This window comes from Dama dama, chromosome 30, assembly GCF_033118175.1.
Source record: "Dama dama isolate Ldn47 chromosome 30, ASM3311817v1, whole genome shotgun sequence".
NCBI classification, from domain to species: Eukaryota; Metazoa; Chordata; class Mammalia; order Artiodactyla; family Cervidae; genus Dama; species Dama dama.
The window spans coordinates 23091349-23235527 of NC_083710.1; the positions used below are offsets into that span (position 1 = coordinate 23091349).

General features: G+C 40.8%; 2 protein-coding genes across 3 annotated transcripts; one reads left to right on the top strand and one right to left on the bottom strand.

Moving 5' to 3' along the window:
• Positions 1–5996: 5996 nt before the first annotated feature.
• KPNA3 (karyopherin subunit alpha 3) lies at positions 5997–96041 on the bottom strand. 2 transcript variants are annotated; one of them, XM_061133654.1, is made up of 18 exons: positions 95890–96018; positions 58748–58902; positions 55399–55443; positions 32248–32337; positions 32029–32058; positions 31885–31937; positions 31669–31764; positions 28370–28455; positions 27419–27505; positions 26890–27059; positions 25755–25799; positions 16211–16342; positions 15154–15282; positions 11739–11843; positions 11569–11640; positions 11246–11408; positions 9266–9360; positions 5997–8576 (listed from the first exon to the last, which is right to left on the bottom strand). In XM_061133654.1, exons 2-18 carry the CDS (start codon positions 58781–58783, stop codon positions 8478–8480), a joined length of 1533 nt encoding a protein of 510 aa, XP_060989637.1. In that variant the 5' UTR covers positions 58784–58902; positions 95890–96018; the 3' UTR covers positions 5997–8477. The 2 variants fall into 2 exon arrangements, with proteins under 2 accessions (XP_060989637.1, XP_060989636.1); XM_061133653.1 differs by lacking the exon at positions 58748–58902 and having other exon boundaries at positions 95890–96041.
• LOC133049407 (solute carrier family 25 member 43-like) lies at positions 66282–67562 on the top strand. Its single transcript, XM_061133391.1, is given in 1 exon segment — positions 66282–67562. A coding segment is annotated over 1 exon segment (1026 nt). The 3' UTR covers positions 67308–67562.
• Positions 96042–144179: the final 48138 nt, after the last annotated feature.

Consider the following 144179-nt stretch of genomic DNA (forward strand, 5'->3'; position numbering starts at 1 on the left):
TTTTTGTTCCTCGACCAGAGATTGATCCTCAACCACGGCAGTGAAAGTGCCAAGTCCTAACCAATGAACCAGGGAACTCCCTCTGTGTTGCTTATCTTTTATGCTACTTAATATTCATCAGTTATAGCAACCCAGAAGCACAGAAATCATCCTTGATACTTTCCTCTCCTCCAATTCTTGATCTAAGCTTCGCTTGCTCCTGTTTTAGTTGCCAGTATCTCTGGATTCCATCTGGTGGCTCAGATGGTAAAGAATCTGCCCACAATGCCAGAGACCCTGGTTCAATCCCTGGGTTGGAAAGATCCCCAGCAGAAGGGCATAGCAACCCGCTCCAATATTCTTGTCTGGGAAATCCCACGAACAGAGGAGCCTGGCTACAGTCCACAGGGTCGGGAAGAGTTGGATACTTTCTTTCATCTACTTCATGGACCAAGCTGTTCACCATCTCTTGCTTCAGGGCTTCACACTATTTCAGCCTGTACACATTACTAAACTCAAAGTACATTTCCTGTGCTTGCCTTACCAGCCAATGATTGTTATCAAACACAATACTTCTATCATCACTCTTGTTTAATGAAGATGATTTACCGTTGCTTGTAGAATATCAAAACTTCTTTGTATGCCTTACAGGCGGGGGTCTGGCGCCTGCCTATCTCTTCAGCCCTCCCCTGCCCCTGGCAGCCCTCCCCTTCACTATCATTTTGGCTCCAGCTGTACTTCCTTTCACTACCTGGACTCCCATGCTTCTTCCTACTTTGTATTGTTTCTTCTGCCAGAAAAGCTTTTCCAGTGAATCTGCCCAATTAACTCTTTTCCTTCACCACTATCAGCTGTGTACTTTTTGGAGACCTTAACTTCTGTCTGCCTGATAATAAGAATCTTCATCACAGAGATGTTGAGGGCCGAGTTGGCACTTCTTAAGCGCTCATGCCAGTGGCTGGGATTTACTGAGAACTCACTGCCAGCCTGATTATCACCTTTCTAACCAAGCCAACTCCCTCTATTACATATCACTGTATGTCTCTAACATTTGTCCTAACTTTTATTTTATTCGTGTGTGTGTGTGTGAACCTTGAACCCTAGCACAGTACCTGGCAGGGGATAGGATGCTCAAGAAGTATTTGAATGTTCTTAAAGGCTTAGTTTCAAAATTCTTATTTATAAAAAAATGAAGTCATGGGAAGGATACATACAGATAATGGAATCTGTTCTTATGAAGAAAACTGAGCTGAAATCAAATAAGCTGAAATTTATAAATTCTATTAAGGTTTGAAAAACCTTAATAAAAAGGTTAAAAAAAAACTGTAAATGCCAAACTACTGGACTGAAAAGAGCTGAAAACAAAGGGAACTAAGGCTGTTACCTGATCACAAATCTAATGATGATGAAGCTGGTAAAGTAACTGAAACAGTCTCCTCCACGTTAACAATTAAATGGCCAGATAATGGAATGTTCCCATTCCATTGTACCCAGAAACTAGCCACCAGGTCCAAGACGGACTTTAAAGCAGGATGGCTGAAATGCATGGAGTGTTCAGATTGAGAAAGGAAGTTAATAAAAACAGATCTGTCTCTTCTGCTCTATGGGAATAATTAAAAGTCTATACGCGAAATCAAGAACAGTTCATTTGTAATGATGGTTCTTTATGAGTGGTGACTTCTATTCAATATTAAGACTCAGTCACAATGAAAACTAGTCCGTAAGTAGATCTACTTGGGAGTGCATTTGCTTCTCCAACTCTTCTGACTTACAGCCTGCAGAAATGTGTCCACAAAATGGTCTGCCTCAAAAACAAAACCTGATTTTGTCTTTAAAACATTATGCAAAATGTGTCCTTTACTTTCTAACACCTAGGTTTGTAGTACCAGAAAACTGTCTTTCTTACATCAAGTAAAACCGCTGCCCTGTGAAGATGCCTGGTTGCCCTTGAGGCTTCACACGTCACTTGGCACAAGGCCCCATTTATCTCTGGGAACCACAGTTTTAAAGAATTACTCAAGAAGGCAGATGGCAGGCAGTTCTTCAGGGCTGGGAAAACGGATGTTGCAGAAAAAAGACCCTGCAGGGAACATATATTTTATAGAACAGCCATAGATCCCCTGCTTTTAATCATGTTTTAATAAACCTGTGATGTATCCTGGTGAGGCCAATCTCTCATAATGCTTCAAAGAGGTGTTTTACAAACTATGCTAGGGATTTCTCTGCTCCAACCCCAGCTTTCCCAGAAAACTTCAAGCTCTGTAACTAAAAATGTTTCAAACACATTGCTACATGGAAGTGTGGAGAAAACAAAGGGCAATCAACACATTTGTTGTTTCACACAATTTCTTTTAGGGCTCCCCTGGTAGCTCAGTCAAGAATCCCCCTGGCAATGCAGGAGACACAGGGCATGCTGTTTTGATCCCTGGCTTGGGAAGATCCCCTGGAGGAAAAAATGGCAACCCACTCCAGTATTCTTGCCTGGGAAATTCCATGGACAAAGGAGCCTGGTGGCCTGCAGTCCATAGTATGGCAAAGAATTGAATGCAACTGGGTGAACTGGGCTTCCCTAGTGGTGCGCACACACACAAACTCTTAGCCACGGGATGCATGTAAGAGAGTAACTAGCTACTCCACATTCCCATTCCTCCTAAGCCCTTTGCAGTAGACAGGCTCAGGACTGCCAGGAGTCCTCATATGGGATCTGGGAAATGTGCTAAGCTGACTTCTCCTAAAACTGAGAATGAAGAAAATGCACATTTGTTGTTTTTTTCTATTTTTTTGGCAGGGGCGGGGAGGGGGTCTCCTTTTTTTATCTTCTGTTTCTGGGTGGGGAAAAAAAGACCCAGCACTGTTCATAGAACAAAAGGCATGATTTAGACTGTCTCATTTGAGTGGAGAAGTTTCCTAGCTGAATTGACTTAGGCCAATCGTTCACACACGGGGCGGTTCTGGCCCCCAGGAAACACGTGGCTGTGTCTTGAGACAGTTTTGGCTGTCCTGACGGGAAGTGCAGAGGTGCTATGTCTAGTGGGCACAACCCAACGATGCAACTAAACACCCTACAATACACAGGACAATCAAAAACTATCCAGCCTAAAATGTCCATTTTTCTCTCTTTTTGGGCCACACCTCAAGGCCTGCAGGATCTTAGTTCCCTGACCGGGGATCGCACCTGGCCCCTCGGCAGTGTAAGTGTAGAGTCCTAACCACTGGACCACCAGGGAATTCCCTAACATGTCAGTACTGAAGGGTTTGAGTATACATTAAAGTATACTGATATAAAGTTAGCTGAGGGATTTCACGGGTAAATAGAGTACTCAAAAGCTGGAATCACAGTTGCTGGGAGAAATATCAACCACCTCAGATATGCAGATGATACCACTCTATGGCATTAAGTGAAGAGGAGCTAAAGAGCCCCTTGATAAGAGTCAGAGAGGACAGTGAAAAAGCTGGCTTGAAACTCAACATTCAGAAAACTAAGATCATGGCATCCATTCCTATCACTTCATGGCAAATAGAAGGGGGAAATGTGGAAGCAGTGACAGACTTTATTTTCCTGGGCTCCAAAATCACTGCAGATGGTGACTGCAGCCATGAAATTAAAAGATGCTAGTTCCTTAGAAGAAAAGCCATGACAAATCTAGGCAGTGTATTAAAAAGGAGAGACACTACTTTGCCTACAAAGGCCCATGTAGTCAAAGCTATGGTTTTTCTAGTAGTCATGTATGGATGTGAGAGTTAAGACCATAAAGAAGGCTGAGTCTGAGCACTGAAGAACTGATGCTTTTGAACTGTGGTTCTGGAGAAGACTCTTGAGAGTCCCTTGGCCTGCAAGGAGATCAAACCAGTCAATCAATAAAGGAAATCAATCCTGAATATTCATCAGAAGGAAGATGTTGAAGCTGAAACTCCAATACTCTGGCCACTCTGATAAGAGCTGACTCATTGGAAAAGACTGATGCTGGGAAAGACTGAAAAAGATCCCGAGTCAACCCATTAATGAACAGAGTTAAAGGTTATGCCAGCAGCCAGCAAAATTGAGTTTACTGGGGAGTAACAGAGGGATTCTTTACCACCTGGGCCACCAGGGAAGCTTCCCTGATGGCTCAGATGGTAAAGAATTCGCCTGCAATGCAGGAGACCTGGCTGGATTCCTGGGTGGGGAAGATCCCCTGGAGAAGGGATAGGCGACCCACTCCAGTATTCTTGGGCTTCCCTGGTGGCTCAGAGGGTAAAGAATCTGACTGCAATGCGGGAGACATGGGCTGGGAAGATCTCCTGGAGGAGGGCATGGCAACCCATTCCAGTATTCTTGCCTGGAGAAACCCAATGGACAGAGCAGCCTGGCGGGCTATAGTCCATGGGGTCGCAAAGAGTTGGACACGACACAAGCGGCTAAGCACAGCACAGTGCTGACGCTGGAAAGACTGAGGGCAGGAAGAGAAAGGGACAACGGAGGATGAGATGGTTAGCTAGTATCACCAGCTCAGTAAACAGGAATTTGAGCAAACTCTGGGAGATAGTCGAGGACAGAAGAGCCTAGCACACTACAGTCCATGGGGTTGCAAAGAGTTGGACACAACTTAGGGACTGAACACGATGAAGGATCTGAATATGCTGCGTCGCCACATCACTAGTCCTAAACACTTTGTCTTGATTGAGTACTGAGTCCATCTATGTAACTGACCCGTGAGCAACACAGGGGTTAGTGGTGCTGACCCTCTGAATATTAGAAAATCTGCCTATAATTTATAGTCAGCCCTCCATATAGAGTTTCTCCATATAGCAGTTCCTTTGTGTAAGTAGTTTCACATCCCCAACAGCAGATCATGCAGTACTATATTTACTACGGAAAAAACCCACATATATGTGGACCCACACAGTTCAAATCCATGTTGTTCCAGGGTCAGCCGTATACAAGTATGTATAGATAGAGCCTCATCTCTATGCTGTGCTTTTGAGAATCATTCTACCAGTGTTTTTCATTTATTTAACAAAGTACATCATTTATGTGAAGAGCTCCTTTTACACTTTGGACAAATGAGTGGTATGTTAAAGACAGCACTCCTTGGCCTATATATGCCATAAAACTTACAGCTTAATGTACAGAAATTATACTCCCTTTCTCCAAATAGATTTAAACCCCCAGTTCAACTAGGGTTAAGAAAATTCATAACCATCACTGTTAGACAATTGACATCCATAAATTTTTACCAGCAATAGTTTATCTTCTCAAAAGGACAACCCTTGTGAAGTACATGATGGCAAGATTAAATAGGAGTAGTGTAATTTATTTTCTCATACACTGAGTTTGTTCAAAAATAATCAGAAGTGTCATTATACAAAAGTAAAGTTTGGCTGATCCTTTGTTCTTTTAAATAATCCAAGATTTCATTTAGAGCCACAACCTCTAACTAACAGGTTAAAACTGTTAGGTTTACTTCAATTACTATCTTGCAAAGTTCTGGTTTTCAAGGATTAGACAAGCCTTAAGTAAAGTTTCAGCTTTTGTTTCATCAAAGTCACAATTACACTATCATCTGAAATGGCTTTCTATGAGTTACGGTATTGAAACCAGACACACACAGAGAACAGCCTGTGCTGATGAAGGCAGAGACTAGAGATGCAGCTACCAGCTGAGGACCACCAGAAGCAGGAAGAGATGAAGATCCTTCCCTCGAGAGAGCAAGCCCCAGCCATCACCCTGACTTCTAACTTCTAGCCTCAAGCCTGTGCAACAAGAAGTTCCTATTGTTTCTGTCACTGTCTGCAGCAGCTTAGGAAATCAGTGTAGATTTTGGTACTTTTATGTTACACGATATTCTTAAATCTAACATTGTTATTGGTCATCCTAGTTTGCGCTAGTGGAAAGGAGAGATTAAAATACAGTGAAAGAGTAATTCATGATTCATCTCCACTGGGGCTAATATTTGGAAAATAATTCCAAATTTAAATTTAACCACATAAAAAACAAAACTAGGAAATTCAGATACTTTCAAAAATAAGTTCTTCGATGTTTTATCATATTTGATAGCAGCTTTTTTATTGGTTACAAAACCTAAGCCCATATACAAAATTAGGAACACATTTAGATGCCTCTTTTGAAAGAACGTTTTAGTCTTTTTTAACTGAGTTTAAAAAAAATAAAAACAATGCAAATTTTCAACACTGTTTTGAAAACGTAAAAGTGCAGCAATATACTTAGTTTCCTTTGTCTACGAAATGATGCAATTCCAATTCCAAACCGATAGGTCACAACAAACTGGATCAAGCCAATGCACACGGACGTCTGCACTACTTGATGCTAATGTTCACTTATGTTAGTTTGCACTTAAAACACAAGAGGAAACAGGAGTCGGCACAGTAGAGGCCCAGCTCAGTCTGTGATGTGTGCAAAATTTAAAAGGGAACTGTCAGTAACTATGGGGAGTCCAGAAGGAGGTAAACTGGAAGGGGTATAGTTCACAATATCAAGAAGATTTGGACTTTAAGGGTTTCACCGAAGTTTGTGACCTTAATTAGCTTTGACTTTATTACTCCTACTTTTAGTGAACACCACACAGTTTCAAAAATTTAGACCATGGTGTCTGAACAGGATGCAGTTACCATATGAAGCTTTAACTCAAAATTTGGATAAAGAAAAAAAGGCACAATGAACTTCAACTCAATTTTATGTGCACAAGAGTTGAAAAGTCTGAGCCACCTTAAAGAGAAATTGATTCTAAAATTTATAAAACCTATAAATAATCAGAGGCCAAACCACTATATTAAAACAGATTCTCTAGCAAGTAAAAATCTTGCATTTTAAACATACGCTTGTATCCACTTTAGATACAAGACAAAACTCACTCTTTAAAGTGGCTCCACCTTGGCAGATACATATATTTGTAATGAATGCACACCTGCTATGTGTTGTTTATCAGTGAAAACACCCCCGCTGATTCACAAAGCTCTGATGGCATGTGTCTCATCTTCATCACAGTAAATACACCCCCCTCCCATCGGATAACTAAATTAGTTTCGATTTCCTATCCCTTCACATCAACGCGTTGGGAAATTATACCCAGTAAACAATAGCAACAAAACCATTCCTGTGACAGCACAAACTGTTCAGTTCAAAAAACTTCAAATCCATCTTCTTTCATTAGTAACTGGGTCGGACAATTTACCAAAAGCAATGACTTTACACAGTAATACCAGATTTTTCAGAATTACTTGAAGATCACTGCAAATCAGATTTATGTTAAATAACTGCAGATTATTCCTCTAGGCAGATCCTTGTCTGAATCTTTTTACATGTGAATATGCTTTTAGAGTAGGATCTGAATGAACTTCCCAATACTCAAAGAATGAAGTTTTATGACACTTCTAGATAGTTGCTGGTTTGTTGCCAACCACATTATCAAAAGCACTGGTTACTAAGTAAAAAATATTTTAAGACTAAATTACAGTAAACATGAAAGCGCCACAGTTTAAACCCAGTATAAATCAACCATATCCAATCATCAATTCAAAATGAAAAACATTAACTCCTGAAAGCTGAAAGCAAGGTTTTCTTTTTTAACATCACCAATGGGTACTTTAGACCTTTGTGGTTTTTTTGGTTTTATTTATTTGTTTATTTTTCTTTATTGTCAGGGATTCTTGCTTTCAACTTAAACAGAAGTTCAAGTCCGTAACAGGTTGCAGCTCAGGTAAAATACCATGCACAGCATTTGATTACTTCAAAACAGCAGGAACACACAGGCTGAAGTGAGTGGTCAAAGAGGGCTTGCTGTTCTCAAAAATTAGGTATAATGGCGAAAGCGTTACCATCCATAGCTAAAGTCCTTCCTCCAACCCTGGCTTCTGAGGCAGATAATAAACACATCAATTACTGGTAGATGAAGCACAGTTTTTTAAAACTTATCTGTTTAATCAATAACCAAGTTTCTTTTTTTTTAAGTTACTTTTTGTTTGTGTCAGTTCCACCAATGAAAATCATTTGGCTTGTACTTTTAAAATCTATTCTTCCACATAAAGAGTATGAAAATATGTTTGTGGAGGACAATGATGGAGGCTCAGATCAGACTGCACCTCTTTAAAGTCTTCCAACGCGTGTATGTGTCATACCAAAGTGTCTTGATCCACAGCGCACCATTTTCCAAAGGAGTATCAAGTGGGCAGCTGACATGCCACCACTACAGAATATTCTAAACTGGAGACTGCAGATGTCAGCGTGTGGCACCAGGGAACGGGGGAAAGTAGGGTAGTCGAGATTGTTAAGGAGAATTCTAAAACAGTTTAGGAAATCATGCATATGCATTTACAGTCCATGTGGATAGTGACTTTTGGCAACTGCAAAGTGACTGAGACATGGCTTGCTTCAGAAGCATCAAAACAAAGAGGCATGTATGTCTTGGAGCCTTCGGTAGTTGCTGTTGCTCTTGTCATTTTGGTAGCCATCTGGTGGTGCTTCGTATTCAATGTGGGATAGATGCTGCACTCAACTGACTTTAAAAATTGAATTCTTTTGTTTGAAGGTTGGCCGTTGGGTCAAAGTTGTAAGTACCTCCTTGTGTTGCTTCGGGAATGAGGCTAGGATCTTCATCAATCTACAAAAAGCAAGAAAAAGAATTTTCATTATGTTAAGATACTATACATTACAGTGTAAGCAGAGTTGATTTACTTCTTAGGAAAGAATTCTGTGTATGTTTTTATTACCTAAAAATATTTTAAGTAAATCAACAATGCTATTAAGAAATTTAACAACTTAGGGCCTCCCTGTTGGCTCAAAGGTAAAGACACCAACTGCCCGCCGATGCAGGGGACATGGGTTCTATCCCTGATGTGGGAAGATCCCCTCTGTGCAGCAACCAAGTCGTGTGCCTCAACTACCAAGCCTGTGCTGTGGAGACCAGGAGCCACAACCGCCGCAGCCCGTGTGCCCTCCAGCCCTGCGCTCTGCAACGAGAGGCCACCGCGATGAAAGCCCGTGCACGCCGCTGGGGCGTAGCTGGCACTGCAACCAAGACCCAGCACAGACAGAAATAAAGAGAGTCAGCAATTTAAAGCTGAACATTTACAAACTGCCCCATTCTTAAGTTCCTGTATCTGTAGATTTATTTTACCTATTTGAACACACATCATTTCTATAATTACTATTTCTTCCCATTTAACAAATTACAAAAGCAAAGGTGACAGAAATACAGTATAAATTTAGTCATGAAAAATTAATTCTTAGTAAACTTACTTTATGTATAGATTTTAATGTACATGCAGACACACTATAATATATACTTACATCATCACCAGAGAAATACTGATCTATGATTTCAAATGCTAATTTATATATGTCTTCATTTTCATGTTGCTGTAAAACTTCAATTTTCTCCAAACCTGATAATAATTAAAATAATTAAGTACATACTAATGAAGAAACTGTGCTCATTTAATCATGAAACATCCTAAAGAACTAAAAACACCCTCCCTACCACCCTCCAAAGATGAGTTCATCTAAAAAACAGATAAAACCCTCAGCTGTTCTGGCTAGAGAACCAGCATCTCACTAATTTCTTCCTCTTTAGAAGCCCTTGAGGTACCCTGTTCCCTGAGGCAGGCAGTTTAAAAATCACCTAAACACTCCATTTGACAGATGAGGGAGTGTGGCACAGATATAAAGGGGTTTGTTTCAGGTTATATGGCAAGTGAATGACAGGACTAGAACCAAGATCTCCCCAGCCTAAGATTCCTTTAGTATAATCATACTGTTGCATACAATAATTTTTTAATCTTTTTTTTTTTCCAAATGTTACTCAAAGATTGACATAAATAGAAGATAAAACTTTAAATTCAGAAGTGATTTCTAAAAAAAAAAAAAAGGACAAAAGAAATATGGTGCTTATCTCCTTTATAGCCACATCAATCTGGGAAATACTTTTTCAGAATAGTTAACTGTAGAATGGCTTTATTTATATTCCCAAAATATTTACTCCATATATCAGATGCACCTCCATTAAATCCTTGATACTAAATATTCTTCCTTGAATGTCTTTTTAGCTAAGTTATTTTGAAGTATAAAATAACTGCGTTTTAAAATTTTTTGTATAGTAACAAATTTAAGTTACTATATAAAAAAATTTAAGTTTTTTCTATAGTAACATCCAAACCAGAAAAATGGGAAAATGGGTATCAAAGATAATGGATGTAGAGTGCTTTATAAAATCATAAAATGCTAAGTAAATATGTATCTTAATTATAAGTATTTATCTCACAGACAGAAGCAACTATACTGATAAAAAGCTGGAGTAACAATTCTATAGCTCAAACTTTCTGGGTTAAATTGTTTTGAATCAGACTACAATGCTCGTTTCAAATTATTTAAAAAGTAAAACATCTTTTTAAACAAAAAATTAGTTCCACTGATTTTATTTATTCCTATTTAATTTTTTAAAAATTATTTAACTGGAGGATAATTACTTTACAATACGGTGGTGGTTTTTGCCATACATTGACATGAATCAGCCATGGGTACATGTGTCCCCCCCATGCTGAACCCCCACCTCCCACCTCTCTCCCCACTCCATCCCTCTGGGTTCTCCCAGGGCACTGGCTTTGAGTGCCTTGTTTCATGCATCGAACTTGCACTGGTCATCTCTTTCACATATGGTAATATACATGTTTCAATGCTATTCTCTCAAATCACCCCACCCTCGCCTTCTCTCACATAGTGCAGGTCTGTTCTTTACATCTGTGTCTCTTTGGCTGCCTTGCATATAGCATCGTGGTTACCAGCTTTCTAAATTCCACATATATGCATTAATAAAACATCTTAAAAACAAAATGAATAGTGAATTAATAGTAGTACAGTATGAAGATCTGACTTTTAATTATGCTTCTACCACAAACTACTTCTCTGACCATGGACAAGACTCCTTAACATCTCTAGGATATTTTCTTCTTGTTATTAAGAAAACACTTTCTGTCTGAATGCTATCACATTTGTTTTCACTTAATCTTATGCAACATGACTTCAAGAGGAGTAACTGTGTTTCCTAAAAAGCATTGTAAAACTCTAAGAAGGTTATGGAGTGATTTTCACAATCAGCTGTTTTCTGGAAAATCTTCCTGGATTACTAACATAGCAAATAAAAAATAGCAATATCCTCAGATGACATTAATAGCAATGTATCCTAGCACTTTTCTTTCAAATTAACTGTCTTTAAAGGAACTAATGTTTCAGAGTTCCATAGCTCAACTATTTTTCTTTTACCAACCCGCTTACCTCCACATTCTTCTATTATTTCAGCTATTGTGCTCGCTTCATCACCAGCCATTATCAGAATGTTTTTCAGACCATCTAGAACCACCTGAACAACTTGAGAGTCTTTTACTGACAATAAATTACAGAATGGTGGTATTACATTCTGCTGTACAAGGTATTCAACCTAGACAATAAAAGAGAAGAGATACTCTTATTTATATAATTACCTCTTCCTCCAAAGGAATACAGTACAGGGCTTGTAAACAATCAAAAACTCCCCAACACGAGAGAGCAGTATACTTCCCAGTATTAACAATCATAACATTTTTTTTTTCCAGACTCACTTGATCTTTTCTGCCACTTATCGTCAAGTTGCTAATAGCCCAAGCAGCTTCTTTTTGTGTTCCAAAGTCCCCCTGAAGATTAAAAAAGAAATGCTGAAATGAATTTTTTGCTCAAAAAGTCTTGGTTATAACATATTAACAGACATGATGAACTCATAACAATGACTGACCTTGGCAAGCTGATGGATAATCATAGGAATTAATCCAGCATCTATTACAGCTTGAACTTGTTGCTGGTTGCCTGCTGTAATGTTGGAAAGAAACCACACTGCTTCCTATAATTAAATAAAATACAGGGCACCTTTATTTGAAAAATTGTATCTTTAATGTGCTTATGCTCTTATTTAATGTGGTTTACATATACAATAACAAAATCATCTCAGTTGCAATAAGGCAAATGCATCTAAAAGTGATTAGGCAATACAGTATCTTCCATTTTAAATGTATTAGGAAACTTTGAAGCATAATATCTTGGCCCATTAACCTAGCATAACCTTCAATAATACAGATGCTTAGGACTACACCCTAAGCACTATTTTAGACACTGGTGACATGGCAGTGAACAAAACAGACAAAAAATCCTCTATGCAAGGACCTTACATTTTTGTTGCACGAGTCCCTCTCAACAGTGGTCCCAACTTTTTTGGCACCAGGGACCAGTTTTGTAGAAGACAACTTTCCCACAGACAGGGGTGGCAACTGGGATGATGCAAGGGCATTATATTTATTGAGCACCACCACCTCAGATCAACAGGCAATAACTTCTCATAAGGAGCTCATATCTAGATCTCTCGCATGCACAGTTCACAGTTGGGTACATGCTCCAAGAATCTAATGCTGCTACTGTTCTGATAGGAGGTGGAGCTCAGATGGTAAGGAAAGCAATGGGGAGCAGCTGTAAATACAGCTTTGATGAAGCTTTGCTCGCTTGCCCACTGCTCACCTCCTGCTGCGCACGCCCAATTCCAAACAGGCCAGGGACTGGTACTAGTCCTTGGCCCAAAGGTTGGGGACCCCTGCTCTAAAAGACAAATGACAGAAATAAATAGAAGATAGAATTTCCTAATACTTTGTTAAAACTACTACTAAGAAAGATGAATTGCTTTATTGTAAAAATACTTACTTGCAAAATATATTAGAACTTAAGTCTCTAACTAGTCTAAGAATGATCTATATGAGAAAATTTTATTGTAACCTTAGAGGATTTATGTCATGAACAAACAGGTTTCTAAGTTTACTATTATAAAGTACTATCTTCTTCCTCCTCTACAACTGAAAGATTATAGGAGAGCCCCCATCCGCCGAGTGATTACAATTCAGCACTTTCCTCACCACAGCCTGGTTCAATCCCTGGTCAGGGAACTCAGATCCCACAAGCCCTGTCACAGGGCCTAAATAAATAAATTTAAAAAATAAAAGATTGTACAACTTTTTGCCATCAAATTTTGGTGGGATATTAATAACTGGTTAACTGGTGTTTTAGAGTACAAGGATGTTTCACTACACTATTTTTGCAAATTTCTTGTACATTTGAAAATTTTCAAACTAAAAGGTTGAGGGGGAAAAAAACCGAGTTGGTAACTTACACCTCCAAAGAACTATGATATAACCAATATGCAAATAACACAAACACTCAAGGTGAAAACTTCTGCAACAACTACCTCCTTGCTGAAGCTGAGGAGATACCTATCTATAGAAACCCTTTTCCTTTCCCCTATGATACCTTCACTCAGAGTATACCAGATCGCAGGCCAGAACTTCTCTACCTACTCCTGTCCAGTTTCCTCACTTCTCAGCCTTGCTTCCAATTACAGAATACTAATACATTCGGCTGTAAAAATCACGTATATTTGCCTAGAGTCTAAAAGACTCTGGCTTCTTTCCCTTCATTGGAACAAATTGAAAGTGAAAGTGTTAGTTGCTCAGTTGTGTCCCACTCTGCAATCCCGTGGACTGTAGCCCACCAGGCTCCTCTGTCCATGGGATTCTCCAGGCAAGAATCCTGGAGTGGGTAGCCATTTTCTTCAGGGGATCTTCCCGACCCAGGGATCAAACCCGGGTCTTCTGTATCGCAGGCAGACTCTTTATCACCTTAGCCACCAGGGAAGCTCATTGGAACAAAGGCACCTACAAAATGTGATTTCTGATAACATACTTTTCTGTAAAAATCCAACTATAAAATTTTAGTCAAGGAACTATATAAATATAGTTATGACAGAGAAGAAATAAGCAGTTCTGTTAGTCTGAGGGATGGTGGCATTTCAGGCAGATAAAACTGTATTACACTACATGCAAATCAAAACAAGCAGACACTACCTTCACAGTACTAGGATGGCTACAATAAAAATTAAAAAAAGGAATTGGAGGGACTTTCCTCGTGGTCCAGGGGCTAAGACTCCTTGCCCTCCCAATGCAGGGGGCCTGGATTTGACCCCTGGTCAGGGAACTAGATTTCACATGCCACAATGAACAATCCTGCATGCTCTAATGAAGACTGAAGATCCCACCTGCTGCAACTAAGATCTGTCATAGTCAAATAAATAAATAAATTATATATACATAAAAGAAGACTAGAACCTTCATAACACTGCTTACAAGAATGTAAAATGGTGCAACTGCTATGGAAAGAAGCTTGACGATTCTTCAACAAGCTAAACATGCAATTACCATATGACTGGACAATTCTACTCATAAAGATATACACCCAAAGGAACTGAAAGCAAGGACTCAAAAACCAAGGTTCACAGCAGTATTATTATTCACAAGAGCCAAAAGGTAGAAACAATCCAAAAGTGTACATCCACAAATGAATGTATAAACAAAATACAGTATATAGGTACAATGCAGTATCTATTCAGCAATAAAAAGGAATGAAATTTTGATATAAGCTCCAACATGGATGAATGTTGAAAACATGCAATGTGAAATAAACTAGACAAGACTAAAGTACTTCAGCACATGTTTAACAGTAAGTTTATACCATAAGCTTAAAATCTTAAAACAGAAACCAAACAGAAAACAATTTTAATGATCCTTTAATTTAGGCACTATAGTTTTTTACATTCAATCTAATTTTGTAGGGAGATTAAATTATGATCTATTTGTTTATAAAAAACACCAGCCAAAAAAAAAAGAGATAATAGCCACCCAACGGAAAATTTCATATGTTCTTTCCACCTGAAAGTGAAAGTGAAGTCGCTCAGTCGTGTCCGACTCTTTGCAACCCCATGGACTGTAGCCCACCAGGATCCTCCATCCATGAAAGTTTCTAGGCAAGAGTACTGGAGTGGGTTGCCATTTCCTTCTCCAACCTAGTGGCTACTAATTTGTTGATCACTGCTACTGCTCAATATATTTAAATAAAAACACTGGTTAAAATGAAAATAATTTTATTCCGTGATGATCATGGCAGCACTTACAGCAGGCAATTATGAACTGAAAGAGAATAACTGCAGAGGTGATCTGAAGCTAACCAGAGTGGTCTGAAGAGAATCACAAATGAAAAGCAATAGAAACAAGAAGGGAGTTAAAAATGAGATATCCAAAGAGAAAGAAATGCATTGATGGGGCTGTTATAAGCCTTACCTTATTTATCTTCTCTTTTGGGTGTGACAGGAGGTTTGGGAAGTGTGACAGGACATCGCAGTTGAGAACAACCTGGGTCTGTTCGTCTGTGCCTGTCACTATGTTGCCAACTGCTCTGAGTGCTGCTGTCTGGGTGGGGATAAAACACGTTCTATAAATTTGTTTATGATGAAACTGATTTTATGTTTTTTATAACCCTGAGAAAATATAAAAATGCAAGTGGTGAATGATTAAAACCTACTGCATTCTTATACAAAGCATTTTATAGAACTGAGAAGCAATTCTGAATTTTAAACAACAGTCTTGTGAAAACTGGAATTATACAGGAAAAATTATATGAAAAACTGTTGGAGAAAAGATTAAAATAAAAAAATGTAAAGGTCTGTTTTTTTCATAGATATTTTTATCTATTAGTAAACTGGCACCACAGAAAGATTTTAATAAAGGCCTAGAATGGGTACAGATTTCTATCTAAAGTCATTTTGGCAGAAGTGGGATGAACAGATCTATCAGTGATGTGATGAGAAATGAGAGAGAGAGAGAAAGAGAAAGAAATGCAGTTATCCAGAGAAAAGAAAAGAAACCTTGAACTAAATGAGTGGCTCTTGATACAAGGAGAAAGACAGATGTGAAAGCTATACAGTAAGGACTGACAGGATTTCGAAATGGTGAGGAGATAAGAGGAGGAATACCAAGGTGCCTAGCTTGGACTATGCTGTCCATTAATAGGGGATATATGAAGAGGAGTTGGTTTGTGGGAGAAGACAGTATGTGTTCATTTTTGCCTACTTGAAATAATAATAGAATATTATTGAAGGAGGTTCTTGGCAGTTATGTCTGAGGACTCAAAGACAATTGGCTATATATGAGTCTGAAACTCAGCAAAGAATCTGGATTAGATAAAAGATTTAGAAATTAACAAAATCAGATTCAGTAAAATAGCAGAAGAAATATTGAAGAAATGTGCATACAGACAGAACTGAAGCCTGGTTGTGTAAGTTAACTGGTTATAGCAAGTACAAATTTAATACAAGTAAGAAAAATGCTCAATACTTACTTGAACTTTTACTTCCTGGTGGCTCAGAAGGGGCACAAGAAACGGCACAACCCCTGAATCAATAACCATCTGTATCTGCTCATTACCTCCATCTGTCAGGTATGACAGTGCCCAAACAGTGTCCACGAGAATCTGCAGGAAATAAAAAAGAATGGCCACTTAATATATTTGTTTGAATGCTTAAGATACATAACACACTTAGGAGATGGTGACATAAAAAGTAATTAAATTTTGTTTTAGCTAGGTAGCAAAAATATCTGCTAAGCTGATACAAGGTAAAACTCTCTCAATGGCTACCTCAGGTCACTCTTCACAAAAATGAGACACAGAAGTCTGGGTCAACTTCTATCCCAACTTCCACATCTATATATTAAGTAGATAAATTTAAAAATAGGCAGAAAAGGAATTCTTCCTGCTCCTACAAACTGAATACCTGATAATCATAAGGAAATACTTTATATACAGAATGAAGCCAGTATGCCATGCTGCTTCAAGTCTAGAAGAGCCCCCAAAGATCATTTATCCATGTTAGTAGTTTTCAAACATGTTTAACAATGTAATTTTTCAGACTATGAAACAGATAAATGACTTGGCATTTTAACTTTAGGAAAATAAAGTTAATTATTCGCAAATGTCTTGAGAAATGCTCCAGCAGAAGAGCACACACTACACCCATCTAACTTTGCAAATGATACGAAACAAAAACCAGGTTCAGGTGTGTTGACTCATTCAAAGTCAGAGAGCTTATAAGTAGTTTTCCTCGGTGTCTTCACAGAGGAATGTAAGCACAGGTCTGATCTCATGTGAAATCCAGAGATGTTTCTTATTATAAGACATTTGTTGCTCTAAAATAAATGCTGCCATCTCAATTCAAATCTCTCCATGTATCCTTCAAAAAAAGTTATTAATAACTATTAATAAGGGCATGTAAAATCACACACAGCCCACACCTTCAACATTACTAGGAGTCTGAGAAAGCTACAAATTTCAAATTACCTATAAGAAGAGAAAAAACTGAATTCTATCCTTTGTCTGGACCTCCTGCCTTAAGCTTATGTGAGACTTCAGAGAAGAGGAAAGGTGAGTGAAGAGCTTACAGTCACATATCCTGGTAAAGCTACTCCACATTAGTGGGACAGAGACCATGTCGCTCAAAAAAGCCTACATTATTTACTATCAGTTCTTTACAGAAAAATCTGCTGACACCCTTACCAGAGGATGTACCTTCTTTCAACTAAGAGAAAAGTGAAGAAATATTTCAATGTAGATGAAAGATTAACACAAATGGGAGGGTAAGAGTGGAAGAATACTTTTTAAATGATATGTGTTCCAGAAAAATAGAAATATTGCAACTTCCAAAAATGAGAGGACAGAAGGTATGCCTGGGAGTTGCATCCATCTACCATCCTACCCCCACAAGGAAGGCCTCCTTACGGGAGGGTGTGAAAAGATGCTGGGTGGGGCAGAGCTTGTCTGCTCCTCAGTCTGGCATTAATAGGTAGCAAGATTTAAATAGAAATCAGAGTCTCATAACACCACCCAAAATGTGGGCTACAGAAAATAACTCATCATATCAAGAACCAGGATCATCTAAACTGAAAGGGGAAAGGGTGGTCAACAGATGCCAATACTGAGATGACACACATGTTGTAGCTATCTGACAAGAGTTTCAAAGTAACTGTCATAAAAATTCTTCACCAAGCAATTGTGAACACACCTGAAACAAAATATAGAAAATCTCAGCAAATAAAAAGGAGATGTAAGGAAGAACCAAATGGATTTTAAATTAACAGACTCAATAATCAAAATTTAACTCATTGGAAGTAGGAGAGAAAGAGGAAAAAAAACCAACTAACTCAAAAACAGATCAATATAAATCATCCATGGGGGGAGGGCAAGATGACAAAGAATGAAGAGAGCTTTAGGAACTTGTAGAATGATTAACAAAAGACATAACATTTATGCCAGTAGAGTTTCAGAAAGAGGTGAAGCTGAAAAAGTAACTGAAGAAATAATGACAGAAAACTTCCCAAATTGGGCAAAAGACACAAACCTAGATTCAAAGATCGGAGAATAAGTGAGAGAAAAGTGGAAATAGAATAAGACAGTCACTTATTCTATGGGTAAAGACAGGAGTCAAAAAATACCACTGAAACCTGTCAAACCAGATAGTTTGAAAAAAAAAAAGGCATTATAAAAGGTTTAAGTATAAAGGTAATATTACAAGAAAAACAAACATTCCTAAATACCAAAAGAAATTTTTAAAAGAGAGAACACTAAGTAGAAAATAAAACACAGAAATTATAACTGAAAGTAACAGGACAGAGTTGAAACCAATCATGAACAGGCTTAATTCACCTGTAACAAGAAAAAGATTTTCAAACTGGATCTTAAAACAAAACCCAATTCTATACTGTATACAAGAGACACGCCTAAGTCACTCAGAAAGGCTAAAAATAAAGTGACAAGTAGAGGCACATCAGGTAAGTCAGAAGGAAGCTGAGACTACAAGCCTATGAGCTGACCAGTGTGACTCATTCTACAAATCATTACAAAGAATAAAGGCTACTTTACAAAGCTAAAAACCCCACAATTTACAATGAAGATATAACTGTTAAGGACATCTATTTACCAAATAACCCTATAAATACCAGTATAAAGGAGAAACTAAAAAGATGTAAGAAAATAATAAAAATATACTGATGAAAGACTTTTCACACACTATTGTCAGTATGAGGTCAAGTAGACAAAAATATAAGGATACAGATTTTATAAATATATACTGAAATTCAAACCTTGCTAATAGATAATATAACATGCAGACAGGGCACAAAAAAATTAGGTCCAAAGTAAACATCAATTACATAAAGCAGAAATACTGTAATATTATTACAAGGCAATAAAATTAGATATTAATAAATACAAAATACTGTTTGGAAATTTAAGAGTCTTACTCTTGGATTAAAAAATACAAAAAAATTTCTAGACTATTGTAATGAAAATACCAAATATCAGAAGCTATGGGATTTATGTAAAGCAGTGTTCAAAGGCAAGTTCACAGCCTTAAAAATGTATACAATAGAACTTAAAAAGAATGAAAATCGATTCCTAATAAAAAGCTACAAAAAGAACAGAGTAAACCAAAATAAAGCAAAAAGAAACAACAAATACAAAAGTAGAAAGAAATGAAGTAAAGAACAGGAAAAACCACAGATCTAATTAAAAAACTAGAATCCTGATTCTTTGAAAAAACTTTTAAAAGTCCTTGTTAACTTAATTAGAGAAAGTGGTGGAGGAGCACAAACGTACAAAATAAGAAATGATGAAGAAAATAACCCTTGAAACAGTAAATTAAACCCCTCAAAAAAATCTTACAATTATTCTGCATACTTACATGCAAGCAGAGTTGAAAACTGAGAAGAAATGAGTAACTTCCTAAGACAACAGCTTACAAAAAACTGACCACAGCAGAGACAGAGAACTTAAGCCAATTTCAATAGCCAGAGAAAATTATCAAGGAACTAATCCCACAAACTATCCAGACCCAAAAGGCTTCAACGGGAAAAGCTACCAAATCTGCAAAGATCAGACAGACCGACCCCAGGCAGAGCACAGAAAATAAATGAAGAATGCTATATTTAAAATGAAGTAAAAATATAATATTAATACCTAATGAAGACACCATTAAAGCAGCTGTGGACCAATATCATTTAGGTAAATAGTGATATAAAAATTCTGAATAAAATATTAGTGAACAGGAGCCCATACTACCTTAAGAAAATAATATATGATAATCAAGTGGAATTACTCAAGGGAATGCAAAGGTGATTCATCAATTTTTAGGAACATCTACCTATGTCATATTAATAGATTTAAAGAGAAAAATCATATAGTCATCTTCATAGACACTGAAAAATTCCAACACTCATTCTGAGGTCAACACTCAAAATGGGATTTTATGGACATTTCCTTAACATGAGAAAACATCTGTAACCGAGGAATAAAAATCTAAATCAACAAAAGGAATGGCTGATAAATTTGATTACATAAAAAGAAAAAACCTGCATGGCAAAATATATCAAAGACAAAGGACAAATTAGGAAAATATTTGAAATATATATCAAAAGTAAAGAGCTAATGTCCTTAAAACATAAAGAGCTCTTATAAGCTAAGAGAAAGAGACCAGAAATTTGATAAAAAATGAGCAATAAAAGATGAACAGGCTATTTGAAAAGATGCAAAAATGGCTCTTCAACAAAATCAAGTTCAACTTCACTTACAGAGTGAAACACATACTAAAAATGAAATACAGTTTCTCATAGATCGACAAAAACTTTAAATGTGACAGTACATTCTATGGGCAAGGCTAAGGAGAAAGTCACTTTTATGTATTTCTGCTGAGAATGCAGACGGCACTGCCCTTATGCAGGGTGTTTGGTAGTGCATAACAAAAATTACAGTGCATTCACTCTGATCTAGCTATCCTGCTTCTAGGAATTTACCCTGAAATACACCTCCGGCAATATGAAAATACACAAGATTAATCCCTGCTACATTATTCATATTTGCAAAATTCAAAAAACGGACTAACTGCCCACCCCAAGTAGGATGTTTGAATAAACCTTAGCCACAAAATGGAATACTGTGCATAACAATACTGGTTGCCTTGGCCTGTGATGTTTTAGGAGGTTGCTAAATTAAATTTAACTTTGCCCCCTCCATTATAGCCCCCTTCTATTAGCAGAAAATCATTTTTTCCCCTAATACACAGTAGCCTAGAAAAATGAAATATTTAAGGTTTCTAAGCTGAAATCAATTCATGGTTTTTGGTGGGATCTCATGACAACATTCAAAGGCTAGTGGGAGAAAGTAAGCTACAGCTAGATCTCAGGTCCCCTGAAACCGCAGACTCTTCTAGTCCCCCTTTAATTTTTCTTTTTGATAATAATTGGACCTTCAATGAAAAATCTCATTTTTAAAATGCTTAAAAATTTGAATTCACAGTACAAGATTATCAGACTATTCAAGTTTCTTCTGTTTTCAGCAGTTTGCTTTCCTCACCTACAATCAGGCTAACAGTTGCTTTAATATTTATAATTGTACCTTTCATTGCCTTTTCCCATCTGAACTGCTTCTGCTATTCTACAACTCCTCCATCTAATATTCTACAGCGATCCCCCCCCTCCCCCCCCGCCATTTTCTAGATTTCTATGGTTAAATGCCTGGCTTTTACAGTCACTAACAGTCAATGACTATACTCTTTTCCTTCCAGCTAATAATCAGATTAATCATGTGCCAATGAAGTCCTCAGCAATCCTGAGGTATTTTAATTATTTTTAAAGACCTTTTTTGTACGGTTCTGTGTGTTCTTGCCACCTCTTTTTAATCTCTTCTGTTTCTATTAGGTCCTTGCTGTTTTTCTGTCCTTTATCATTCCCATCTTCGCACAAAAGGTTCCCTTGGTATCTCCAATTTTCTTGAAGAGATCTCTAATCTTTCCCATTCTATTGTTTTCCTCTATTTCTTTGCTTTGTTCACTTAAGAAAGCTTTCTTATCTCTCCTTGATAGTCTTTGGAACTCTGCATCCAGCTAGGTATATCTTGCCCCTTCTCCTTTGCCTTTTGCTTCTCTTCTTTCTCAGCTATTTTTAAGGCCTCCTCAGATGATCATTTTGCTTTGTTGCATTTCTTTTTCTTCAGAATGGTTTTGATCACCATCTCCTGTACAATGTTATGAACCTCTGTCCACAGTTCTTCAGGCACTCTTATCAGATCTAATCCCTTAAATCTATTTGTCACTTCCACTGTATAATCATAAGGGGTCTGATTTAGGCCATACCTGAATGGTATAGTGGTTTTGCCTACTTTCTTCAAATTAAGTCTGAAATTTGCAATAAGGAGCTAATGATCTAAGCCACAGTCTTTGATGACTGTATAGAGCTTCATCCTTTAATAAACTAGTAAATATTAACTATTTGCCTAAGTTCTTTGAACTGCTCTAGCAAATTAATAGAACCCAAGGAGGGAGTCTTGGTTCTCTGCATTAAACCTCCAGTTTAAAGCTGGTTGGTCAGAAGTGCCGGTCTGACTTTGTGACTGGCAACTGAAGTGTTCCTGTGGGTTAGGGGAAGAGGTGGCCAACACGTGGGACTGAGTCCTTGACCTGTGAGATCTGACACTATCTCTGGTTAGTGTTGGAACTGAATTAAATGGTAGGATATCCAGTGGATTGCAGATACTCACTTGGTGTTGTGGGGAACCTCCCCCCATATCCCTACTGCAACATATCTGGAGACCAGAAGTATGAGAAGTGAAGTGTTCTGTGTGTGCAGTAAAGGAGACACATAGGAGAGAGACCCACAGGAAGAGCTGGGTTTTTTCCCTACACAGAAGGGAAAAGACATTTTCCCTAAACAAATCTGTGTTCTTTTGCTATAAATTATAAGCATGAGTGTAAAAGCTTTTCAATGATTCCTTCTAGAAAATCACCGAACCTGAAGTTGGTCTCAGGGACCCCTGACATATCATCAGGTGTCACTACCCATTAAGTCTCAGCATATAACCAATCTGCCACAACTGACTGATTTCATTTGTACCAGCAGCAAAGCAAGGTAGATTTGTATCAAATGTTAGGTAATAGTCAAAATTGTCTGGGCATATCAAACCATGGATGAGTAACTTCAAAAAGGACAGGAAAACCAAATGCTACAGAATCACTACAACTGCACGTTGACTTTAAGAACAATAACTAGAAATAAAATGAACACAGACTGACCTGAATCAGTCCCGATTTCTTTAGTTCTCAGAGTCAGTATGTAGTTGTTCTAATGTCATATAAGCATATTAATGTCCATAAGCCACCTACTTCTCTCTACACCCCAACACAGCTTCTCCAGCAGTCTCACAAATGACTGTCTCATAAATGAAGTCTTTATTTTAATATTATTCTTTTACTTTTTCACTTCTCCTCTTTGATTCTTTCCTCTTGAAGTTCTACTCACTTTATCTTTCCTACCCATTACCACTTTGGGTTCATACCTTCATCAGCTTCCTCAAACCTACTATGATAGCAAAATAGGACAGGTTATGTTCAAATTTGCCCTATTCCAGATCCTCCTTACCTCTTTCAAATTGTCTGACTATAACGGACATGAACATAGCACTCCTCTATTTGAAAATCTTAGTGACTGCACTGATTATAAGAGAAGCCCAAACTCCTTGACACAGGATAAAAAACTGTGTAATTTAACTCCCCAGCAAATGTTTCAGCTTATTAATCATCTGGATTCTCCACATCCTCGTGTATTCTCTTGAATCCTTAATTTAGTTCCTCTGGTACCTGAAACAACTTTTTCAACTTGACAAAATCCTTCTCATCCTAGTTGTATGACTACACACAAATTAGTTAGCTGTCTTTTTTTTTTTTTTTTTTTTTTACCATATTTGTAACATGAAGACAATTTTAATAACCAATCGCATATGATTTTTCTAAAGAGTAAATGAGTTAACAATTGAAAAAGTGCTAAAAAACAGTGCCTGGCACACTTAAAACCCGTAATAAATGCTGTTAACATAATCATCTTTTTTCACCTCTAACAACACTTCCACCACCATCCTTCTCCTTATAATGCTTATTTCAAATGTTACTTTCTCAGTGAAGCTTTCTGGTTGTCAGAGAGAACACATGCTTTGATAATTCTAGCATTTTGGTGATTTCTGTTTTCTTTTCTTGTTAGTTTGCACACATACTGTATCCTTATGTGATCATGGTACAAAACAGCATAGGCCTTGACTTGGCTTTAATTCTCAGCCACAGCTTTTATTCATCGTATGACCCTTAGTTAGGTTATTGAGTTTTTTACTTAGTTATTTACTGAGTTTCACTTTCCTTACTTGTAAAATAAGAGAACAAAATTTATCTCATAAGGGTGCTGGTAAGATCAAAGGAGATTACAGAAACATTTAGTACAGCAAGCAACTGACAAAAGCTCATTTCGTTCACTCTTTTTACCTGCTACTAATGCTGACATCTTAGAGGGCAGAGTCTCCATGTCTTCTTCATTTTTGTGCCTACAATTCTTTGTACAATTCTAAGTGGGACAATCTGTTTTTTTAAACTTGATAAATATACTTAAAACTACAGTACTTCATTACTTTAATACCTCTAGCTTTCAAATAAACAAGACCAATAGGTGGTGGAAGCTTTTATTCCCCTACAATTAATTCCCTAATGTCCTAGGGGAGAAGTCTTGGTGGAAATATCAGATATCTTGCTTATTTCCCTTTTAATTTTGGCTTTCAGAAAGCTTAGGACTAAGTTTAGCATTCAGTAACAACAAATACAGTTTTAAAAACAATTTTACCTCCTCCTCCTTTCTTCTAAGGTATTTATTATCTTATGTCTATTGCTAAGTCACTTTTATATCCATTTTGAAAATAGGACAGTATATAACTAAACAGGATTCACTTAACTGTTATGACAGTTCACGCTAACACTTCACAAATAAAAAGTTACTTCAGTTACCCTTAAAGATTCCTTCCTAAGAAAGTCCTAAAATTAACTAGGGAAATGTGTGGTTCAATACTTACATAGGAACTATATATTGCTTCTTGAGAAATGTTAACAAAGATGTATTTTCTTCATCTCAATGATAAATCACACATAATTTTGACACCCACATATATAAATATTATGTGTAAACAAAGATACACAAAAACACAAACATACAAATCAGAAGAGATCTTAATTGGAATATCAGAAGCCAAATTCATGCTGGATGAACATTAGAGTCAGTTCTGAATTCTCTGAAATTTATCGACTGTTTTACTTTGTGGAAGAACTGATATTCAGTCTTGCTATAATCAGGAGAATTCTCAGACTGCCTGAAACAAAAATGTGCCAGAATATATACAGTAAGTGCTTAACCAAACCTCATATAATGAACAAATCATCTAAAGATACCTTTGCATTTAAAGCTATACTTGATATTCTTCAATACTGTACCTCAAAAGGTTATAGCCTGGGAGTTAGTAGGGTTTCAGAGAAAGTAAATAAGATCTGTCATCAGAAGATCTCAGTTTTAAATATGGACACTGACCCTTAAAAGCTCCGCAACTTTGAATAAGTCACTTAACCTTTCCCTGAGGCTTTCTTTTTTTAAAATGGGGATAATAATATCTAGACTACCAATTACAAAAATCAAATTTAAAAAATTTTTAAAGTATGAAGGAGCTTTATAAAGCTTTTACCACTTTATAAATATGATACTTAAAAATACTATTATGATATAAATAACTGAGTTAACTACATATGTGATAATTTCTCCAATGTTAGCATTTTTGTTCTCTGAATGATTTAAGATATAAACTCAGTTTAACCTTAATTCTATTTCTGAAAACAGAACATACATTTCTTCCACATACACTGTGGAAGCTTGACAAATTATTAAGATATATTGTGACACTTACGAAAAGCATAAGAATAAATAACCCTTTCAGTCTCATTAAGAGCCAAATTCCAAATCTACGGTTCTGTTTTACTTACGTTTATATCTGTATGGTATATGAGGACACATAATGCTGGCAAAATCTGAGGGAAGAAAACAAATGATAAATAACTCTAGAGTTGATGAAAATGTCTTTGCAAAAATGAGTAACTGTGATTTTTTTAAAAAAGTAGTAAATACTATTTGAGTGCAAGAAAAACAACATTAAGTTTTTTGAATCTCTATTAGGAAAATCAAAATACAATAAATTCAATCTGAAACACCAAAAAATATTTCAGATGTTTAACTAAAATACTCAAGTAAGTCTGACACAGATTAATGCACCTTAAAGGAAAAACATTTGTTTCCAATAACCTTCTTTATGACATGTCTACCGGAAACAGTGGAGATGCGAGTATATAGTTATTTTTAAAAAGCCATTCTTAAAACCAATCTCATTGTCCCACTTACCTGTTTAAAGTAAAACTAAGATTTTATTTAAGAACTATTTGAGTCAAAGTTTTTGACCTCAGATTTAGTCAAGAGAAGTATGACTAGTATAAAGTCTGTTGCATGCAGACATTTCAAATCTTTTCTTTAAATCCGTGAGGGAGTGGGGGGAATCACTAGGTACCCTTTCCATACGGGCAATAGGTGGCAGAAGATGGTGAATGATGCCAATTATAAAGATTAAAGATTCACAGTCAACATTTCTCTATTTAGTCAAGTGATTAAAGGTTACATAGGATTTTATAAAACTTAAAACACTCAGATCCATTTACGAGTCAGATGTAAACAGCAAAGATTTTACTTTCTTTAATTAGCAGATTTAACACAGCAATTTAACTCTAGAACATGTGCATATAAGTACACTAGATTTATCTGCAGCAATCCCTTAATTTTTAGTGTTAAATCAACAACTCAATGTAGTAATAAAACTGAGATTTTATTTTCTTCTTTTGTATTTTTCTGCTTGAATTTATGGTTTCTTGGATTAAGGTGGACTGTATTTGGTCAGGTGCCACAGGTCTCAACTTTTATTTCACAGAAGTAAAAAATTAAGTTATGATACATTATTTAAATATCTCATACCTGCAATGAAATCATATGCGCTATTTCATTCCCTGTGCATGAAAACCTAAAGCATAAACATAGGGAAAATATACCATCTGGCCTTTGCAATTCTTCATTTACCTCCTGAACTGTCTCCATAGGCGGTGGGGGGTCCTTATTCCTGCAGAGATTGACAATGACCCATGTGACGTTCCGAAGGAAGGTGATGGGAATGGAGGGATTGATGAAGGACAGAAGAGGTTTGACAACTCCCAGTGATATGACATAATCTCTACATTGAGGACCATCACCTACAGAAATGAAAATTGTATTTAAAAAAAAATTACATTCAGGATGAGAAAGTCTGAAATGTATGCAATGGCTCATGTTGGGACACTGATGTTCTATGTTTCCTCACCATCAGTCAAGGGCATCAAGTGTTGCTATTTCTCCAGATTTTGATTTGGGGAACACAAATTTAACCTACCAGTCCTGGGTAACAAATTGCATATCCATCTAAAGAGGTACAATCTTAAGTTAATATTTATGAAGCAAGAAGATAGTCAACCCACATTAAAATTAGAGGAAACATAGTGTGTAATGGCCAATGTAGGAAAAAAGTTAATTAAGATACTTAACTGGAGTGTTTTCAAACCTAATTTCAACTTACCTATAATGTTTCCCAAAGCCCATACTGCTTGTTCACAAACATTCTGATGTGGTGAATGGAGAAGTCTTAGAAAAAGAGGTACGGCATCTATAATAAAGAAAAACTAATATTTATACTGCAAAATGTTGAAGAGTTCACAGGTTTCAGCCTAAATAAGTTGATGAAATATATATAGAGTTTGGTACACTAGAGTTGCTCAATTATAGTTCAGTGAATGAATAAATGTAGCAAATACCTTTACCCTAAATATGCTACGTTTTAGTGTTTCCCCTAGTCTCAAGCAACAGACTTATTGACAAAATCTAGAACTGCAGTAATATTAATTAAATGAAAACAACAGCATGAAGTTTTTCCTGTAATTCATGAAAAAAAGGTTTCTACCTTAGAATACTTTAGCCAATATGATTCCAATTGTTGATATGGGATTAAAGAACTGATTATACCCATATCAAGCCTACCTTATATTTCAAGATAATTTGTCATTATACTCCTTACTCTACACATAACTTATGAACTAACTCAAATTCCAAAAGACTGGTATCATATTCATTTCAGGTGAGAACTAAATAAGGCAGATCACTTTCTTAAAATTTCAGTCAGTTGTATACTACCTCTAGGATTTTTAGCTGTATCTCTGCACTACCTGTATTATTGAATGTTTAAATTAAAATTGACTCAAACTTTTAACAGCTTTACTGAGATATATCTGTTTAAGTGTACAATTCAAAGGTTCTTAGAGTTTATACAGAGTTGTGTAGTCATCACCACAATCTAATTTGACAACATTTCTACTGCCCCCAAAAGAAATCCCATACCCAGAAAGTCCTACCATCTTCTCCCCCAGCCCTAGGCAACCATTTACTCTGTTCTCTGTCTCTACCGATTTTCCTGTTCAGCACATTTCATACAAATGACAGAAGGTCCAGCAAGTAAATAAGTTAATTTACTTACTAGACTGTACAACAGCTTGAGTCTGTGCAGAGGTTCCTGATGCTATATTAGTTAATGCCCATGCAGCTTCAAACTGTAATGAAGGACTGTAAAAAACAAAAAAAATCTTTAGACACATAACTACCATTTAAGACCCACAGATTACATGGTTATCCTTTACCTTGTCCTTGAATTTCGCCTCATTACGTCCAAGTGCCTGTTGAATATCTCCACTTGAATGTCTCATTTGCTCTCAAAGTCAGTCAATATAAACTCACTTCTTTAGGTTCATTGGCAGTTGCAACATTTAGCCAGTCATTACTTTCCTTGACCTCTTTCTCTCCCACAGATATCTAACCAATAGGTCATATCAATTTTACCTCTTAAATATTTCTTATATTTATCATACCATCCAAAATATCACTGTGGTAGCTGAAGCCCTCATCATCTCATCTGAATCACTGCCACAACCTCTAGACAGGTCTTAAAGTGCTGACTCCACTACATCACCTGTTTCACATACCAGCAATATTACAAGGCTACATAATTTTGCTGACAGGATAAGATCATTATAATTTGGAATGGTAATGGAAGACTTCACAAAGAAAGTGAAAACTGAACTAGGTTTTCCAAGAGTGATAAAGAAAGAAAGTCACTAACAGCTTGAAATACAAATAAAACTACCATGGCTGGGATGATCATGATGTATGCAGCTGACAACAACACAGAGACCAAGAGAGCTGAAGCCAAGAAGATATGCAACACTGTAACATGGGATAAAACTGCAAGGGTAAGTTACAGAGTGTGTGTGTGTGTGTGTGTGTGTGTGTGTGTGTGTGTGTGTGTGTGTGTGTGTGTGTGTGTGTGTGTGTGTGGAGCAGGACTACACTGTAACATGGGATAAAACTGCAAGGGTAAGTTACAGAGTGTGTGTGTGTGTGTGTGTGTGTGTGTGTGTGTGTGTGTGTGTGTGTGTGTGTGTGTGTGTGTGTGTGTGTGGAGCAGGACTACACTGTAACATGGGATAAAACTGCAAGGGTAAGTTACAGAGTGTGTGTGTGTGTGTGTGTGTGTGTGTGTGTGTGTGTGTGTGTGTGTGTGTGTGTGTGTGTGTGTGGTGTGTGTGGAGCAGGACTCAAATCTCAGGCTTCAGGACTTAGAATTTATTCTACAGACATACTAAGTGTAGACTGCTACTGAAAAGTGAAGTAAAGAAAACAATGTTGAAGTCCATGAAGAAGAGATAAAAGTGGTCAAAGGCTGATGTAGGAAAAATCTGTTAAGAAGAAATTATCTATGTTAAGTTAGTGTAGATAGCTGAAAAACATCAATTCTTTTCAAACAGAATGCCAAGGTGGGAGGAGGTGGGAATGAGCAAAAACCAAGGAAAGCCAAAGGTTAGGAACTTAGAAGAAACTCTATAAATATCAAAGAAAGACAGTGAGGTTGTTAATATCAAAAGATTAGAGAGATCAGAGAAAAAAAAGGTTTTAAGAAAAGTAAATGTCAGTGATAATAGCAAGCAGTAAGGTTAAAAAGATGCAACAGACCAGACAATGAAGTAGCAGACAAGAACCATCAACACATGATGAACTTTGGCAAAAGGCAAGAAATAAGAGGGTATCGAAGTTGAGGAGAAATAAAGGAATGATAAAATCAAAGATGATGAGATAGTTTATGTTGTCTCAGACTAGAAGGAGAAAGAGTTATTAAACTAGGATATATGGTTTGGCAAACTACTGACAATGAGGGCCTGAAATGAGAAAACAGAAAGATGTAAAAATACAATTACAAAGCTAGGGAAAGTCTTCTAAGATGTCATGTAAAAAGAGAGAGATAAGATAGAGAAAATAAGTAATTAAATGAGTGCAATAAGTAAACAATGAAGAAACATTTATTATATGCTTGGTATTATGTGGTGTTTTGTATACATTATTTTCATTCCTTGCAACCACCTAAATTTTATAGATTAGGTACCTAAGCATCAAATGCTATTTGGGTTTAGGTCAGTAGCAAACCCTAGATTTAAACCAAGGTCTATTCAGCTCCAGTCTTGGGTCTTTTATATTATGACACAATTGCCCATAACAAATCCATTAAATCAGACTGAAACTATTGATAATTTTCTATTTTTACCTTCAGTGGTAGTTATACATGTCTGTATATATTTCAGCATACTCTTCTGTTATATATACAAGCTATATTTCACAGACACACCCATACAAATGAGACCATGACAAAGACAAAAAGGCTAAATAAATAAATAAATGGAAAAGAAGAGAAGAAAAAAGAAAAGCAGCTCCAGAGCCAAAAAAAAAAAAAAGAAAAGAAAAAAGAGGGCCCTAAAGGTAGAGGCAAACAGAATTAAAAAAAAAAATAATTGAAATAAAACTTATTTTTGCTTAAATAAATCTTAAAGAAAACATATGACAGTATTTAAAAAACTTTTGGAGAGATGGTTGTGGCACATAATGGAAAAAGAATAAAGTATTTTAAAATAATAAAAACCCTTAGTGGAAACATTTATAATGCTACTATTTTAATCTAGTCACCTGAAAATCTCATAGACAATATTTAGCAAAATACCCCCAAGTTTTAGTCTAAATGATCCTTAAAAGAAAAATGAGCCTTTGTTTAAATGTATTTTGGGGTTCAGCCTTACATTCTACGCAGTTAACTCAAACTGATGAGGTTTAAGATCTAGCACACCAAGATCTCTCCAAATATTAGTAGAAATGGGGCCAGTACCTCAAAAGATACCAAGTGGTGTTTTTCTCTTTCTATTTTGGGAAATTATAATCTGCCCTCTCATTTTTAATGTACCACAAATAAAAACCATGATGATAGACAACTAATCATGGCTGGAGTTCTGTAGTATCATGGATCAGCTGGAATATTCCCAGGGTAAGAAAGAGCTACTCAGTTCTGGAAACCATTCATGTTGACTCAAGTCATGAGGTTAATCTATATATAGACTCATAAGCAAAGAATGACTCAAACACTATTTGGGTTGTTTTAAAACATTACTGAAGAAAAAGCCAACTAACAAATAAAGACTATAAAAGTTTGAGATAATTTAGAACAGACAATAAACAGACGTTAAAATTTTCCTAGAAAATACACACACATACTTTATAAACTAAAAAGAAAAGCACTTAAGTCTGCAGAGTATGATCACAGTATTAAGAAAATTGTGTTAAAATACATGACAAATGAAAAAGGTGATAAAGGCAAAACCAAATGGAACCCACTACTTAAATAATAATCCCAAATTTTCAGTTGGCTGAAAAAAGTGAACAGGGAGTCAAATCCATACTTACTTATCATCCCTTTCTAGACATTTCACTAGAATTGGTAAAATCCCAGATTTTATTAGGTCATCAATTGGTGGATTTCTGTCACTGGATAAAAGCTTTCTACAAAAAGAAGTATGAGAAATTAACTGCTGTAAGTTTCAAACTACGAACAGAAATAACAATGTACTACTTCTAGACCAGGTGTGACATAATTCTCTCTCTGGACAAATTCATCCTTACCTTGCAGCCTGGACAGCACTCAACTGGACCACTGGGTTATCACTTGTGGCATTCTGCAACATAAAACGTAAATCTCAGAAATTAAAAAAAAAAAAAATCAATTTCAAAATACTTCAAAAAGAGAATATTAAATTAACAACATACCTGCAATATAGCTTCTAGTGTTACATTTTGCTTAAAAAGAAAAAAAGATAGTTCAGCAAAGAGTTTAATAGCAAAATTACATTAATTAATGTATTTACTAAAGTTAAGAGTTAATATACCCTAATTATCATTGTAAAATTAGTCTTAAGATTGAGAATGAAGTTCTCTGGTTATTATAAGAATCACTTTTACAACATCTTATAAGCAAGGTTAACTTACTGCTTTAAAATCAGCATCAACATCTGAATCTTCTAAACTTTCCTCTTGGGGAACATTTCTTTTTTTCAGTAAGTGTTCATCTCTTTTGTTCTGAAAGACAACCAATAAAATAGTTAAGTTGTAAAGGCTGCTGCTAATGAAAATGTCATTAAAATTATTTCAACTTTATCAGCCAACTGTGAAATAAACACTAAATCTCTTTATAAGGATAATATGAATTAAATATGTATACTGCAAATCAATGACAGGACACATTCTGGATTTGGTAACAAAATTAACTGGTTTAAAGACCAGCACTCATACACACACAATTTATTAGGCAGCAACTGTTCTCACCAATACTGTGCTTCCTAATTTGTAAAAGAAGATTCAAATTTTAAATTATTATGCTGCTGCTGCTAAGTCGCATCAGTCGTGTCTGACTCTGTGCAATCCCACAGACAGCAGCCCACCAGGCTCCTGTGTCCCTGGGATTCTCTGGGCAAGAATACTGAAGTGGGTCGCCATTTCCTTCTCTTATTATAAAGGTCCAGCAAATATATTTCAACTAGTATACTAGCTTTCATCAACTTACTGCTAATGGTTGCCTGAAGCAATGCATTTATTAAGAAGCCAGCTTAATGAGGGTTTATTGCTCAAATGTTAAGATTTCTATGTATCCCACTTATTGGGAGTGCAGTAATGGGAATTCACTAGCAAAAATGTCCTCTACTTCCTATTACCTCAGTTTTAAACTCTTATTTTCTTCATTTTATGGGATTTGAACTCTTTGTAATGGCAACGTGTGCCATTTTACATAACATATAACTGGGTAAATGACAACTTTTCTTTTTTTAGTTTGTCTACAGAATTAAAAATAGATAAAAGACTGATATCTAAGATTCTTTTCAATTTAAAACTTCCAAGACTTTACCTTCTGGTCTTCAATATTTAAGAATATTGTAATATTTCTGTTTGACTACAACAGAAAGGTACTGATGGTGTATTAATACTGATGCTAAAAATTCAGATCAAATAGAAAAACTAGAGAGAGACAAGCCTTACTGGGTTACATGCGCGGCATTTACTTTTGTGCTCTGTATAAGGAATCATGTTTAAACTAGATGCTGACATGTACGCTAATGCTTAAGAGATTACCAACTTCAAATTATATCACAGCACATTTAGTATCTACTCAAATAATTCTACATTATTTTCAAATTAATGCATCTCACAAATATGAAAATCATGCACTGATATTTTATAGTCTCAAGCGGCTCCCCACAGAATACTTACTAATTTACAGAGAAAAAACTTGGCAGATAAATGTCCTGATCAAATGGCAAAAGTTATAACTGAGTAAAGGAAAAATACATATAACTCAGGGAATTCTACTCAAAATTCTTTAATGGCCTATATGGGGGAAAATAAAATCTTAAACAGAAAATATATCTCTTCAAGGAAATTAGTGATACCAAACGACCATTTCATGCAAAGATGGGCACAATAAAGGGCAGCAACGGTATGGACTTAACAGAAGGAGAAGACAGTAAGAAGAGGTGGCAAGAATACACAGAACTATACAAAAAATATCTTCATGACCCAGATAACCACAATGGTGTGATCACTCACCTAGAGCCAGACATCCTGGAATACAAAGTGAAGCAGGTCCTCAGGAAGCATCACTACGAACAAAGCTAGTGGAGGTGATGGAATTCCACTTGAGCTATTTCAAACCCTGAAAGATGATGCTATGAAAGTGCTGTACTCAATATGCCAGCAAATTTGGAAAACTCAGCAGTGGCCACAGCACTGGAAAAGGTCAGATTTCATTCCAATCCCAAAGAAAGGCAATGCCAAAGAATGCTCAAACTACTGCACAATTACACTCATCTCACACACTAGTAAACAATGCTCAAAATTCCCCAAGCCAGGCTTCAACAGTACGTGAACCATGAACTTCCAGATGTTCAAGCTGGATTTAGAAAAGGCAGAAGAACCAGAGGTCAAACTGACAACATCCGCTGGATCATTGAAAAACATAAAGAGTTCCAGAAAAACATCTGCTTCTGCTTTATTGACTATGCAAAGTCTTTGACTGTGTAGATCACAACAAACTGTGGAAAATTCTGAAAGAGATGGGAATACCAGACCACCTGACCTGCTTCCTGAGAAATCCGTATGCAGGTTAAGAACCAACATGGTTGGTTAGAACTGGGCATGGAACAACAGACTGGTTCCAAATTGGGAAAGGAGTACGTCAAGGCTGTATATTGTTCTCATGCTTATTTAACTCATATGCAGAGTATATCATGTGAAATGCCGGGCTGTATGGAGCACAAACTGGAATCAAGATTGCTGGGGAAAATATCAATAACCTCAGATATGCAGATGACACGACCGTTACAGCAGAAAATGAAGAGGAACTAAAGAGCCTCTTGATGAAAGTGAAAGAGAAGAGTGAAAAAGTTGGCTTAAAACTCAACATTCAGAAATCTAAGATCATGGCATCTGGTCCCATCACTTCATGGCAAATAGATGGGAAAACAATGGAAACACTGACAGACTTTATTTTGGGGGGCTCCAAAATCACTGCAGATGGTGACTGCAGCCATGAAATCAAGAGACACTTGCTCCTTGGAAGAAAAGCTATGACCAACCTAGACAGCATATTAAAAAGCAGAGACATTACTTTGCCAACAAAGGTCCGTCTAGTCAAAGCTATGGTTTTTCCAGTGGTCATGTATGGACGTGAGAGTTGGACTATAAAGAAAGCTGAGCACCAAAGAATTGATGCTTTTGAAATGTGGTGTTGGAGAAGACTCTTGAGAGTCCCTTGGACTGCAAGGAGATCCAACCAGTCCATCCTAAAGGAGATCAGTCCTGAATATTCATTGGAAGGACTGAAGCTGAATCTGAAGCTCCAATGCTTTGGCCACCTGATGTGAAGAACTGGCTCACTGGAAAAGACCCTGATGCCAGGAAAGATGGAAGGCGGGAGGAGAAGGGGACAACAGAGCATGAGATGGGTGGATGGCATGACCGACTCAATGGACTTGAGTTTGAGCAAGCACAGTGAAGCCAGGCGTGCTGCAGTCAATGGGGTCGCAGAGTCTGACATGACTGAGAGACTGAACTGAACTGATAGCTGATTTACAATGTTGTGTTAGTTTCAGGCATACAGCAAAGTGAATCAGCTACCAGTTGCTTCTCCTCCTGCCTTCAAGCTTTCCCAACATCAGGGTCTTTTCCAATGAGCCACTTCTTCACATCAGGTGGCCAATCAGATTCGGCATCAATCCTCCAATGAATATTCAGGACTGATTTCCTTTAGGATTGGCAGGTTTGATCTCCTTGCAGGCCAGTAAAAAAATTTTTTTTTTAAATTTCAAATACATTTAAAAAAAGAAAAAACAGTAAATGAAAATCAACACAGTATGCCTTCTCATCGATGTGCTGACAAAACAGTATCATCTTGGTGGTACTCATGAGCAAAATAATAGTAGTAATAACAACAACCATCTAAGAAAAGTCAGACAAACATAAACGGGCCATTCTATTAAAAAATCAGTCTATATATTCAAATACACTGTCATGAAAGATATAGACTGAAGAACTACTGGATCAAAGGAGACTTAAGAAACGATACAACTAATTGCAATGTCTAATCCTAGATTGGATCTTGGATTTATAAAAGAATATTATGGGAAAAAGCTAGCAAAGTATGAGTGATGGTCTATGGATTAGATAGAAATTTAGGTGAACTTGAAAAAAGAACCCTGGTTACACTGGAAGGTGTATGAAAATAATGTACTAAGGGTGTAAGGGGGCACCATGCCGCAATTTAACTGGTTGGGGGGTTATATAAATATATATACTTATTTATCAGGGAGAAAGTGAGAATAAGACAAATATGGGAACATGCCAAGAATCAAGGAAGTTGGGTGCTGACTGCTGTACTTTTCGGGTACTATTCTTGAAACCCTGAATTTCAAACTGCAAGTATGAAATTTTTTCCAAATTAAAAAAAAATGTATGCTTTTCACCTTGTGAATTACAACATAGTTAACCCTAAAATCCATTCTTGTTTGTTATTCAGTTGCTAAGTTGTGTCTGACTCTTAGCGACCCCATGGACTGCAGCACACCAGGCTTCCCTGTCTTCCACCATCTTCTGGAGTTTAAGTTCATGTCCATGGAGTGAGTGATGCCATCTAGCCATCTCATCCTTTTGCTTTCAATCTTCCCCAGCATTAGGATCTTTACCAACGAGTAATCATGTGGCCAGAGTATTGGAGCTTCAGCTTCAAGCATCAGTCCTTCCAATGAATATTCATCAGATATTTAAGACTGACTGGTTTGATCTCCCTGCTGTCCAAGGGACTCCAAGAATCTTCTCCAGCACTACAATTCTAAACCATAAATTCTTTGGCACTCAAGTTTTTTTTATGGTTCAATTCTCACATCCGTACCTGACTACTGGGAAAACCACAGCTTTTGACTACACAGACCTTTGTTGGAAAAGCAATGTCTCTGTTTTTTAATATAGTGTCTAGGTTTGTCATAGCTTTCTTTCCAAGATGCAAGTGTCTTCTAATTTCATGGCTGTAGTCACCATCTGCAGTGATTTTGGAGCCCAAAAAATTGACATCAAATTGCCAATATTCGTTGGATCATAGAGAAAGCAAGGGAATTTCAAAAAAAATCTACATCTGCTTCACTGACTACGAGAAAGCCTTTGTGTGGCTCACAACATGTATTATATGGTAATTTTTAACACTTCTTGGAATTTAAGCCGTCTAAAAAGTTTCAACAAAGTTGACAGATTTGACAGATAAACAAAACAAAAATTATTCTAACCCTGATTCTGTTCTCACCCTATGTTTCCTCCAACTTTACCAGAGTCTGATGATTAAGCTTTCTAAGGTCTTTCCGGGATCTCACTCCCCCTATTCCTCCTACTTTCCCAGGTATTTCAGGCACAGAAGTAATACAAGCGCATAAGCACCACTCAATCCTCCCCTGTACACAGATGCCCAATCCAGGGACAGCATTTTACCATTATATATTATGTCTGCTGTAAGGAAGCTCCTTTCTAATTCGCTAAATTTTCTTTTTCTTTTTCAGACACACATAGGTGCTCAATTTTACTAAACTGTGCTTTTTAAAAAAAAATCTATTCAAATGGCCACATAATTCTCACCTTTCATCTATAAATGTGGTAAACTGTGAGTTTTTAATGTTATACTCAGAACTTTTTAATGTTCAACTTATAAGCTGGGATAAACCTGTCTTGGAATTAAACTATGTATGTATATTCATTACTGGTTTCAATTTAATAATACTTTATGTGGGATTTTTTCCCACCTATGTTCATAAGTGAAACTGGCTTATATACATCTTTTCTCACTCTATCTTTGCCTGATTCTTGGTGTTATGGTTTGTTAATCTTAGAAATGAGTTGAGAAATGTTCCCTCTACCTTCTCTGAAATCACTAAGTAAGGCTAAAATTGTCAGTCCCTTGAATGTTTGCTGGAGTTCTATCTGTGAGTACTTTTTCTTTTCAGGGCAATAAAAGAGGTTAAATTTTTAGTTACTGATCTAATTAATTGTTTTAAAATCTATTCAGGTTTTTAAATTTCTTCTTGAGTAAGCTGGGTAAATTGTTTTAAATTTTTCCACTGGGAAATTGTTTGTTTCACCTAAGTTTTCAAATTTATTGGCATAAAATTGTTCATATTCAAATTGTGGTTGTTTTAGAAAATGGTTACCATTCCCCTTCCGATATCCATGCCTCTGGATAATCTGGTCTTGTGTTTATTCCAGGTATGGCCATGTAACTTGCTTTGGCAATGGACTTGAGTTTAGTAAATGAACTTGAAAAGTTCCTCCACATCCAAGCATGTCCTCTCTTGCCACTTATATAATTCTAGAGCCACCAGGTGAACAACTGTGAGCTTGCCTGTTGCAGGATGAGGCTATGTGGAAGACAACTAAGGTCTCAGTCAGTAGTAAGAAACTTCTATGAGACCGTCTTAGATCATCCAGTCACCAGCCAACCCACCAGCTGACCAGAGATGAATGAAGGAGCCCAAGCAGAGATCAGGTTCCCCAGAACAGAAGAATCACTCTGCCAACCCACAGAATTGTCAGTGGAATAAAATGGTTATTTTGTTCCTAAGCCACCAGGCTTTGAAGTGGTTCCTTGTTGTTATTCAGTCACTAAGTCGTGTCCAACTCTGAAACCCCATGGATTGAAGCATGCCAGGTTTCCCTGTCCTTCACTATGTCCCAGTGTTTGGTCAAACTAATGTCCATTGAATTGGTGATGTCATCCAACCATCTCATCCTCTGTCTCCCCCTTCTTCTCCTGCCCTCAATCTTTCCCAGCATCAGGGTCTTTTCTAATGAGTTGGCTCTTCACATCATGTGGCGAAAGTACTGGAGCTTCAGCATTAATCTTTCCAATAAATATTCAGGGTTGATTTCCTTTAGGATTGACTGGTTTGATCTCCTTGCTAGCCAACGGACTCTCAAGAGTCTTCTCATGCAGTAAAAACGAAGTGAAGTGAAAGTTAAAGTGTTAGTTGCTCAGTTGTGTCCAATTCTTTGCGACCCCATGGACTGTAGCCTGCCAGTCTCCTTTATCCATAGAATTCTCCAGGCAAGAATACTGGAGTGGGTAGCCCTTCCCTTCTCCAGGGGATCTATACTATGCAGGGAAGTAATGTACTAATATTTTTTAAAAATAATGCTACATATGAATTAACATGCCTTTTAAATTCTTTTCATTCCCCTCTACCTGCTATAAATTTCTCCTGTAAAGGTTAACTCTTCAATTCCACAGGTTCTGACATGTAATATCTTTCTCTTGGTCATATATTGGTGTTAGTTAACTTCGATTAGGATTTCTTCATGCTCAAGGTATTGAGAAGTGCTTACTTTTCCCCAACAATTATGAGGTTTTGGTAACTTTCTCATTCACTGATTTCTCATTTAATTGTTTTGTAATCAGAGAACAAAGTCTGTACAACACTGAAATTAGCCGACATTTGCTTTAAAACAGAGTTTCCCAAACTTTTTCAGTACGTAGTATAAGCCAAAGGCAATATCCAACAGTTTTCTTTATCAAATAGTTAGATCCAAACTAGTTAATAGTAATTTGGGAGCCGGGGGGTGGGGCAGTGCCAAGGCACACATAAGCTTAAAGAAAATATCTTTATTTCGCTTAGACAAAATATGTAATTGAAAAAAACACAGTGCAACCTAATGGTCAAATTATGAACTATTTTAGTTCTGTGGTAATGAATGATTCTGTGGTATCTGAAATGTTAAGTGTCACTGTGCTTCTCATAAAAATTTAGAATATCCGAAGGTATTCCTCTGATTCACTAGAGTTCCATGTTACCTCACTGCACAGTGCAGCAACCAAGACTGCACTTAGTTCACAAAAGCAATATTCAAATATGCATGCGGCTTTATATGTGTATATTAGATATCAAATACTTGCAAATTAAGTTATTTACCTATCTCTTATTAACTGGTGTATTTAAAAGTTCTCCCACAATGGACAAACTTCTCCTTGTAATTGTGTCAATTCTGGCTTACATATATTAATATCTGGGCATACAAAAGTTTAGTGTTGTTATAGCTTCTCAGTTATAACAACTAAGGGGTACTCTAGAAGTCTGGTGTACTGCAGTCCATGGGGTCACAAAGAGTCGGACACAACTTAGTGACTGAACAACAGCAGCTTCTTAGTACGTTGCTTCTTTTATCAAGAATTAAAGTAACAACCTTCATAGCTGAATTCAAATCATCCTAACAAAGTCCATTTTGGGTATCCTAGGACATGAAAGTTATACTTTACTCTTAATAAAAAATATGTACAACCGAAGTTAAGATGATCAATCCCTGAGCAGACTGCTGGTGATGTGATTAATCACCAAAACCAGCAACTTCAACTGTCCTTTTGCTTGTCACTTAGAGATCTTTACCCTCTTAGAGACTGTGCTATAGTAAGTTCAGCATCTACAAAGGTATCTTTTTCTTTGATCAAGTGGGAGGGGAGCTCAGAGGATATGGAAACTGGCCTAGTTTATCTCCAAACACATACACACAGACTAGATACATTTTAAAGTTCTTTTAGAAATCCATTATTAATCTGTTGACTCATATGTGTATTTAATACTTCTTAGATCTTCTGTTTTCTGACAACTGGTTGAACCACACGGAACTGCCACTTAGTACATCAAGAAGCTTAAACATTTACATTAAGAGGCATTATAGCATAATGGTTAAAAACTCAGCTCTGCCATTTTCCAGCTAGAGACTGACCCAGACTTGCCCAAGCGTGTCCAGGAGTCTCCAGTGGAGGCGTGGGTCAGTGGTGGCCTGCTGCATGGTCCAGAGCACTGAGAGCAGGAGACCTTTGGAAGGAGGTCCCATTATCTCCATCACTTCCACCATAGTCTGGCCTCAGGACAAAAAACAGGGAGGGAACACAGCCCCACCCATCAACAAAAAACTGGATTAAAGATTTACTGAGCATGGCACCATCTGAATAAGACCCAGTTTCCCCCTCAGTCAGTTTCCCCTATCAGGAAGCTTCCATAAGCCTCTTATCCTTATCCAGCAGAGAGCAGAAAGAATGAAAACCACAATCACAAAAAAACTAATCAATCTGATGATATGGACCACAGCCTTGTCTAACTTAATGAAACTATGAGCCATGCTGTGTAGGGCCACCCAAGATGGACAGATGTGGTCCACTGGAGAAGGGAATGGCAAATCACTTCAGTAGCCTTGCCTTGAGAAGCCCATAAGCAATATGAAAAGGCAAAAAGATAGGACACTGAAAGATGAACTCCCCAGGTCGGCAGGTACCCAATATGCTACTGGAGATCAGTGGAGAAATAACTCCAAAAAGAATGAAGAGACGGAGACAAAGCAAAAATAACACCCACAGTTGCGGATGTGACTGGTGATGGAAAGAAAGTCCGATGCTGTAAAGAGCAATACTGCATAGGAACCTGGAATGTTAGGTTCATGAATCAAGGTAAATTAAAAGTGGTCAAACAGAAGATGGCAAGAGTAAACATCGACATTTTAGTAATCAGTGACTAGAATGGGTAAATTTAACTCTGAAGACCATTATATCTATTACTGTGGGCAAAAATCCCTTAGAAGAAATGGAACAGTCCTCATAGTCAACAAAAGAGTCCAAAATGTAGTACTTGGATGCAATCTCAAAAATAACAGAATGATCTCTGTTCATTTCCAAGGCAAACCATTCAATATCACAGTGGTGGTTATGATGGTGGTTTAGTCGCTAAGTTGTGTCCAACTCTTGCGATCCTACCAGGATCCACTGTCCATGGGATTCTCCAGGCAAGAATACTGGAGTGGGTTGCCATTTCCTTCTCCAGGGGATCTTCCCGATCCATGAATCGAACTGGGACTCCTGCATTCCAGGCAGATGATACACCAACTGAGCTATAAAGGAAGCCCAATATCACAGTAATCCAGGTCTATGTCCCAACTGGTAATGCTGAAGAAGCTGAAGTTAAATGGTTTGATGAAGACCGACAAGACCTTCTAGAACTAACACTGAAAAAAGATGTTCTTTTCATTATAAGGGACTGGAATGCAAAAGTAGGAAGTCAAGAGATACTTGGAGTAACAGGCAAATTTGGCCTTCGAGTACAAAATGAAGCAGGGCAAAGGCTAACAGAGTTTTGTCAACATAACTCACTGGTCACAGCAAACACCCTCTTCCAACAACAAAAGGGAAGACCCTAAGCATGGACATCACCAGATAATCAATACCAAAATCAGATTGATTATATTCTTTGCAGCCAAAGATAAGAGAAGCTCTATACAGTCAGCAAAAACAAGACTGGGAGATGACTGTGGCTCAGATCATGAATTCCTTATTGCAAAATAAAAATGAAAGTGTTAGTCCCTAAGTCGTGTTCGACTCTTTGCATCTGTCCATGGAATTCTCCAGGTAAGAATAGTGGAGTGGGCTGTCATTTCCTTCTCCAGGGGATCGTCGCAACAGAGGAATCGAACCCAGGGCTCCTGCACTGCAGGCAGATTCTTTACTGACTCAGCTATGAGGGAAACCCCACGTCAAACTTAAATTGAAGAAGGTAGGAAAAACCAACAGACCATTCAGGAATGACCTAAATGAAATCCCATACAAATATATGGAAGTCACAAATAGATTCAAAGGATTAGATATAATAGAGTTACTTAAGAACTATGGATGGAGGTTTAGGGCAGTGATCAAGACCATCCCCAAGAAAAAGAAATGCAAAAAGGCAAAATGACTGTCTGAGGAGGCCTTAGAAATTAGCTGAAAAAAGAAGAGAAGCGAAAGGCAAAGGACCAAAGGGGGAAAAAAAAAAAACAAATTTGAATGCAGTGTTCCAAAGAATAGCAAGGAGAGAAAAGAAAGCTTTCCTCAGTGACCAATACAAAGAAATAGAGGAAAACAACAGAATGGGAAAGACTAGAGATCTCTTCAAGAAAATTAGAGATATTAGGGGAACATTTCATGCAAAGATAAGCACAATAAAGAACAGAAATGGTATGGGTTTAACAGAAGGAGAAGACAGTAAGAAGAGGTGGCAAGAACACACAGGAGAACTATACAAAAAAGATATTCACGACCCAGATAACAACAATGGTGTGATCACTTACATAGAGCCAGACATCCTGGAATGTGAAGTCAAGAGGGTCTTAGGAAGAATCACTACGAACAAAGCTAGTGGAGGTGACGGAATTCCACTTGAGCTATTTCAAATCCTAAAAGATGATGCTGTGAAAGTGCTGCACTCAATATGCCAGCAAATTTGAAAACTCAGCAGTGGCCACAGCACTGGAAAAGGTCAGTTTTCATTCCAATCCCAAAGAAAGGCAATGCCAAAGAATGATCAAACTACTGCAAAACCGCACTCATCTCACACACCAGTAAAAAGTAATGCTCAAAACTCTCTAAGCCAGGCTTCGACAGTATGTGAACCATGAACTTCCAGATGTTCAAGCTGGATTTAGAAAAGGCAGAGGAACCAGAGATCAAATTGCCAACATCCTCTGGATCATCGAAAAAGACAAGAGTTCCAGAAAAACATCTACTTTTGCTTTATTGACTACACCAAGGCCTTTGACTGTGTGGATCACAACAAACTGTGGAAAATCCTGAAGGGATGGGAATACCAGACCACCTGACCTGCCTCCTGAGAAATCTGTATGCAGGTCAAGAAGCAACAGTTAGAACCGGACATGGAACAACAGACTGGTGCCAAATCGGGAAAGGAGTACATCAAGGCTGTATATTGTCACCCTGTTTATTTAACTTCTATGCAGAGTACATCATGAGAAACGCTGGGCTGGAAGAAGCACAAGCTGGAATCAAGGTTGCTGGGAGAACTATCAATAACCTCAGATATACAGATAATACCACCCTTATGGCAGAAAAAGAAGAACTAAAGAGCCTCTTGATGAAAGTGAAAGAGGAGAGTGAACAAGTTGGCTTAAAACTCAACATTCAGAAAACTAAGATCATTGCATCCAGTCCCATCACTTTATGGCAAATAGATGGGGAAACAATGGAAACAGTGACATATTTTATCTTTTTTGGCTCCAAAATCACTGTAGATGGTGACTGCAACCATGAAATCAAGACACTTGCTCCTTTGAAGAAAAGGTATGACCAACCTAGATAGCATATTAAAAACCAGAGACATTACTTTGCCAACAAAGGTCCGTCTAGTCAAAGCTATGGTTTCTACCAGTAGTCATGTACGGATGTGACATTTGGACTATAAAGAAAGCTGAGTGCTGAAGAACTGATTCTTTTGAACTGTGGTGTTGGAGAAGACTCTTGAGAGTCCCTTGGACTGCAAGGAGATCAGACCAGTCAGTCCCAAAGGAAATCAGTCCTGAATATTCATTGGCAAGACTGATGCTCAAGCTGAAACTCCAGTGCTCTGGCCACCTGATGTGAAGAACGGGCTCACTGGAAAAGACCCTGATGCTGGGAAGGATTGAAGGCAGGAAGAGAAGGGGTCGACAGAAGATGATATGGTTGGATGGTATCACCGATTCAATGGACATGAGTTTGAATAAACTCTGGGAGTTGGTGATGGACAGGGAGGCCTGGCATGCTGCAGTCCATGGGACTGCAAAGAGTCAGACATGACTGAGCGACTGAACTGAACTGAAGTGGTGTGTTTAGTTTTGCAGTTTATTACAAGCACAAGCTTCTTAGATTGTAGCAGACCTGCAACAAACAATTTCAGGACTTTTAGCCAATGACCATACTTTGAATAACACTGATACTGATCTATAAAAATTGAGGGTCAGATCTAGTTATTAACATGCAGTGCCTTGAAAGTGAAAGTGAAGTCTCTCAGTCGTGTCTGACTATTTGCAACCCCATGGATTGTAGCCTACCATGCTCCTCCATCCATGGGATTTTCCAGGCAAGAATACTGCAGTGGGTTGCCATTTCCTTCTCCAGGAGATCTTCCCAACCCAGGGATTGAACCTTGGTCTCCTGCACTGTAGGCATACACTTTACTGTCTAAGCCACCAGGGAAGTCAATAAGCAGTGCCTTACTGGCCTCAAACTCTTTTTGTTTGAGCTCTTCTGTTTTCTTTTACCTCCTTGATCTCTTGCTTTCTTATTTCACTAAGGCTTTATGGTTCAACATTTATAAGAAGTCTGTATTTCGGTTTTATTTCATGTTGTAAACACAGTCAAAAAGAAATGAAATGACTTGCCTAAAGTCACAGAGCTACAAAATGGCAGAACTGAGTTTTTAACCATTATGCTATAATGCCTCAATGTATACATTTAAGCTTTTTGATGTTCAGTTCAGTTCAGTCGCTCACTCATGTCCGACTCTTTGTGACCCCATCAACTGCAGCACGCCAGGTCTCCCTGTCCATCATCAACTCCCAGAGTTTATTCAAACTCATGTCCATTGACTTGGTGATGCCACCCAACCATCTCATCCTCTGTCGACCCCTTCTCCTCCCACCTTAAATCTTTCCCAGGATCAGGGTCTTTTCCAATGAGCCAGTTCTTCACATCAGGTGGCCAAAGCATTGGAGCTTCAGATTCAGCATCAGTCCTTCCAACGAATATTCAGGACTAATTTCCTTTAGGATGGACTGGCTGGATCTCCTTGCAGGCCAAGGGACTCTCAAGAGTCTTCTCCAACACCACAGTTCAAAAGCTTCAACTCTTCAGTGCTCAGCTTTCTTTATAGTCCAAATCTCACATCCATACATGACCATGGGAAAAACTGTAGCTTTGACTAGACAGACCTTTGTTTACAAAGTAATGTCTCTGCTTTTTAATATGCTATCTAGGTTGGTCATACCTTTTCTTCCAAGGAGCAAGCATCTTTTAATTTCATGGCCACAGCCACCATCTGCAGTGATTTTGGAATGCCAAAAGATAGTCTGTCAGTGTTTCCACTGTTTCCCCATCTATTTGCCATGAAGTGATGGGACTGGATGCCATGAGCTTAGTTTTCTGAATGTTGAGCTCTAAGCCAACTTGTTCACTTTCCTCTTTCACTTTCATCAAGAGGCTCTTTAGTTCTTCTTTGCTTTCTACCATAAGGGTGGTGTCATCTGCATATCTGAGGTTATTGATGTTTCTCCCGGCAACCTTGATTCCGGCTTTTGCTTCATCAAGCCCAGTGTTTCTCATGATGTACTCTGCATAGAAGTTAAATAAGCAGGGTGACAATATACAGCCTTGATGTACTCCTTTCCCAATTTGGCACCAGTCTGTTGTTCCATGTCCGGTTCTAACTGTTGCTTCTTGACATGCATACAGGTTTCTCAGGAGGCAGGTTAGGTGGTCTGGTATTCCCATTTCTTTAAGAATTTTCCACAGTTTGTTGTGATCCACACAATCAAAGGCTTTGGTGTAGTCAATAAAGCAGAAATAGATATTTTTCTGGAACTCTCTGTCTTTTTTGATGATCCAGTGGATGTTGGCAGTTTGATCTCTGGTTGCTCTGCCTTTTCTGAATCCTGCTTGAACATGTGGAAGTTTACAGTTCACGTACTGTTGAAACCTGGCTTGGAGAATTTTGAACACACCATTTAGTTCCTTTACTTATTAATCTAGGCAGAAAAACTTTCATGGTAAAGGAAGCAATGTCTTGTTTACTCTTTTTTTAAATTTTTAAAAATTAATTTATTTTCTTATTGAAGGATAATTGCTTTACAGAATTTTGTTGTTTTCTGTCAAACCTAAACAACAATCAGCCATAGGTACACATATATCCCCTCCCTTTTAAACCTCCCTCCCATCTCCCTCCCCACCCCGCCCCTCTCGGTTGATACAGAGCCCCTGTCTGAGTTCCCTGAGCCACACAGCAGATTCCCGTTGGCTGTCTCTTCTACATATGGTAATGTGAGTTTCCCTGTTACTCTTTCTATACATCTCACCCTTCTCCCCAAGTCCATAAGTCTATTGTCTATGTCTGTTTCTCCACTGCTGCCCTGTAAATAAATTCTTCAGTACCATTTTTCTAGATTCTGTATAGATGCATTATAATATGATGTTTATGTTTCTCTTTCTGACTTAATTCACTTTCTATAGTAGGTTCTAGGTTCATCCATCACATTTAGAACTAACTCAAATGCATTCCTTTTTTATGGCTGAGTAATATTCCCGAAGTCCACTCAAACCCATGTCCATCGAGTTGGTGATGCCATCCAACCATCTCATCCTCTGTCGTCCCCTTCTCCTCCTGCACCCCCAATCCCTCCCAGCATCAGGGCTTTTTCCAATGAATCAACTCTTCTCATGAGGTGGCCAAAGTACTGGAGTTTCAGCTTCAGCATCAGTTTTTCCAATGAATACCTAGGACTTATCTCCTTTAGGATGGACTGGTTGGATCTCCTTGCAGTCCAAGGGACTCTCAAGAATCTTCTCCAACACCATAGTTCAAAAGCATCAATTTTTCGGTGCTCAGCTTTCTTTACAGCCCAACTCTCACATCCATACATGACCACTGGAAAAACCATAGCCTTGACCAGACGGACCTTTGTTAGCAAAGTAATGTCTCTGCTTTTTAATATGCTATCTAGGTTGGTCATAACTTTCCTTCCAAGGAGGAAGTGTCTTTTAATTTCATGGCGGCAGTCACCATCTGCAGTGATTTTGGAGCCCCAAAAAATAAAGTCTGACACTGTTTCCACTGTCTCCCCATCTATTTGCCATGAAGTGATGGGACCAGATGTCATGATCCTAGTTTTCTGAATGTTAAGCTTTAAGCCAACTTTTTCACTTTCCTCTTACACTTTCATCAAGAGGCTTTTTAGTTACTCTTCACTTTCTGCCATTAAGGGTGGCATGATCTGCATATCTGAGGTTACTGATATTTCTCCCGGCAACCTTGATTCCAGCTTGTGCTTCTTCCAGCCCAGCATTTCTCATGATGTACTCTGCATAGAAGTTAAATAAGCAGGGTGACAATATACAGCCTTGATGTACTCCTTTTCCTATTTGGAACCAGTCTATTGTTCCATGTCCAGTTCTAACTGTTGCTTCCTGACCTGCATACAGGTTTCTCAAGAGGCAGGTCAGGTGGTCTGGTATTCCCATCTCTTTCAGAATTTTCCACAGTTTATTGTGATCCACACATTCAAAGGCTTTGGCATAGTCAATAAAGCAGAAATAGATGTTTTTCTGGAACTCTCTGTCTTTTTCGATGATCCAGTGGATGTTGGCAATTTGATCTCTGGTTCCTCTGCCTTTTCTAAAACCAGCTTGAACATCTGGAAGTTCATGGTTCATGTATTGTTGAAGCCTGGGTTGGAGAATTTTGAGCATTACTTTACTAGCATGTGAGATGAGTGCAACTGTGCAGTAGTTCGAGCATTCTTTGGCATTGCCTTTCTTAGTGATTAGAATGAAAACTGACCTTTTCCAGTGCTGTGGCCACTGCTGAGTTTTCCAAATTTGCTGGTATATTGAGCGCAGCACTTTCACAGCATCATCTTTCAGGATTTGAAATAGCTCAACTGGAATTCCATCACCTCCACTAGCTTTGTTTGTAGTGATGCTTTCTAAGGCCCACTTGACTTCACATTCCAGGATGTCTGGCTCTAGGTGAGTGATCACACCATTGTGATTATCTGGGTCGTGAAGATCTTTTTTGTACAGTTCTTCTGTGTATTCTTGCCACCTCTTTTTAATATCTTCGGCTTCTGTTAGGTCCATACCATTTTTGTCCTTTATTGAGCCCATTGTTGCATGAAATGTTCCCTTGGTATCTCTAATTTTCTTGAAGAGATCTCTAGTCTTTCCCACTCTGTTGTTTTCCTCTATTTCTTTGCATTGATCGCTGAGGAAGTCTTTCTTATCTCTCCTGGCTATTCTCTGGAACTCTGTATTCAAATAGGAATATCTTTCCTTTTCTCCTTTGCTTTTTGCTTCTCTTCTTTTCACAGCTATTTGTAAGGCCTCCTCAGACAACCATTTTGCTTTTTTGCATTTCTTTCCCATGGGGATGGTCTTGACCCCTGTCTCCTGTACAATGTCACGAACCTCCATCCACAATTCATCAGGCTCTCTGTCTATCAGATCTAGTCCCTTAAATCTATTTCTCACTTCCACTGTGTAGTCATAAGGGATTCGATTTAGATCATACCTGAATGGTCTAGTGGTTTTCCCTACTTTCTTCAATTTAAGTCTGAATTTGGCAATAAGGAGTTCATGATCTGAGCTACAGTCAGCTCCCAGTCTTGTTTTTGCTGACTGTATAGAGCTTCACCATCTTTGGCTGCAAAGAATATAATCAATCTGATTTCGGTGTTGACCGTCTGGTGATGTCCATGTGTAGAGTCTTCTCTTGTGTTGTTGGAAGAGGATGTTTGCTATGATCAGTACGTTCTCTTGGCAGAACTCTTATTAGCCTTTGCCCTGCTTCATTCAGTACTCCAAGGCCAAATTTCCCTGTTTGTCTCCTTACGTAAGTTTATTCCTAGATATTTAATTATTTCTGTTGCAATGATGAATGGGGTTGATTCCTTAATTTCTCTTTCTGATTTTTCATTGTTAGTATATAGAAATGCAAGTGATTTCTGTGTATTGACTTTGCATCCTGAAAGTTTGCTAAATTCACTGATTAGCTCTAGTAATGTTCTGATACTATCTTTAGGGTCTTCTATGTACAGTATCATGTCATCTGTAAACAATGAGAGCTTTACTTCTTTTCTGATCTGGATTCCTTTTATTCCTTTTTCTTCTCTGATTGCTGTAGCTAGGACTTCTAGAACTATGTTGAATAATGGTGAAAGTGGATACCCTTGTCTTGTTTCTGATCTTAGGGGGAATGCTTTCAATTTGTCACCACTGAGAATATTGTTTGCTATAGGCTTATCATATATTGCCTTTACTATGTTGAGGTAGGTACCGTCTATGCCCATTTTTTGAAGAGTTTTAATCATAAATGGGTGCTGAATTTTGTCAAAGGCTTTTTCTGCATCTATTTAGATTACATTATGGTTTTTATCTTTCAATTTGCTAATATAGTGTACCACATTGACTGATTTGTGTATACTGAAGAATCCTTGCATTCCTGGAATAAACCCAACTTGATCATGTTGTATGAGCTTTTTGATGTGCTGCTGAATTCTGTTTGCTAATATTTTGTTGAGGATTTTTGCATCTATGTTCATCAGTGATACTGGCCTGTAGTTTTCTTTTTTGTGCTGTCTTTGTCTGGTTTTGGTATCAGGGTGATGGTGGCCTTGTAGAATGAGTTTGGAGGTATTCCTTCCTCTGCAATTTTTTGAAAGATTTAGAAGGACAGACATTAGCTCTTCTCTAAATGTTTGAGAGAATTTTCCTGTGAAGCCATCTGGTCCTGGGCTTTTGTTCTTTGAGAGATTTCTGATCACAGCTTCAATTTCAGTGCTTGTAATTGGGTTGTTCGTAATTTCTATTTCTTCCTGGTTTAGTCCTGGAAGACTGAACTTTTCTAAGAATCTGTCCATTACTCCAGGTTATCCATTTTATGCCAGAAAATTGTTCATAATAGTTGCTTATAATCTTTTGTATTTCTGCATTGTCTGTTGTAACCTCTCCTTTTTCATTTCTAATTTTGTTGATTTGAATCTTCTCTTTTTCTTGATGAGTCTGGCTAAGGGTTTGTCAGTTTTGTTTATCTTCTCAAAGAACCAGCTTTTAGTTTTATTAATCTTTACTATTGTTTCATGTCTTTTTCATTTATTTCTGCTCGGATCTTTCTGATTTCTTTCCATCTACTAACTTTGGCAGTTTTTTATTCTTCTTTTTTCAGTTGTTTTAGGTGCAAAGTTAGGTTGTCTATTCGATGTTTTTCTTGTTTCTTGAGGTAGGACTGTATTGCTATAAACTTCCCTCTTAAACTGCTTTTGCTGCATCCCATAGGTTTTGTCATTTTGTCATTTGTTTCTGGAAATTTTTTGATTTCCCTTTTGACTTCTTCAGTAACTTGCTGGTTATTTAGAAATGCATTGTTTAATCTCCATGTGTTTGTGTTTCTTATAGTTTTTTCTTGCTAATTGATATCTAGTCTCATAGCATTGTGGTTGGAGAAGATGCTTGATACAATTTCAACTTTCTTAAATTTACTGAGGTTTGATTTGTGACCCAAGATGTGGTCTATCCTGGAGAATGTTCCATGTGTACTTTATTTGTCTGTTTGGATGGAATGTCCTAAAGATATCAATGAGATATCTCATCTACTGTATCATTTATGACTTGTTTCCTTATTAATTTTGTTTTGATGATCTGTCCATTGGTGTGAGTGGGGTGTTAAGTGTCCTACTATTATTGTGTTACTGTCAATTTCTCCTTTTTTGTCTGTTAGCATTTGTCTTATGTATTGAGGTGCTCCTATGTTGGGTGCATAGATATTTACAATTGTCATGTCTTCCTCTTGGATTGATCCCTTGATCACTGTGTAGTGTCCTTCCTTATCTCTTGCAATAATCTTGATTTTAAGGTCTATTTTGTCTAATATGAGGACTGCTACTCCAGCTTTCTTTTGCTTTCTATTTGCATGGAATATATTTTTTCATCCTCTCACTTTCAGTCTATATGTGTCTTTAGGTCTGAAGTGGGTTTCTTGTAGACAGCGTTATATGGATCTTGTTTTTGGATCCACTCAGCTAGTTTGTGTCTTTTGGTTGGAGCATTTAATCCATTTACATTTAAAGTAATTATTGATATATATGTTCCTATTGCCATTTTTTAATTGTTTGAGGTTGATTTTGTAGATCTTTTTCCTTCTCTTGTATTTCTTGACTATATAAGTCCCTTTAACATTTGCTGTAAAGCTGGTTTGGTGGTACTGAATTCTCTTAACTTTTGCTTGTCTGAAAAGCTTTTTATTTCTTCATCAATTTTCAATGAGATCCTTGCTGGGTACAGTAATCTTGGTTATAGATTTTTCCCTTTTAGTACTTTAAATACATCCTTCCATTCCCTTCTGGCCTGCAGAGTTTCTGCTGAAAGATCAACTGTTACACGTATGGGGTTTCCCTTGTATGTTACTTGTTGCTTTTCCCTTGCTGCTTTTAATATTCTTTCTTTGTGTTTAGTCTTTTGTTAGTTTGATTAATATGTGTCTTGGCATATTTCTCCTTGGGTTTATCCAGTATGGGACTCTCTGTGCCTCTTGAACTTGATTCACTATTTCCTTTTCCATGTTGGGGAAATTTTCAACTATAATCTCTTCAAAAATTTTCTCATACCCTTTCTTTTTCTTTTCTTCTGGGATCCCTATAATTCGAATGTTGGTGTGTTTGATATTGTCCCAGAGGTCTCTGAAACTATCCTCAGTTCTTTCCATTCTTTTTACTTTATTCTGCTCTTCAGAAGTTATTTTCACCATTTTATCTTCCAGCTCACAGATTCGTTCCTCTGCTTCAGATTTGTTTACTATTTTGAGACAAGCTCCCTGACTTGTCACAGATCAGGTCTTCTGAATAGCACTACTCTATAACTAGTGTTCTTCATAAAACTTCAATGATGCAAATTTAAGTAAAAATTTAAGATATCACAATTCCAGACCCCGGTTCGATTCCTGGGTCAGGAAGATTCACTGGAGAAGGGATAGGCTACCCCCTCCAGTATTCCTGGGTTTCCCTTGTGGCTCAGTTGGTAAGGAATTCACCTGCAATGCAGGAGACCTGTATTCAATTCCTTGCTTGGGAAGATTCCTTGGAGAAGGGAAAGGCTACCCACTCCAGTATCCTGGCCTAGAGAATTCCATGGATTGCATAGTCCGTGGGGTTGCAAAGAGTCGGACATGACTGAGTGACTTTTACTTTCACTTACCAACTACATATCTGCGATTCCTTGGTGTCTCAGACAGTAAAAAAAAAAAAAAAAAAACTGCAATGCAGAAGACCCAGCTTCAATCCCTAGGTTGGGAAGAGCCTTTGGAGAAGGCAACGGCAACCCACTCCAGTATTCTTGCCTGGAGAATTCTATGGACAGAGGAACTACAGTCCATGGGGTCGCAAAGAGGTGGACACAATGAAGTGACTAACACTTTCAACTACATGTCCAGAATCTGACTAAGCATTTTGAGATGGGCTGGGGAAGAGATCTAGCAGTACTGGGGTGCAGGAAGCTGGGGTTGGGTGGGGGGAGTGTGTTAACACATTCGGTTTAGAAGCTGAACATCTAGTAAAAATGTGTAGAGCTCATCTAAGAAACTCTGGGAACTAGTTCCCTTTCTTGTATTTTCAACAATCTCAGTGTCAGTAGTAACAATGCTGTGATTTTCTCCTCAATGGAGCAATAAAGATAACTAGGCTGAAATCAAAGACAGACACTCTGTCCTTAAAGAATGGAACAATCATTCTTTTGAAGGGCTCTTCACACCTCTGAAGAAGTACATCAAAATCAATTAACCTTTGAAGTCCAGGCTTTATTTCAGGAAGGGGTCACTTTCTGCTGCTTACTCAAGGAATTCCAAAATGTGAAATAAGAAACTGCCTGAAATTTCTTCAGTTAATTTTATTTTGATCATCCTATAAGCATTTTTTTTCAGGAATTAATCAGAGTAATTAGAAAGGAAATAATGTTATCCAGAAGGGGGAAAATGAAGAGATAAGAAAGAGGTCTCTAGACACCACCACCACCACCACACGGATTTGATCCCTGGGTCAGGAAGATCCCCGAAAGAAGTGCATGGCAACCCACTCCAGTATTCTTGCTGGGAAAATCCCATGAACAGGGAAGCCTGGTGGGCTACAGTCCACAAGTTTGCGAAGAGTTGGACAGGACTAAAGCCACTGAGCACACCGCCAACAAGGACCTACTGTATATCACAGGGAACCTGAATGGGAAAAGAATTTGATAAAGAACAGATACAAGTATATGTTTAAGTGAATAACTTCGCTGTACAGCTGGAACTAACACAACATTGTTAATCAATTATACTCCAATATAAAATAAAAGTTAAAAAAAAAGTGATCTCTAAAGAAACCAAGGTGGGTATTAAGAAAAGACGTACTCTGGCAAGGAAGAAACTTTAATTCTATAAATTAAATACAGAGGGGGTACAACTATTAATATAAGAGAAACAAATCACCAAGTATAAATATAAGTGAAGAGCTTAGATTTATAAGCATATCAGAAGAGCTAAAAAGCTTAACACAGGACAGAATTCTGACTAATACCAAGACCAATACAAAAGTCTCAGAATTGTATTCCAAGCATGAAAAGTTAAGGGAAAATGAAGGCTCACATCTGGGGAGAGAGTTGGTGTAATGTGAAGAGATAACAAAAAAATGAATAATAATTTAATTTCAATTTTATTCCTACTGGCTCTCCTACAGAGAATGATCTTCACAAGATGAATGAAAAACCAAATACAAAAGGGACACATACTATTCCATTTATATAAAGTTCAAAATATGCAAAACAATCTATAACATTAGAAATCAGGGCAATGGTCACCTCGGGGCACAGCGCTAACTGTGAAGTGGCCGTGGGATACAGGCACTGTTCTGTTTCTGATCTAGGAGGTGATTACACAGATGTGTTCACTTTGTGAAAATTCATTGAGCTGTACACTTAGGCTGTGCTGGTTTTTGTATGTATGTGCTAATAAAAAGTTAAAAAGAAAAAGAAGCTAAGTACAAAGTGTTAAGACTGGCAAGGAGCCCACCTCACCCACTTTATTAAAAGCTAAGGCTTAGTTCAGTTCTCTGGTCCAAGTGACTCAACGATCTGAAAACTGACATATCACTGAGGTTAATCTCTGAGTATCCATGAAGTTAAGGAGTCAAAAGAACTGAGATTAGCAAGTATTTTTCAAACTTAATAAAAAATGGGTCAGAAGGGGTATGGAAGAATGGATCTCAGGAACTGTATACTATACCAAGTAGCATAATATCAATGCTTAGTAAAAACTCATGACACAAAGTGGGTATTAAAGACTTATTGAGTAAATAAATGTACAGGTCCATTTAATTTTAGTGATTCACTGAGAAGAGTGTGTACTCTCTGAATCAAGATAGTCTTTCTGAAACTGAAAAGATTTAAGATAATATGTGAGTTTCAGGAGTGAATCAGATGAAGAAAATCTAACCTAAGACAAACACAAAGATTTAGAAGTTTCAAATCTATTTTTTAAATGTACATGTGTATATAGACAGAATTTATTATGTGTACTTTCTTAATTGATAATTAAAATTTGCTTAAAAGAAAATGCACTTAAAAAAATAAAATGTGCTTGCATAAAAACACAATCTAATCAAGGGCAATTCAAAAGTAATGGAAGAAAACAAAACAAATTTTTACCAGCAGTTGCATCCAACTGGTAGAATATAAGGTTATTCTATTTTTATTTATTTTTCTAAGGTGTCTTTAACAAATAGTATCTAACTTCACCAGATGTTATGAGAATTTCAATGACAGTGGTACAGTACTTCACACAGTACCTAATACTTCAATAAATGGAAGGTACTAAAAATGTATACCATCATACATTATTTAACCGTATGTTTTTATGCTGTATAGTTTTAGGGATGCCCACTAATCTGCCATAGCATTTTCATTATTCAAGTTATACAAAGTTTTAACATCAGAAAAAATCTATTTTTTTATTAAACACAAATCACTCTTACCTTTCGCAATTCAACTGTCACTTCATTTCTGTGTCTTCGCATTGTCTGTAAGAAAAACAAAAATTTCATTAAGTATCTAAATATTGATACTGCTAGTATAAATTAAGGTCTCTGGCATTTAATTTTTTTTAGATTTTATTCTTAAAGATTAAGGATTCATCACTTTTCAACTTTAAATGATGAACTATAGGCAGCTAGAAAGTCAAAACTCCTTTTTATTTTACTGGATACCTGTCGATTAGTTCTGTGGGGAGTGGAGACAGAGCTCCACTGCCTAAGACCCACGCCCCTGTCCTAACTGCACCCAGGTTTCTACGGGGAGTTATATACTCTCCATTGTGTGGTCTGGATGGAATTATTAAAGCATGTCCAAAAAAAGAAAAAAGAAAATCATCTCACTCTCTCCTAGCATAAACAGCATGAGCTCACACTTTGCCAACAGAACTCTCCCCTGTAACTCTGAACCCAGAGCAAAATAGAAAGGGGGAAATTAAAAGCAAAGCGTATTAATTACCAAAGGAAGTATCTGGACAAGGCAGTGAGCCATGCCTACTTCTGAACTTGCTATATTCCTAGTTATCTGGTATCTCTACTCATTTGATGAACTACCTCATAGTCTTACAATATGGTTTTGCTTTTAAGTCAGCCAGAACCAATTTTTTTTTCCATTTATTTTTATTAGTTGGAGGCTAATTACTTTACAATATTGTAGCGGAACCAATTTTTTATGCCTGCAACTAATGTATTCTATCTCAAACAATTAATGTTTCAAAAAAGTAAATTACTCATTGTTATGACCTTAAAATAACATAAAAATGAAAATAAACTTGAGACAGGTATTTTATATCAAAAGATAAAGAAGTATCCTTCTAAGTTTACTAAGAGGCTCTCTCACGAATGTCTTAATAGGAATTATTAAAATAACTAGATATTTCTGGTAGCTCAGCTGGTAAAATATCCACCTGCAACGCAGGAAACCTAGGTTCAATCCCTGGGTTGGGAAGATCCCCCGGAAGAGGGCATGGCAACCCACTCCAGTATTCTTGCCTGCAGAATCCCCATGGACAGAGGAGCCTGGCGTGTTGCAGTCCATGGTTTTGCAAAGAGTCGGACACAACTGAGCGACTAAGGACAGCACATATATCCCTTCCCCCCTTAACACAGTGATATAAGGGATTATTTCATTACACACACAAATACAGTAAATGCTTACATTTTTAGAATAAAGGCCACATGTCATGGTGTATTAATGTTTTAATACAGTGCTAGATGCAGTGTGTTATTAATATTATTCTCTTTAATGATCTTTTGTTATTGTGCCTCTGTCAAGTTTTCTTAAACTACAGTGATAAATTAATCTCTTTGTAGGAAAAAGAATCCCATGGAACCCAAATTATAAACTTTGTTAAATACACTGAAATATTAATCTAGATATAAACTCATGCTTAAAGACAGATATACATTTAATGTAAAGCAAACTGCCAAACAAAATTCAAATTACTAACATTTATTTGATGTGATGGAAAGAGGCACTGCTAAAACTATCACTATTAATAGGGTTCAATAGTAAAAAGAGTCCTGAATATAATTCTATAGCTAATGTTTCTGGGTTTAGGCTTCAACACTATTAATACAGAGGATGCTTTATGTATTGATTAATCATACAAATTATAATAAATGTTGAGCAAATACAAATATTAATGAAGTGTTATCTGATCACTCTGTAAAGAAAGCTGTCTTTATTCACCTGAAAAACTGTACCAATTTTCAAAATCTGCCTGTAAAAACTGTTTGCCTAATCAAACCATTACTAAAACTGAGAAGAGAAAGGTATTCTGATTGTAATAACTACTACACTCAACTGTTTACAAACTGTTTAAAGAAAGTACACACGGACTTCCCTGGCGATCCAGTGGTTAAGAATACGCCTGCCAATGCAGGGGACACGTTCGATCCCTGGTCCAGAAAGATCCCACAGGGAGCGGAGCAACTGCAGCACGTTAAACCCGCGTGCTGCAACTACTGAAGCCCTGGAGCCCATGCCCTGCATCAAGAGAAGCCGCGCAGTGAGATGCCCACGCACGGCAACTAGAGAGTAGCCACCGCTCTCTACAACCAGAGAAAGCCTGAACGTACCAAGAAGATCCAGCGCAGTCAAAAATCAAATAATTAATTCATTAACTAAAAAAATAAGATAGTAGACAACAAAAAAGTCTCAGGCAGCCTATTTCTTCGAAAATACGATCAAGTTACTGCTACACTGTAATTTCCATTAAAATACTACTTCAGCAAGTCTACAAGTAGTGGGTTAACTTCTAAAGTACTCTAAATAGGGGTGGGGAAGGAGGTGGGAGCGGGGATCAGGATGGGGAATACATGTAAATCCATGGCTGATTCATGTCAATGTATGGCAAAAACCACTACAATACTGTCAAGTAATTAGCCTCCAACTAATAAAAATAAATGGAAAAAAAAAAATAAAGTACTCTAAATAAATGAGGAATCTACACTTCAGAGGAGGTTAGTTAGCATGTCAAGTGCCCAAATCAGGAGTTAATTCCCAATTAGTAAGTGCTTCAAATATCCACTTCTGAATTTAGACACTTGTTTGTTAATTAACATGAGACGTTGAAAATAATTTTTTATTGCTGAACTGGAATTGTTCAAGACATATGGATTAACTAGGTATACTGTACAAGTGCCTTGATTCTTACCTGTTTACGGTTTAAGAATCTGACAAGCCCTACAGTCGGTCTTCAGAGAAGTTTTTGAGTCTAAGTGATTCTGTGGCCCACCTCACCTTGAAAGATTTTGTTCCCTAATTCTAGTCAGATCTTCCTGGTGTCTACTTAGGGTTAAAGTTTTATTGCTAGGTGGTAGTTCAGGGTCTAAAAGAGCTAAACTCATAAAACAAGCTCCATGACTTCTTGTGACTGCTCGCTAATACACACTTGTGTAAGAATTAACAGCATTGTGTAATACACTTATGTAAGAATTAACAGCAAATTCTGTCTAAGGCTTATTTTATTATAACTCACTGGGAATTCCCTAGCAGTTCAATGGTTAGGACTCAGCACTTTCACTGCTGAAGACCTAGTTCCCTTGATTGGGGAACTAAGAGCTCACAAGTCATACAGCATGGCCAAAAACAACAATAATAATAGTATAACTCACTGGTAGTAAAATTTCTAAGGAAAATCACCTGTCACCCTCACCCATCTATACAGTTAAAGGCCTTCTATTCATCGAAAAGAACCTATAGGTGTAAACGCCAAATGGCTTAGGTCAACCAGCAACAGGTACTAACTTCATCTAGGGCACAAACACCTTTGAATTAGTCATCACTTACTCTCCACTCTGTTTCAGTTACAGAAAAAGGCTTCATCTTAGGGCCTCTTCTTCCTTACATTCTTCCCAAGTGATCTCATCCACTCTTACATCTTCATTTACAGTTTGAAGACCATTCCCAAGTATCTATTTTGCTCTCTCGCCTGGGCTTCAAATCTGTAAGTACAATATTCACTCTTTCGTCAAAAATTTACTAAATCCAACCAAAGTGCAATATGCCTGCAACTAGGAGGCATATATAGCAATTATAGTCTAGTACAGTGGTCAGCAAACCATAGCCTGTGGGCCAATTCTGGCAAGCTGTCTATTTTTGCAGGGCCCCACAGGAATAGTTTGTACATTTTTAAGTGATTACAGTATAAAGGATATTAAATGTCTATATGACACCTTTATTTTTGTCTCTTGGCCCCTCAAAGCCTGTAATATTTACTATCTGTCCTTTTAAGAAAAGTTTGCCAGCAGCTGGTCTAGGGGAAAAGATGGTAATAACATGTAGTAATACAAATGTGTTAACTGTTAAGATAGGAAAATAAATAATAAAGTTCTATATCAGAAGGAGACATGATCAGAGGGTCAGGAAAGGGCTCAATGAAGAATTAAAATATGTGTGCCTGTGTGTAAATTTAGGGATAGGGGACAGATCACTGCAAGGCCTCAAACTCAGCTGCTTATAAATACCACACCTGCTCCCTGATCTTCCCCCACAGAAAAAAACACCACCTACGCTTCCGTGAATATTTCCAGTACCAGGAAACAGTGCAACCACCCAAAGAGTTCAAGAACCCCAATCCTGGTAGCTCATCCATGTCTGCTCACTCTCTCATTCTCTGACATCCACAAGGTCAACAAAATAGGATTCACACCTTCTAGCCTTAATGCCACTAGCCTAGACAAAGCCACCATCATGTCACTTGGATCATTACTAGTCTAACTAGTCTCCTTCTATGCACTGAACCAGTTTTCCATAATGTAGCCAGAGCATTTTTTTTTAGAAACATTTTTAAAAAATGAATGAACTACTGATACAAGCAACAGCCTGGATGAATCTCCAGGGTTCACCTTCTGTTGAAGCCTGGCTTGGAGAACTTTGAGCATTACTTTGCTAGCATGTGAAATGAGTGCAATTATGTGGTACTTTGAACATTTTTTTGGCATTGGAATGAAAACTGACCTTTTCCAATCCTGTGGCCACTACTGAGTATTCCAAATTTGCTGGCAGGTTGAATGCAGAACTTTAGCAGCATAATCTTTTAGGATTTGAAATAGCTCAACTGGAATTCCATCACCTCCACTAGCTTTGTTCCTAGTGATGCTTCCTAAGGCCCACTTGACTTCACATTCCAGGATGTCTGGCTCTAGGTGAGTGATCACACCATTGTGGTTATCTGGGTCATTAAGATCTTTTTTGTATAGCTCTTCTGTGTATTCTTGCACCTCTTCTTATACTGTCTTCTCCTTCTGTTAGCTCCATACCATTTCTGTCCTTTATCGAACCCATCTTTACATGAAATGTTCCCTTGTTATCCCTAATTGTCTTGAAGAGATCTCTGGTCTTTCCCATTCTATTGTTTTCCTCTTTGCATGGATCACTGAGGAAGGTTTTCTTATCACTCCTTGTTATTCTTTGGAAGTCTGCATTCAGATGGCTATCTTTCCTTTTCTTCTTTGCCTTTCACTTCTCTTCTTTTCTCAGCTATTTGTAAGGGCTCCTCAGACAACCATTTTGCCTTTTTGCATTTATTTTTCGTGGGGATGGTTTTGATCACAGCCTTTTGTACCATGTTACAAACCTCCGTCCATAGTTCTTCAGACACGTATCAGATCTAATCCCTTGAATCTATCTGTCACTTCCATTGTATAATTGTAAGGGATTTCCTTTAGGTCATACCTGTATGGCCTAGTGGTTTTCCCTACTTTCTTCAATTTAAGTCTGAATTTGGCAATAGGGAGATCATGATCTGAGTCACAGTCGGCTCCCGGTTTTGTCTTTGCTGACTGTATAGAGCTTCTCCATCTTCAGCTCTACACATGGACATCACCAGATGGTCAATACCAAAATCAGATTGATTATAATCTTTGCAGCTGAAAATGGAGAAGCTCTTGACTGTATATATATATCAATATTTTACAATATGTTACCACTGGAGGAAACTGAATAAATGGTCTCTCTGCATTATGTTCTACATTTGCATATGATATTACAATTATCTCAAAATCAAAGTCAATTTTTTTAAACCTTTAAAGGAAATTCCCTGGTGGTACAGTGGTTAGGACTCCATGCTTACACTGCTGAGGGCGTGAGTTAGACTCCTGGTCCAGGAACTAAGATCACATAAGCTATGCGGTACAGCCACAAACTACCAAAAAAAAAAAAAAAGATCAATTGACAAAAAGAACTAAAAAATAAAAAGACATATTTTACATCAGATGCTGAAGAGAAGGGGAAGAAGTCATAATCAATTTCCGAACTGCACATAACAGGGAATCAACAGATAATAACTAAAAGAGAAGGAATCAAATAAAGCTAACTAGACACCATAACAAAAACACAAACCTTCTATAAAATATCAAAAAGTATACCGAACGAATCACCTAGGACTATTTCACACGTAAGTATACAGGAACAGAGAAGAAATAAGGCAGATAGCTCAAGGCAACCAGGCTACATTTGACTTCAGAATGTACGAAAATGAATTATATATGTGAATGACAAAATGAAACTTCAATAAAAGTAATAAGAAAAAAATCATGAAGCTAAATGTGCATCCAGTTAGTGGCATAGTCACACTATCTCCTGTAACCTTCAACACAGTAATTTGTATATCCCCAGTCAACTCTAAAATGTACTCATATAATTAATACTTTACTAAAATTTTGCCTTTTTAAAAACACAGGCCCTATATGACATATTCCATGCAGTTTTAGAGCCATCAGAAGGCCTCTATCAACTCCAGGTTACGGATCTCTATAATAAAGGCAAGTAATTTCAGAAAAGGACAGGAAGGGAACTTGGGGGTTAATGGAAGTAGACTAAAACTAAACTATTGTGATGGCTGCACAACTGAAAAATTTACTAAAAATCAAACTCTATACTAACAGTAAGTAAATTATACTGTATATAAACCATACTAACATAAACCTGTTTTTAAAATCCTCTGCAATACAGGTATTTATATACTTCCTCCTTCTAAATACAGTAATTGAAGCAAATGTACAAATTTTATTTGGGGAGGAGGTAGGGGACTACATAAGGATATAAAACTGACTTGTCAAGTAGTGATAAAACTAGAAAAAAATAGCTCTGGGACAATAATAGCTAATTTCGCCACCAACTGAGTCATCAATGTTTCAAGGTATTCATGACAAAGCTGACTTCTGAAAAGCAATGGAAGCCTCAGCGGTGAAATTGGTATCTTCAATGACTTGAAGGAACATTAACTTCAAACTCAGAATTCTTACAAAGAAGGAACTGTAGAATTCAAATGCACCACTTCACAATTAACAAATTAATGGGTCTAGGCAGTGATCAGCAACAGTTGCTAATATCAGGAAATGAAATAACCCAGCACTGCTGTTGTTTGTTGCTCAGTCGCGAACTCGGGTTCAACTCTTTGCGACCCCATGGAATGCAGCACACCAGGCTTTCCTGCCTTTCACTATACATCACCTAATAAAAATTATGAGCTTTCCTGCAGGAAAAAGGTAGCTCAGTTGGTAAAGAATCTGCCTCCAGTGCAAGAGACCCAGGTTCGATTCCTGGGTTGGGAAGATCCCGTGAAGAAGGAAATGGCAACCCACTCCGGTATTCCTGCCTGGAAAATCTCACGGACAGAGGAGCCTGGCGGGCTGTAGTCCATGGGATTACAAGAGTCCGACACGACTAAGTGAATAAACCCACCACCACCACCACCTGGTGGCTCAGTGGTGAAGAATCCACCTACCAATGCAGGAGATGCAGGTTTAATCCCTGGGTCGGAAAGATCCCCTGGAGAGGAAATGGCAACCCACTCCAGTATTCTTGCCTGGGAAATCCCAAGGACAGAGGTGGGCTATAGTCCATGGGGTTAGACATGACTTAGTAACTAAAGAACAACAACAATAAAAATTATGTATTATCCAAGAAAGTGAAAAGCCAACCCATAAAATGAGAGAGAAGATTTACAAATTATATATCTGATAAGGGACATGTATCTAGAATAAATAAGTAAGTGTTAGTCGCTCAGTTATGCCCGACTCTTTGTGACCCCATGGACTGCAGCCCACCAGGCTCCTCTGTCCATGACTTTCCAGGCAAGGACACTGGAGTGGTTTGCCATTTCCTTCTCTAGGGGATCTTCCCAACCCAGGGATCAAACCCAGGTCTCCTGCACTGCAGGCAGATTCTTTACCAACTGAGCTACGAGGGAAGCCCAGAATGGACCCATACAATTCAATAAGACAACACAATTTTAAAGTAAGCAAAGGATCTGAATAAACAGTTTTCCAAAGAAGATAAACAAACAGCCAATAAGCACAGGAAAAGATGCTCAACATAATTAGCTATCAGAGAAATAGAAAACAAAATCACAAGATACTCATTAAAATGGATAAAATAAAGAAGACAGATAAGTACTAGTGAGAATGTGGAGAAATTAAAACTCTCACATTCTGCTGGTGGGATTGCACAATAGTCTGAGAAACAGTCTGGGAGTTCCTCAAAAATTTAAACACTGAGTCACATGATTTAGCAACTGTACTCCAAGTACAGTTATATACCCAAGAAGATATGAAAACATATGCCTGCACAAAAACTTGTACCGGAATGTTCACAGCAACTCAATCCACAATAGCCAAAATGTGGAAATAACTTAAGTGCCCCACAAATGGATACATATAATGTGGTATACCCATACAATGGAAAATCATTCAGCAATAAAAAGGAATGAATTACTAACATATACTAAAAACATGAATGAACCTTGAAAATATTATGCTGAATGAAATTAAGTCAGTCACAAAAGACCACATACTATACGATTCCATTTATATAAAGGTCCTGAATAGGCAAATCTATGGAGATGGAAAGCAGATTAGTTGAAGGGGGGTGGAGAATGGAGAATGACTCCGAAAGGTCATATTATTTCTTTCCATGGTAATGAAAATATTCTGAAATTGGGTATGGAGATGGCTGTACAACTTTTAGTTTTAGTATGAATATGCTAAAAACCACTGAGCAGATGTGAAAATGTACGTAAATTGTATCTCAAGATCTTTCTTTTGCAGTATATAATACCACATACAAATCAATCTTTGCAAATAAATTAATAAACAAAACATACCAAGCCTTTACATTTAACAACCAATTTACAGGAAATAAAAAGAACAGACGGACATACTGAACATCAAGAAGTTGCAACCAGCAAAATTCAGGATAAACAACTCCATTTCTCAAACAACAAGCAACAAGGCAAAGGGGGAGGGGGCAGTGGCTTGAGAAATGGAGCAGGAACCTACAGACTGGAGATTTAAGAGACATGTCAACCAATCACAGAACATAGAACTTACAAGAATACTGATCCAAACAAACTATAATGTAGTCATGTACAGATGTGAGAGAACTGGACCATAAAGAAGGCTGAGTGCTGAAGAACTGATACTTTCAAACTGTGCTGCTGGAGAAGACTCTTGACAGTTCCGTGGACAGTAAGTAGATCAAACCAGTCCATCCTAAAGGAAATCAACCTCGAATATTCATTGGAAGGACTGATGCTGAAGCTGAAGCTGATGCAAAGAGCCAACCCGCTGGAAAAGATGCTGATGCTGGGAAAGACTGAGGATAGAAGCAGAAGCGGGCAACAAAGGATGAGATGGTTGGATGGCATTACTGACTCAATGGACTTGAGTTTGAGCAAACTCAGGGACATAGTGAAGAACAGGGAAGCCTGGAGAGCTGCAGTTCATGAGGTCACAGAGTCAGACACGACTTAGCAACTGAACAAGAGCACTATACACATTAGAACGTGTGCATGTATGTTACATATAAAACACAGCTGGGGAAATCTGAACACTGGATATTTAAATAAAGTTACTTCTATTAATTATGTTTAGCTGTAATTTTAAATTTTTTTTAACTTTTCAAGATATAAAAGTATATACAGATTAAAGCAGAAAATAAATTCACCAAAAGAAGAGATCCCTCAAATAAACCCAAACATACATGGAGACTTGTTATGATAGAGATGATATTGCAGACTACTGGTAAAAAAGGCCATTTAATAAATGGTCCTGAGCCAAATAATTATCCATGTGGGGGTAAAAAAAGAAACTGGATGCCTACTATATCACCATACAGAAAAATCAATTCCAGATGGTTTGAAAATTTATAAAATCAACACTTTAAGTTTTTAAAGAAAAATAGCTTTACAATCCCTGGGTGGAGAAAAGTTTAAGTAGAACACAAAAATGCTAAAATCTAAAAAATAACTCCATTAAAATTTAATATTTCTGGTCTTTGAAAGATGTCACACAGAAAGTGAAAAGAGAAGCCAAACTGGAAAGAAACCTGAAGTATGAATACTAAACAATAAATATCCAGAATATACAAAGTACTCATGTATCACTAAGGAAAGGCAATAGACAAAACAGGAGAAAGAGAAGGCATTTCACAGATGATAAAACAACAGTCAACATGAAACGATGGCCAACCTCATCACGTAGGAAGATACAAACTAAGAGTATAGTGAGATACCTTTCTGCACTTAAGACTGCCAAAATGTCAGTAGGTATGATATCACCAAGTGTTCATGAAGATATAGAGCAACTGGTGAGTTGGCACAATCATTTTTGGGAGAAAATCTGGCATTTTAAAAATATGGTAAAGATGAAAATTACTCAAGTACACAACAATTCTATTCCAAGGTATAAATCCTACAGAAGCTCTTGCATATACTCATCATGAGATAAATATAAGTGGCTTCTGGCATCATTGGTTTATAACAGCAAGAAACAAAAATACTGAAAGCAACTCAAATGTTCATTAAAAGGAAAATAAATGAATTGTGAGGCAATCATTACTCAGCAGTGAGGATGAATGAACTACAGCTACACAAGTGAATCTAGAACCGTTAACATTACATGAACAAAACAACTAAAATTTTTTTATTTTCCACATTATACAGTATGAATATTTCATATTATAAAAAAGCAAGGAAAATTAAATACTATGTTATTTCAGGATACAGACATGCACAGTAATCAGGAAAAGCAAAGTAATGATTTACACACATTTATGAAAGTGGATTACTTTATGTGTGTGTGTGTGTGTGTGTGTGTGTGTGTGTGTGTAATGAAATACATGTTCTGGCTCTGGAGTCACACATGCACTTTCATTACAACACAGAGGCCCAAAGTCCAGGGTACAAGTCCCTCAGCCCAGTCACGGGCAATACAGTGACAGAAGAATTAGACAAGAATGTCACTACTGGCCGGAGCCCGGGAGCCCCAGGCCCGAGCCACGCGATCGGCCGGGCGCCCGGGGCTCGGGCCGCGGACGCGCGATGGCGACTTGGCGGCGGGACGGCCGGCTGACGGGCAGCCAGCGGCTGCTCTGCGCCGGGCTGGCGGGGGCGCTCAGCCTCAGCCTCACCGCGCCGCTGGAGCTGGCCACCGTACTGGCCCAGGTCGGCGTCGTGCGCGGCCGCGCCCGGGGGCCGTGGGCCGCGGGGCTCCGCGTGTGGCGGGTCGAGGGGCCCCGCGCCCCGTGGAAGGGGAACGCGGTGGCCTGCCTGCGCCTCTTCGCCTGCAGCGCCGTCCAGCTGGCCGCCTACCGCAAGTTTGTCGTGCTGTTCACGGATGACCTGGGCCATATTTCCCAGTGGAGCTCCATCATGGCTGGGAGTCTCGCAGGGATGGTTTCCACCATTGTGACATATCCTACAGACCTCATCAAAACCCGGTTAATTGTGCAGAACATGCTGGAACCATCCTACAGAGGGATCCTCCATGCATTTTCTACTATTTAACAACAGGAAGGATTCCTGGCCCTTTATCGAGGGGTTTCCCTTACTGTTTTAGGTGCTCTCCCTTTCTCTGCCGGCTCCCTTCTAGTTTACATGAACCTGGAGAAAATCTGGAATGGACCCCGAGATCGGTTCTCTCTCCTCCAGAACTTTGCCAATGTCTGCCTGGCTGCCGCAGTGACCCAGACCCTCTCCTTTCCCTTTGACACGGTGAAGAGGAAGATGCGGGCTCAGAGCCCCTACCTTCCCCATGGTGGAGGAGTGGATGTCCATTTCTCAGGAGCAGTGGACTGCTTCCGGCAGATAGTGAAAGCCCAAGGGGTCCTGGGGCTCTGGAATGGATTGGCAGCCAACCTACTGAAGATAGTTCCATATTTTGGAGTTATGTTTGGCACCTTTGAGTTCTGCAAGAGAATCTGTCTTTACCAAAATGGTTACATCATGTCTCCTCTGAGCTATAAACTGACCCTAGGGGTGGATCAGAGTTTAAAGCCCCAGGAGTTAAGGGGATTAAATAAGTTCTTCAAAACTGGACAACTAAAGTCTAAAAAACCAACTCTTTAAAACTGAATGGAACTAGAGGTGCACTGATTGAAGGCGTGTTGCAATCAGAGAGGAATGGAGCCTCAGAATTGTGCACGCATGGAGTGACGAGAGGGTGCTCCTGTCTGCTGCTCTTGGGAATGAGAAGTTTTGGCCACACCTGAGCTCCAGAGTGATGGCCCTGTGAACACCTGCACCACCGTGATTTTATAACAAAAACTAGCAGTAATGAAATGTACAGTTTACACTCTGGATATAAATAGTCACTCAGTCGTGTCCAACTCTTTGGGACCCCATGGACTGCAGCACGCCAGGCTTCCCTGTCCATCACCAACTCCCAGAGCTTGCTCAAACTCATGGCCATCAAGTCGGTGATGCCATCCAACCATCTCATCCTCTGTCATCCCCTTCTCCTCTCGCCTTCAGTCTTTCCCAGCATCAGGTCTTTGCATCAGGTGGCCAAAGTAGTGGAACTTCAGCTTCAACATCAGTCCTTCCAATGAATATCCAGGACTCATTCTCTTTAGGACTGACTGGTTTGATCTCCTTGCAGTCCAAGGGACTCTCAAGAGTCTTCTCCAACACCACAGTTCAAAAGCATCAAATAGTCAGTGTATGCAACACCAAAGAAAGGGCCTGGCCATGACCCCTCAGAGCAACGTGCTGTTGAAGTGACTGGGCAGACAGCATGCTGGAGCTCCGCCACAGGCTCACAGCTTACACTAACCCATGGCAGCCTAGTTTCACCCAGATTCACTTGAGACTTCCCAATCCAGTCATTCTAGAACTCACAATCCTGGCTGTCTTCAGAGTGCACGCACTATGATGTAAATTATGCCTTACCAGAAACTAAATGAAAACATTTAACATTTAAAAGTTACCACCGTCATAGTAGATCCAGCCTTCTTTATTTAAATTTGAAGCCTTCTTGTGTTTCTAGAAGGTAGTTTATACCATGACTGCTTTGTTATGACCTAGAAGACCTTCTTTCAGTTAGTCATGTATAGTTCAAATGTCCTGAATTCTCTGCCTTTTTAACTTGCTTTGCAAGCCTACCCAGAAAATAAATTATTTAGTCAACTTATTCTCACAGCATGTCCCAGTTGCCTAGAAAGGATCAAACAGAACATTTGACACACACACAGACCCACAATGTAGCTAAAAAAGCACTTTGGGCTAATCATGTCTACTAGATTTTTTTAAAATCAAATTTTGGGTTTATTCCACCTTGGGGATTCTATGTCAAGTTTATGTAATTGTATCTTTTGAATAGCCTATCTATGCATTAAAAAGCAATATCTAATATTAAGTTGTTAATTTATACACACACAGAAAGACTTTCAGTATGTTGGAAGTATTTTTCCCTATTAAATTTATTTTCCAAAGGAAAAAAAAAAAGAATGTCACTACTTACAGTGTGGATTTACTTCTCATAGAAAGCTAGGGATGTGATCAGAGAGATAGCTTCTGTTTCTAGTTCTGAAACTTAGTATTGGATTCACAGATATTTGTTTTATTATTTCTTCAAAACATATCTACATTATCTATTTTTGTATATCAAATGCTACACAATTTTTTAAATGTTTAAAGGAAAGAAAATAGCACTGCTGATATACAACCAAGCATTGTGAGCTGTCAACAGCTGTGATCCCCTGACATTTTGCTTCCCATTTCACTTGTTACCAGTAGAATCAACACATCAAACTGCAGTCACACAAAGTATGAAAGTGAAAAGTGAAAGTAAAGTCGCTCAAGTCATGTCTGACTCTTTGTGACCCCATGAACTGTAGGCTACCAGGCTCCTCTGTCCATGGGATTTTTCAGGCAAGAGTACTGGAGTGGGTTGCCATTTCCTTCTCTGGAGGATCTTTCTGACCCAGGGACTAAACTCAGGTCTCCCACATTGTAGGCAGATGCTTTACCATCTGAGCCACCAGGGACTATGTAATGCTAATAAATCCATATCACATTTCAATCCTTAGAATGTGATCCAGAAAACAGTGACAATCTCAGTATCATTTTAAGGCTAATTCAAATTCTAATTTACCTTCTGATACGATGCTCTGCTCTGGGTTAGTAGCTCTCAAATTTTTAGCCTTCAGTAAAATAAACTAGCTTTGTTAAAACACAAACTGGGACTTCCTTGGTGGCCCAGTGGTCGGGAATCTGCCTGCCTATGCAGGAGACAGGGGTTCGATCCTGGTCTGGGAAGATTCCACATGCCTTGGGATAACCAAGCCCCTGCACCACAATTACTGAAGCCCTTAGGCCCTAGAGCCCGTGCTCTGCAACAACAGACGCCACCGCAATCAGAAACCTGCACACGGCAACTATGGAGTAGCCCCCGTGCACTGCACCACAGTGCCACAATGAAGACTCAGCGAGGCCAGAAAAAAACAAAAAAAAACCCAACAGACTGCTGGGCTCTGCTCCCAGATTTCTCAAGCAGCAGGGCTAGGGTAAGGGTTAAGAATTTGTTTCCAACAAGATCCCAGATAACACTGATGCTGATGCTGCTGGAACCACACTCTTAACCACTGCTCTTGGTTAACTCTCTCATAAAATAGTCAACAAAATTATCACTAAATTAGAAAGCATCCATATCGTACCAAACAATTCTCCTCCACGGTTTCATGTAAATTACTCAACACACAATGAATACATATTATACAAATTACATTAGAGCACTATCCTCTAATGGCACAGCACAGTGGTTAGAAACATCTGCTCTGGAGTCAGTGGTCTAGGTTTAAATTCAGGCTCCCCCACGCAAACTGGATAATATTTTTGAAATGTTACTGGCCTCTCCATCTTAGCTTCTTTATCTATAAAATGATGATAACAATGCCTCATAGGATTACATCGACAAATGAGTCAAGTTCAAGTTAAAAGTTTACATAATGGGGACAGTGCCTGGAATAGAGAGCCCGCAAAGAACATTAGCTATCACCATGATTAAAGATGTCCCCATGTCCCACATGTGTCAGAGTCAATGTCTCATCTATCTCCATACACTTCAAGACCACTGCTTCCACGGAGCTGTGGAAAAGAACTTAAACCATTTAACCATATCACTTTGTGCCCATTTTCATTTCTATCACCAGTGCCCTTATAATCGGCAAAGACTAGAAGCTGGTTTAGTTTTCCTCTCCAAACCAAGTCCTGACCACATCCCTGGTATCTTCAACAACCCTTCTAACAGCCTGTTCCTGATGCTCACCAGTTCTTTTTTCTAAGTTTCCAGCAATCCTTTCATCAAGAACCAGCCACAGATCTGCCAGTTCAATTAGGATAAATTTTGGATGCTTTACACTTCATTCATAAACTCTGGAATATTCAACATTTTAATATGAAATGGGTAGACTTTCCCTTAAACACTATGTATACACTGACCTCTAATTTGAAGAATCTCTGACCCTAGCAGCAAAACACTCCAAAGATCCAATTAAGGCACTAGACAACTTACCCTTAATTAATCACTGGACAGACTGACCTAGATCCACAAAGATTACTTGAGACCCTCAGCCCTTGATTTTCTCCCACTTTATTAACCCCTTCCTGTTTTGCTTCCTTCTTACATAGTCCTCATACTTCAACACTTCTGCCCCCTGTATTTCTATCCTGTTGCCCTGATAAAAGGATAACTTTGACTCACTTCAAGTCTTACTCCAAAAGCCAGGCTAGTAAGTGCTGCAAGAGAAAAAAACAAAACAAAAACAAACCTCAGCCTCCAATATGGGTATTACCAATTCCAGGTCTCTAATCTCAGTTAAACTCTCAATGCTTGCTGTTTGGTTAGTTTTCCAGCCTTCCTTAGGTAGGTTTTGCACAAAAAAGCTACTGTTCACAAGCCCCCTTTTCCATATTCTCCTTCCTCTCTGAAGAAAACCAGGCCCTCTATTTATTAAGAAAACAGGAACCATGAGGTGGTAGCAATTCTCTCAACTTCCTATTATGCACTACACCTCCAAATCTCAATTTCACCCCCAATCAACTGCATCCTCGAACATTCTTTTTTCCTTTCATCCTATCACAACCACAGGGTCTTTCTTCATCAGTTACCCCCTTGTCCATTTTTCCAAGCTCTATTTTTCATCATCATGAATTTGCTCAAGTCTCTCTCATCTTATTTGAAAAAAAACAAAAGCTCTTCCTCAATCTACATTTTCTTTTGACTACTGTCTTCCTTTAGCCAAAATTCTTGAAGGAACAGTCTACAGTGTTTTCCACTTCTTCACTTCATTCACTTAGCCAGCTTCCAAAAAACTCCATTAACACTGCTTTTGCAAACATCATCAGCAATCTTCTATTCATGAAACAAATCTGTATGTAGCATCTTTGCAGGAGTACACTGCTATCCATTCATTCTTATTTCCTTGACTTCCATGCCATCCTCTTCCGTGGCCTTCTTCCTTTGTCCATCTATGTTGTTCTCCCTTTAGGCTCTGTCTACAACCTTGCAGGCCATTCATCTACTTCCTCTACAAACCCCTTCTAGAATATTATATTTCCATGGCTTCAATTACCAACTTTATATTATTAACTCTGAATCATCTGGGTTTGTTTACTGATGAATTCTGAAACATGTATGGTATGTAACTTTTCAGCAAGGTTATAAACATTTGTATTAGGAAACATCCAGTTAATCTTTATAGGAAAATGTTTTTGTCTGGTGTTTAAAATAGTACAGTATATTGTTCTGCCTACCTGCATACAGTCTAGGTTCCACAGCGGAACCATTGTTCCTTTGGTGGTGGTTGTTACAACAACATTGAGATATCATTCACACGCCCATAACTGAGCCATTTAAAGTGTACAAATTCAACAATTTTTAGCACAATCAGAGTTGTGCAACCGTCACCAAAATCAAACTTAGAGAATTTCCTTTTTTTAAAAAAATTTTGGCCACACCATGTGGCCTGTAGGACCTTAGTTACCTGATCAGGGATCGAACCCATGCCCTCTGTAGTGGAAGCACAGAGTTTTAACTAATGGACCACCAGGGAAGTCCCTAGAGTATTTTCATCACTACAAAAAGAAACCTTATTTTCTTTAGCAGTCACCTCCTGATTCTAGCCAACTGTCACCTCAGTCCTTTGCAACATTAACCTGTTCTTGCCTCTAAAGACTTGTCTCTTCTGGAATACACATGGAATCTTATGGAATATACATGGAATCTTCTGGAATATAAATGGTCGTATAAATGGAATTACACAGTATATGTTTTTTTTTTTTGGTGAGTGGTTTCTCCAGTTAGCATAATGTTTTCAAGGTTTACTTATGTTGTTTCCTTTTATCAGTACTTCTTTCCTTTTGTTGCCGAATAACATTTCATTGTAAGGATATACTCCACATTTTATTTATCCACTCATCAGCTGATAAGACATTTGGATTATTTCTACTCCCTCCAGTATTCTGGCCTGGAGAATTCCATGAACTGTATAGTCCATGGGATTGCCAAGACTCGGACACAACTGAGCGATTTTCACTACTATTTTACTATTTTTAAAAATTATATTTATATATATATAATTTTTTACTATTATGAGTAAGTTTTGTGGAGAAACATGTTTTTATTTCTTTGAAGTATGGAACTGCCGGATCATACTGTAACTCAATGTTTAACCTTTAGAGGCTGCCAAACTATTTTCTACAGCAGTTATAAGAGAGAGTGTCAGTCGCTCAGTCGTGTCCAACTCTTTGTGACTGCATGGACTGTAGCCCGCTAGGCTCTTCTGTCCATGGACTTTTCCAGGCAAGAATACTGGAGTACGTAGCCATTCCCTTCACCAGAGGATCTTCCTGAACCAGGGTTGGAACCCTCATCTGCTGCATTACAGGCAGATTCTTTACCATCTGAGCCACCAGGGAAGCCCAATTTGCAATCCCAACAGTGATAAGGGTTTCCATTTCAGCATGTTCTCAACTACATTTGTTATAATCTGCTTTTATTATTTTAGCCATCCTAGTGGGTTTCATGAAGTGGCATATCACTGTGACCCATGATGTTTAGCATCTTTTTGCTTATTGGCCACATTTCCTTTGGAGAAATGTCTATTCAAGTCTATTGTCTACTTTTGAATTGGGCTGGTGTTTTATCATTGAGTTTTAAGAGTGCTTTATATGTTCTTGATTTAAGTCCCTTATCAGAGAGGATTTGCAAATACTTTCTTTCATTCTGTGGGCTTCTTTTCATTCTTGATCATCTCCCTTGAAGCATAAATATTTATTTTATTTTAATGAAGTTCAGTTTATTTATTTTTTATGTGGTTGCTTGTTCTTTTGATGCTGTCATCAAGAAACTAATGCCCAATCTAAGGTCACAAAGATTTACACCTACCTTTGTTCTTCTAAAGTTTTTTTAATATGTTAGTTCTTACATAAAGGTCTTTGATCCACCTAAGTTAAGAGTGTAAGGCAGAGGCCTAACTTCATTCCTTGATTTGAGGATATCCAGCTCAGCTGTCCCAAAATTTTTTGTTGAAAAGACCGTTTTCCCACCTGTTGAACAGCACTGGCACCCTTGCTGAAAACCAATTTACTGTAAATTTAAGTTTATTGCTGGATTCTAAATTATATTCCACTGATCTGTATGTTTTTCCTTATACCAGTACCACACAGTCTTAATTAATGAACCAGTACCCTGACTGATCAATTGTTAAAACAGTACTACTAACATTGGAGAAGAGAATGGCAACCCACTCCAGTACTCTTGCCTGGAAAATCCCATGGACGGAGGAGCCTGGTAGGCTACAGTCCATGGGGTCACAAAGAGTCGGACACGACTTCACTTTCACTTTCACTAATCATATGTGAAGACCTCATTTCAAGGATAATCCCCCAAGAAAACATCAGATTAGTTTAAAATAACATTAAAAACTATTCTCATCAGCTGAGACAGTTTATATGCACAACTAAATTTTTTTTATGCTGCTACCCATGAGAAATGAATAAAATGTATGATGGGGGCAGGGAGGGAATATGTGAAAGGAGGCTTACTTTCAGAGAAGGAAAGGCGGCCAACAAAGACAGTAAATTTCAATGTCAGACTTGAGTCATCCCTTCAACTATAGTTCCCTTTAGCCAGCATCCTTTAAATAAACCACTGTGTTAGGAAATAAACAGATTTTGGTATATTCTGCAAGTCCAACAACCCTGGGAAATGAAGCAGCTTAAAACTTTAATTCCAGATCTCTCTCCTGAGCTGAGCGTCTTCTGGATCACTTCAGCAAACACCCCACAAATTCCTTAGCATATTCAGAACAGAGATCATCATTTTCCTCACTGATCTTGCTTCATCTACTGTTTTTACCTTATCTGTAAACAACAATACTCTTTTAAAAGTGGGATATTAAAACTACTTCAAAAAGTGGTTCTGAGAATTAAATGAGATAAACATTAACAGAAGAACCTGGCACAGTTTGCATCACGAAGTAAGCAGTCATCTATGTCTTCTTTCCCTTTTCTATAGGTTGTAATAAGCATTTCCAACTTTAAATCCTGCCACTTCTGTCCACTGAGTACCTAATGTCACTGATTTTTTTTCCTCTTTCATTTCTAGCTACATTAAGTCCTTTTCAAGTATGCCTGATCTACTCTGGTAGTATCTTGGGTTTTCTTCCTAATGCTTCTGATTCCTCCTGATATGATTCATTCATTTAAAAATATTTATTTTACAGTCTTTCTCTGATACCTTTATTACTGAATTTCTTAGGAGATTTAAGACTATTTTTGGTATCTGCACATTACCAGTAATAGATTTATTCCCTCATGTGCTTTATAACTTTGGAATAAAAGGACTTCCCTGTTTCTTTCCTGTCTAGAGGGAGTGCTCAAAATTGGAAATATTTCATCTTTCTCTAATAGTAATTAAAAACAAACTACTTAGAATTTAAATACCAGCACATAAAATTTTCTTCATGGTGAAAGGCCATTAATAGCTCCTTGCATGTATGCTGGAAAAGAACAACTTCCAGGCTGAATGTAGGCTGGCTCCCTAGCTGCAGAGAAACCGTAAATTCTGATACATATTTTATCCCACCAAAAGACAATACTCCAGCCTAGAAGAGTGCTGGTATGGTCTTTTCTTATTCTTTAAATAGCTAACCAATACTGTTATATAGCCAAAGATACATTACTGAAGTTTACTAGGCAGAGGAACTGAGTAAGAAGAGTAGGAAGGTGGTGAATCTTTCTTAAGATCCCTAAAATACCCTCGAGACACCAGGTATCTTCTACTTCACTAACAAAAAACAAAACAAGCAACAAGTAACTGTACTCTTGAAAGTCTGCAGCACCAAAACTATCCCTTTGCTACCATATCTTAGTCCCTTTCACTAATAAGAAAGTTGGGACCCCAATTTCTCCTCTTTAATATGGGGGGGTTGTATATCAAGTCAAACTAGCCCCCAAAATCTACAGTTCTATCCTGAATTCAACAGTTCCAGGCAGTCACAACGAGGGCGTAACACCTAGGACTGGGTGTCCAGATGCCAGCTTTCTTCCAGGTTGTAAGTTCAGAATTTTCTCTTCTGCTTCCTTCTCCCCTGTCTGCCTCTTACTGGAAGGGCACTCTGGACTTCCTCTCAAGGCTGTCCCTACCATAAGCAAATCTGCCCAACTTCCCTTCCTCCAAAGTACTTGTCCTGCTGAGAGGAGTATAGTTTTCTCAGAAATAGGTCCAATACCTAGTATCTTTACCAGAAGAAAAGTAAAGTATATGGAGGGATACTGTATTTTGGTCACATTTATTTAAAGTGTGGCCATGACCACAAACATCAAATCTTCACTTTATGCCATCATGTTCATAAATACAAAGCTGAGAATTAAAAGCCTGGTAGGGCCCCCTAATCACTGCATGGAACTAATAGCTGGTTTACTAGAAGATTCTGTCTGCACTGGTACCTAATACCATTTATCCAGAATGTGTTCTTATTATGAAACTATTCTAGCTGTTTTTACAAAAGCAAAACTATAGACCAAAGAACTTCTTACCAGAAGAGGAACAATAAGTAATCTAAAAGAGTGCTTCCCAGCCTCCTTCACATTACGGCACGTACACCCCCACACAAGTGCACGCGCGCACACACACGCGCACGCGTGCACACACACACACACACACACAACATATCTGTAAAGCACTGAAATAAAGGGACAAGACCACAAGGGCTCCGCCACCCAGACCCCTAGCTGGCCGCCCCTAGGACAACACAACAGATGAGAAACACGGATAGAACAGGCCTCCACGCTGACACTCTGGGTCACTGAAATAAACCAGAGGGAAGGTCATATGTGCACTGTCATCAAGAAATTAGCTTAATTTAAAAAACTCTTTCTGCTAAACATATATCTAACCTACACATCTTGTGTAAACCAGGAAACATTCATGTCATCTCCACTATGAAGCTCTGTCAAATCTTTTAAGGCCAGCATTCACCTGTTCCTCCTGTGTACCCAAATCACCTTTACTTTTACTAAACAATCACAATCTTATAGTTACCAACAGCTGCATTTATTTCTTAGATTAAATTCCCCTTGAAGGCAGAGAACTTGTTTCATTCAGTTTTACTTCCCTCTACTCCAACAATATCAAAAAAAGAAAAAAGAAAAAAAGTATGGCTTCCCTGGTGGTCCAGTGGTTAAGAATCCATCTGCCAATGCAGGAGACATGGGTTAGATCCCTGGTCCAGGAAGATTCCACATGCCCAGGAGCAACTAAGCCTGTGCATTGTAACGACTGAGCTGGTGCCCTAAAGCCGATGCTCTGCGACGAGAAGCCCTTGAGCAGCAACTGGAGAGTAGCCCCTGCTTGCCCAAACTAGACAAAGCCTGAGTACAACCATAAATAAATAAATCTATTTTAGAACTGCTTTTAGAAGGTAGTTTGAATAACTATCCCTGGAGAAGGGAAAGCCTACCCACTCCAGTATTATGGCCTGGAGAATTCCAAGGACTGAGTGACTTTCACTTCACCTCACTTTGAATAACTAACATTATATTTGAACTTGTGTTGAGTCATATTCACTGACAATGCTGTTTGCACTTCACCATAATCAGTGTATGGTCCAGGTACTTTCTCCCTCTGTATTCCAAAATTTGATTAATTTAGCTCAACACTCTCAATTATCCCACTTTCCCAAAGTTTCAAAGGATACACAAAAATGTTAGTTTGTGTGAGCCCTACATTCATAAAACTTAGAAAACAAAAGAAAATGCCCATTTATTATGGAACTCTTAACATCCAAGTATCAACTCTTTTATTCTAATCAAAAACAATGTTCCCAGAATTCAGCACAATACTGATAATACTACTGCTACCAGCCACAGATCACAACAGTAACTTTAAATTGTTCGTGGAGATTAGGAAGCATTTTAAATTGTCACTCATACCAAAGGATTTTGGGCAATGAGAATTTATTCTCATACAAGAATGAATGTGCATTTTTTTATTAAACAGTATGAGAGCCTTAATATTCAGAATCATGATTTATGTTTCATCTTCTCCTTTAAAATGTATTTAATTTTTAATAGTAAGTAGAATATACTTACTAACAAGTGAATAATTAACTACTAATACAAATTAGTACACAAATTAATGTCACACAGCACCATTCCCAAAATATTCTACTTCCTATGTTTTTGTTTAAAACACCAGTTGCTAGTTATTAAAAATTTATTTTTGCGAAGTTTAAAAAGAAAAAAGGTCTCAATAAATATTCCTAACTATACATTATTTCAAAACTAAGATATAGATATACATACTCACAGAACTAGATTCAAGTTAACAGAATTAGTTCAAATTTATAAGAAGATACCACAGTCCATGTATAGTATAGTACAGTCCATGGCTCTCTGCTACACAGATTAACATCATGCAATATCTAGCATCTAGGCTGTTTATCATCTGTGTATGCATCTGTACTGTCTATATACAGACCAACACTTAGCCAACATGATCATCCTTTTCAGGCTACCTACTTTTTCCTGCACATCTGAATTTTTGAGAGGAACTTATAGATGTACTGTGCAACCTAATTATTTCAATGCCTGTCCAGCTACCTTCCTCCGTACTTTGTTCAGGTTTCTATCTCGGTCTCTCTACTGCTATCCTAACTAAAGAAAAATGACAACAGTGTCAACCCGACTATCCTCTGGAAACACTGCAAAGATGTTTGGAATACTGGATTTTTACCTCTGCAATTCTGAGATAGGGAATGCAAAGAGTGAGCATACACTATTCCAACAAAGAAAAGGGCCATAACCCCAGTTCACTGCTGTCCCACTTGACTCTCTGTGACTTAATGCTTCTCTATTTAATAAGAAAACTTCTGTGTGTGTGTGTGTAGTCAAGGAATAATAAATCAGAATACATCAAAGGCTATTTCAGAGACACAAAGTGTTTCAACATCTTTCTTATAATGTATAGATGCATTAGAGTCATTTTCATTTTAAAGAAAATTCACTATTAAAATACTGAAAATATGAAAAAGCCTTTCTTTCCATAAAGTTTCCTCATTCCATAATAATCTATATACCAGCTTTGGAAGTTAAAAGTTAATACCTGCTATTATCAACCTATTTTAAGACAGACAGGATTATTCCTCTACTTTTCTTTTTATCTGAAAATAAGAAAAAAAATTACTAAAAATATTACTAATTTCCTGTCACATCCCAACCCCAAACAACTGACCAAGAAGGTTCCTTCTGGTCTATAAATCTGTGGTATAATACTGGGTATTTTTACTTTGAAATTTCATATCAAAAGTGTGTTTTTTTGTTTTTTTTTTAAAGTGTGTTTTTAACTGAGTATATAATTATTATTCTGGGCTCTTTAAGTATAATTATATATCTGACTATGATATGGTGGTTTTACAACATGAAATATATAGTTGGTTTTTACCTACTGTTCCTGGTATACAGAGTTCCTAAAACTCTTGGAATTTCCTAAGTAAAGAGCATTAAGTGGGCTTCCCAGGTGGCGCTACTGGTAAAGAACCTGCTTGGCAATGCAGGAGACAAAAGAGATGGGGGTTCGATCCCTGGGTCAGAAGATTCCCAAGGCAACCCACTCTAGTGTTCCTGTCTGGAGAATCCCATGGACAGAGGAGCCTGGAGGGCTACAGCCCATACAGTCACAAAGAGCTGGACACGACTGAAGACTGAAGAGAGCAGTAAAGGTGTCTTTAGTTATATTAATGAGGCACAGGTAACCTAAGGTTGAGGGCTGGATGCCAGACCGATGATTAGAGGGTTGGAACTTTTAGCCACACCCCCCAAACTCCAGGGAGGGTAGAGGGGCTGGAGATCCAGCACCATCATCAATGGTCCATGATTTTATCAATCATGTTCTCATAAAAAGCCAGGGTCTGGAGAGCTTCCAGGCTGGTGAACACATGGGGAGCTAGAGACCCGTGTGCTCTGAGAGACCATGGAAGTTCTGCTCCTTCCCCCAGACATTCCCAACACGTCTCTTACCTTTGGCTGTTCCTGAGTTATATCTTTTCATACGAAACCAATAATCTAGTAAGTAAAATGTTTTTCTGGGTTCTGTATGCCAAAGTATTCCAACACAAGTTTTGTGGCCAGGTGATTAGAGTACAGGGATGAGGATGGGGAGCAGTCTTGTACTAAATCAATGACCCGCGGAAACTGGAAGTGAAAGTGAAGTGAAAGTGTTAGTTACTCAGTTGTGCCAGATTTTGCAACTTCATGGACTGTAGCCCACGAGGCTCCCCCGTCCATGGAATTCTTCAGACAAGAATACTGGAATGGGTAGCTATTCTCCAGAGGATCTTCCCAACCCAGGGGTCAAACCCAGGTCTCCTGCATTGCAGGCAGATTCTTTACCCTCTGAGCCACCAAGGAAGACCATGAAATCTGAGGCTATCTCCACGTAGGTGGCATCAGAGCTTTGTTGAACTCTAGGACACCCAGCTGGTAGGGGAGAACTGATCTCTAGTTCCTCTGCCTTTTTTAAACCCAGCTTGAACATCTGGAAGTTCACAGTTCATGTACTGTTGAAGCCTGCCTCAGAGAATTTTGAGCATTACTTTGCTAGCGTGTGAGATGGGTGCAATTGTGTGGTAGTTTGAGCATTCTTTGGCATTGCCTTTCTTTGGGATTGGAATGAAAACTGACCTTTTCCAGTCCTGTGGCCACTGCTGAGTTTTCCAAACTTGCTGGCATATTGACTGCAGCACTTTGACAGCACCATCTTTTAGGATTTGAAACAGCTCAACGGGAATTCCGTCACCTCCACTACCTTTGTTCGTAGTGATGCTTCCTAAGGCCCACTTGACTTCACATTCCAGGATGTCTGGCTCTAGGTGAGTGATCACACCATTGTGGTTATCTGGGTCATTAAGATCTTTCTGTATAGTTCTTCTGTGTATTCTTGCCACCTCTTCTTAATCTCTTCTGTTTCTGTTAGGTCCATGTCATTTCTGTCCTTTATTGAGCACATCCCTGCATGAAATGTTCCCTTAGTAGCTCAAATTTTCTTGAAGAGATCTCTAGTCTTTCCCATTCTATTGTTTCCCTCTATTTCTTTGCATTGTTCACTAAAGGCGGCTTTCTTATCTCACTCTGCTATTCTCTGGAACTCTGCATTCAGATGGGTCTATCTTTCCCTTTCTCCTTAGCCTTTCGCTTCTCTTCTTTTCTCAGCTAACTGTAAGGCCTCCTCAGACAACCATTTTGCTTCTTGCATTTCTTTTTCTTTGGGATGGTTCTGGTCACTGCCTCCGGTACAATGTTATGAACCTCCACTCATAGTTCTTCAAGCACTCTAACAGATCTAATCCCTTCAATCTATTCATCACCTCTACGTATAATCATAAGGGATGTGACTTAGGTCATAGCTGAATGGCCTAGTGATTTTCCCTACTTTCTTCAAATTAAGCTGAATTTTGCAATAAGGAGTTCATGACCATGTTAAATACTGATAAACAAAACAGAATATCTGGAATTTGCTTCAAAATATTCTAAGGAAGGGTAAAAGTGGGTAAGAATATAAATGAAATAAGACTGGCCAAAAATTATTAACTGTTTTAAGGTAGTATATTTGTATGTTTTAAAGTTTTCTAAAATACAGATTTTGTTTTTAAGCACGTTGTGTTACCCAAGTACTGGAATCAAAAAACCTGGTTATCAGCTAGGTGAGTGAACAACATTCCTTATTTCTCTACACCCCCAGCTTCCATATCTGTGGGAAAAATGGTTCAGACTCAATTTCGGCATCTTGCTGGTTCAGTTTTTTAATGATTCAAGTAAGTATGATTTCTACACTTTATATTTGGCTTAACTAACAATTCTAACTATAACTCAGGATGCTTTTGTAGCTAAATCTGACACAATCAACTGAAAACTGTTCACAACTGTTACCAAAATACACTATAGTACCATCGGTCTGCCTGGATTCTAAGGGCCAAATGTACTCATTATACTACATTCGCCATTTTACAAAGAGACTTGAGTATTCATGGATTTGGGGAGCTCCAGGCGCTCCTAGAACCAATTCCCTGCCAATACCAAGGGATGACTGTACTTATCTCAGCTAGGCCTTCATTGCACTCCCCCAAAATCTTTAACCTCAAGTGTTACCTCTCTTAGACTCTATTCTCTGGAGATAACTCGGTCAAAGAAAACACAGGCCATCAGGCATAATCTGTTCCACCCTACCGCAGCCCATCCTCACTTCTCTCTCTAGTTCTCCAAGTCCTTTCCAACTGAAAGCCCTTCCAAACCTAACCACAGTATGTATCTATTACTTCACCTCCTAATGGCTCCCCAGTATGCCAGACTCAATCATTTATTCCTTTTCTAGCTAGTTAGGTCCTTAATCTCTTTTGCTCTGGTTTCTTCCACTTAGCCTACAAACAGTAGCCAATCCCACACTGCTCAACAACTGATAAACAACAAAAATAATTCTTTTACTCATACTGCCGCCTCAAGATGACCTGTAGTCCCTCCTTCCCATGAGCACCAAGTTTCTTAAACTGAGTTTCTACTGACTGATTCTATCTACTACATCAACTCTAACTCACTTCCCACCCTATTATAATCTTGCTCCCAGCCTCCACCACTCTCAGAGTTTTCCACTTAATCACTAGTCTCCAATGACAATGAACAGTTTATTTCAGGTCCTCATCATACCTGTCCTCTGCAGCATTTAATACTGCAACTGCTACCCCTCCTTCAGGAGACTCTTGTCCCCTAAAGTTCTGATGCCCACTTTGCTGGAAGTCTCCTGCAGACTCATTCTTCAGTGGCACTTTCACTAGTACTCTAAAATGATGTGGTTCCTGGGGTTCTTTCCTTCCAGTCCTCTTTTCTTCTTATCTCTATGAGCCCTTATCTATTAATACATTATCTTAAACACTCTAATCACCGTTTGAATTATTTTCCAAATTTTTGCCACATCGTCCTAGAATGGGGGTAGGCAAACTAGGGCCTGTGAGCCACATCAGCCCTCCACTTGATTTGGTAAATAAGCTTTGTTTCCCTATTGTCTATGGCTGCTTTTATGCTCACAGCAGAGTTGAACACTTGTGACATAAACATTATGGCACTCAAAGCCCAAAGTATTTAGGCTTTTAAAAACATTGTGGCCCTTCACAGAAAAAGTTCACTAACTTCTGTTCTAGAAGGTAAATAGTCCTGACAACTTCTTGCCTTTGCCACCCAATGCCAGTGCTATCAGTCAGACAATCCATCTCTGAGACCGCTGAGAGTTTTCTACCTGTTCCTTCCAAGCTCTGTTCCCATTCTCACCAATCCATCTCCTATGGAACAAACAAAGCAATCGTTCTCAATGCACAAACTCACCTCCCCATGTCAAATTTTCCCCACAATAAAGCCTTTTCACAATCTTGCTGTTGTTTAGTCTCTAAGTCATGACCAACTCTTTTGTGACCCCATGGACTGTAGCCCACCAAGCTCTGCTGTCCATGGAATTTCCCAGGCAAGAATACTGGAGCGGGCTGCTTCTCCGGGGATCTTCCCGACCCAGGGCTCAAACCTGGGTCTTCGGCACTGGCAGGCGGATTGTCCCAGTCACCAGGGAAGCCTTTTCACAGTCTGGCCCCAGCCTATCTTTTCCAGCTTTCTAATCACTCCCCCTGTAAGAAATACTAAATGAGTTTCATTCCCCAGAGCACATGATGGTGTTTTCAGGACCACCCAAAATTTACTACCAAATGACTACACATTTTTCTAGCTTCGGCTTAGGCAGTCATCTCCATGAAGCCTCTTCTGACTCACCTACACTGTTCCCCTAAGTGCCCAGTGTATTCTCTATATAATTTCATTATAATAATTTGTTTGCTTTTACCCTGTTTCCGTACTAGTCTTCCTCGAGCAGGGACCCTGAGGCAAAGTAGGAGAATGGTCATTAAGGGGCACAGGATTTTCAATTAGGAAATCTAGAACTGAACACAAGCTCTGCCTCATCCTAGTTGTATCTTCTTAAATGAATTACTTAACTCATTTTCTTCATCTGTATAATGGCAATTTTGTGAGGGTTATTTACGAGTATTCTTATAAGCAGAGTCCCCTGTACATAGTAAATGCTCAACAATAATTCATTATTGATATTTTGATTGTTTCATCCCTCACTTAGTTCAGAATTCAGATAACTGCTGACTGAAATAAGTGAAGCAAGCTAGTTCTACACAGATGATTCTCAGCTACATACTGAGCATTTCCATCTGAACAATGTTTGACTCCCCAAACTCATTATCCCTACTCCTGAACTGTTTCAGTTAGAGTACCCAATCTGTTAAGGTTTGCCCAGGACTTTCCTGGTCTCAACCCTGAAAGTCCTGTGTCCTGAGAACTCCCTCAGTCCTAACCAAACCAGGACAGTCATCACCTTAAATTAGAGATATGTTGCAAACAATAAAAAAACCAACTTCAGTTAACTTAAGATATAAAAAGGAAGCAAGAAGACACAAGAGAAGTTACTAGAAAAATATAGAAAAATTCAAAGAACCAAAGGAAAAGCTAAAGAATAAGATCTATGAACAAAACAGGATGAAAGCAACTCCAAAGATCTAGGTGGCAGGAATTAATGGAAGATTTCTTCACAATACTTTCTCTAGGATGAATCACTTAGGTCCCAGTACCAGATTTACATGCCAGGGGATAGCATGTGATTGGCTCATTTTGTGTTATTCAGAAACAGTGAAACACTGTAATTATCCAAAGGAAGTAGGAGCTTTCGATTAAAAATTCCAACAAGAGGTATCCAATGAAAGAAGAGTAGCTTCCAAAGGTGAAATCAGAGTGCTGTTTCCAGAAGAAGGGGGAATAGACACAAGATCACCAAACCAACTGGTGCTTGAACGTGCCATGCTTTTAACACTTTATGATGTAATCACTGTTATTCATGTTATTTTTCTTTGTCTTGGCAAATTCCTCCTCCAAGACCTAGCTCAAGAGTGATCTTCTGTGTAACCTTACTCAATTTCCCCAGATAGAGTCATTCCCTTTCTCCATGTTCTCATAGTACTTTGCCAATTATGTATCTATATCACAGAACTTATCACACTGCACACTAAATATGTACTTAGATGTCAGTCTCTCCTACCAAACTGAACTTCCCTAGTAGTTAATGCATAGAACATTTTTTAGAAACACCAGTGTTTCAAAAGAAAAAAAAAAAATCTGGCATGTAAAGAAATAGAATTGGGACTTTCCTGGCGGTCCAGTGGTTAAGACTCAAGAGTTTCCAATGAAGGGGGCATGGGTTCAATTCCTGGTCAGGGAACTAAGATCCCACGTGCCACTAGGTACAGCCAAAAAAAAAAACTTTTTTAAGGAAAAAAAAAAACTCATAACCCCCAAAACTCACCAGTTTGGAATGATTAATTCCAAGTAAATATAGTCATGATTTATTCTACCATGTTTTAATTGTTTATGTTGGTAACCTAAGCTGTGACAATTTTTTTCTTAATGGCAAAACTACCACAAAGGATAGCTACATTGTCCTTACCTATTTAATACTGCTTTACTTTCAAAGTAAAGGAACAGAGACTTGGAAATGAGAATACAACCAAACCTTACACTAAGAAGAAAAAAAAAGTGAACGTAGGAATGCTGTCAGTCATGGACAGAGAACATCACTGACCTTGAAGTGAGATTTTCTAGATACATCTTCTAACTCCTTTACTACCCAAAAAGTCAGGAGATGTTTTCACTTCAAATGTCATTCAAGTCTTTATCATATCTCACACAAACAACTAAAATTCATCTCGCCAAATATGGTAACTCTGACATAATAACATGAAACTACTCGTTATCATCCGAACCACCTGATCAGTCTAACATCACTATTGGGATATATTACCCAGCATCACCAACTGACAAGTTTTTTAAAATCAAGAATGCTTAAAGATAATTAAGCCTTTAAAACTAACCTCCAGTTTCCTGAAACTGGAGGGTTTCAGGAACTTACTACCCTCAGAGGGTAGTAAGAAATAGGAAAATAAGTTAATCAACACCACAAAGAAAGACATACTCAGTAATTAGGACAGCCTAATAAGCTGAACCATAGGAATTTGATGATACCTGGCAGCTCTGAACTGCAAAAATGGCAATTTCACATGGTTTGACTAAATATAAGAAAACGGATCTGATTTCTTCCTTCACCAAATTAACGCCATTTTTTTAAAATGGTGGGGAAAAACAGCGGAAAGGTAAAAGCAATCCAAGAATCCATCAGTGGGTAAATGTTGTAAAATGTGGTATGTCCATTCAATAGAATACTAATCCATCATAAAAAGGAAGGATATTTTGACACATGCTGCAACATGGATGAACCTGAAGACATTATGCTAAGTGAAATAAGCTAGTCACAAAAGGAGAAACATTATACAATTCTACTTATGTGAGGTTCCTAAAACAGTCAAATTCATAAAGACAGAAAGAAGAGATGTCGCCAGGAACTGGGGAGAGGGGAAATTTTAGTTACTGTTTAATGGAGACAGAGCTCCAGCTGGGGAAGATGAAAAAGTCCTGGAGATGGACAGTGGGAAAGGTTATACAACAATGCACATGTACTTAATGCCACAGAAGGGTACACTAAATTGGTTAATTTTATAGTATGTATATATATTAATAATAAATTTTATATTTATGTGTAGATATATTGATGGTAAATTTTATATTATGTATGATAAGCACAGTGGGAGGTGCCTGTTCTAGATTAAAGGAGACTCAAGAGACATAACCAAATGTGATCAGATCTTGTGTAATCATGGTTTTAACAACCAAATGTTTTTTTAAAAAAAATCAAAGGACAACTGGGGAAATTTAAATGAGGATTATATTAGCCATTATCAGGAAATGATTAACTGTGTCAGGGTGATGTGGTATTTATTTAAGAATGCATTATCTTTTAGAGAAGTAGCCAAAGTCTTTGGGAATAAGTTATCATGTCTGATGTATAAGAAAATCCTACTATGCCTGTGTTTTAATCTCTCAATATTTTTTCAGATCAGATCAGTCGCTCAGTCGCATCTGACTCTTTGCGACCCCATGGACTGCAGCACGCCAGGCCTCCCTGTCCATCACCAACTCCGGGAGCCTACTCAAACTCATTTCCATTGCATCAGTAATGCCATCCAACCATCTCATCCTCTGTCATCCCCTTCTCCTCCCTCCTTCAATCTTCTCCAGCATCAGGGTCTTTTCCAGTGAGTCGGTTCTTCGCATCAGGTGGCCACAGTATTGGAGTTAACCTATCAAATTAAAAGTTTGGGCTTTTGTGGGGAAGCAATTTTTAAAAAAGCACTAAAAGATTGAACACTTCAGTTAAAAAAAGAAAACATACCTCAGGAAAATTACAATGAATGTCCTCATTCAGGAAACATTTTAAGTTTATTTTGTTCCAGCCACAGCAATGGAAGTACATAGAGGCGAAACAAATAAAACATAATAAAAACATTAAAAAAATAAAAACAAAAAAAAATTATCCAACCACAGTGAGGGAAGAAAGGCTGCTAACAACTGGGAGGATGAAGGGAGATTCAGAAAGATCTCTCAGAAGAGATGAGTATTAGGAGGGGTAGGAATTAGCCAGGCAACAGGAGGCGGCGAAGGATATTCCAGTCAGCAGGATAGCCCTGAGAATAGAAATAGCATTGGCAAGCAGGGGAGGGCAGGATTCCAGATTATGTATAAGCGTATAAGAAATTCAGTGTTGCCAGAGCTTAAAGGCATGGTGCTGGGGGGTGAGGAATGGACACAGAACCTGGGGAAATAATCAGGTGTCAGGTTCACTGCAAAGCCTCATGAATTGAAGGAAGAACCCCACTTTGCAGGCAACTTTCAACTGCTAGATGCTAAGTAACAAGGCTGAAAGTAGGCTGGAGGGAGGGGAATAGAGAGGCAGGGCCCAAATCCTGAGACAGCAGAGATTCAAGCTACATGACTGGCATCTGACTGAACGTGGAAGATGAGGAAGGAGTCCAGGAAAGCTCTCAAATTTCAAGTCCAGGTCACGGTGAGAGTGATGATGCCATAAACAGAAAAAAGAAAAAAACAAAGGCTTTAAACACTTTGAGCTTAAGAAGCTGATGTGATGCTCATATGATTAATTTCCAGTAGATGATTAAAACAGACTTAAGTTCCCCACAATGAAATGGTTGTTAAAACTAAGGCAACTTCTGATGTGGGCAAGAAAAAGTCCACAGAGAAGCAAGTTATGGACAGAACCTCAAGGCATGCATATACTCAATGGGTAGAAAGAAGAGTTGGGAAAGACGACCCAAAAATAATCATCAATGAGGCAGAAGGACCAGGAGAGATTATATGTCCAGAGAGTGAATTCAAGAAAAGATAGTTATAGTGTTTCTGCTACAGGACATATAGAGTTCTGAAAAACTTCACGTTCTGCAAAACTAGGAAGAAAGGGAAATACATCAAGACAGCTAGAACAATAAGCACCTTTAAGACAGAACACACAGTTCATGGGAGCCAACAGGCATACTCCTCAGCTTGCCATGTTCAACTGTTTCTGTACTTCAACTACTTGTGTTCAACTCCTGTTACTTGGGAGGGCTAAACTGTTCATGTGCTGGTAAAAACCAAGTATTAGCCTACATGAATTTTGCATGAACTAACATTATTCCTCTTTAACATTCAAATATGAACTAGTTTATGTTACAGAAATATATTATAGTAGAACAGACTGTCAATGGAGGGTCAGCCAACAGTATTAATGCCATAAAGTCTATAATAAAAGAAATTATTAATATCTTAAACTGTACTTTTCACTCCCAACTATATTATCTAATCTCTCTTAAAGAGTGCTTATTAAATAAATTGTCCATGCTGGTCAGTAAGTGTCCAGTCATAACCCAAGGTCCCCAGCCTCAGTGGGCTTTTTGACAGACACCACTGTAACAGCTGTTATACACATAGAGAATTTGTTGTACGTCACAGCAATCTATACCAAAGAGAGAAAGGAAACCTCAGAGAAAAGCATTAGAGGGAAGGAAAAAAATAGTGAATAATAGTACTAAGTATGTTACTGGTCAAGAAAGGCCCTGTGGAGAATTACTGAAGGGTTTTTTTTGAACTATAATGATATTTGGAGGAACTGCAATCTTGGTGTCTCACAGATGTATGGAGGAGTCTGAGTGAAGAAAGAGTTTGTCAGAGTGAGCCCCACTAAACAGACAGGAAAAGCAAGTATACAGGAATGTATACAAATGTACAAAATGTATAGGAAATATAAGAAGTGGTAGGTAAGGTATAAAAGGCAGAATTTTTTGTAACATTAAGTGTAGCATACTAAGGACTTTTAATTTTATCCTGAATGCAATGGGATGGATTGCCAGAAAAGTACTACAGAAAGATTTCAGAAAGATCAATCCATAAGCTACACTGGGAGGAAAGACCCAGGGAAGCCTGGGCACTGTCAGGCTGTGTAGGGGACCACGACAAGGGCCGATGCCAGGGCACAGTGGTTAAGACTGGTAACAAAGATGAACATACGAGGGCTCGTCAGACGACTAACAGGAAAGTGAAGGTGAAGAAGAAGGGAATCAAAGCCGAGGATAAGGTTTTTAAGCTTGAATAGTTAGGTATATCTCTTGCCAAGAGAGGTTTCAGAGAAAGAAACAAGTTTAGTAATGCTAGTTAAATTTGAAGATAAGAAAATATTTATTTAGTCCTAGTATTAAAAACTGAAGCCAAGGAAGGAGGTTCAAGAAGGAAAGGATATATGTATATTTATAGCTGATTGTGTGTTGTGTGACAAAAACCAACAGAACATTGTAAAGCAATTATCCTCTGATTAAAAAATAAATAAACTGTCAAACTCTTACAGGAAACATATGCAGTACACTCCTTGATGTAAATCACAGCAAGATTCTGTATAACCCACCTCCTAGAATAATAGAAATAAAAACAAAAATAAACAAATAGGACCTAATTAAACTTAAAAGCTTTTACACAGCAAAGGAACTAAACAAGGTGAAAAGACAACCCTCAGAATGGGAGAAAATAACAGCAAATGAAATTGATAAAGGATTAATTTCTAAAAGGTATAAGCAGCTTATGCAGCTCAATACCAGAAAAACAAACAACCCAATTAAAAAGTGGGTAGAAGACCTAAACAGACATTTCTCCAAAGAAGACATACAGATGGCTAATAAACACATGAAAAGATGCTCAACATCACTCATTATTACAGAAATATAAATCAAAACTATAATGTGGTATCACCTCACACCAGTCAGAATGGCCATCATCAAAAAATCTACAAACAATAAATGCTGGAGAGGGTGTGGAGAAAAGGGAACACTCTTGCTCTGCTGGTGGGAATGTAAACTGATACAGCCACTATGGAGAATAGTATGGGAATTCCTGAAGAAAAAAAAAAAAACTAGGAATAAAACTACCATAAGACCTAACAACCCCACTACTGGTATATTCCCTGAGGAAATCATAACTGAAAAAGACACCTGTACCTCAATGTTCACTACAGTACTATTTACAGTAGCTAGAACATGGGAGCAGCCTAGATTCATGTCCATCAACAAATGAATGAATGGATAAAGAAGTTGTGGTACATATATACAATGGACTATTACTCAGCCATAAAAAGGAACACATTTGAGTCAATTCTATTGAGGTAGCTCAACCTACAGAGTGAAATCAGAAAGAGAAAAACAAATATCATATATACATATATACGGAATCTAGAAAGATGGTACTGATGAACCTATCTGCAGGGCAGCAATGGAGACAAAGACAGAGAGAACAGACTTGTGGACCCAGAGTGGGAAGGAGAGGTGGGACAAATAAACAGCAGCACTGAAACATATACATTCCCATACATAAAACAGCACTTTTCGCAGGTTAATTTTCTCTCTCTCTCTCTTGCTATCCCACAGTGTAAGCTGCTCTCTCACGTTAGCTCCCTCCGATTGCCCTCAGGGCATCAGGCCCGGTCCTTACCCTAAGCAATGCCACCTGCTCCTCTCCGTTCAGCCCCCACTTGCTGGTGGTGGATGTGAGCGGCTGGGGTACTTTTCTGCTGGGAGTTGATTCAGGCATGTAATCTGTGGGCTTTATTTATTTTTCCTCCCAGTTAGGTTGCCCTCCGAGATTCAAAAACTTCCCCCAGATCTGCCAGTGAAAGGGTTTCCTGGTGTTTGGAAACTTCCTCTATTAGGACTCCCTTCCCAGGATGGGTCTCCGTCCCTAACTCTATTGTCTCTCTTTTTATCTTTTATATTTTGTCCTACCTCCTTTCGAAGACAAAGGGCTGCTTTTCTGGACGCCTGATGTCCTCTGCTAGCGATCAGAAGTTGTTTTGCGGAGTTTGCTCAGCGTTCAAATGCTCTTTCGATCAATTTGTAGGGGAGAAAGTGGTCTCCCCGTCCTATTCCTCCGCCATCTTAGCTCCTCCCGATACATAAAATAGATAGCAGGTAGGAATTTGCTGTATGATGCAGGGAGCTCAAACCTGGTGCTCTGTGACAACTTAGAAGGATGGGGTGAGGTGAGAGGGAGGTTCAAGAGGGAAGGGACACAGGTATGCCTATGGCTGATTCATGGTGATGTATGGCAGAAACCAAAACAAGATTTTAGAGCATTATCCTCCAATTAAAAAATAATTTTAAAATAAATAAACAAAAGAAACAGAAGCTTAAAGTTTAAGTGATAAGGCCAAGAATATGGGTTACTATTTTTCAGTGAAACCAACAAACTGGCTTCTTACTACAGGCAAACTTTCTAAGAGTTAAAAAAAAATAAAAGATAAATCAAAATGATAAATTGAATGTCAAAAAAATTTATTAGCAAGGTTTTAAAATAACAAAAAGGGCTTCCCAGATAGATCATCTGGTAAAGAATCTGCCTGCAATGCAGGAGAACCCGGTTTGATTCCCAGGTCAGGAAGATCCCCTGGAGAAGGGAGAGGCTACCCACTCCAGTATTCCCAAGCTTCCCTTGTGGCTCTGGTAAAGCTGGAGCTGGTAAAGACTCTGTTTGCAATGTGGGAGCCCTGGGTTTGATCCCTGGGTTGGGAGGAATAGGGATTTCTCTGATATAGTCAAGATTTCCTAATTATTTTCCCCATTTATTAACTTTCAGATGTGCATCATACAAGTCAAGTCTTAGGTTCTATTCAGTGAAGAGACAGTAAAGCACAGTAAGCAAGAGTTTTGGCTTTAGTGTCAGGCAGCTTCATTTTAAGTTTAGGTTCTGCCACCTAAAGGGACTTCCCAGGTGGCACAGTGGTCCTGGATTGGGAAGATCCCCTGGAGAAGAAAATGGCAAGCCACTCCAGTATTCTTGCCTGGAAAATCCCATGGACAGAGTAGACTGCTGGGCTACAGTCCATAGGGTCACAAAGAGTTGCACACGCACTGACACTTAAACCATCCGAGGCCTTGGGGCTAGCTACTTAAGAACTGTTAAGCCTCAAGCTTTCCTGGATAATAATACATACATACGTCATAAGACTAAATAACGCATATAAAGAATTGATACTTGGTACAGGTACACTGTAAGCATTCAATAAATGTTAAGAATTTTTAAATAATCATTCGTTTCTGTCACAGATTAAAATATCACATCCTTGAAGTGAACATTCGACTCAGGTGGCAATTACCTGCAAGTCTGATTTATAAGTATTCACTAAATGGAATTCATTATGTATTTCCTAGTTTTAGATACAAAATCCATTCCCCCTACCTAAGCCTTAAACTGCAGACCATGATAATTATTCCCTCCCCTACTTCCATCTATAAAGCTCAGGATAACCTTTATCTCCTTTCTCTCCAGTGAGCTTTACAAAGAAGAAGAGAAAAGAAGGGGAGGAGGTTCAAATCCTCATTCCATGTTAGGACCATCCCTGGTCTTAATTTTTTGGCAAATTCCTCCTTACATATGGGTAACAGTACCTTGCCTCCAAAATTTATTCTAGTTATCTCTGCCCAGTCACCTTTTTCCATCGCTGTTATCATGTTATACCTCCTAACCCTACTCTGAAATAAATTCCTTCAGATCTCCTTATCAAGAAGTTCCTTATCAACAACCTTTTGCCACAAAAATATTCTCAAACCACCACAGGCAACCTTAAAGTCCCATCTCCTCTTCTTCATCTAACTTCTCTTCTTTTTCACCCAGATGTTTATTCACTAATTTCTTGTGTGCCCGGTGCAAGTTCAGTACATCTGTTCTATAAAATTCACCAACCTTTTGTCTATGAAGCCATTCCCAACTATGAAACTGCGTTCTTCAACCCTCTCCCTAGTCACAATTTCCTGACATAACTCCACACTTATATGTTTTTTTTTTTTTTTTTTACAAAATTTGTGTTTTATTCTTGCACCTAGCATCTTAACTTGTGTATTGGCTGGCTATATAATCTATAATGTTTTATCTTTTATCTAGTCTGTAGGAGAAAAGGTAGGAATGATTGATAGCTCATCAAAGTATATTTCACTGATTTTTAAACAGACTGATAATCACTACTATTTAGTCACAGAGCTAAGTTGCAACCTAAGTTTCTAGTGTAATAGTTTCTAAAAAGGATAAGACTAAACTAGACAAGGTGTCTAGTGTTAGTTATACCAAATTCCACAATAAAGGCACTTGAGCAGATCTGACCCCAGTTCACCCTTTAGTCACATTTCTAGCATCCCTCTCTCTTAGAAGTCCAACTACAGTGGTAATTGAAGAGCTCTACATTCTCAGGACTCTTCAGTTACTGCTCCCTCATGTCTGAAGTGCCCCTTCCATGCCCTCTCCCTCTCCCAGGCTAACTTTCTTTCATCCTTCAGGATACTCACTCCCATTCATCCACTAGGAATCAAAGAGAACATCTCCCTTGACTGCTCAGCTCCAAGTCAGGATCTCCTCATGCATTCTCAGCATACACTTATTGATGTTACTGCACTGTAGTGATCAGTTACTTTCCTACAATCCTACTGAACTGTAAAAGTAAACACCTCGATATACAGACTGAGCAACCTTATATACCCAACAGACAATGAATGAATGCTCATACCCACTCCATGACCTTGTGCAGCCTGTACAAGGAGTCTTGAGCTTCGTCATCTAAAGTACTCTCCTCCTGTAAAGTGGGGATAATGCTACACCTTGCTCACAAAGTTGTCCTAAGAACTAAAAGCGGTTATCAATGAAGCTCTTAGTAAAGTGCCTGCCATGTGGAACTACCATTTCAATGTCTGCTACTTTTCATGCCTTAGTTTCCTTCCTGTATCCTGGGAATCGTAATGCTGTGATCAATACTTTCAGGCTGGAATGCTTAGTTAGCAACCAGGCATCTTTTTCATGTATCTAGAAGTTACTGGTTACAGTCTGATCATCAGCAGGCATTTACGTGTGCCTATTATGTGCAGGAGTCCTTTCTACGTTATCACTCAGTTCCCAGAACACAACAGAGGCAAAAAAAAAAAAAAAAAAGACAAAAGCCTGTACCAACACCCCAAAGTGGAAAGATTATTAATTACTTCGATACAAACAATACCAAACAATACCGGAATGTTTCAAACTACATTAAGCTTTGCTTTATAACTGGCCGTAAGCTTCAACAACACTGATGGGAAAAGTTCAAAATTAACTCCTATCATCAAGTGGACCAAAAATCAGAGGCAGTCCCCAAATTTCTTGTTGCTATTCCTAAGTTTCACTTTTGCTTAAAAGTATTTCCCCTAAAAGAAGCTTAATCATGACCAGGACAGACATAGATGACCTTTATTCGTCTCAGTCAAATGGGAATTCTACGGTATTTCCTAATTAGTATTTAATTTGGCAGCTCCGAAAAACAGCCTGAGTTTTCTGTTTTTCTACAAAACAGAACGTTGAATGACATATCCCTCCCCCCCGCCACCACCTTCTCTCAAATGCATACTGTCTTAAGTCACACTGATCTGTGAGCAAGAATGACAAAACTGCAAATTGTGTCACCTGGTATTAGAAAAGGAGGCTGTGGACCTGAAACACCTTCCCCCTAGCAAATCCAGAGGTCAGAGTCCCAGTGAAGTTTGTGCACCACACTACACAGCGTTCAGTAGCTGCAGAGAGACCTCTAGCGCTGCCTGCAGAAGCCGAGTTTGCAAACAGTACCTGCTAATGTCACCTTAATGAGACAATGGCAACATGCACGAACTGAGTGACCGCGATGAATGTTTACAGTTTTGCAACCACTTGGACATTCTACCAGCTTTGAGCAAGAGGCCCTTCCGAGCCTATGTATCCAATTTATTTCAGTACAACGTGTCAAAGGAATGATCCTTCAATGCACACCCCCTCCGCTACAAGAAAAGGCTAAGAAAACAGGTCCTGGGAGCGGAGATCGGAACAACGTCTCTTCCAAAGCCCTCCACACAATAGACGGGAAACTACTGTCCACCTTCGGCTTGCTCCAAATGCCAGCGGTTAACGAGAGTACAAGCTGGGAGAAGCTCAGCATGACTGCTCCAGGGAACCGCACCGGGTTATAAGATAATGGTCCTGGCGCATCCTACCCTCCCCCATCCGCCACTCTCAAACAAGTCGGTTACCCAGCTGGTCCCCACCCCCCTCTGCGGGCCGCCACCGCCCCGCCTGGGCCCGGCTCGCCGAAGGTAGGCGCGGGGACCGGCGGAGCCGAGGCTCCATGTGCGGCAGCGCGGGAGGCGCTGAGGGGGCCATGCCGGGCGGGAGGCTGCACCGCGAGCCGGGCGAGAGCCGCGCCGCCCCCTCAGCGCGAGAGACCGCGGCCGCAGCATCCCCAGCGCGCGAGGCCCCGGCCCGCGGACCCCGCCTCAGCTCCATACCTCTTCCTCGCCGACAGCAGGCCGCGCCCGCGTGACGGGGCCGAAAACCCCGGCATTTCCCGGTCTCCGCACCGGGCAGCCGCCGAGTGGCGGCTGCAGCCCGGCCCACGTACCGCCGCCCGGCCCCCTGGCAGCGGGGACGGGAGGCGGCGGCCAACTCCGACCCACCGCGGGCCGGCGAGAACCAGCCGGGTCGCGCCGGCCCCCCGCCCCTCCCCGTCGCCTCAGGGCCGGCGCGACCGGGCGGGCGAGCCGGGCGGGCGAGCCGGGCGGGCCCCCCCCCGCCGCGGAAGCACACTCACCTCCACATCTCGGCCCTTATTCTTGAAGCTCTTGATACGGTGGTTCTCCAAGCCGGGGTTCTCGGCCATGGCTGCGCGCGGCTCTGGCGGCGGCTACTCCTGCGGCTGCGGCGGCGGCGGCGAGTCTTGGCGAGGGAGGGGATGGTGGGGGAGGGCGGGAGAGGGGAAGGGCGGGGGAGGGGGAGAGGCGAGCACGTTCCGTGACGCCTCCGAGCGCGAGGTGGCAGCAGCGCCGGGGGAAGCTCGGGCCGACGGACGCGAGGGGCGGGGCGGGGCAGGAACAGCGCTGAAGGGAGCCTCGGGCGCCGGAGGGCCTGGAGTCACGTGACGGCCTCCGGCCTGGATGCTCAACCGGCTGGACGTGCCTGACGGTTCTCGGAGTGACCACCCTCCCTTACTCTCTCACCCTCCAGAGAATCCTTCCTACAACCCTTCGAAGCTGCCAGTCCTGTGCCAGGAATGGAGCCAGACTTGGCGGCTTTCTACTGCCCGTCTAGACGCGGGGCTGCGGCCGGAAACTACAGTTCCCAGCATGCCATTCTTCGGCGAGGGTAATTCTCTCGGCCTGCAAAGCACCCAGAGAATGCCGGGAACCCTAAGCGCGCGGCTTTCTGCGCGGGGCGCTCGGAGAGCCTGGGCGCGGGGCTCCGCCCCCAAGACCGCCTCTGGGCGGGAGCATGGGAGGAGCTTCCCCGGGACACGGCTCTTTGCGCCTATTGGGAGGGAAGGGGCGGGGCTTCCAGGGAGGCGCACCTCGCTCCCTCATCTTAGAAAATTAGAAACGAATCCATGGTTCATGCTTTGCTCCTTTGCTTGTTTGGCCGGGGTCACCTAAGACAGGACCCACCCTCACTTGCTGTTTCCTTGCTCTGCTTTGGTTTTATAATTAGCATTTATCTTCACATTACACGTATATATGTATGTGATATGTGTGTTTATGTGTGTGTGTTACCTGGTTTGCAGCATCGGAATTAGCGCAATAAAAGTAGTGACAGTGGTGGGTCTACTGCTGAAGCCCTCTGTTAATACAATTCCTGGCACATCATGAATAACCAATAAATAACTTGAACTGATTAGCGCTCTAGCGTCTGTTTTTTCACCATCGTCCCAGGCCCCGTTCTGCAACCTCCACTCTGGCAGTTCCTGTATTTATGTATCCCCAATATCTATGTTTCACCACCATACATAATATCAGCGTTCAGGAAGTAGTCAAGCCCTGTTCCGCAGACTCTCTAGTCTAGCGTCTCCCTTTAGGGTCATCGTAGGAATTGATTAAGGGAAATTTGAATCCATAACACTAATAGTTGCTTTCTGGAGCAGGTTCGCTTTGAATGTATGTGAACTAATTTAGTTTCAGAATCTCTGGCAGATATAAGTGACGCTTGACACTGAGGTCATTCAAAGGTTGGGAGAAATATAACCATGCAAAGATTGAAGAAGATACTCTTTCAAAATCAAGGAGACTTAGAGAACCTGAGGTTCAGGGGTCATGAATTCAGAGGCCTTTGTTGGCCTGGCTATGTCTGGGCCATTTTTGTAAGTTGGCCTGTTGATAAACACAGGCTTATTTAAAGGTTTCAGACTATTGTTGTCATATTGGACTGTGGGTCAGGCTTGGCAAAGATCCAATTTTTCAAGGGAAACAAAAAAGCTGGGTTCCTTTTTCTTCGTTTTAAAATGTCGATTCACGTTTTTTAATGCACTTTAGGGAAAAAGTCACTTAAAAACTCAGGCCCTCACATTGTGGGCCAAATGGTCCAAACACGCATTTGATGGGGAGAAAAAAAAACACCAAAAGCTTAGATGAATAAATAGATTACTTCAACTCTAGTTCTTAAGGTAACAGATGTTGCATGTTTGCCACTCCTTTGATTGACTGAAGGGAAACTTGCACACTGTTGTTCAAGCTCTATTACAATTTAGCAAAAATTTCTCTTTTCCAATTACTTTACCCATTTCTACCTCTTCTCTTCAATGTACTTGCTATCACCAACCACTTAAGTCATCATTTCAGAGTTTTAGGCATATTTAGCGAGCACTTACCATGTGTCAGTGATTGCACTAACACTGGGATATATTTGTAAATAAGACAGCCTGGTATCCTGCCTTCACATAACTTCAGATCTATAAGAGTAGACAGACAATAAAAAAAGTTATCCCCCAAATGTGTGATGGGGGAAGACCCTTATAACCTGCTGATTCCTAATACATAAAGACAAGATCCCAAACAGAAGTCTACATATCACATGTCTAAAATTTTTAAGTTAAAAATCCAGCTTCCAAGCTTAAAATATATTCTAAACTTTGACAAATGTGCTTCAATTACAACCTGGAAGTCTACGTCTGAATTTAAATTTCCTGTCTTTTTGGACTTCAGCTTCAGAATGTGGCTGTTTAAAGAAGCATGGTAGCCAGACCCTCGCGCACTTTTTGTTTCCCTTCTCTTCCCTGTCCTGGCTCCACCCCAGACTGGAACAGACCTTGAGAACAAGTATACATAGCCCTATTCACAATGTTCAAGTTCTGCCACTCACCTACAAAGCTTTATTCACATCTCCCTACCTGCCTCAAGAGATGCCCCTTGGCCATTGCTGAGGCCTAAATGTGCAAAGCTGCAGGATCACATGCCCCCAGGAGAACAGACCCAGGAAAGAAGGCTAGGAAGATCCTGGAAGCAGGATTGGCCATTTAAACAGAGAAGCACCAGTCCCTGGTATTCAGAGCTGGGTTGAGGGACACAGGTTCCAACCAGCATGACCACTTGGCCCCACGGACTTTCAATGGGAAGTAGTGTGGCAGAAGAGAGCCACAGTCAGGACCTCTAAAAGGCAGGCTCCAGAGCAGGGTCCCTTCTTGCCCAGATCTAACTTAGTCAATTGTATGCTTTGCCATTATTCTTAGTGATTTCAATATCCACGTATCTGGTATCTTAGCCCCAGAATCTCTCTGCATTCTTTCTTGGACCAGGTTTCTGCCACTTGAAGCCCACACCAGGCCTTGAAGTCCTTCAGTTCAGTTCAGTTCAGTCGCTCAGTCATGTCCAACTCTTTGAGACCCCATGGACTGCAGCATACCAGGCTTCCCTGTCCATCACCAACTCCCGAAGCTTGCTCAAACTCATGTCCATAGAGTTGGTGATGCCACCCAACCATCTCATCCTCTGTCCTTCTCCTCCCGCCTTCAATCTTTCCCAGCATCAGGGTCTTTTCAAATGAGCCAGTTCTTCGCATCAGGTGGCCAAAGTATTGAAGTTTCAGCTTCAGCATCAGTCATTCCAATGAATTTCAGGACTGATTTCCTTTATGATGGACTAGACTGGTTGGATCTCCTTGCACTCCAAGGGACTCTCAAGAGTCTTCTTCAACACCATAGTTCAAAAGCATCAATTCTTTAGCACTCAGCTTTCTTCATGGTCCAACTCTCACATCCGTACATGATTACTGGAAAAATCATAGCTTTGACTAGAAGGACCTTTGTTGTCAATGTCTCTGTTTTTTAATATGCTGTCTAGGTTGGTCATAGCTTTTCTTCCAAAGAGCAAGCATTTTTAATTTCAAGGCTGCAGTCACCAACTGCGGTGATTCTGGAGCCCAAGAAAATAAAGTCTATCACTGTTTCCATTGTTTCCCCATCTGTTTGCCATGAAATGATGAGACCAGATGCACCAATCTTAGTTTTTTTAATGTTGAATTTTAAGCCAGCTTTTTCACTCTCCACTTTCACTTTCATCAAGAGGTCCTTTCATTGAAGTCCTTACTCTTTGGGAAATGACTGTCACCAGTGTCTCAAATTTGGGGCGTCTCACTGTCAGCCACCATCTCCTCTTTTCCCTCATTCTAGTCTTCCTCTTTGTCCTGAAACTTCTGACAACTTTTTTTTGACAATTCTTCTTTTAAATGGATTTCTATTCCAAACATACTTTGAGTGTCCACCACCTCCCATACACGGTCTTCATCAGGCACTTGCATTAACGGACAGGGGAGCAGGGAGCAGAGCAGAGACAGGAGGGAAAGGCTCTCTGCCTGGAGAGTCAGTCAAACTCTTTCTTCCTCTGACCCACTGCCCACCTTCCCAGTGGACAGTCAGGTGACGATATGCAAAGGGCAACACAAACACAACAGATCCAAGATGGAGCTCATGTGGGACTTACCCAGTGGTGCAGTGGCAAAGACTCTGAACTCACAGTGCAGGGGACAGGGGCCTGGAGTTCCAACCCTGGAAGGGGAACCAGATCCGACTGTCACAACTAAGACCAGGTGCACCCAAATTAATTAAGTAATTAAAAAAAACTTTATTGCCTGGCAAAGCAATAAAGATATCCCTTTCTACTTCATCCAAAACTCTGCCTCCGGGATTTGACTTGGCACTAGTGTACAAAGAAGCCAAGCTTTTTGTAACAACCATAAATCCAGAGGTCAGATAGAAAAGGGGCTATCATGTAGACTTTTACTAAGTAGGCATCTATGTTTTGTTTGTGTATCACTTTTTGTAGGAGACCTAGTCTGTTTGTTAACATTTAGCAGCAAAGGCTCCAATTTGTAAATATTCAGCTCTAAAACCATTCATGGAAAACAGGATAATTGGAGGCAGCAAAAGCCTGAAAGTAAAAATCAAAAAAGCTTGGTTAAATTGTTTGACTGTAAACATACTCCTCTGTCCTTACTATGATACTTGGGTTATTCATCATTCCCTAAATGAAAACACCTAAAGGACTGAATCTTGCAGTAAGAATACAGTTCTAGGCACGACTTCTTCCCTATTTTCAAGTTGGTGTTGGAGAAGACTCTTGAGAGTCCCTTGGACAGCAAGGAGATCCAACCAGTTCATCATGAAGGAAATCAGTCCTGAATATTCATTGGAATGACTGATGCTGAAGCTGAAACTCCAATACTCTGGCCATTTGATGGGAAGAACTGACTCATTTGAAAAGATTCTGATGCTGGGAAAGATTGAAGGCAGGAGGAGAAGGGGATGACAGAGGATGAGATGGTTGGATGGCATCACTGACTCAATGGACATGAGTCTGAGTAAACTCTGGGAGTTGGGTGATGGACAGGGAGGCCTGGTGGGCTGCAGTCCATGGGGTTGCAAAGAGTCGGACACCACTGAGTGACTGAACTGAACTGAACTGATATCCTTTATAATCAACACTGCCAATATATTAATAACTGTTGGTTCAGCAGTAAAGAATCTGCCTGCCAATACAGGAGATGCAGGTTCCATTCCTGGGTCAGGAAGATCCTTGGAGAAGGCAACTACAACACACTCTAGTAGTCTTGCCTGGGAAATCCCATGGACAGAGGAGCCTGGCCGGCTACAGTCCAAGAGGTCGCAAAGAGTCAGACACAACTTAGCAACTAAACAGCAACAACAAAGTAAAATATACAATCAAAGCTTTCCAAAAGAAGTTTTCAAAAAAAAAAGAAGTTTTCCCTACTTACATTTTGTGAGTCTTTTAACTTTGAGGTCTACCTTCCTTTAAAATCTGCAATTTAAATGACTTTGATTTGCATAAAAGGTTATTTTTTTTTCTGCGTCTACTTGCTCACACTTGCTGTCTTGGATATCCAGATTTACTATGCATGAGACCATAGTAGCCTGTGTTTATAGACCAAACAATATGATGTCCTACAGCTATGTGTAGCCACTAGACACATGTGGCTATTAAATTTAAATTTAATTGTTTGATTAAAATTAACTAAAATTAAAAAATGATTTCTGGACTTCCCTAGTGATTCAGTGGTTAAGATTCTGCCTGCCAAAATAGGGAACAAGGGTTTGATCCCTGGTCTGGGATGATTCCACAAGTTGCTTGGCGACTAAGACCATGCACCACAACTACTGACCCCACACAACCTAGAGGCAATGCTCTGCAACAAGACAAGCCATTGCAATGAGAAGCCACACCCCGCAACTAGAGAACAGCCCCTGCTTGCCACAACTAGAGAAAGCGCAGCAACAAAGATCCAGCACAACCATAAATAAATAAATATTTTTTTAAAAAAACAACTGGTTTCCTCGGTTACACAAATGTCATTTCAAGTGCTCAAAAGCCACCAATAAATACTGTGGCTACCAGACTGGAACACAGAGACATAGAACATTACCACAGAAAATTCCATGAGACAACCCTGCCTTAGAAAGGACACAGACTTAGCAAGGCAGACTTTTGTTCGCGATTCCCAGGTGGCGCTAGTGGTAAAGAACCACTTGCTGCCACAGAGAACGCCGGTTCGATCCCCGATGATCCCTGGAGAAGGAAATGGCAACCCACTCCAGTATTCTTGCCTGGGAAATCCCATGGACAGAGGACCCTGGTGGGTTACTCCAGTATTCTTGCCTAAAGAATCTCATAGTCAGAGGAGCCTGTAGGGTTCCAAAGAGATGGACGTGACTGAACTGGCTTAGCACCACACAGCAAACATGTTCAATTCCCATCTTTTACTAGACTTGTGATCGCAAGAAAGTTCTTAAACTTCCAAAGCTTCAGTTATTTACATTATAAAGTAGAGCTAGAAATATTAATAGTTACACCCATAGTTAATGCCCAGCACATTTTAATTCCTTAATAAAACTATTAATGCATACGGATCAAAAATACAAGTTTTTTGAGACTCTAATTTGACACCAACCAATATTTACTTCATGCCAAGAATATTCAATAAATCTTGCTGGCTGTTCAAAAAGATTTTAAAAATTAAGAGGGAAGGAATATATGTATACTTAGAGTGGCAACCCACTCCAGTATTCTTGCCTGGAGAATCCCATGGACGGAGGAGCCTGGTAGGCTACAGTCCACGGGGGTCGCAAAGAGTCGGACACGACTGAGCGACTTGACTCACTCACTCAGAGCTGATTCATGCTTACAGCAGAAACTAACACAATACTGTAAAGCAATTATTCTCCAATTAAAAATGCAATTTAAAAAAGATTTTAAAAATTAAAAACATCACAGTACACACTTTCTTTCTTTCTTTTTAATTTTTGGCTGTGCTATAAGGCATTCGGGATTTTAGCTCCCTGACCAGGGGTCAAACTCACGTCTCCTACAGTAAAAGCGCAGTCATAACCACTGGACCATCAGGGAAGTCCTCAGACACACATATTTTTGTTTCTTCATTTATGACATCAAACTTTTGTAAAAGAAAACAAGTTGAATTGCCCTGGAGAAACCTAAGATGTGGGTAGCTATTTAAACCCCTAAGTTGACCCAGGAGATTTCTGATTCCCAAACCATCCCTAAAATTTAATTCAGGAACAGGTTCAGCAGATGTTCGCATTTGAACAGGATCCTCTTGGTGATCCAAGTCTGTCTTCCAGGGTGATGAGACAAAATTCACACTTCCCCCTCCCCACCACCCTTTAGCCTGGGGATAAAACCCATGCAAATTGTGCACTCCAGGACTTTTGAAAGTACTTCAACTTATCTAAGCGTCTCTCTAGCCCCATCCACTTGCCCTACTTTCAGATCAATATGGAGCCTGCTATAACAGCCTCCAAAACCGAGAGCTGTGGATAATGTGCCCATAGAACTTAATCCCTGCCACTCTCACAGAGGGACACATTACAGATAGGAATGTGAGCCGCTAGAGCCAAGATAATTCCAGAATCACAGAACAATTGTTCTATCAACCACAACTACACAGAATGACCCAAACAAAAATAACCAGGAGAAGCTATGAGTAACTTACAACTCATCATGATATGAATTGCTAACGTCACACTCATTTGGAAATTCCGGTTTTTCTGAGCTTCTCAAAGTGAAAAAGAAAAAGGAGAAGCGAGATTATGCAATGAGAAGATAAAAAGATAGAGGACAATAACCGGTCCTTATTGTTCAAAGCTAGACTGAAAAATATTCTAATTAAAGAAATCTTTAGTTTGTTTCTCCTTAGGCTTCAGTCGAGCTTTGTTTAGGTTTTCTTTCATATTAAAGAAGCACAATGAAATGAGTTATTTCTCTCTCTCTCTTTTTTTTTTTTCTCTCTCTCTCTTTTTTTTTTTTCTCTTTTTAAAAAAATGTATTTATTCATTTACGGCTGTACTGGATCTTCGTTGCTGCGAGCAAGCTTTCTCTAGTTGCAGTGAGCAGGATCTACTCTTCGCTGAGGGGCATGGGCTTCTCCTTGCAGAGCAGGGACTCTAAAGCGTGACTTTAGCAGTTGTGGTGTACTGACTCTGTGGCCCTGCAGCACATGAGATCTCCCTGGAGCAGTGGTCAGACCTGTGCCCCCTGGACTGGCAGATGGACTACCCGGGAAGTCTAATGAGTTGTTTCTCTCTTGTAACACTAGACAACCCAAATAATGGGGAAAGGGCTGGGACAGATGAATACATTAATAATACATAGAGAAATACCATAAGAATGTCTTCTGACCCACAGTACAAGCAGATATAATTCTAGTCACTACCAAAGGAAAATCTGAACCAAGCCAAGCCTTGCCATTTGAAATAGCCATAATTCTGAAAACCTGTCTTCATTAGTAATTATTTGTTTACTGTGGAAATGAGAACAAGTAAAGAATCTGCCTGCAGTGCAGGATACCTGGGTTCAATCCCTTGGTCGGGAAGATTCCCTGGAGAAGGAAATGGCTACCCATTCCAGTATTCTTGCCTGAAGTATCCCATGGACAGAGGAGACTGGTGGGCTACAGTCCATAGGGTCTGGAAGAGTCAGACATGACTGAGCAACTAACATTTACATTTAACACGTTCTAAGCACTGTCCTAAGTGATTTGCATATATTACTAACAAGCCTACAAGGTAAGTAGATAATACCATTTCCCATTTTTATTGTTCAGTCGCTCAGTCATGTCTGACTCTTTGTGACCCCTTGGACTGCAGCATGCCAGGCTTCCCTGTCCTTCACTGTCTCCTAGAGTTTGCTCAAACTCAAGTCCGTTGAGTCAGTTATCCCATCCAACCATCTCATTCTCTGTTGTCCACTTCTCCTCCTGCCCTCAATCTTTCCTAGCATCAAGGTCTTTTTCAATGAGTCAGTTCTTTGCATCAGGTGGCCAAACTATTGGAGCTTCAGCTTCAGCATCAGTCCTTCCAATGAATATTCAGGGTTAATTGTGGTTGATCCCATTTTACTGACAGATCAACTGAGGCACAGAGTAGAGACTCTCCCTGGGTCACACAGCGAATCAGTGTGAGAGCCAGGATCTAAACTCAGGCAATCTGGATTCATTTTACAATCTTGCCTCTGGGGGCAGTTGGAACACTAATGAACTTAAAGAACAATTCCTTCCTATACACAAACCTGTGATCATACAGCAAGACTAATACAGCTATGGCTGTTTGCAGAAATCAATTAGAAAGAACTCCAAGGGACTTCCTTCCCTGGTGGTCCAGTGGTTAGGACTGCATGCTTCCACTGCAGGGGGTGTGGGTTTGATCCCTGGTGAACTAAGATCCTGAACGCCCCTCAGTGCGACCAAAAAAAAAAAAAAAACCTCTGATGGTAGCCTCTTATTGTCATCAAACCTACTTCTTGGTTTTCAAAATCCTCAGTAGGAAGAGTATCTCAGCTGGCCGTAATTTTTAAAAGTCAAGAAATAAATCCTGGACACATTCTTTTGGCTCTAAATCAAACTGCACCTGAAATTGGAATAGTTTGTGAAATTTTCTCTGTCTCTCTTTTTTTTTTTTACTTATATCACTGAATAAATTCTCCTTTCAGAAGAACCTGCTTGAGTTTCAACAGAAAGACCCATAACAAATACATCCTTTTCTGCAGCCACTGTCATAGGGATTGTCTCAGGGGTGGACTCTGACCTCAGCCAGTCTATTCAGAGTGAATCTCAGGACCTTTGTGGGCAGGACCAGAAAAGAAGGTCGGTAGAAAACTGAACTTGAACCTTGGAAGACATGAGGCTGCGGAAGCCTACTCAGGGTTGCTAGAATCCACTGTTCAGAGTCCAGGGTACCCATCCAACTGAGGGAAGGTAGTCAAGAGATGTCAAGAAATGACCCCGTGACCGCATTTGAGTCCTCACTCCTTTTCAGTAACTTTACCCAATAAGATTCTACTTTTTGCTCAAGTTATATCACTAGTGATCAAGAGTTGAAATACAGTCTTTTAATATTCCTCAAATTTATCTTCTCTCTTTCTACCCTGCCTAGGATCAAGCTAGCCTTTCCTTCCTTATGCTGCTGCTGCTGCTGCTAAGTCGCTTCAGTCGTGTCCGACCCTGTGCGACCCCACAGACGGCCTCCCACCAGGCTCCCCCGTCCCTGGGATTCTCCAGGCAAGAACACTGGAGTGGGTTGCCATTTAGGATGCTCCAATTATCTATTTTCGCCTTACAACGACCCTGAAATGTAGCAGCTTAAAGCAATGATTCATTATTATTCTCGATTCTGTGTGTTGGCAAAGGGTGATTGTCCAGATGTACCAGTCAGCTTTACCATAGTAACAAAGGATTCCCTGACTCCCAGTGGCTTGTAACAACCAGTGTTCCTCACCCTACTATCATGTCCTCACTCTATTATCATGCTCTGCTTCTGCTCCGTGTCTTTTCACACTCTGGGACCAAGGTTGCAGGAGTAGCTCCTGTGTGAGACATGCCAGCCCTGTGCCGGAACAGAAGAGCAAGAAGATAGGGGCAAACGTCCACAATAACCTTGAAAGCCTCAGTTCCAGTGGTGTTTATGTCCTTTCACGACACATTGACCAAAGCAAGTCCCTAGCTTTGAAGGCTCCCCCACAGCTGTCCAGATAAATTAGGTTGACACCCAAGGCCCTCTTGAGAGGTTAAATAAGGTAAGGAGATACATACATGCACACACGCAAAAGCACAGAGAGAAGGAGATATTACATGTATAGATACACACACACAAACGTGCATAGTATTATCCTTGCTTGCTTGCTTGCTAAGTCACTTCCGTCGTATCCAACTCTTTGCAACCCTGGGTACTGTAGCCCGCCAGGCTCCCCCGTCCCTGGGATTCTCCAGGCAAGAATACTGGAGCGGGTTGCCGTGCCCCCCTCCAGGAGTCTTCCCGACCCGGGGATTGAACTCGTGTCGCTTGTGTCTCCTGCGCTGCCAGGCACGTCCTTTACCACCAGCACCACCTGGGAAGCCCATATAGTATTATACCACCCTTTATTTTTAATTTGTATTTTTTTTGGCCACGCCAGGCAGCATGTGGGACCTTAGTTCCTGGACCAGGGATGGAACCCACATCCCCTGGAGTGGAAGCAGAGAGTCTTAAAGTATTATCCCACTCTTGAGGAAACTTGACTTCTACATGGCAGCTTGAGGGTAAGCTCTGGAACCTGTCCTTTTCTAATCAGGGGAAATTCAGGAAGCCTCTCTCCAAACAATTGTCAGGCTTCTGTTGAGCCTGTTCTGATTGTAGGCTTCAGTTCTAGTAACTGCGATCCTCCCCTCCTTTTTCTTTAAAACTGTAGTAAGAAATACATAACATGAAATTTACCATCTTAGCCATTTTCAAGCGTGCAGCACAATAGTGTTAGATGCACTTGCTGTGTACAGATCTCCCAAACGTCTTCATCTCTCATAACTGAAACTTTATACCCATTGAGTAATAACGCCCCATTTGCCTCTACCTCTAGCCTCTGCATTCAGCCTTTTGCCCCATCTGTAGGGTCACAGTAGCTCCGCTGTGGGACTTCCCTGCCCACCTGCCAGGGCTCCTGCCAGTGATGCTTGGCTCCCTGTTGTTTTCACAGACCTTCTTCTCAAAGCCTACCACGTGGTCTGCCCTCCAGTACAGCCCCACCCAAGAGTATCTAATTTCTGCCTCCTTTCTGGATACATATATAGGAGCTGAGATAATAACACTAGTGGGAATTCCCTGGCAGTCCAGTGGTTACACACTGGGGCTTCCCAGGTGACTCAATGGTAAAGAATCTGCCTGCCAAGCAGGAGACGTGGGTTTGATCCTTGGGTAGGGAAGATCCCTTGGAGAAGGAAATGGCAACTCATGTCAGTATTCTTGTCTAGGCAATCCCATGAACAGAGGAGCCCAGCAGGCTACAGTCCATGGGGTCTCAAAAGAGTCAGATATGACTTAGCAACTAAACAACAATGACAAACCAGTGGTTAGACCTTCTTAACCACTGCCAAGGGCCCCAGGTTCAGTCCTTAGTGGGGGAACTAAGATCCCATAAACTGCGCGACTCAGCCAAAAAATAAAATTAAAACTAAAAATGCAAGGTAATAATAGCATCTATAATTTATCATATATGTCCAAGTTCTAGGCATCATTCTGGATGCTTGACAGATGGATCTCTAATCCCTACATAACCTAGAAGTTATGTAAGGTAGGAAGGCTACTCCCAGGTCTTTGTTTTCATTAAGCACCACTGTTTTTTTTTTTTTCTTTTTTTGCCACATCACTGGGCTTGTGGGATCCTAGTTCCCAGACCTAATTCCCTCAAAGCAGCTAGTTCTAAGTACTGAACCACTAGGGAATTTACCATCAAGCACCATTCTTGATGTAGATTTCAACCTTTCTTCAAGTTCCCCATAACAATCCATTAGCACCAAAAGTATTTGCAAGCAATATACATTTACTGATGCCTCCCCAAAGACATGAAACAGAGTTCTACACTGCACATCCAATAGATGTCAAAATTCTCAACAGAAGTGGCTTTTCTCTGAGGTCCTCTTCTGCTGTGCTACCATCAAGTCTCCTTTTTCTTCTCCCATCTCCAAGGCTTAGCCGCCTCAGTTTTATACTGAATAAAGTAACAGGTAACAGAATATGCATATATGTGTGTATATATATACACACAACACAGGTTAAACAATAAAGTTTATTATCACTGGAAACATCATTTCTAGGTTTGGTTAATTCAGAAGCACAACAATGTCATCAAGCACCCAACCCAGGTGCTTTCTGCCTTTTTCCTTTTCCATTCACAGAATATAAGTTTTCATCCTCAGAGTTGTTCCCCATGATCACAAGATGGCTGCCACAGCTTGAGGAATTATACCTGCATATAACTACACTTACACGTAGAAAAGGTGGCATTTCTCACCACATCCCCTGCCTCCCACCCTAAATCAGAAGAGAAAACATTTCCCAGAAATATCTCAGAAGATTTATCTTTAAACTCATCCACCAGGGTTGAGTCACAGGCTTGTAGTAACTAATACTGGTGTTTTTAGCCTCTAGAGTTGGAAAGAGGGTTCTGGCAGCAAGGACAAAGGGTAGGGAGAGTTGTTGAGAAATAATCCACCAGTCTTGTCCATACGAAGCAGCTTGGTATCCTGCTTACTTCCGTGCTTTAAAATGACTGAATGTTTAAAAGGTGAAGCTCCCTGCAACTCTAGTTCACAGCTGTCTAATATTACTCAGGGAGGCTCTTTAGAGTTCCACTCCTGCCCCTACTCTAGTGGGATTATCAAGGCAGAAAATGTTAAAACCCCTCCCTAACAGGACTTCTGGAAATATATCTTTACTGCCATCTCCATATATGTAGCCATTCAGCAAACTTTTATAACCTTGAACAGATTTGGAAACTGAGCCTGGAGTCAAACAGGCTTCAAACAGGAGTCAAGCTGCAGATCAGCATCTGAATCCCAGGCTGCCTGGCTTCAATGGTCCTGCTGCCAATGAAAGCAGCAGCAGCATGCAGCGTGCTGCCACCCAATGGTGTCCGACTCTTTGAAACCCCATAGACTATAGTCCACCAGGTCCTCTGAGTATGGAATTTCTCAGGCAAGAATACTGGAGTGGCTCGTCTGTTTCCTTCTCCAGGGAAAATTCCTGACCCAGGGATCAAACCCACATCTCTTGCTTGGCAGGCAAATTCTTCACTGCTGAGTGCCTGGGCAAGCATCTTCAAAGAACCAAAAAATACGGAATGGGTTTAAAATTTACCAGAAGTGTAAATAACTTCTTGGCCCTGCAATAATTAAAAACTATCACAAGGTTCTAAGGAGGAACACAATTTCTGTCCCTGCCTGGCTATCTTTAAAAGATAAAATAGAGCAGCACTTTCAGCTCTTGGCTGAGAACATGGAGGCGTTTTAAAGTGTCTGAATAAATGAACACAAGCCACGCTTCTGAGTTCCTGACATCCAACCCTTTAAGTGGGGCCTAGGGAGCTCTTCGTTCAACAGCAAACACTTACTGAAGGCCTGGCCCTTGACCTGAGCAAGGCGGTCTGAGGCCAAAAACCTGAATAGACAGATATTTTGGTCTCCATGTGGTCAGAGCTATTGTGGAAGTATGAACAGAAGGGCGCAGGAGTGCCAGTAAGGGAGAGGGGCAGGAGGGTGGATGTGAGAAAGGCCAAGATCGTCATGGCCCTGACTGAGGTCATGCCTGTGTTCCGGGACAGGGCAGTCACTCACTTTCAAAACAAGGACCCTGAGTCATGAGGGAAGAGCTAAATTGGATTCAGAATACGCTGTAACACAAGGTGCGTGCATGCACGCTATGTCGCTTCAGTCATCTCCGACTCTTTGCGACCCTATCAGCCCTTGTAGCCCACCAGGCTCCTCTGTCCATGGGGATTCTCCAGGCAAGAACATTGGAGTGCGTTGCCATGACCTCCTCCAGGGGATCTTCCCAACCCAGGGATCAGACCCAAATCTCCTGCGGCTCCTGAACTGCAGGCAAAGAAGTCTTTACCACTGAGCCCCAGGGGAAGCCCATAACACAAGGTAGGGGGGTGAGAAATGTTTTGGAAAGATTTCTTTCCAAAATGGTTTACAGGAAAACATTTTAGCAATTCTAAATGTAAATTTCAGGGTTTCATTTGTCTTGAAGCTCGGCTTATGGTACACTTCATGTGGCTATGTACTTACTTCAAATAATATACCAAGTAATTTGCATACACAATCTTGTTTAAAGCTTACAATAATCCTGTGAGATAGGTAGTCCTATTTTTCCAATTTAAAAAAAATGTTCTTTTTAAATTTTTAATTCTTCCACTCTCCTTTCTTCTTTTAGGTGTAGGAACTAAGGATCAGACAGTTTAAGCAATTTGTCCAAGGTCATTCAGTTCCTAATTAACAGACCCAGATTCTGACATTCCCTGTCACGTGATCAAGATGCATCAAGGAAACTCATTCTTGGAAAATATTATTTCAAGGGAAAGGTAGTTATAGGTTAGTACACTGGATCCAAGTAGAAAATAGGCGTCCTGTATTTATACTTCAGCAGAAAAGCAACAAAAACGGCCATTGAGGTTGAATGATCCATCAGGAGAAAGGAGAGGAGAACCATTTTTTTAAATGGATACTGAATGATGCTCTATTCTCACACGTATTTTTATAACAAAGTATTTAATAAGGAATTCAGTTTTAGGGAGAATAGTTTTGCCACTCTGATTATCTGTTTGGGCTATATTTTCTAAATCTTGGGCAAATTTACAGACACACTGAAAAATGTGAATGGGAACACTACTGAACTGAGACCCTTCCAGTCAGAGTTGTCCATCCCCTTGACTGCCTTTCAGAAATGCAGGTTCTCAAGCCCCTCTCCAGACCTGGTAGGTGGTTGGTGGTTTAGTTGCTAAGTTGTGTCCAACTCTTTGTGACCCCATGGACTGTAGCCTGCCAGGCTCCTCTGTCCATGGGATTTTCCAGGCAGGAATACTGGAGTGGGTTGCCATTTCCTTCTCTAGGGGGTCTTCCCAACCCAAGGATCAAATCCCAGCCTCCTACATTACAGGTGGATTCTTTACCGACTGAGCCACCAGGGAAGCCAGGATGCCCACGTGGTTCGAGTGCACACAGAGCCTGAGGAGCATGCCTCTCCACGTGGATCTCTTTCTCTGGCCTCCTCCCTCCCATCCTGGATAACATTCTGTGAGTCTATGAAAATCAAGAACACAGTAGGTCATGTGATGGACTCAAAAAGACAAAGTTTATATCCAAACATTTACTATCCCTTTAACTGGACTTGTTTTTACTATAACTTTATCTAGTAACTCCTTTTCCATAGATTTTTAGGGAGACCTATGGCGATACAGGGCTTCCTAGGTGGCACTAGTGGTAATGAACATGCCTGCCAATACAGAAGTTGCAAGAGACAAGGGTTCGATCCCTGGATCAGGAAGATCGTCTGGAGGAGAGCATGGCAACTCACTCCAGTATTCTTGCCTGGAGAGTGCCATGGACAGAGAAACTTGGCAGGCTACAGTCCACAGGGTCTCACAGGGTTGGACACGACTGAAGTGACTTAAGATCATGGCATCTGGTCCTATCACCTCATGGGAAATAGATGGGGAGACAGTGGGAACAATGTCAGACTTTATTTTTTTGGGCTCCAAAATCACTGCAGATGGTGACTGCAGCCATGAAATTAAAAGATGCTTACTCCTTGGAAGGAAAGTTATGACCAACCTAAATAGCATATTAAAAAGCAGAGACATTACTTTGCTAACAAAGGTCTGTCTGGTCAAGGTTATGGTTTTTCCAATGATCATGTATGGATGTGAGAGTTGGACTGTGAAGAAAGCTGAGCACCAAAAAATTGATGCTTGAGAGGGTGTTTGAGAAGACTCTTGAGAGTCCCTTGGACTGCAAGGAGATCCAACCAGTCCATCCTGAAGGAGATGAGTCCTGGGTGTTCATTGGAAGGACTGATGCTGAAGCTGAAACTCCAATACTTTGGCCACCTCATGCGAGAAGTTGGCTCATTGGAAAAGACTCTGATGCTGGGAGGGATTGGGGGCAGGAGGAGAAGGGGACGACAGAGGATGAGATGGCTGGATGGCATCACCAACTCGATGGGCATGAGTTTGAGTAAACTCTGGGAGTTGGTGACGGACAGGGAGGCCTGGCGTGCTGCGATTCATGGGGTTGCAAAGAGTCGGACACGACTGAGCGACTGAACGGAACTGAACTAAACTGAAAGTGACTTATCACACATGCACACACATGGTCATACAAGAAAAAAGGGGGAAATAACAGGGAAAAAGAAGTCAATGGGAAGAAAAAGGAGGGAGCTGTGGTTTCCCCATGGCACAGACCCATCATAAAAAAACTCTTTAATACATAACTGAATTTCTGCAAAGGTTGGATGCAACGCCCATTACCTGATGTGCCCACTGGGTGGTCTGGCTTTTGAACAACGATCCCTCCCATCAGAGACCCTCTGCTATTTTGCAAACGTTTCAGGGGCTCTGATGAAAGCAGTGAAACAACAGCTGGTGAATAATCTCATTTTATATTAATAGAGCGTCCCATCTAGGTCCCTCAGTACTTTACAAAACAGAACATCCTTTCTTTCCCAGGGCAAGGAACAGAAGTCTCAGCCACTCTGGACTAGAGCATGAGTAGGGGCTGCTGCAGAAGCAGAAGCAGTAAGAGCCCTTTTCCTGCAGACAGAACCTACTGGGCTCTTTCAGACGAAATTTAAGCTAGAATTGAAGAGAAGGCATGGCTGTGTGCCAGTAAGCCGTGACTCTTTGGGACCCCATGGACTGTAGGCCACCAAGCTCCTATGTCCATGGAATTCCCCAGGCAAGAAAACTGGAGAGGGTTGCCATTTCCTCCTCCAGGGGATCGTCTCGACCCAGTGATTGAACCCTTGTCTCTAGCATCTCCTGCATTGGCAGGCGGATTCCTTACCACTGCGCCACCTGAGAAGCCCTATTGGAGAGAGTATCTTCATTAAACCACCATACTTTACCTATGCTAAACGATAGCTGGAAAATAACACGATTCTTGTCCCAAACTTGCCTCACTTTTCTTTATGTGAAGCTCTTTCTGTGAAGCACAGTAGACATGTCAAAGTTAGGTGATAATCCTGAAAGATAAATCTGGGCTATTTTTAATTGCAGGGCTAGCAAAGAGTTGGACATGACTGAGCAACTAAGCAAAGAACAGCACAGCTAGTGGTTTAACATGAGTGGAGTCAAATAAAACAGAACCTGACGACACCAGCCTGAACCAGTGGTCCTGCCTGAGCCAGCAGCATTTCAACAGTGTAGAGACTTGCAAAGGAATGAAAAATCATCTGTGATTTTGAGGCACTTCATTTTGCTGCAGGATTTATTCAAGACAAATGGCTGGAAGCAGGGGTGTAAGATAAAAGCATTAAAGATATATACTGCAGCTGATCATAAATGCTATTATTGACATACTCAGGGGGGCTTCCCAGTTGGCTCTAGTGGTAAAGAACCTGCCTGCCAATGCAGGAGATGTAAGAGATGAGGGTTCGATCCCTGGGTTGGGAAGATCCCCTGGAGGCGGAAATGGAAACCCACTCCATTCTTGCCTGGGAAATCCCACGGACAGAGGAGCCTGGCGGGCAACAGTCCACAGGGTTGTACAGAGTCGGATACGACTGAAGCAACTTAGCATGCAAGCACACATACAGGGTGGGAAAACTAAAATATTTTGCTTAAGCAACATTTCTGGAGGTCTGGTCAAAACTTTATTTTTTATTTTTTTTATTCCAGGAGAAAAGTAATGCTGTTTGGGGTTTTTTGTTTGTTTGTTTGCTCTTAATATTATTTAACATTTACTAAAGCTGAATTGGGCTTCCCAGGTGGTGCTAGTGGTAAAGAACCTGCCTGCCAATGCAGCAGACATAAGAGACCTGGGTTCGATCCCTGGGTCGGGAAGATCCCCTGGAGAAGGAAATGGCAACCCACTCCAGTGTTCTTGCCTGGAGAATCCCATGGACAGAGGAGCCTGGTGGGCAATAGTCCATAGGGTTGCAAAGAGTCGGACATGACTGAGTGACTAAACAATAACAAATACTGAAGGATGACTTATGTGCTGGCACTGCAGTTAGAAAATAGGGATTATTATCCCCATGTGTCATGGAAAGTCTTTCTTTATGACTCCTCTGTACATGATCCCCCCTCTTCCTTTTCTACTTTGTATTACGGAATATTTTCAAACAATACAAAACAGAGAAAATAATGTAATGGATCACTGCCAAGCCTCAACAATTATTTACATGTGGAAATCCTGCTTTCCTCTATCTAACTGGATTATTTTTAAATTAGTCCCAGATTTCACATCATATTATCCACATATATTTTAGTAGTGTGTCTCTAAAAGATAAGGACTCAAAAAAAAAAAAATCATAACCATTAGGATTTCCTTGGTGGTCCAATGGCTAAGACTCCACAGTCTCAGTGCAAGAGGCTGGGGTTTGATCCCTGGTCAGGGAACTAGATTCCACATGCTGCAGTTAAAGATCCCGCATACCACAATGAAGACAGAACTAAGAACTGGCGCAGCCAAATAAATACATAAATGTTAAAAAATAGCCGTAATGTCATCATCATACCTTAAAAAGTCTTATTGTCATCAAATATTCAATCAGTGTTCAGATACTCCAAATTTCTCATTATTTTTTAACAACTTTTTAAAATTAGTATTTTATGGTCCATACATTGCAGTCAGTTTAAATATCTTCTACGCCGCTGTTCACTTAAATAAACTGTCCTGCCTCCTTTTCTTCTTTCCTTTCATTTGTTGGAAAAACTGGGATACTTTGCAGTTACCTACATTCTGCATTTTGCTGACTGCATCCCTGTGGCAACATTCAACGTGTTTCCCTAAGCCCTGCATTTCCCGGAAGAGTACTGGTTACATTGTGATTAGTTCAGGGTCCATTTTTCCCCCCAAATTTAAACTGTTTATTTTATACTGGGGTAGAGCCGATTAATAATCCTGTCATGGTTTCAGGTGAACAGTGAAGAGACTCAGCCATGCAGACACATGTATGCTTTCTCCCCTAACCCCTCCTCCCATTCCCACTGGCACATAACACTGAGCAGAGGTCCCTGTGCTATACGGTAAGTCCTTGCTGGTTACACATTTTAAATACGGCAGTGTGTACATGACCTTCCCAAAGTCCGTAACTATCTCAGGGTCCATTTTTTGACAAGGATACTTCATAGCTGGTGCCGTGAGCCTCCGACTGCATCGCATCAGCGTCACATGGTGTCTGCCTGTCTCCTCTTTTGTGATGCTAGGATTGATGAGTGAATCCAGGCACTGCCAGCTTGATCCGTCCATTTAAAAGTGCCCCATAAGCTTTTCCCCTGAGAGTTTTTAACAGGCACTGATGATCATTGCTTAGATCTGTTATTTCATTAGCGATTAGAAACATACAGTATTCTAATCCCAGCATTCCTCCTTCATCTACTAGCTGGAAAGCTTCTGAAACAATAACTTTTCCTCAACAACAATTCAGCTATCCTGAGATATGGTTCATATAGAAAAGACAAGACAAATGCTCAGCTCTTTCCCTTTTTAAACCAGTATTCAGAGTGATGAGTTGGTTCCTTAGCAACCTGTAAAGGTGACCTATGAGGAGTTTTTTTGTTTCTCCTGGCATAATTATAAATTTGCAAATTTTAATATATTTGATGAACCTCAATCCATTGGAGATGCTCAAATTATTAAATCTTTGAATGCTGAGAGTCTCTTTAACCTCACTGGCTCCTGACCTGAGTCTTTTGGATACAACCCCAGTCATCTCTAAGGGCTTCCCCAGTGGCTCAGCAGTAAAGCATCTGTCTGCAATGCAGGAAACTCAGGGTTCAATCCCTGGGTCAGGAAGACCCCCTGGAAAAGGAAGTGGCAACCCACTCCAGTATTCTTGCCCAGAGAATCACATAGACAGAGGAGCCCGCCGCGCCATGGGGTCCAGAGTCGGGCATGACTGAGAGGCTGAAGAACAGCAAACTGTCATCGCCGAAAGCCTGCTTGCTTTCTAGAAGGACAAATGCTCATTGCTTGCCCCAGCTCCGCAATCAGTGATGACCCACAGAGGCCCTGGTTCCCTTTAGTGACGACCACAGTTGAGTGGCCACATGCCGGGTGATGGGGCGCCCCCTGCTCCTGGGATTGCCGAGTGAGCGGGTCCTTTCATGGCCGGAGCCAGGCGGGCCCCACTTCCGCTCTCATCTCCTCCTCCTGCCCTCATTCGCTTCACTCCTGGCACACCTGCCTCCACACTTAGGGTGCCGCTAAAAAGAACAGAGAACCTCCTGCGGAGGACCCCTTCTTTGCTTTCGGTGTTTCCCATGCTTGTCACTCACTCTTCCAAACACCGCTGCCCACTCCTCATGTCCTTCAGGCCTTTATTCAAATGTCACCTGCTCAGTGAGGCCATCTCTGAACACCTCATCCAACATGGGACCCGGAACCCCTGCCCTCCCCAATATTCTCCACGCCTCTCCCTGCCTGAGTTTTCTCCCAGGACGTGCTGGCTAATTCTATGTAATTTAGTTGGTATTTTATCTGCTGTCTGTTTACTCACTAGAATGCATGTTTCAAGAGGGCAGAGACCTTTGTCTATTTTTTGTAGGTTCGAAATTGTTACCTATTTTATACATAGTAGTGTATATACGTCAGTCCCAATCGTCCAGTTCATCCCACTCACCTTCTCCACCTCGGTGTCCGTTCACTTATTCTCTACATCTGTGTCTCTATTTCTGCTTTGCAGATAGGTTCATCTGCACCATTTTTCTAGATTCCACATATATGGGTTAAAATAAGACATTTTTCTTTCTGACTTACTTCACTCTGTATGACAGTGTCTAGGTCCATCCATGTCTCTGCAAATGGCACAGTTTCATTCCTTTTTATGGCTGAGTAATATTCCATTGTATATATATACCACATCTTCTTTATCCATTTCTTTCTCCACATTTTTCTTTATCCATACCCATTCCCATTTAGGTTACTTCCATATCCTGGCTATGGTCAATAGTGCTGCAACAAATATTGGGGTACATGTATCTTTTGGAAGTATGGTACTAGCACAAAAACAGAAATATGGACCAATGGAACAGAAAAGAAGGCCCAGAGATAAACCCACACACCTATGGTCACCCTAATCTATGACACAGGAGGCAAGAATACACGCTATACAAGAGTATACAGTTTCTTCAAAAAGAGGTACTGGGAAAACTGGATAGTTGCATGAAAAAGAATGAAACTAGAGCACTCCTTAACACCAAACACAAAAATAAGCTCAAAATGGGTTAGAGAGTTTTGTCTATTTTGGATTACAGAGTTCTATTTTGTTCAGAGATGCATCCGTGGCATCAAGAGCAGGGTTTTCCACACAGTAGCTGCTTAGTAAATAGCTGTTGAAGAAATGAACTGAGAGGAAATAAGCCTATTGTGACTGACCTAAGCTCATCTAGTCTTTCAATTATTGGAAGCCTCTGGCAAACATCTGTAGACTCCAAAAATTAGATTTTTGTGGGGAATGTAAGCTTACCCTACCCTATTATTTCACCATCAAGTCTGGAAACAGGGATAATTTAGTCACACACTTGTCAGACTCATGGGCCACTGGAAGGATTGTGGTTTATAAGCTGAGTAAGACAGGTTATACGAAAGACAGGAGTCAAGGATGACTCTCCAGGGTTGCATCATTTTTGTTTTTGTTTGTTTGGGTGGTTTTTTTTTGGTACAAACCAAAACTTTTAGATCGGCGTTGCCATTTACTAAAATTGGGGAGAAAACCAGAGAAGCAAGCGTTGAGGGACAAATCCTGTTGGTGTTGACAGCCAGTAAGATATTGGAGCTGCCAAGTGGGCAATTAGACAGAAGGGTTTCAAGTTCAGAGGAGAGGTCCTGCTTGGGCAGATAAATGTGGGGGGTCATCGGTACAGAGACGGTACTTAAAGCCATGAGACAACACAAAGAGAGGAGGCAGAATGGGGATGAAGGTTGAGGACTGATGCTTCGATGCTTTAAGGTCCGGGAGTGCCCTGGCAGGCGGCCAGAAACCATGGAGAGCGTGTTGTCCTGAAAGTGTTCCAGGGCTTCGCTAGTGGCTCAGTAGTAAAGAATCCACCTGCCAATGCAGGAAGACAGGAGTTCGATCCTTGCTCTGGGAAGACCCCACAAGCTGTGGAGCAACCAAGCTCGTGCACCACATCTATGAAGCCAGTGCTCTCGAGCCCAGGAGCCACAACTACTGAAGCCCAGGCGCCCTGGAGCCGGTACTCTGCAACAAGAGAAGCCAGCCCAGGGAGAAGCCTGAGAGCACCACAACCTTGCCGGAGAGCAGCTCCCCGCCTTGCCGCAACTAGAGAAAAGCCCAGAGCAGCAGCAAAGACCCAACACAGCCAAAAACAATTACATAAATAAAACTGTGAAGAAAAGAGCTCCAAACATAACACGGATTTCCTTCAATAAATTTAAAAACAGAAAAGAAAGTGTTTCAAGGAGGACAGAGTGAGCAACTGCCTTAAAAGGAAGTAGGACAGGTCCAGTAAGATGTGTGTGTGCGTGCTCAGTCACTTCAGTCACGGCTGACTCTGCCACTCCATGGGCTGTAGCCACCAGGCTCCTCTGTCCATGGGGTTCTCCAGGCAAGAATACTGGTTGCCATTTCCTACTCCAGGGGATCTTCCCGACCCAGGGATCGAATCCGTGTCTCCTGCATTGCGGGTGGATTCTTTACCACTGAGCCACTGAGAAAGCTCCAAGGAGGATGACCAGTGGATTAAAGAGAGTAACTAGCCATCCCTAGAGGAGAAATTAAAACCACCACACACACACACACACACACACACACACACACACACACACACACACACCCTAGTCCCCAGGGAGATTTATCTTGAAGTAAATCATAAACAGTAAAGGTTTTCCCAGGTGCATTTTACTGGATGGGGGGCAAACAATATGGCCCCAGTGTTCCTTGGGCCAGAATGGAGGGCATGCAGCTTTGTGTCTCTGATCTTCAGGGCAACACTCAGGCCATCTCAGTGTGGAAATCAGAGCATTCCCTTAGGCAGGGTTAGGGAAGTGTTTTTCATTCCTAGGAAATACCACCGCGGGGCAGCCCCCTCACTTGGGTGTTAAGGGGAGGAAGGGTGGCTTCAGAGCTGACAGGTGCAGTGGAATGGGCTGCCTTAAAGTGGGGGTGTGGCAGTAACTGTGGGGGTGGGGTGTGGTGGGGCCCTAGTCATCCTAGGTGGAATCTACCTCATATCCACTTCTTCCCACTTTCTCATTGCCCTTCATATCAGAACCGGCAGCCTTCCTACCTAGGAGACCTCCCATGCGCATCTTCATTCGATCTCACTTTTCCTCAACTTTGACTGCCTCAGCTTCTCCTCAGGGCACAAAAAGGTCAATTAAAGTGAATTCATGATAATTGAAAACAATGATCACTTTGATACAGGTGAGGGTGAGAATGAAAGTTGCTCAGTCGTGTCTGATACTTTGCGACCCCATGGACTATACAGTCCATGGAATTCTTTAGACCAGAATACTGGAGTGGGTAGCCTATCCCTTCTCCAGGGGATCTTCCCAGCCCAGGAATCAAACCAGGATCTCCTGAATTGCAGGCAGATTCTTTACTAACTGAGCTATAAGGGAAAGATTGAGACAAATCTCTCCTTTAGTGGAACACCTCCAAATCCCCACCTGGCCTGTTCCCTTGGGCCTAAGTGCCTATAGGCTCCAGAACTAAAGAAGTGGGCAAGAGGAAAGGGGACCATTCAGTTCAGTTCAGTTCAGTCACTCAGGTGTGTCTGACTCTTTGTGACCCCATGGACTGCAACAGGCCTCCCTGTTCATCACCAACTCCCTGAGTTTACTTAAACTCATGTCCATTGAGTCGGTGACACCATCCAACCGTCTCATTCTCTGTCGTTCCCTTCTCCTCCCACCTTCAATCTTTCCCAGCATCAGGGTCTTTACCAATGAGTCAGTTCTTCACATCAGGTGGCCAAACTATTGGAATTTCAGCTTCAGCATCAGTCTTTCCAATGAATATTCAGGATTGATTTCCTTTAGGATGGACTGGTTTGATCTCCTTGCAGTCCAAGGGACTTTCAAGAGTCTTTTCCAACACCACAGTTCAAAAGCATCAATTCTTCATTGCTCAGTTTTCTTTATGGTCCCACTCTCACATCCATACATGACTACTTGAAAAACCATAGCTTTGACTAGACAGACCTTTGTTGGCAAAGTCATATCTCTGCTTTCAAGCCTAATGAAGTTTCATGTCAAATAAAGGAGAACCTATCCCTTCACCAGAGCTATCTCCTTAATCCTCTTACCATCAAAAAAAGTGCACCACCCTTTTATGTCACCACTAGCCAATCAGAACAAAGCCACACACCCTGCAGCCCTCACCCCAAAATCTGCTGATAAAAACCTTTCCCCGCAAACCATCAGGGAGTTCAAGGTTTTTGAGCATGAGCCACTTGTTCTCCTTGCTTAGCCCTGCAATAAACCTTTCTCCAAACTCCCATACTTCAGTCTGTTTGACCTCACTGTATCCTGGGCACATGAACTTTGTTTGGTAACAAGTACATCCATAAAATACAATGCTTTCCAGCCACAAATTCCTTTAGACAAATCTACCTGAATGGCTTTGGACCTGTCCCCTGGGCATTTTAGGTGAAAAACAGAGTATTCATTATGTTACCACTTCAATCCTAAAGGAAATCAACCCTAAATATTCATTGGAAGGACTGATGCTGAAGCTGAAGCTCCAATACTTTGGCCACCTGATGGGAAGAGCCTACGCATTGGAAAAGACCCTGATGCTGGAAGGATTGAGGACAAGAGGAGAAAGGGACAACAGAGGACTAGGTGGTTGGATGGCATCACTGACTCAATGGACACGAATTTGAGCAAGCTCCAGGAGGTGGTAAAGGACAGGGAAGCCTGGCGTGCTGAGTCCATGGGGTGGTAAAGGACACGTCTGAACAACAGCAGAAAAAAAAAGGAAGAAAAAGCAGGGCACAGAACGTTTCTGAATCTGTAACAGATTGGTACAGAGAGAGAAAATAAACATGTATTTCCCTACATATCTTGTTGTTTTGCAGTTATTGGAATATACATGAATCATCTATTCAAAAATTAATTAAAAAAAAAAAAACTAAAGAAAGCACTTAGAAAATCAATGCTATCCAATTGATTGACTGATCTTGGCCTTCCCAGGAGGACTTACAGATGAGAATTGAGGGTAGGAAGGCTTTCAGAGGGATACATTGGTCTAGGGAAGGTTTTAAAGCCAGGGCCAGGCTTGGGAGAAGCAGACTGGAAAAAGTGTCAATAGACACCAAGAGACAATCACGCTTGAAAGAACTTGTGAAGTACTTAAGTTCCCTGACACTTGGGAATTACATCCTAGCTGTGACACCATTATGGAAGTGAGAATGTGCTGGTTTAGAATGCCCAGAGCACTTACCTCCAGTTCTGGAGACTGTCCAAGGAATCTCCTCTGCAGTCTTGAAGGGCTGTGTCATCACCATGCAAATCTTCAACAAAGGCTGCTTGTCTTCCCCTGGAGGGGGCTGGGGGGACAGCACAGAGGCTCAGAGCCCAGCAAATCGAGGAGCTAGAGGCTGTGGGTCCCCAATAGTACATACATTTCCAAGTCTTGCCTTTTTGGTGAGGAGCAGGAAATAGAGAGGAGCTTGGTCTCTTCTCTGGGAAATGAATAAATCACAGTGTCAGGTCAGCCTGAATTTGGGATTTAATCCTAATAAAATCTTACTCTGGAAAGCAACCTCTCTCAGTTGCTACTTTCTGGTAGTTCATTCTAGAACTGCTTTAATCATGTTAAAACCAAACTGGCCATTAGCTTTGAATGGTGAAAGATCAAGGGAAAAGGCAGGAAAGATACTGCTGCTGCTGCTAAGTCACGTCAGTCGTGTCCGACTCTGTGTGACCCCAGTTGAAGCCAAATCACTGGTGGCTCATGGCTTGTTCTTCACTTTACCCTTCCTATCAACAGCATTTCTAGTGACCTGGAGTTACTGAGTAGGAAAGACCCAGGTTAGCATCTCATCTCCACCATTATTTAGTTCAATGACCCTCAGCAAATTGAACTGGTGTCTTCCTTGGTAACGGGAAACACTAAGGGCTGCTTCAGTGCTATAGTTAGGATCAGATGAGAGCCTTTGTGGAACTTAGTCAGCAACTTTGTGCAATTATCATGTGATAGGAAGAGGGCTAAAGCAGTCCTTGTGCTCTAGTGTAAGAGATAGATTAGAGGATCCTTGAAGAAAGACAACCAGGAATGGCTTTCTTGACATAAAGCCATTTTGTGATCTAAGCCTGGCCACAATGCTTGTCCTTGAACAGGTCTCAGTAATTAATAATCTTGAGAGGGGCTGTACAAATAAGGGAGAAGCAGTCAAGAAACAATAGGGCAGCCTTGGGGCAGTGTCCTCTTCCTCAAGGAATATGCATAACAATGCATCTTTAAATTCTGCTGGATTTAAGGCCCCCCACCCAGAAGGAAGACAGAATGATGCTGCTGACCCTTTGGACTTCAATCAACTCACGTGTAGACCCTGTCAACCTTTTTGCTCCAATTCTGTGCTGAATTCTCCTTTGCTCAAGCCCCGTGATGAATATGCATGTGTCTGCCTGCCTGCTTAGTCCTCAGTCATGTCCTACTCTTTGCAATTCCATGGACACAAAGGCTCCTCTGTCCATGGGATTCTCCAGGCAAGAATACTGGAGTGGGTTGCCATTCTATTCTCCAGGGGGTCTTCCTAACCCAGGGATCAAACCCAGGTCTCCTGCATTGGCAGACGGATTCCTTACCATCTAAGCCACCAGGTGAAGTTCTCTGCTCAAGCCCACTTATGAATATGCATATACCCTTAGTTTAAAACCTCCTCAGTTTTGCAGTTGGGGAGACATCGCTTTGGGAAAGGGTTCTTATTTGCTAAGTCACTTCAGTCGTGTCTGACTCTTTGCAACGTTATGGGGTGTAGCCTGCTAGGCTCTGTCCATGGGATTCTCCAGGCAAGAATACTAGAGCAGGTTGCCATTTCTAATTCCAGGGGATCTTCCAGAGCCAGGGATCAAACCTGAATCTCTTCTGTCTCCTGCATTGGCAGGCGGGCTCTTTACCACTAGCACCACCTGGGAAGCCTTATTTGCTGCAGGTAACAATAAGTCCTTCCTTCTTCCACTCTTTGACTTGGTTGTGTCTATCGGCTCAGCAACCATCAAGAGGTAAACCCAACTTTCTGGTAACAAAAGGGCTTCAGAGACAACCTGAGAGGTAAGTGCTAAGCTGTGGGTTGATTGAGGGAAAAAGGGTGCAGGTTTGCAAAGAATTTAAAAAAAAGTATTAATAGCAGTTGAAGCAGATTCGCCCTCACCCCTGGAACTCTCCACCACATTGCTCCAGTTAACCTTCTTAGTGTTTGCCAGTGTTTTGTTTCTGTGCTACAGTCCACCCCCTCTTCTAGAACACAATCTACTATACAGTTTCTGCTTGTTTCCTGCCAGGTCTCCTGCACCTAGAATTCTCCTCTTCCTTCCTTTTCCTCCTCCTCTTTTTTTTTTTTTTTGGAGGAGGAAGGGGTGGGTATCTTGATTGTATTTTAAGATTATGATAAGTTCATAAAATGTTTGAGACTTTTAGTTTTTTTCTCTGTGGCCTGAAATACAGTCATCCCTGGGTTTCCTCAAAGGACTCTTCCGGTAACTGGTTCCAGTAACTGCAGGCCAGTAACATCACTGGCTACTTTGCAATAACACTGTATTAAAGGGTAGATAGGACCCAGATCTCCTGAGCCCACTGCTTTTTCAAAGGTTAGATTGAAATCACTCTTTTACTCTCTTCTGTGAGGATTGACTGGTTTAGATTTTCTTCCTTTTTTTTTGGATCAATTTTGGTAAGTTATATTTTACTAGGAAGTCATGGATTTCCTCTATGTTTTCAAATATATCACTGGAGTGTTGTACAGATTTTCTTAAGGTTCTGTGTATCTCATCCATATCAATTCTGACTCCTAACTGAGTGGATGGAAGAGCAGGCAGCCAGATGTGATTGAGGAAAAAGGGTCAAAACAATTAGGGTTGAACCAAGAGAGCTGAGTATTATGCCAGGTACTGCAGATACAAAGATATGCCAAGCCTCATGGGGCTTCATATTCTGTCCCTTTTTGGGTACCTCCTCCCTCCACCCCACCCCACCCCCCACCCCCCCGCCTCGGCAAAAGGGACACTTTTCAATGGAAAGTGAGTTTCCAATAATTTAAACTGAAAACTAATGAGGAGAAAAATAAAGATGGCGATTCAAATAGTTATAACCCAATAAGCTAAGTCTCACATCATCAACTTCACCATCATCATTATCTGAATTTAGGGTTCAGGAGACTAAGTCCTCACCCAGATCTTTAAAGCCTCTGCCTCCCAGTCTTGTGCTATTTTGCAATCTGTCCAAATTATACCCACTAATCACTGATTTTTTCTCCTTGGCAGCAGCTGGCGTAACTGAGTATTGTTTCTGTTTTTGGTTTGCCACTGCTTCTTTGCGTCCCTTCCTGCTCTCTTCCTATGCTGTGGGGAGTTTCCTCATGCTTGGAAAGTCCATATCTAGAGTGTATATATCAAATGTGGCATATGCCAAATAATAATAGGTAAACATTGGTGTATACCAATAATACATATAAACCAAATAACAGGGACTTCCTGATGCCTCAGCAGTAAAGAATCTGCCTGCAATGCAGGAGACTAGGATTCGCTCCCTGGGTGGGAAAGATTCCCTGGAGGAGGGCATGGCAACCCAGTCCAGTATTCCTGCCTGGAGAATCCCATAGACAGAGGAGGCTGACAGGTTACAGTCAGTGGGGTCGCAAAAAGTCAGACACAACTGAATCAACTGAGCATGCACACGTGCACCAAATAATAGATATATTGTTTGGGATATATCAAATTATATATATATATGTATATATATATATATCAAATTTTGTATATATTAAATCTGGGAACTGACTGTGGCTCAGATCATGAACTCCTTATTGCCAAATTCAGACTGAAATTGAAGAAAGTGGAGAAAACCACTAGACCATTCAGGTATGACCTAAATCAAATCCCTTATGACTATACAGCAGCTGGAAGTGAGAAATAGATTTAAGGGACTAGATCTGATAGACAGAGTGTCTGATGAACTATGGATGGAGGTTCGTGACATTTTATAGGAGACACGAATCAAGACCATCCCCAAGAAAAAGAAATGCAAAGAAGCAAAATGACTGTCTGAGGAGGCCTTACAAATAGCTGTGAAAAGAAGGGAAGTGAAAAGCAAAGGAGAAAAGGAAAGATATACCCATTTGAATGCAGAGTTCCAAAGAATAGCAAGGAGAGATAAGAAAGTCTTCCTCAGATATCAATGCAAAGAAATAGAGGAAAACAATAGAATGGGAAAGACTAGAGATCTCTTCAAGAAAATTAGAGATACCAAGGGAACATTTCATGCAAAGATGGGCTCAATAAAGGACAGAAATGGTAGGGACCTAACAGAAGCAGAAGATATTAAGAAGAGGTGGCAAGAATACACAGAACTGTACAAAAAAGACCTTCATGACCCAGAAAATCATGATGGTGTGATCACTCACTTGGAACCAGACATCCTGGAATGTCAAGTCAAGTGGGCCTTAGGAAGCATCACTATGAACAAGGCTAGTGGAGGTGATGGAATTCCACTTGAGCTATTTCAAATCCTGAAAGATGATGCTATGAAAGTGCTGCACTCAATATGCCAGCAAATCTCGAAAACTCAGCAGTGGCCAAAGGACTGGAAAAGGTTAGTTTTCATTCCAATCCCTAAGAAAGGCAATGCCAAAGAATGCTCGAACTACTGCACAATTGCACTCATCTCACACGCTAGTAAAGTAATGCTCAAAATACCCCAAGTCAGGCTTCAAAAGTATGTGAACCATGAACTTCCAGATGTTCAAGCTGGGTTTAGAAAAGGCGGAAGAACCAGAGGTCAAATTGCCAACATCTGCTGTATCATCGAACAAGCAAGAGAGTTCCAGAAAAACATCTGCTTCTGCTTTATTGACTACGCCAAAGTCTTTGACTGTGTAGATCATAACAAACTGTGGAAAATTCTGAAAGAGATGGGAATACCAGACCACCTGACCTGTCTCCTGAAATATCCATACGCAGGTCAGGAAGCAACAGTTAGAACTGGACATGGAACAACAGACTGGTTCCAAATAGGAAAAGGAGTACGTCAAGGCTGTATATTGTCACCCTGCTTATTTAACTTATATGCAGAGTACATCATGAGAAACGCTGGGCTGGAGGAAGCACAGGCTGGAATCAAGATTGCCGGGAGAAATATCAATAACCTCAGATATGCAGATGACACCAATGACACCACCCTTATGGCAGAAAGTTAAGAAGAACTAAAGAGCCTCTTGATGAAGGTGAAAGAGGAGAGTGAAAAAGTTGACTTAAAGCTCAACATTCAGAAATCTAAGATCATAGCATCCGGTCCCATCACTTCCTGGCAAATAGATGGGGAAACAGTGGAAACAGTGGCTGACTTTATTTTACTGGGCTCCAAAATCACTGCAGATGATGACTGCAACCATAAATTAAAAGACGCTTACTCCTTGGAAGGAAAGTTATGACCAACCTAGACAGCATATTGAAAAGCAGAGACATTACTTTGTCAACAAAGGTCCATCTAGTCAAGGCTATTGTTTTTCCAGTAGTCATGTATGGATGTGAGAGTTGGACTATAAAGAAAGCTGAGCACCGAAGAATTGATGCTTTTGAGCTGTGGTGTTGGAGAAGACTCTTGAGAGACGTTTGGACTACAAGGAGATCCAACCAGACCATCCTAAGGGAAATCAGTCCTGAATATTCATTGGAAGGATGATGCTGAAGCTCCAATACTTTAGTCACCTGATTCGAAGAGCTGACTCATTTGAAAAGACCCTGATGCTGGGAAATACTGAGGGCAGGAGGAGAAGGGGACAACAGACGATGAGATGGTTGAATGGCATCACCGACTCAATGGGCATGGGTTTGAGTGAACTCCGGGAGTTGGTGATGGACAGGGAGGTCTGGCGTGCTGCGATTCATGGAGTCGCAAAGAGTCAGACACGACTGAGCAACTGAACTGAACTGAAATTTGGTATATATCGAATAATAATAGAAATGCATAGAAGGCATAAAACAATACAGAAATATATAGAAGGCATAAAATAATAGAAATATGTGATAATAGAAATATAAAACAATTTAGAGGAAGGAGAGATTGAATCAGAAGAAGAAAAAGTTATTACCCAAATAGGATTTTTGAAATGCATAGGGGAAGATTGAGAAATGCTCAGCAAGACTGAGGGTAGGAGGAGAAGGGGGCAACAGAAGATGAGATGGTTGGATGGCATTGCTGACTCAATGGACATGAGCTTGAGCAAACTCCAGGAGATGGTGAAGGACAGGGAAGCCTGGTGTGCTGCAGTCCATGGGGTCGCAAAGACAGGACTTAGCTGCTGAACAACAACCACCTGCATCATACCAGACTGTGTGTTTATTGAGGGAAAGAATCTGTTATGTCATCAGATCCTATAGCCCAGGTCTGCCGAGACAAGGCATTCAGTTAACGCCTGGACAACCAACCGATACACAGTTTTACACTTAGTCAGGCTTTATTTTTAATTTTTAAATTTTGGAACTGTTTCCGATTTACAGAAACGTCTAAAGATAGTACAAAGCGCTCCCACATGACCTGTGCTCAGTGTTCCTGACTATTCACGTCCAACATTAATATGGTATTTTGTCACAACTAATGAACCAATACTGATTCATTATCATTAACTAAAGTCCATATGGCATTCCAATTTTTCCTTGTTTTTACCTTATGTCCTTTCTTCTATTCCAAGATCTGACATTACATGTAGTTGCCACATTTCTTTGGGCTTCTCTTGGCTGTGACAGTTTCCCATACTGTTTGAACTGAATGACCTTGAATGTTAAGGAGTGCTGGTCAGCTCTCTTGTAGGATGTCCCTCAGTTGTGATTCATTTGATGTTTTTTTTTTTCCCTGATTAGACAGGAGTTAAGGGTTTGGGGGAAGATTGAGAGATAAAGTGCCCTTCTCATCTCACCATACCAAGCATACAGACTCTCAATGGGATTTATCCCCGTTGATGTTGACCTTGGTCACCTGGTGAAGGCAGTGTTTGTTAGGTTTCTCCATTCTAAAGGGGCTCATCCCCCCAACCCCCACCCTTCTCACACTGTACCCTTCGGAAGAAAGTCAGAGTTGTAGCACACTTTGAAGGAGTGGGAGTTATGCTCCACCTCCTGGAGGGCTCTGTATCCACTTAATTTTTTTGGCATTCTTCTGCATGGGAGATGTGTCTGTCCACTCCCGTGTTTATTTACTCAATCACTTATTTACATCAGTATAGACTCCTGGATATTTACTTTATACTTTGGGTTATAATCCACTGCCACTTTATTTTGTTGCTCAAATGCTCCAATTTTGGCCGTTAGTGAGTGAAGTCACTCAGTCGTGTCCAACTCTTTGCTACCTCATGAACTGTAGCCCGCCAGGCTCCTCCGTCCACGGGATTCTCCAGGCAAGAACACTGGCATGGGTTGCCATTTCCTTTTCCAGAGGATCTTCCCAACCCAGGGATCGAAGCCGGGTCTCCTGCATTGTAGGCAGATGTTTTTACCGTCTGAGCCACCAGGGAAGTCTATTTTTTTAAAGGATGTATTTATTTATTTGGCCACATTGGGTCTTAGTTGTGGCTCACGGACTTACTAGATGTGGTGGTCCATCTGCTGAGCTGCCCACAGCATGTGGGATCTCAGTTTCCTGATAAGGGATTGAACCTGTGTCCCTGCAATTATAAGACAGATTTTTAACCACTGGACCACCTGGGAAGTCCCTAGAGGCTCTTCCATTTGACTCCTTTGTCCCTTTCACATACCTACACCATCATGCAGTTTGTTTTATTTTGTTGTGTGTGTGTGTGTTGTTTTGTTCTCTTTTTAATCTTTTGGCAATGCCACATGGCATGTGGGATCTCAGTTCTCTGGCCAGGGACTGAACATGTGCCCCCTGCATTGCAAGCCCCAAGTCTTAACCCCTGGACCACCAGTGAAGTCCCATGTTTGTTTTTTTGTTTTTTTTTTTCCATGTTTGTTTTAACACTTTACTTTCTAGCCCTACCAGATGCTCCAGGCTCACCTTATATAGCTCTTGCCTGAGTCCAAGAATCAGCCATTTCTCTGAGGACCCCTAGTTCTTCTTATTGAAGAATGGTACATACACACTATAGACCAAGACCTAGGCACTCGATATGCTCACCATCACTGGAGTGTTGTGGCTCCCAGGCCCCCTCAGCTGACAGCAAGAAACATATGGGAAGATTCTTTTAATCTTACAAAGCACATTAAAAAAAAAAAAAAAAAACACAAAAAAACGAGCAGTTCAGGCTTCCCCGGCCATTCAGTCTCAGGCCCTTTTGCTGTCTCTCCCCGCCAGCTCCTCTGTGCCGGTCCAGATGGGTCTGCCCTGCCTCCTACCCCTGCTCTTGTCTGTTGCAGTGAGCTGACCCCTGAAGGCTGCATTTCCGAGGCTCCCAGCTCGGCCGGCTTCTGCCTGCAGCAGGCAGAGGGCAGCCCCTCCGGCAGCCAAAGTGCGTCCTCTGGGGCTCCAGCTCCTGCTCGACAGGCCCGCTGTGACGCTCTGTCTTCTAGACCCTGCTCCCGTCACCTCAGCCCTTCGTCCCTCCTGCCCAGAGGTGTCAGTGGCTTCAGACTACGGTCTCTCTGTCGCCCTCTCCCCGACCCCTGTGGGCGTCTCGGTTTCTTCCATCATGCATCCAACCATCTCTCTGAATAAGTTCTTTCTGTTTAAAAAAGCACAGTGCTGGGACTTCTCTGGCAGCCCCATGGCTAAGACTTCCACTGCGGGGGGCACGGATTCTATCCGTGGTTGGGGAACGAAGATCCCACACGCCCTGTAGTGCCATCCAAATAAATAAATAAATGCATTAGAATAGAATAACAGTGCTTTCTACTTAACCTATTTGGACCCTGAGACAGATAGACATGTCATTTTTTTTGTAAAGTGGCCCCAAGGAGGGGGCTTCCCTTCCCTGGTGGTCCAGTGGTTAGGAATCTGTCTTTTGATGCAGGGGACACAGGTTCAATCTCTGGTCCAGGAAAATCCCACATGCCATGGGGGCAACTAAGCCCATGCCCCACAAGTACTGAAGCCGGCGTGCCCTCGATCCTCTGCTCCGTGGCAAAAGAAGCCATGGCAACGAGAAGCCCAAGCGCCTCACCTAGAGCGCAGCCCCCACCTGCTGCAACTAGAGAAAGCCAGGGCACAGCAAAAAGACCCAGCACAGCCAAAGATGAAAATAAATAAATATAGATATAAATAAACTCTTAAAAAAATAAAGCGGCCCCAAGGAATGAGAGTGGGGTTTGGGAGGGAGTGGCTATCAAGCCAGTCACTGCTGTGGACGACTGGGACTTGACCCCACTGGGGACACCGACTTGCTAGGGAAAATGGACCTCAAAATTGTCAGGCTGCCTCCAGAGGCTCCAAGGTTGCCTACAGATGGGTAACTCCTTGTACCTTCAAGTTTTCACACAGATCTGGTTGGCTCAGGGGGTCCCCACAGGCATGCTATGGGTGGTGGCTGTCCTCACCTCCATCCCCATAGAAATCCACAGATTCATTTGGCAGCTGAGGGGAGGGGCTGTTGGGACCTACATGCCTAACTGTTTGCTGCAGAAATGACTAAAGTTTATAAGAAAGGATGGGCCACGAGGATTCGAGGCAGGCACAGAGGTCTCTAGTGGATTTTTCACAGGTTCTGTTCCTCCCGCTCTGCTCAAGGCTTTCTTCTCCTCTCTTCACCCTTCTTGAGCAATCTCACACAAACTATCTACACTGATGTAGACGGATCAGAGTTTGATTTGTGCTTTAACAATAATCTATTAGAACCACTGACTTACTTTACTTTTGCTGCTGCAAAATTTCCTTTGTAGACAAGAAGGATACTCTCAGATACTTTGCCTATCTAATTAAGAAAGCTTTCTGTTGAACTTACACTGGAACTAGATCAGTAAGGACTACTCAGCAGATATTCATGATGAAATTGGTGAACAAATTCAACCTTCTAGAAAAACCATGGTGGTGATAATTTTAAGTGAAGCACATTCTTTACCACAAACATCTTAACAAATGCAGTAAATGTGCACAGTTTCAAGATTACAAGTCAACAGTCCTTAGAGGAGAATTGTTAAAATTAAGCTCTATGACATGAATACTATATTAAATAATCAGAAATATTAAATAATTACACCATGGTCAGCTACAGAACGAAGAGTCCCCTGGACAGCAAGGAGATCAAACCAGCCAATCCTAAAGGAAATCCACCCTGAATATTCATTGGGAGGACTGATGCTGAAGATGAAGCTCCAATACTTTGGCCACCTGATGCGAAGAACCGACTCATTGGAAAAGACCCTGATGCTGGGAAAGATTGAGAACAGGAGGGGAGAAGGGGGCGACAGAGGACGAGATGATTGGATGCCGTCACTGACTCAATGCTCATGAGTTTGAATAAACTCTGGGGTTCAGTGAAGGATAGGGAAGCCTGGTGTCCTGCAGTTTCATGGGGTGGCAGAGAGTCGGGCATGAGACTGAGCGAATGAACACCACCACCACAAAGTATAAAGGTGTAATTCTGTGACATCAACAAAAAACAGGTGGTGGGATGAAGATGGAAAGGAGCAGAGTTTTTTTTAATGTTATCGGAGTTAAGCTGGCATAAATTCAAATTAAAGTGTTATAACTTCAGGATGTCAAATGTAATCTCCATGGCAACTACAAAGCAAATAGCTGAAAAATACACACAAAAGAAATGAGAAAGGAGTTTAAATGTTTCTGTTTAAGAAAAAACTAAATACAAAAGAAAACAGTAATGCAGAAAATGAGGGACATACAAGGCATATAGAAGACAAATAGTGAAGGTAAAGAAGACAGAAGAAAGTCCACCTTTCCACAGCCCTCACCTTATAGCCACCTCACTTGTGTATGCACCTGACCAGACTGTGGGCATTGAGTTTCTCACAAAATGAAATTACAGTGTGTATAACGGCAGATAGGAAGGTTGGGATGAGCCCTCTGATACAACTCCAGTTCTCAGCATAGAGTCTGACACACAGGTGACTGCAAAATAGTTTGGATCAATGCTTCTTTCTTAACATTTAATTGTAAAACTTGGGAGCCATGACTTCTCTGGCGGTGCAGTGGTTGGGACTTCGCCTTCCAAGGCAGGGGGTGCAGGTTTGATCCCTGGTCTGGGAGCTAAGATCACACATGGGCCAGAAAACCAAAACATGAAACAGAAGCAATATTGTAACAAATTCAAGTGAAGTGTTAGTCACTTAGCCCTGTCCAACTCTTTGAGACCTCATGGACTGTACTCCACCAGGCTCCTCTGTCCATGGGATTCTCCAGGCAAGAATACTGGAGTGGGTTGCCACGTCCTTCTCCAGAGGATCTTCCCAACCCAGGGATTGAACCCAGGTCTCCCACACTGCGGGCAGATTCTTTACCATCTGAGCTACCTGGGAAGCCCCAACAAATTCAATAAAGGCTTAAAAAATATGGCAGCCATGCACATTTACAGAACCCATTCAGCCTCTGATGACTTAAGAACCAATAGCCTAAGTTTTCTGTCCCTTCTTTGCACTTTATATTCCTCTTAGCCTGATTTTCTTGGTTCTGATCCTCCTAATTTTTTTTTTTTTTTTTTTATGAAATGTGACATGAAGTCTTCTAATATTCAACATTAAAGTTTAAGTTTAGGGAACTTCTCTGGCAGTCCAGTGGTTAAGACTCCATGTTCCCAATGCAGGTGAGCCTGAGAATTAAATAAGTTTAAGTTATAATATACTAGATAGGTAATTTTCTATTTGGTTTGCAGTGTAACAAAATGACTTATTTTTAAAAAATTTTTATCAGGGAAATTTCAAACATATCCAAATATTTTTTAAATTTTAAAGAGAGAGAATAAAGCAGTGAACTCTCCTAAATATCTATTATCTAGCTTCAACAATTATTAACTTGCAGCCAGTCTTCAACCATACCTTCACCAACTTCTTTCCACCATCAGATTATTTTTAAGTCAATCCAAGATGATATGTCATTTTATCCATAAATGTTTCAGCGTGTCTGCGATGGTGCTAGTGGTAAAGAACTCACCTGCCAGAGCAGGAAACCTAAGAGATATGAGTTCGATCCCTGAGTCAGGAAGATCCCCTGGAGAAGGGCATGGTAACCCACTCCAGTATTCTTGCCTGGAGAATCCCATGGAGGGAGGAATTCCAAGGGCTACAGTCCATAGGGTCACCAAGAGTCAGATACGGCTGAAGCAACTTAACACACATACACACATGTTTGCTTGTATCCGTTTGTAACAAGCTACCCCCAAACATAGTCGCTTACAACAAATTTATTTGCTCTTACTTTCACAATTTAGGCTGAGCTCAGCTGTGTGATTCTTCTAATGTTTCCTCCAAGTGATTCATGCAGCCAAGGTCATCAAGCAGCTTGACTGTGGTGGGCAGGCCTAACCTGAGATGCCTCACTGTCAGGGGACTTGGTGCTGGCTGTCAGCTGGGACTCTCTCTCCATGTAACTGCTTACCTTTCAAAAGTTTGGCTTCCTTCTGTGGCAATGGCAGCATTTTAAGAGGGTGTAAGTGGGGATTTCCAGGTGCTGCTACTGGTAAAGAACCTGCCTGTTAATGTCAGAGACTTAAGAAACATAGGTTCAATCCCTGGGTTGGGGAAGATCCCCGAGAGGAGGGCATGGCAACTCATTCAAGTATTCTTGCCTCGAGAGTCCCATGGACAGAGGAGCCTGGTGGCCTGCAGTCCATGGGGTCACACAGAGTTGGACACGACTGAAGCGACTTAGCGTAGCACTTTTCCCCCCAATTATTATTATTTAATTGAGTTCAGGACCTCGTTTATACAAGGAGAGAGAACTTTTAAGGCTCTGGGGGAATGTCATCTTACTCCAGAGAAGACTTGGTGTTTTGGAGCTTTTTGGTTTTTGGCCTCACCATGCAGCATGTGGGATCTTATTTACCCAACCAGGGGTCAAACTTGCACCCCCGCAGTGGAAGTGACAGGACCATGGGGGAAGTCCCACCAAGTTTTCAACCTACCACACTGTCTACAAGACAAAACCTCTAGTTTTGAAACAGAACCACAATTATATGGCCAAATCTTAAAAAAAAAAAAAAAGTTAAACGATATAGTATAATTCTTTATTATTGATTTGCAGGGGTTTCCCTGATGGCTCAAGCAGTAAACAGTCCACCTGCAATTCAGGGGATGCAGGTTCGATCCCTGGGTTGGGAAGATCCCCTGGAGGAGGAAATGCAACCCACTCCAGTATTCTTGCCTGGAGAATCCCATGGACAGAGGAGCCTGGCGGGCTACAGTTCATGGGGTCACAAAGAGTCAGACACGACTGACACACACACATTGATTTGTAACTTCAGAATTATGAAATAAAAATGCTATTATTACAAATATAACAGTGTTCTGGAATATAGTTTTTTTTCTTAGTAGATATTATTAATGAGGATTTGGAGCTTAAATAGAAAAACAATGATGTAAATCTCTAAGATTTAAATTTTAATATGTCTAACTGGCTCCTTGAAAAAGCAGCTAAAAAAGAAATTTAAATGTTCCATGATTGAAAGAATAAGGGAGCCTCTTCTGGGAAATTACATATTTAGTTCACTGCAACTTGCTTTCTAATTTGCTGAAAAATCATGCAAGTGGACTATTAGAATGTCTATTCATGTTGTAATTTTTGAGAGTTTAGGGAGACAATGAGAAATGAACTGGGGCGGGATCCCAGCCTCCTCAACAAAGCTCCTAAACGTGCCTTTGTGAGACGTCACGGCAGCTGTGGGCCACAAGGACTGCTAGTCTGTAAGTGACCCACAAACCCCACGTGCCAGAAAGTTGGCCAGGTGCAGGCTCTGCCCAGCTAACAGGGCCCCCTTCAACGTCACTTTTAATTGTAGAGTCACTCTATTAATAATTGAGGGCATGATTACATAATTGGTTTTATTAACAGCCAAAAGGATTCAAACTAATTTGCAAAAAAATAAAGAATTTACCAAAAAAGAAAAAAAAGTCCAAGGTGACAACGAGCTCTTCTCAGAGGGCAAGAATTCAAGGAACTTGAGAGGCAGCATTGAATAGCCCGAGTCATAACGTTTAAGAGCTCTGGCTTCTACAGTCAAGGGCAGCTTGGCTCCCCTGTTACTATATGGCCTTAAATAAGTTACTTAATGTCTCTGAGCTTTAACTTCCTCACATTTTTGCTTTGAGGGTTATAGGAAACAATGTGTATAAAGTACTTAATGGCCAATCTGGCACTTTGAAGCATGAGATACATAATAGCTCCTATTGTGGGGCATGTATCACTCATATTCCCATATCCTATCAAAGTTGCTCAGCACGATGTAGACGGTCAGTTAACGGACTGACTGAATGTGATTGTGCTAAAAAGATGCACATTATTTGCTGATCAGTACCATTTCTTTCTTAGAAGATCTGTTCCTCCCTTAACTTATCCGGTCTCACTGCTGCTATTCGGCCGAAATTGATTCACCCACAGGGGATACCAGCCTCAGGCTTAGCCCATCAGATGGTATTGAGCCCTGGAACCATGATGTCCTGAAGACTGGAAGTTGGCAGCCCACGACTCTCCAGTCAAATCCAGCTCACTGCCCCTGACTTTATAAATAAAATTTATCTGCACACGGCCACACCCATTCACTTAGGTATTGCCCGTGGCTGCTTGTGTGCTACAGATGGGGAGTCGAGTTGAGTAGTTGTAATAGAAGCAACAGGATCTGCAAAGTCTGATTATTTACCACCGGGCCCTTCAGAGTAAAAGTTGGCCTATTCGTGGTGTAGACCAACAACTGGCAACTATTTTTTTTTTTTTTGCCATTTGTATGTTAAAACGTAAGCAAGAAGAAGGCTCACCTGCAGAGACGACAGGGAGACTGGTATAGACACTGGGGCGTTTGCCCACAGAAGGCGAGACATCAGAGAAGGGAGTGGCAGAGACAGAGGCTCGGGCAGGACTGGACGGTTCACTTCCAGGGGCTGCTCTGGACGTTGTTGAGTAGCGCCAGCTGTGGACCGGAGGCCTGGGTTCCTCCCCGTGTGGATTGACCCTCCACCCTCCACTCCCCGGGAACTCCTGAGTGTCCTCAGGAGATGGCAGCTGGATTCCCCTGGGGTGAGTGACCGAAAACAGTGTCTTTTATGAACTAACTTCAGAAGCCACACATAGACCGCTGTTTCCACGATCCTGTTCGTTCCTCACACGTCAGGCCTGGTTGGTGTAGGAGGACCACGCACCAGGACGGGAATACAGGGAGGGGAGAATTACTGGGACTACCTGCTGACCTTCCATCAGCTGAGGCCCCCCTCTGAACTCTCCCCAGGGATTCAGTGAGACTCTGCTTATCTTATAACAACTGTCTCCCTCCTTTTCACTGGAGATGACAAGTACATTTCTATATCCTTGCAACAAATCAGTCCTAAGAAAGCAATGAAGAGTGGAAAATGACATATTATTTGTCCCATCACCTCTTGTCAAATGAAGGGGTCCCTAAGGTCTTGGGCTTCCAGGGCCCTTCTTGGTAGCCTCTGTCTCTTTCTGCTGTGTGACACTCCAGCCTAGCTCCTACTCATTTATGCAATACGAGTGACTGTCAGGCCCTGGGATGCGGCCACAGACAAAATAGAAAAAGACCCCATGCCCTGGAGATGAGATTCCAGTGTGGGGAGACAGACACTAAAGAAAGAGAGGACATACCTGGCAGAGATAAACGTTATACAAATAATTAAACTGTGTGAGACAGATTTTACAAAGGGTGGCTGAGCAAAGACCTAAGTGAAGAGAGCGAGTGAGCCGTGAGAACGCAGCAGAAAAGGGAACCTGGGAGATTTGCTGGGAAGCTAAGAGGTGGGCAGCAGGAGCAGGATGTGGGATCACGGGAGAGTCTTTCAAGACAGGACGAGAACATGTCCAGTAGCCAAGGAGTGGGCTTCCCGGGTGGTACTAGTGGTAAAGAGCCTGCCTGCCAAAGCAGGAGATGTAAGAGATGCAGGTTCAATCCCCGGGTCAGAAAGATCCCCTGGAGGAGGAAATGGCAACCCACTCCAGTATTCTTGCCTGGAGAATCCCGTGGACAGAGGAATCTGGCGGGCTACAGTCCACGGGGTTGCAAAGAGTCGGACATGACTGAAGTGACACACACACATGCATCTCACGATTCAGGGATGCAGGAGTGAAAGGGATGAAATCTGGAGGCCGCGGCCTCCTACAGAACTGGGACCTTACAGATGGAAGCAGGTTGAGGATGTGATGGACAGCTGAATTCATAGGACTGCGTCCGGCATTCTCAGTGGACTGTGAGCTGAGTGACGGGCCACAGGGGCTCAGGAGGTTTGAGGAGAAAGAGAAAGATGATGAATTAATTTCAGAAAGCAAACCACCAGGGCAGTGCTTCTGAACATCTGATGTGGAAATGAATCACCTGTGGACGTTGTTAAAGAGCAGATCATCCTGATTCAGGAGGTCTGGGTGGGGCCTGAGCTTCTGCATGTGCAAAAGTGATGTCTGTGCCGTTGGTCCAGGAAGGGAAATAGATCGGACTTGTGGGCAGTGTGAAGGGACCTTTAGGGTCTGTGGCCAGGAATTAAAGTGAGAACACTAACCCCAGCTAGTGTTCTCTTCTGGCTGCTTGGGTGCAGGGACCGAGCAAGGGATAGCTGAGCGTTAGTGGTATTTACGAGGAAGTGCTCTTAAAAAATATGCCATTTATCCTAAGCTGAGTCAGGAAGGAAGTGAAAAACTAAGCTATGATGGGGGATGAAAAAATGCTAAGGCCAGTGAATCACAGGCCTTGATGATGTCAGAGAATCGCTGGGATGGGAGTATTAGAACCAATAAGCTAGAAGGAGAGGAAGAGGTGCTCAAGAAGGGGGGGGCTTCAAATCGAGACTTAGAGGTGACGACAAGGTCCACCAGGGTGGAAAGTTATAGATCACTTGAGGCGAGGAGGTCAGGAACATAGAGACCAAAGCATTAGATGGATCGCTCCCTAAATAGTGATGGAAGGGGCTGGTGAAAATGACGATGGTGAGTTCAGTACTCAAGTTCTTAAGGAACAAGGAGGCTGAAGGTGAAGGCAACTGGAGGGCGCCAGGGGGTTAGTCTCGTGGCATGGACTCTGAAGGAACTCTGTGCTAGCACCTGGCCAGGGACACCAGACAGAATAGTTCCCTCTCCTAAGTGTGATGAGAACCATGAAGGGTTTTAGACCAGTTTGTTGTTGTTTGGTGGCTAACTCGTGTTTGATTCTTTGTGACCCCATAGACTGCAGTGTACCAGGCTCTCTGTCCTTCACTGTCTCCCGGAGTTTGCTCAAACTCATGTCCATCGAGTCAGTGATGCCATCCAACTCTCTCATCCTCTGTTGCCCCCTTCTCCTCCTGCCCTCAATCTTTCCCAGCATCAGGGTCTTTTCCAATGAGTCAGCTCTTCACATCAGGTGGCCAAAGTACTAGAGTTTCAAGTGCTATAGACCAAATGTTTGTGTCTCCACCTAGATTCATATGTGGAAATCCTAACCCTTAATGTGGCAGTATTGGGGGCTTGGGCCCTCAGGAGGTGATGAGGCTCCACCCTCATGAATGGGATTGTTGTTGTTGTTTAGTTGCCAAGTTGTGTCTGACTTTTTGTGATCCCATGATCCCATGATCGCCAGATTCCTCTGTCCATGAGATTTCCCAGGCAAGAATACTGGAATGGGTTGCCATTCCATTCTCCAGGGGATCGTCCTGACCCAGATATCGAACCCAAGTTTCCTGCATTGGCAGGCAGGTTCTTTACCACTGAGTCACCTGAAACATCCTGAGTGGGATTGGAGCCCTTATAAAAGAGCTCCCTTGGCCTTTCCACACATGAGAGTAAGAGAAAAGACAGGCGGTAAGAGAAAAGAGGGTAAGAGAAAAGGGAGTAGGACTTTACTAGACACAGAATCTGCTGGTGTCTTGATCTTGAATTTCTCAGTCTTGAGAACTGTTAGGAATAAATTTTTTGTTTATAAGTGACCCAGCCTATGGTATTTTGTTACTGTGGCCTGATCAGACTAACAGAGCCAAGAAAGTGACATGATCCAAATGAGATTTTGCATAGCTCAGTTTTTAAAGAATCCGCCTGCGATGCAGGAGACCCCAGTTTGATTCCTGGGTCGGGAAGATCTAACGGAGAAGGGATAGGCTACCCATTCCAGTATTCTTGGGTTTCCCTTGTGGCTCAGCTGGTAAAGAATATGCCCGCATTGTGGGAGACCTGGGTTCGATCCATGGGTTGTGGGAAGATTCCCTGGAGAACGGAAAGGCTACACACTCCAGTATTCTGGCCTGGAGAATTCCATGGACGGTACAGTCCATGAGGTCTCAAAGAGTCAGACACGACTAAGTGATTTTCACAGAAAGACCTCTCAAACTGCTATACAGAGAAAGGATGGAGGGAGGTGCAGTTTGTCAAAGAGTGGACTCCAGGAGCTTCAGTTTCACCAAAAACTTGTGAAAATGCACATTCTTGGGCCCCTGAATCAGAAACTCTAGGGTTAGGAGCCCTGCAACCTGAGTTTTAACGAAAACTCTCCCAGGGATTAGACGTAAGTTGAAGTCAGACTAAAGAACATGGTGATTTGCTTGGGGCAGTGGAGACAGAGAGAGGATGGAGCTGTATTTTGGTAGAGGAAGGACCAGGACAGAGTATCGGATGTGTGGGTGAGGGGGCAGGTTTCTGGGAGAAAGGAAAGCATATAGATGGAGTCTTGTGGAGGAGAATCCAATTTGCCGGGTAAGACCAAAAGTTCAGTTCTGTCTGTGGTACAGGGCAAATGTGTGCTGGAAAAGTTCTGGTGGGAAGTGAAGCTGTGGGTAGAAACCACAGTAGTCCTCAGCAGGAAGCTGGAGACGCCTTCTCGCAGGGCTGCTGCACAGGGCCCCCGGGACAGGAGCCACGTGACGTGTCACCCGTGGCTCTCCAACAGTCCGGCTGCTAACACTGCGGCTGCTGAGTTGCTTCACTCATGTCTAGCTCTTTGCGACTCCATGCACTGCAACCCGCCAGGCTCCTCTGTCCATGGGGGTTCCCCAGGCAAGAATACTGGGGTGGGTTGCCATGCCCTCCTCCAGGGATCCTCCTGACCCAGGGATCGAACTGGGGTCTCCTGCCTTGCAGGCAGATTCTTTACCGCTGAGCCACCAGGGAAGCGCCAATGGTCTGGCTAAGTGTCAGTATTTCACACTTGTAGTTGGTGGCCTGGTAGAGAAAGCGCTGCATTTGGAATCCAGAGGAGTTAGGTCCCTGGGTTCTAGTCACTTCTCAGCGAGTAACCTCACCTCTGTGAGCTCCAGCCTGAACCTCCCTTCAATCAACATTTTGGTATCTGTTCTGTCTAAAGGGGCTCGCTCAGAATCAAATGAGCCAAAGCAAATAAGGATTCACTGATAATTTTAAATCATTTTCTATATGTAAGGGGGTACTATTGTAAATACTCTCATTATTGTTGTAGGATTCTAGTGTCAGGACAGGTCTCTGCGTCATAGCTGCCCCCTTGCTGGGATATGATGACAGTGGAAACATGACCAATCCCTCCAAATACATTTTCCTTCCTGGTTACGACCTGCAGGGCACTGTACAAGGTCATTCCTTTGACTGGATTTTGTACTCTGGCAAAATATACATATCCTGGGGGAAAGAAACACTCTTTACAAAAAAGATTATTCAGGGACTTCCTTGGTGGTCCAGTGGCTAAGACAATGTGCTCCAAGGCAGGGGGCCCAGATTTGATCCTTGGTCAGGGAACTAGAGCCCACATGCCGCAACTAAAGATCCTGCATGCTGAAACTAAGAATTGACAAAGCCAAATAAATAAAAATAAGTATTAAAAAAATAAATAAATAACTGGGCCTTCCTTGGTGGCTCAGTGGTAAAGAGTCTGCCTGCCAGTGCCTAGCATCCCACATTGCCGCAGAGCAACGAAGCTCGTGCACCACAACGATTGAGCCTGTTCTCTAGACCTGCGCTCCACAACTACTGAAACCTTAGAGCCCGCGCTATGGAAGAGGAGAAGCCACCTCAACGAGAAGCTCGCAGATTGTAAGAGAGTAGCCCCCAATCTCCACAACTAGACAAAAGCCTGTGCAGCAACAAAGACCTAGTACAACCCCCAAATAAATAAAGTTATACAAAAAAACAATTCACCCCGTAGAGCATGCTGCTGTTCTATATCCATCACTTCATGTGGCCACACGCTGCTGTTCTATACCCATCACTTCATGTGCCCACACGCTGCTGTTCTATACCCATCACTTCATGTGGCCACACGCTGGTGTTTTACACCCATCACTTCATGTGGCCAGTAGGAATGCTGGGCGCAGGACATTTCGGTGGTGGTGGTTTAGTTGCTCAGTCGTGTTCCGGCTCTTGTGACCCCAGGGACTATAGCTCCTCTGCCCATGGGGTTTCCCAGGCAAGAATACTAGAGTGGGCTGCCATTTCCTTCCCCAGGGGATCTTCCCGACCCAGGGATCGAACCTGGGTCTTTCACATTGGAGGTGGATTCTTTACCAACTGAGTCACCAGGGAAGCTGCCCTGGACATCACTATCCTCATTTTATAGACAAGGACAATGGGCCTGGACTGGAGACCAGGTGACCCACCCGAATGGTCAGAGCTCTCGAGGGGCAGAGCCAGCCTCTGTCCTGCCTCATGGACCTCTTGTCCTGCTTCATGGACGCTGTGCTCCTCCTGCTCCTGCAGCTTTGGCTGGGCGGGTGAGGACACTGGGCACCAGGCTGGGGATGGGTGCTCAGTCACATGCGGGGAGAAGGAAAGGGTGCCAATGCGTCAAGATTCCAAGGCACCAGGATTGTTCTGAAGACTTTCTGCTCTTCTGTTATGACCTTCAAACACCTTCTAAGTGTCTTTGCTCCCCATGACACCCAGTTACTTTTACTTAGATATTGATGGTGGCATGTTTGAATAAGAGTCTGGGGAGGGCCTCCGAGGCAGGTCGGCCTCCCTGAGTCCATTAACCTACAGAATAAATGCACAGCAAAGGATGGGGGACAGGCAGGCTGTCTTGGCCCAGGAGTCTGTTTTCCAGGGGTTCAATGAGATGCAGCTCATCTTGCACACAGATAGCATTAGGCTTGTGAACTCTGCTGTGGGCAGAAGAGATACTAAAGTTGTTTGGAGGCCGAGGCAGTCAATGATGCCAATTTGTGACATGAGAGTCTGGCAGAGTTAGAAAGGAGCCTGTGTTCCTTGCTTTACAAACACAAAAAGCCAGGGCTTTGTCCACAGAACCACGTTGGGACTGGTGAGTATAACAGAGAGAAACAGAATTCTAGCCTCCCAGCTGCTCCTCTTCACTCCTATACTTTTTTTTTTTTTTAATATTTATTTATTTATTTGACTGTATTGGGTCTTAGTTGCATCGCTCGGGATCTTCCTTGCTTCATGCTAGGTCTTTCTTTGCAGCCCACAGACTGTAGTTACGGTACATGGGCTTAGTTGCTCCCGAGGCACGTGGGATCTTAGTTCCACAACCAGGGATTGAACCTGTGTCCCCTGCACTGCAAGGCCGATTCTTAACCACTGAGCACCGGGGAAGTCCCACTCGTATACTCTTAAAAAGAATTGATACAAGACCAGACAACAGGAAGTCCAGAAAGAACTGACATCTTTTGCATGAGCATGGCCTTCATTAAAGAGTGTTTTCTGAATATGGGCTTGGTGTCAGTTCTCCCGTGAGCACTGCTCTGCCGGATCACAATTGTCCTGTAGGCAGATACCGTCAAGGTTCAGGCTCCGTGGTGTGCATGCTATGGACTCCCAACTGTTGGCAGGATGGATGGGTGGGTGGGTGAAGGAATAATTGCCCAAAGGAGCTGGGGAATATCACCTGGACAGACTCGGAGTACAAATTCAGTGTCAAGGAACATCATGTTACACTCGTTATTTTTTCTGGCATGGGAGATTATGTCTCAGAGGAAAATCCTGCTGTTGCCCAGCAGTGTAGACATCAGCCATCAATTACATGCAGTCACTACTGTTGTTTTTTAATGTGTCCCGACTCCTTCAGTGGAGGCAATAAACAGTTAAAACACTGGCTCCTACACTGTCCTGAACACTTCTTTGGAATGGCTGTGAAAATCAACCATCTGAGGAGAAAAGAAGGAAAAGGAATTAACCTCCAGTGACTTCACTTTCAGAATGAGTCAGGGCAGCTTAAAAAAAAAAATCACCACTGGATGCAGAGAGGCAGAGACACAGGGCTGCAGAAGCAACAGCAAGTTGCAAGGAGAAAAGGACAGTATTAATAAAGGCTATTTTGGTTTTCTTGTCCCTGGGGTCTTTTGGTGGGCCCATGATTAGGTCTGCAAGTCATCTGGCTCCCT

Bases quoted from the DNA above. Each gene is read 5' to 3' on its own strand.
- KPNA3 (XM_061133653.1), bottom strand. From the start codon at position 95,958: ATGGCCGAGAACCCCGGCTTGGAGAACCACCGTATCAAGAGCTTCAAG. The intron at 55,444-95,889 runs GTGAGTGTGCTT...TTTTTCTTACAG, and splicing joins ATAAGGGCCGAGATGTGGAG to ACAATGCGAAGACACAGAAA. The intron at 27,060-27,418 runs GTAAGTTGAAAT...TCATTTCTGTAG, and splicing joins GGCTTTGGGAAACATTATAG to GTGATGGTCCTCAATGTAGA.